Source organism: Paralichthys olivaceus, chromosome 18, assembly GCF_024713975.1.
Source record: "Paralichthys olivaceus isolate ysfri-2021 chromosome 18, ASM2471397v2, whole genome shotgun sequence".
Lineage (NCBI taxonomy): Eukaryota > Metazoa > Chordata > Actinopteri > Pleuronectiformes > Paralichthyidae > Paralichthys > Paralichthys olivaceus.
In genome coordinates this window covers 6,112,245-6,256,423 of record NC_091110.1, presented here as the reverse complement: position 1 = coordinate 6,256,423, position 144,179 = coordinate 6,112,245, and the positions used below count along the sequence as shown (strand labels likewise).

General features: G+C 40.6%; 6 protein-coding genes across 42 annotated transcripts in view; 4 read left to right on the top strand and 2 right to left on the bottom strand.

Annotated features, from left to right (window-relative positions):
* fnbp1b (formin binding protein 1b) overlaps positions 1 to 51,871 on the bottom strand; it is a 59,565-nt gene extending 7,694 nt beyond the window's left edge. For 2 of the 33 annotated variants that reach the window (XM_069513190.1, XM_020082316.2), the window contains exons 1-13: positions 51,386 to 51,871; positions 35,303 to 35,418; positions 30,269 to 30,325; positions 29,567 to 29,714; positions 21,739 to 21,801; positions 19,811 to 19,915; positions 14,447 to 14,575; positions 13,612 to 13,758; positions 11,283 to 11,474; positions 1,036 to 1,145; positions 797 to 929; positions 224 to 345; positions 1 to 94 (exon numbers count right to left, since the gene is read on the bottom strand). The exon at positions 1 to 94 is cut by the window's left edge and continues 67 nt beyond it. In XM_069513190.1, the coding sequence (XP_069369291.1) occupies positions 1 to 94; positions 224 to 345; positions 797 to 929; positions 1,036 to 1,145; positions 11,283 to 11,474; positions 13,612 to 13,758; positions 14,447 to 14,575; positions 19,811 to 19,915; positions 21,739 to 21,801; positions 29,567 to 29,714; positions 30,269 to 30,325; positions 35,303 to 35,418; positions 51,386 to 51,409 (1,440 nt within the window). In that variant the 5' untranslated portion in view covers positions 51,410 to 51,871. Of the gene's footprint in view, positions 95 to 223; positions 346 to 796; positions 930 to 1,035; positions 1,146 to 3,036; positions 3,073 to 3,353; positions 3,369 to 9,012; positions 9,202 to 11,282; positions 11,475 to 13,611; positions 13,759 to 14,446; positions 14,576 to 16,298; positions 16,314 to 19,810; positions 19,916 to 21,738; positions 21,802 to 29,566; positions 29,715 to 30,268; positions 30,326 to 35,302; positions 35,419 to 36,362; positions 36,519 to 37,174; positions 37,580 to 42,690; positions 43,002 to 47,247; positions 47,334 to 51,385 lie in introns of those variants that run through there. The other 31 variants (XM_069513188.1, XM_069513187.1, XM_069513172.1 and 28 more) reach the window with 30 other exon arrangements.
* A 7,594-nt stretch (positions 51,872 to 59,465) lies between these two features.
* On the top strand, positions 59,466 to 76,125 carry agpat2 (1-acylglycerol-3-phosphate O-acyltransferase 2 (lysophosphatidic acid acyltransferase, beta)). Its single transcript, XM_020082548.2, has 6 exons — positions 59,466 to 59,922; positions 66,700 to 66,833; positions 71,233 to 71,408; positions 72,000 to 72,095; positions 73,255 to 73,327; positions 73,457 to 76,125. The coding sequence occupies exons 1-6, from the start codon at positions 59,747 to 59,749 to the stop codon at positions 73,612 to 73,614; spliced, it is 813 nt and encodes a 270-aa protein (XP_019938107.1). The 5' UTR covers positions 59,466 to 59,746; the 3' UTR covers positions 73,615 to 76,125.
* Positions 76,126 to 77,674: 1,549 nt separating this feature from the next.
* egfl7 (EGF-like-domain, multiple 7) lies at positions 77,675 to 90,046 on the bottom strand. The gene is made up of 9 exons (XM_020081519.2): positions 89,815 to 90,046; positions 84,813 to 85,064; positions 84,148 to 84,270; positions 82,521 to 82,633; positions 81,876 to 81,971; positions 81,584 to 81,781; positions 79,927 to 80,003; positions 79,533 to 79,695; positions 77,675 to 78,186 (listed from the first exon to the last, which is right to left on the bottom strand). The coding sequence occupies exons 2-9, from the start codon at positions 84,890 to 84,892 to the stop codon at positions 78,167 to 78,169; spliced, it is 870 nt and encodes a 289-aa protein (XP_019937078.2). The 5' UTR covers positions 84,893 to 85,064; positions 89,815 to 90,046; the 3' UTR covers positions 77,675 to 78,166.
* A 20,301-nt stretch (positions 90,047 to 110,347) lies between these two features.
* dtwd2 (DTW domain containing 2) lies at positions 110,348 to 114,061 on the top strand. The gene is made up of 6 exons (XM_020081646.2): positions 110,348 to 110,589; positions 110,825 to 110,915; positions 111,566 to 111,660; positions 111,748 to 111,946; positions 112,435 to 112,563; positions 113,261 to 114,061. Exons 1-6 carry the CDS (start codon positions 110,426 to 110,428, stop codon positions 113,438 to 113,440), a joined length of 858 nt encoding a protein of 285 aa, XP_019937205.1. The 5' UTR covers positions 110,348 to 110,425; the 3' UTR covers positions 113,441 to 114,061.
* A 1,055-nt stretch (positions 114,062 to 115,116) lies between these two features.
* LOC109626389 (cytotoxic granule associated RNA binding protein TIA1-like) lies at positions 115,117 to 124,524 on the top strand. Of its 4 annotated transcripts, none has more exons than XM_020082291.2 (12): positions 115,117 to 115,329; positions 117,651 to 117,747; positions 118,209 to 118,307; positions 119,647 to 119,701; positions 119,844 to 119,931; positions 120,180 to 120,255; positions 120,416 to 120,521; positions 121,313 to 121,411; positions 121,496 to 121,580; positions 121,685 to 121,808; positions 121,966 to 122,111; positions 122,523 to 124,524. In XM_020082291.2, exons 1-12 carry the CDS (start codon positions 115,118 to 115,120, stop codon positions 122,659 to 122,661), a joined length of 1,326 nt encoding a protein of 441 aa, XP_019937850.2. In that variant the 5' UTR covers position 115,117; the 3' UTR covers positions 122,662 to 124,524. The 4 variants fall into 4 exon arrangements, with proteins under 4 accessions (XP_019937850.2, XP_019937849.2, XP_019937848.2 ...); XM_020082290.2 differs by having other exon boundaries at positions 121,963 to 122,111; XM_020082289.2 differs by having other exon boundaries at positions 121,685 to 121,823.
* Positions 124,525 to 125,887: 1,363 nt separating this feature from the next.
* c18h2orf42 (chromosome 18 C2orf42 homolog) lies at positions 125,888 to 132,567 on the top strand. Of its 2 annotated transcripts, XM_069513410.1 has the most exons (9): positions 125,888 to 126,017; positions 127,215 to 128,390; positions 128,513 to 128,635; positions 128,825 to 128,929; positions 129,943 to 130,047; positions 130,391 to 130,498; positions 130,948 to 131,048; positions 131,604 to 131,766; positions 131,841 to 132,567. In XM_069513410.1, the coding sequence occupies exons 2-9, from the start codon at positions 127,256 to 127,258 to the stop codon at positions 132,083 to 132,085; spliced, it is 2,085 nt and encodes a 694-aa protein (XP_069369511.1). In that variant the 5' UTR covers positions 125,888 to 126,017; positions 127,215 to 127,255; the 3' UTR covers positions 132,086 to 132,567. The 2 variants fall into 2 exon arrangements, with proteins under 2 accessions (XP_069369511.1, XP_019937219.2); XM_020081660.2 differs by lacking the exon at positions 128,825 to 128,929.
* Positions 132,568 to 144,179: the final 11,612 nt, after the last annotated feature.

Genomic DNA, 144,179 nt, shown 5'->3' with positions numbered 1-144,179 from the left:
GTCGAACTCCGGCGTGCTGGAGGTGGGGACGGGGTGGGTGGTAGCTTTGACCTGAGTCTCTGAATTCTGCTCCTCTGTGTAGCTGCCATCCGGGCTGCTCAAGGGCCAACACACACAGTAAATATACTGTGAAAACATACATAGTTTTCTTTCGAACATTAAAACAAGTAACACCCCCGGGCGTGTGGGACCGGTGGTTCTGTTTGTCATGAGTATGCCATACCTCTCTCTGTCCTGCGCACAGTTGTTGCTCACTGGCGCGTTGTTCTGCGTCTCGTAGAGCACACTTCTCCGGTGTGTGTCGCTCTTGGATGGCATCCTCTCCTCCACCTCTGCTAACCAGCCCTGAAACGCACGCAAGGATTATGTTTGTGTTGGCTGCAGCTAAACAGTTTTTTCCCTACATGATATCTTTAAAATCAGATCAAGCGTAATGGTATTCTGTTTATCCATGAATCAGATTTATATTTTGGCAACAGATTTCAGAGGACGAACACCTCTCTCCCTTGCACTCCATCTCATTTGCCATTTATTTACAGGGTTAAACCAGGCCAATGTTCTGACGGCTCCTCGTGGACCATGCAGTCGGTCCGCTCCTCCAGCTGCATCACATCTTCTCCTAATATGGACGAGCAGCAGTCTTTTTTTGGAACTACACCAGATGGGTGTGTGTGCGTGTGTGTGTGTTAAGATCTCCTCCATTATTTACTGCCTCAGATAAACTAAACAAGATAACTTTGCCAACACTAACATTCACAAAGAAACGAGAGCTGTGACTGGCACGAATTTAACTCACCTCGAACTTCTGCAATTCAAACTGGAGCTTCTCGATGTTCTGGCCTATTTCTGATAGTCGGGGGTCGACGCTGGCGGGGTCTCCCATCTGAGGGTTCTTCACATACACGTCTTTCATCTTTGTTAGAGCGTCCCTGTGAGAGCACATTACTTCACTCAGTATTTTAAGCACAAATATTACTCGTCATATATGGAGGGGAAATGCTCCTTAGTGGTAAATGTAAAGCTTTATGAGGATACCTCTGGTCCATCTCTTTCTGAATGTCTTTATTTAATTCATCAATCTTTCCCTGGAGCTTCTTCCTTCTCTGCTCTGGTGGCAGGTGGCTGAAGTCCTCTGGTCCAGAACCCTGAGAGGGGGGAAAAGAGGGAGGAAGGAGAACCAAAAAAGGAGAAAAAGAAACTGTAAGAATTTTAATGATCCATGATTTGTTGTGTTGCGGTTCTGACAGGGATCTTAAGGGTGCAGTATCTCCCTTTGCCTTAAACCATGTGAACCAGGACTCAGGGATAAATGGATGACAGCTCCACAAATGGAGCTTATGTTATGGTCTGAGCACGTAAATCAACCTGAAGGAGATACTGCAGCCGCTCTCTACCACTCACTCACTGAGAGCTGGGATGTTTGTCTGCTTATAGACTTGAGGCCTTTCACCTATTCAGCCGCCACACCTAAACTACGAATGCAGCGCAAATGCATCCTATTACTGCTCATAAAGACTTTTAGTGTGAGCTGGCTAATGCATCTGAAGCTGTCTGACGGAACTGTGTTCTGAAACCGGAGGCTGGGTGGGTGAGTGGAGGTCCTTTTGGCTTCCTAATGGGTCTTATCTCCTGATGAGGTTGTTTCGGGGCTGTAACACTGAACTGGTGAGTCATGCTGCACAGCATTACAGTGACAGCTGGTCTGTATGGAGCCCCAACAAGTTCAAGATTAAATAAAAAATTGTCAAGAAAAGTTTGATGTTTTAAATTAAAATGTCTATAGGTAAATATATAAATTGGATCAACTCTAACCATATTATTGGAATAATACACTTTTTTAATGCTATGTGAATTGTACACCTTTATTGATTCCTTCCAATTCCTTATTGATTCATCTAAGTACATTTATTGATTTTCCTAATATTAAACCCAACTACAGCCTCTATCAGTGCATCATTTGTAGTGTAATAAAACAGAAGAGTGTGCTGTGTTGACTGAATAGATCAAGGCCTGTGATTGGATCTCATTGAGATGGGTCACAGCGGCACCACAGGTTACAACTGCTGGAGCTACGGACTTCAAGGTCAGGATTCACTGCACATGAGCCAGGTCAAAGGTCACAGCAGCCAGGTTACCACGGTGATCTTACCCCTTCTCTCTGCATCAGCACACAACACTTACCGGGCATGCAACGTAACAAAGATCTGTCAATCATCATGCAGTGACATGCTCCGTTCTCAGTCACAAGTTACACTACAGACGTCACGTGTTAGTGTTTGCATTCTTTGTTTCCCAGGACAAACAACGACGGTTAATCTCAAGTCTACGTGATCAAAGCTAAAACTATGAGCAGGGATGAAATAATCAGTTGGTTGTACAATGATACATTTAGGATGGATAATTCACAAATGTATTGTTTTGTTTGGTAACATTCACATTGAATCCAAGAATATTGAAATTACACAAATCCTAAAAAAGGCCTGATTTTAAGTTCATTTTGAGGAATGCCCTTTTCCACTTTCTTGCAGAGATTTGCTCTTGTGTATGGAAAGTGAGATCCAGCGAGAAGTTAGCTTATCTTACCACTAACACTGGAATCTGGGTAATAAACAGTGAGCCATGCTGTTTTCAAAGGTGAATTGTTTCTTTAACCAGGAGCAGAGACTTCTCGTAGTGCTGCCTGAATTTTGAATGAGAATTCTTATACCGTATATAGTGGACTAATTGTATCCCACAATGCATTGTGGCATATTATTAGTGACCATCAGTTGTACACATGTTGAAAGAAACACATTTCCAAAAATGACACATCAAATTAAATATTTAAAAAATAAAATATAATCAAGCTTAGATGAGTTTTACAGAACAGCATTCTACTGAATAAAACTTGGCATGCAGTGTCAGGACATAAGTGAGCAACCGCTACGTCAGATCAGATTAGTATTTGTTACACAAACACACAATTTGTCGAGACAGCGGGGACTACCAGACCAGGCTACAAGACGGACAGATAAAACATAGAGTAAATCTGATCACCTCAATGAGATTCCGGACGTGGGAATTGAGTGTGATCTGCACCACAGAGACCACAGACACAGTTTTGGGGGAGAGACATGACGAGAACACGACCACAACATGAGGTAGATGAAATATGACATGTAAAATGAGACAACGATATGAGTCTGGGGTCCATCGTTGTGTCACAGCAAAAAAATTAAATATCATTATCTCAAATCCAAAAAGAGCAAAACAATAAACAATAAAGGCGTTATTAACAATGTGTTACTGGGAGGACGTGACATGCGTGCTGTGGTCATGCCGCTACGGTCGTGTGGTTATACGGTCATGCTTACCAGCTTGAGAGAAAGCTTCATGTGTGGGGAGGAGGAGATAGAAATGGCGAGGAGCGAGGAGAGAGAAAGAAACAACAGACAAAGTCAACATCAGGAGAAACTCATGAGAATTTCTTTCATTTTCCTTGACACAAAACTAAGTAAACAGGTATTTTATGATGATGCATTGCTTTGCCAAACTTCACCATTTAACAAAGAAGAGGGTACGGCTCTTTAAATCTAGAGCCCCCCCTTTTCTGATGTGGTGAAGTTTAACATTTCTAACATGATGGATTAATGAAAAATGAGAAATAAGTTGGCAGAAAGGACCAACTTATGCACAAGCATGGAGTAAAGTATGACAGGAAGGACAGATGAAAATAAATGTAGAGAAGGAAGTAGTGGGATATTGACTGCGACAGGGATGGATATGAATATCCTTTACTTCTTGATCCCACCAGAGGGCGCAAAAAGGATGTGTCACAAAAGCAGATCCATTTGCTGACATGGAGGCAGATACTGTGCACAGACAAGCTGGAGAGACGCTACTTGTTATGAGTATAAATCATTTCCAGGTTTAAATAACACTTCAGATGAAAGCAGCTGAGTGATGGTAGAAAACGAGTGAACTACAAGACGAATCGAGTGAAAGGAGCAAAAGAAATGATGGCGTTTTATTTTGATCGTCATGGTTGACAGATTCCAGAGAGGACGCAGGTTATGTTTTGAACATAGAACACAGAGGGGAGAGCAGGTTAAGGACCACTGGCTGGTAGAGCTGCAGCAGATGACTTGTAATCCTGTTAGAGGCTCACAAGCTGGTGCACTGAGGAGCTGGACTCGCTTTAGTCCGTTAATCAAATCATCCACCTGGAGTGGCCCATTCAAGTCCTCACTGAGACGCCTTGTGATCCTCCAACTCGCCTCCCTACTGATATAACAAGTCTCACATCGCCTGAATACTGTCTGTATCAGAAATAAATACTGTCTGTATCAGAAATAAATACGATTGTTGTTTAGGAATGAACAAAGTTTCTGTTTCAGGGTACAGATGTCGAACTATTTTGTAACGACAATAGGTTTAAAGAAAGTCAGATTTTACAAAAATCTTTATCTTTGCTTGTATAAGTAAATTTTGACCATAAAGGAAAGATGAACGAAAGAAAAAGATAGAAATCATTTCATCCTCTTTTCATTTCCTCCAACTCATAAACCCAAGAATCAATATGGATTAGATTATATAACAATAGAATTGAGCAGTTTTACATTTTGCATTCAATTTGAGATTTAATAGGATGTAAGACCACTTTTAATAACTTTATTTTGCATTTTTCAGGTCTGGAAACAGCAGATCTAAGGGGTTAGGGGTTAACTCTTCACTTCTCATGTTGCCTTCTATCAGTTATATGATGATCTGTAATGTCCCCTATCTACCAGCAGCGGAATTTCTTCTATGATCTAGTTTAGAATTCCTTTATCCAGCCATTATCTATTCGGCTGATTCTTTAAGAGCAGCAAAGGAGGCTGAGCCAATCCCAGCAGACATTGGGAGACACCAGGATACACCCAAGACAGGCCGCCAGCTTTGTTCTCTTTTAATTTACTCCAAACGTTCCGTCTGTATGTATAAATATATATGTTTTCTAAACATATTGATCCATTGTTTCACATGTTATCTAAAGACACTAGAAATGTTACACAGATTATTTGTTCTATCAAAATTTAAAATCATAAATGCAGAATATAATGCCACTGATGTGTGTATTTTTGAAAGAATGAACAATGAGGCAGATGCTGCGTAGATCCTTTTCTCTGAACATATATATTAATAAATCATGCAATCAATGAAAGCTACAGATTCCAATGAGCATAATTAAGTCTCATGATATCTTGATATAATGTACCTGAGCTCTTCCCGACCACCCAGACACACATGGATATACAGGTATATAAAAGTACTTACAGACAGGTAACACTGCTGCTATATGGCACATCAGCACAAAGATAGCCCTGGAGGGGTGAATTCTGGGTACTGTAGGCTGAGCCCACGTCCAAAGTGTGACCAACACTTGGTATGAGTGCTGGGTGGGACGAATAGCATCTTCACACCTCTCACCCCCCCCACACACATCTACAGGTGCTTGTGACACTTCGAGAATTGACCCCCCTCAGTGATGCTCTGCGGGGAAGCCCTGAAACAGCTGCGGGACACGGCGAGCGACAAGAAACCTCAAGCTGATAACATGTGATGTGGGATGAACTCATCATCTTCAGCAGTCATTCGTCCTGGTTCTACACGTGTCAGCACCATGTGATCAATAAGGAGCCAGGCACAGACACTAGCTTCCATTGTGAGGGAAGCTGATTCCTCATTAATTGTGACGAACAATGTGGTCACAGAGACTGACTGTGTCGCACAACAAATTGTTATTAATGAGGCGGCTGTCTGTGTTGTACATGGCTTTTACTAATCACACACTCACTCATTCATTCGTTCATTCATTCATTCATACCTCCTTCCGACCACAAACCTGCTCACACACACACACGCCGCTGGTACTCACTGAAGTCCATCACACACACACTTACAACATATTGCCTGGCTTCGAAAGCATATGTGGGCCGGCCCAGAGTCCTCTTCATTAGCTCTTTGTGACAAATGAGCGAGCGTGGGGATTGCTGCTGTGGTGGTCGTCAGAGAGAACATACACAGTAGCTTTGTCAATGAGAGCTCATAAGACAGCACTGACGTCGTAGAGCTCTTATACTGTACTCTTATCCAGTTATATCGGAAATTTGACTCCCGGACAGACACATACACGTGCACATATACAGTGACTGTGAATGGATTACACAGCTAATATGCAAAACTAACAGGAACTCCTACAGAGTCTCTTTTTAATATGCAAAGAGACGCAACACCACAACTCCAATGGTAAAACTATTTTAATCCCTGATGTGATGCTTTGTTCTCCTTTTATACGGTGGGAGAGGGAAACTTTCTTTATTTTGCTGCAGCTTTAACCACAGAGTAAAACTAAAAGTATGTTTTATATCTTGCTTTTGTTTTGAGAAATTGTTAAGTAGGTTTCTTCAGGGTTCACTAAATTAGGTTTAAGACTTTTTAGGAACCTTTGAAGTTAAAGTTAAATGCATTCAATACATGTTTCATGATCATACTGTCCAGAGTATGACAGCATGATAGAGCACCAGGAGCTAACATATGATATTGCTGAGAAATATCAATTTCTTTCTCAACTTGTAATACTTTGCAGCAATACATAACTAATTCTTAATTCATAAAACTATAAGAATGAATTCAACCTGATCCCAGATAGGACACATAAAAATGGTTGTACCCTCCGTTTTATGAGGATAAATAATTTTAGATTTAAATTGGGTTCTTGTTAAACCCACACTTGCCCTTAATGGGTCATTGAAGACATTTCCATGAGCACCAATACTTCAAAGATTAACTTTATTATATCAATGAGACATTATTTTGATCGTCAAACAGTTGGTTTATCGATAGGGTTAATCCTAGCCACAACTCCAGAAAGATGCTATAATGCGATTACGACGTACGCGTCTACATAATGTAACTAAGGTCAGAATACTCCATGTCTTAATTAGATTTTTGTTTATTCAGTGTATTTTTAACCTTATTCAGGATAAAGTCATCATGTTTAAATGAAAGTGTATAAACTTTTGTCTTTAAGTCACATTGATATCAGAATATTGGTATCCAATGTAAACATGACTAATGATCTTCCTAGCTACTGCAGCTAGAAGTAGTGACAGTGCTGTAGACTGACTCCACAATCCACTATTACAGCAATTCACACAGTCTGCAATCAGATCAGAAACATCTTATAATGAATAAGAGAACAGATTTAAGACCTATGTGAAAACAAATGATGACATTTTAAAATCTCTTAAAGCTTGTAAGACTTTTCAACACCTGCAGATACCCTGTTAAACGTAAGCCTTCCTTCTCACAAGAACAGAAGACACTGTAGTACTGGTGTTAGAGTATTAGCACTAGTTATCTTGATATGACCAGATGGAGGTGAGAACTGCTCTTACTCTACATCAGCAGTTGTTAAGAGGCATTAATCTAAACTCTCTGTGTCAGTGAGGCAGTGGAGCTCGTGTCCTAATAGGACCTCTTGTCATTTTACTGGATTAACAGTTGCACCATCTGTTGCCTTTATTTACCAATAATACACGTATATCGTAAATTAATAAAATGTACTCTAAATCTTCTAAACATCTATATGCATGAAAAACATAAACAGGAAACTGTGAGACATGAAGAGGAGAACAAATCATTTAAATGTGTTGTTATGAGATATGGAAGCAATAATAAGAAGAAGAAGAAGAATTAATTTAAATGGAGAATTTGATTTTCTGCTATGACAGTTTCTGACCTCTGATGGCCTCAAAAACATCATTCAACTTTATATTTGTGCATGAAATGTTACACTAAGGTCAAACTTTAATCTTTTGAATCTATGTTAGTTGAAAACAATGCATCAGATTTAACTTTGAACATTCTTTTATCGTTCTTCGAGTTGTTGCAGCACTTCCGCTGTGAGAAACAGGCACTTCCTGCTAGATCTGTGTGACGCTAGAAAAAAATACACACTTCCCTTTTTTCTGCTGACCTTCAATCGTTTCCTCTACAATACTCTCACACACTGCACTGCGGCACTGCATTGTTCTTTTGGCCTTTTTCAGACGTCATGTTAGCACCCATTCACACTGATGTTTTTACTTTGGGTACCTGCTACCCTTTCAAAATACAAGCATAAACAAAAAAAATCTATATTTGTGGGGCCTGGAAGGTGAGTTCCACCCATTCCTGAGGTCAGGGAGAGTTGGAGGGTGGGGTGCGGAACAGGAAGGTACGCAATGACCTAACCCCTGCCCAGCAACCCAGTCTGTACACACACTGACTGGACTGAAGAGGAACGGGTGACGTCACCCACCAAGACCCTCTGCTGGTGCTGACACAGCCGCTCTCCAGGAAGCCTTCTAAAATTACTTGGCCTTCTCTCTTCACACTGAAATGTCAGCTTGCTGCCATAACCACACCCCTGACTCGCTTTCTCTTGTGATATTAAATCCTCTACTTTTTCTCAAATCATATGCAAAATAAAAAAATGAAAAAAGTGCGTCCAGCAGAGAAGTGCAGGGGGGGAGCGACTGCTGTCTCCATGCTACTGCTCAGGGGTTTTGATAATTTCTGTCAAGAAGGAGGAAAGGTGGGAGGGAGGGACTGTCATTGTGAGCACGATTAATATGAAGGATGAAGGGACAAGATGGATAGACTGCTGGTGAGTCAGACAAGTACGATGAATTCACAGTTAAGCGCTACATAAGCATGCGAAGCACAAAGCCTGAGCACTGTATGAGTGAAGGTAGGTGAGGAGCCTGTTGTACTAATTATATAATTTTTCTAAGTAATAATAGCATTGATTTTGACAGCGCAATGTAAAAAAGCAGTTGTGGCTCAATATGGTCACACTGCTGACTTATAGAGTCACTCAGCTACTGGCAACAGAGGTAATATATTACTTCACTCATACAGAGTAGCAGGTACACAGCTCTGAGCTCATACAGGTGTACGGACACGCGTGCACAAAAGCTTGCCAGACACACACACACACGCACTTACCCCTCGCCTCAGGCTCCGGAGGCAGTGCATTTTGGGTTTGGAGGCCATGAAGTCGTTGAGGCGGTGGGAGAGGGGCTCCTTTTGCTGCTTGGGAGACTGGGGGTCGTTGGGAACAGCAGAGGGTGAGGGCGGGGATGAGGCTGGGGGGGCAGGTGGGGGCTGGTGGGGGGACGTTAACAGGGACATAAGCTACCAGTAAGATAAGGGAGCCGAGATGGACAGGAGGAGGAGAAGGAGGAATAAACATAGAAGAAGAAGAAAGGGGGCGAGAAACCAACGAAAAAAGACAAAGGAGGAGGGAACAGAAAACGAAATAAATAAGCCTCCGACAAATATTAAAAAATAATCACACAACAGAAAACCCAAACAGAACATAAAAGACAACCGAAGGAACATCGAACCGAGTTTATCAGTAGTTATGTTGTGGAGAAAAAAATGTGAAACACATAAAACATAAAAAAACAGTTAAAAAGAAGAAAAACAACCAGAGTGAGTAGGCAGCGTAAATTGTGTTAAAGCAAGCGACGAAGCAAATAGCAAAGAGTTTCAGTCAAAGCACATGCAGATTTCTGCTTTAGAAATCCTTTTTCCCCTCCATTTCCCGACTCTGCAACATGCCAGCTCGGACGAGAAATTCACCACATCCCTGAGGATGCCAGCCGCTGAATTTGAGGTCATCATCAGAGACCGCTAATTGCTTATCTCAGTCCTAAAACATGTGAGTGCATAATACATGAACCAGTTTAGGAGTTAAGAATATGAAGCAGTGACGATTTCGAGGACACCACACTGTGCGCAAGCATGGGCAAGAGATTTAGTTGCCCTTAGTTACAAAAACAGAAACTGAGAAATCCCCATAGACCCTGGTTCTTTCAGAACAGTCATGGTGCTTTTATACTGAAATATCCACATCTATTTTTAAGTAAAGTGTTCTCATATACTCATATGCAGAGATACCTCTGTGTATGACTGTGCTCCCAAAAAATGAATCCTAAGTATGTTGGTTACCTATGTGTCTACTATAGACTGTTTATAAAGATGAACGACACGTCTCCACTTCTTCCCACTATCCAGAAATGCAAAAAATATCCCAGATATGAACGCTGCCATCTTGTGCTGATTACATCACAGTCTGCGCAGTAGTAATCGTGGTGTGGAAGTTTCGAGGTCACAGAGATTCATGTGCTCAAGTCAGTCTTGGGGTCAATCGTGACATTTGGACATAGATTTAAATGATATAAAATGTTAATTATATATTACATATATATCAATATATCAAACAGTATGAACATATTGAGTAATAGTTGATGGCTATGGCTATAGATTGTATAATGTGATTTGTGAAAAGAAAGTAATTCAAAAAGGGATAGCCATCCGTATTGAGGTTGTCTTTATGAAAGGCGTAGCTTTTTTCATTCATGGAATGTGTATTATGTTTGATTTTTTTAATTCAACTAAAATAAACTAAATAAAGAACTGTATGTGATAAATACTACTTAATTGGCTTAATTTTTAGCCGAAGATGTCGTCCATCTTTATATACAATCTCTGGTTTCTACAGATAAGAAAAAATATGAAGTAGACAATGTGTATTTTATGATTGAAAGTTTGAGCACAAGTTTTTACACCATTTTCTGTACGGTCAGTGAGCTGGGGTTTCTCATATAGAACTACACACCCTGCTTCCATCCTTCCTCTTCCATACACACACCCAGTTACTCACTCATGCTCTGATCTAATTCAGTACCAACAGTGCCACCAGCCCGTGAGGCAGTCAGAGATCAGTTTATACTGTACAGAAGCAGGAAACTGAAGGAGGCGACTCGAGGCCCGATCACCAGTCAGTGGAGAGACGGTGGAGGAAGACTGCTAGATCAGGTTAATATCTGCCAGATGAGTCCATCCACAAGTTGAAAGTGGAAATGCATTAGTGTGTGTTACAGAAGGGAGGCTCCAAAATCAGTGAGTGTGATTGCCAGGGAGGAGAAAATAGGGGGTGGCAAATAATAACGACAAAAATGGCAATACTAACAGAGAACTGGCAAAAAAGATCTTCAGCTTAACAGAAGTCAAAGAATAATAATAGAAATGTAAAAGATACTACACTGATAGCATATTTGTATAGCCACTATTTCACGAGACAAAACCAACATAAAGTAACACAACCAATAAAAATCTCCCCAAAGCGCAACGTGACCTCCAAATGTGAGGCATTGCCGTACGCTTGAGCGTAAAAGTGACTCTTTGTTGAGTGTGCATTCACGTGTTACCTTGTTCTTGTTCTTAATGAAAGGCCACAGTTTGCCCTTGCTCTTGCCAGCAGGCCTCTCCTTGCCCTCTTTGGAGTTGGACAGGCTGGTGTCGGACGCCGTCCTCTTCATGGCCTGGCCGTAGTCCTCGAACTCCACATCTCCAGGGGGCTCGAACCCTGACTTGTAGGACTCCACCACCTGTTTAGAGTCCTGGTGGGGAACGGAGAGGTCACAGCAATCAGTGCCAAGATTATGTTTTCATCTGTGTGTCTGTTAATTTGTAGGATTACGCAAAAACTGCTGGATGGAATTCCACAAAACTTGGTAGGAGGATGCATTAAGGGGTCGGAAAAGAGTCCATAAAATGTTGGTGTGGATCTGGATCAGGGGGCAAAGCCAACACAATTTTTTCTCTTTCTTTAACATTGTAAGATGTTTACATCTTCATTGATTTCTCAGAGAATAATTTACAGATCTTCATGAAAAGAAATCTGGCATTTGTACAATTTTGTGTAATTTAGTGCAAATCCAAATGAAAACCTGGATCTAGTGAAATTAAATGTGGTTTCTAATACTGAGACTGATGGACCTTGGCCTTGGCAGAGGTATTTGCTCTATTGACAGCCATTCTAGTTTTCTTCCATTTTCTTGCTTAAATTTTAAAAATATAATACTATCTTTTAAAAACTTTTTAAAAATATAAGCTATGTTTAAACACAGGGGTTCCTGTTTGTTCAGAAGATTGTCCTGCAGGTCTGGAGATAAGATGCAACACAATGATTCCTGTTGGTAAGTAGTTTCTGCCTGAAAACAGTTTGTGAGTGTACCATGAAAGGAGAGCGGCTGCCAATATTTTGTTAGTGGGCCACAGAAGAAAGAGGAAAAAATCTAAATCTGCAGGCATGGAACATTGAGGTCAGGGACATGACCACACTCTCCTGACACAGGAAGAAGCACATAAATCAAGTGGGGAGTGCTATCTGTGCTGATAAAGGCAGAGGGTCTGGTTAGAGCTATGGGATCAGAGGTTTTAAGATGTGCTGATGTTCACTGTATACATGAAAGACAGAGAAAGGAAGAGAGACACAGAGAAGGCAGGAACATGTGATGTGTTATTCCCTGCTGTTGTTTACTGCAGCAGACAGTCACAGGCTGGAGTCATCTCCCTGGAGCCAGGCCATGCACACACATAGTATGTGATCCCTGGAGCTAATCTTGGTTTTTGTCATACGGCAGGCAGCCAACATGTGACATCTCAATATATCAAACTCTTAATTTTTTCAATTTTTCCCTTCATCGTTGGAGAATCTGGCCTTTTTCCTCAGTGTCCAAATAATAAATAAGCCATGAGACAGACATAAAGCCAATAACAGTATATTTCTTTTGAAGAAGTTTTATATGGAAAATAAAAGGAGCTTAAAACACTGTACTCTTGTCATATACTTTCCCTCAGGTTCTGGGACTATCATAAATAAGCTACACAATTCTTTTATATAATCAACCGCTCATAGTAATAAATTTGACCTAGGACAAACATGATCACTAGAAGTTTCCACAGTAGAATTTAGTCATGAGCAAACCAAGCTTGACAGAAATGCCTGTGTCCATCAAGAGTGAAACTTCCAAAGAAGGCAGACACAGCCTATACGTGATGCAATGCTCTCAAGTCAACCCTTTATATATTTTTTAATATTCTGTTTTAGTACAGGTCTAGTGTCCATTTCCCATAATGCATCTCAGTAGCATCTATTATTAGACTTCATCAGCTCCAAAATACTCATGTCTCTCCAACCTTTACCTCCAGTTTGTGATATGGGCTTCTTCGAAAGTTTCAAACCCAACCCATCATTGATGTAATCAGTCAAATCTCTCTTGAGACTAAAAGAAGATATCATGCAATTGTTTTCCCCGTCTAAGAAATACACAAGAGTAACTGAGCTTTCATTGTAAAATCAGTGGAACGTCCCTTTTATGGGGGAACTACGGTGTGTATTTTCAGAAACTTCAAACAACCACTGAGAGTAGTTCATGGGGGAAATACATTGTGTGCTCGCTGCTCATTGTTTTTCAACACATAGATTGAATCATTTTGGCTATTCTCTGATAGCTAAAACGCTGCCCTGCCACATCACTTTTTTGTTCACAGGTGGGTTGTTTGTATTTTTAAATAGGCCCCCATGAGACTCAACCCACCAGCACACTTGTTGCTTGAGTGAAAGCCTAATGGGCAGTGTGTGGGCTGTGACAGACAGCCTAGCTGAGTGAGTAATATGTCCCGTATGATGGTGTGTGTGTGTGTGTGGGTGGGTGTGTGTGTGTGTGTTTGTGTCTCATTCAGTGTACTCACAGTCTTGGGCTCGATGGACTCCGCTGATTTCGTCATGCCGTCTAAACATTTCCCCACGATGGGCAGCACTTGGCGGTCAACATCTGCAAACGTCTTCATGCACACTCCTATCCGCTCGATTCTTTTCTCCTCCATGTCTTGAAGTTTCTACATTACAATTGGGACACATATTATTTATACGTAAACACATGCTTTACTGAGAAAGAGTACAGTTTGACTGGACATGGCTTACTTTGAAAATTATGCACTGAGCCAGCTTTAATTGAAACTGTGCGAGAGCTGTATATTGTAAATGAGCATATGGTAAATCTTTGATGAATTTATTATCTTTTCATCCTTTATTGAGTGAAATATCATGAAGACATGATTATGAATATACATATATATATATGGAAAGCCTAGTTTTTATATCATAAACACTGACTCACAATCTGTCAAAATAAACAATGCACAAATTAGCTGCACTCTGTAATACTGATGGTTTGTTATCCTCAGTGTTTCCCCACATGTTGAGAATTTATTTTTAGTTGTTGGACCTGAGGGAAGTGGGGGTGGTGGCCAGCAAACAGCACTGAATTCACAAGCCAACTAATGATTGCACACGAATGCACCTTTCTGGCCAACTTTTTAATCAGTGGGCACGTCCGGCTACATTTGCACAGCACATTGAAAGACAAAAATCCCCAAACAATACTTGGGTGGAGGCAAAGCTATTTGGGTGGGCAGGCTAAATAACTTGGTTACCCCAAAAACTGGTTGCTCGTTTGTTTGTGCAATTATCTACAATGACAAATCGACTGAAGCATGTTATATGTTGTGTTGCTGTTGTTTTTACCTGGAATATGTTGGGGATAATTGTGTAGTAATGGTCATTCTGCTCCTGGTTGAACTTTTGCAGATAGGAGGAGTAATCGCTCTTACTGTCAGCAGCCATCTGGTGTCTCATCTGAGCTTGCTGTCGTGCCTGAAGAAAAAAGAACACAAACATGCACATCAAACACACACTCTCTTCACTACACCTCAGTGTTCCCTGATTAACACAGACATATGGGTTATACTCAAACACCCATACACGCACACACTCAGCCAGAGCATAACGATCCACATGGGTTGACACATTTGTGCATATGAGTGTTCATGCATGTACATATATACACAGAGGTCGTGGACGCACGGTCACAGCTGCACATCGACGTCCGACACCAGCAACAGCCTTTGGCATTAGACTATATGTAGGCCAGGACAAACATATAAAACAGTAGCCTGCAATGGCTGCAGAAAAAGGAGGGATTTGGATTTCCATTGCCCGCCCAGTCTAGCCTTTCTTTACCAGTGATAATGTTGATTATTTTAAGCTAGTTCCGTCTTAAGAAGGGTAGTGGGCAGTCAGAAACACAGCGGGAGCAGCCTATTACAGATCCCTTGCAAACAGATGGAGATGAGATTATCTCAGCTAGACAGCATGTGTGGTGTGTGTATGTGCATTGTGTGTATGTGTGTGATTGTGCAGCTAAGTACTCATATCTGTTTCCTCTTTCAATGAGATCTGAGGCCTGTCCACACATAAATCGTGGTTCAATTGGTCTTTCTGTAACAGAGTCACCTTATGAACCTGTGATTGCAATCAACATTCATTCTGCTGACTGCAGATGAAAAAAATAACTGGAGCCACGTTACTGTGCGGAACATAACTCTGATCTGTCCTAGTCCTGAGAGAAACATTTAAAGGACTTCATCCTAACACTAACACAAATATGGGTTCGTTATAGATGACATAGCAGAAGAAAAGGAGGATGTCAGAGCCAAAATGCCCGTCAGACACAAAGTTGCATTATATCCGGCACATGACGGATGACAGATAATACCTTGGTGGAAAATGATCGTCACAGCTTGCAAAAAAATAGCAATCCAGGGGAAAGCTAAAAAGCACATGTGAAAGTCCAGCTGTTTTAAATCTACGTGAGCATGCAACCATGGATATGTGCCTTACTGGTGTAGGTGCATGCAAAGTGTTATGAATGTGTTGTGTTGAGAAATGATGACGGTAAAGAAACGTCGCTATGGTAACCTGGCAGATGACAAACCCACAAAACAAGCCACTGTGCTGCAGCCACATCACATCCTGTTGTCATTTGATACTGCTATGCTATTACACACACACCAACCTACCTACCCCTCTAACAATCTACCTCCCACCTACCTATTTACCACCCTACCTAACTACCAATATACTTACCTACCTAAATACCTTCCAATGTTTAGCAAACTACCTACACATAGATATACCTCTCTACCTACAAATCTAACAATCTTCCTATCTACCTTCCTGTGTACCTACAAATTTAACAATCTACATACCTACCTATGTGCCAATCTACCAATCTACCCACCTACCTACCTATCTACCAACGTACCACCCAATCTAGGAACAAAACTGAGAGTGGAGCACACAGAGAAAGTCTGAGTGAAAGTTAGAAATGTGATCGCTCGTTTATGTTCCGTTTAAATTTACACTACACATATAAACCTCAGAGTGACACAGTGTTCAGCAGAAGACAGAGCGGCAAGCCACTGATCACGGGCAGACAGGACAGGGCTGTGTTAACAGTGACATCTGGTTGAGGCTGTATTGTAGAGACAGTGTGCGATCCCACAGATATAAAAGACTCTCTGTCCGCTTGACCTACCTTGAGGGAACTTCGCTTCAAGGCATAGCACAAAATAACACACACACACATAAAGAAAAAGAAGTTTGTTAGCCGTTTCCAGCTAAACAAGAAGTTGCCATAGATGCACTTCCTAGACCACCAGGCCTATCACGAGTCAAAAGGGGAAACTGGTATCAGGGTAAACAAACAGTAGCAGCAAAAACACTGGTGTTACTAAACACCTTGTTTTCTAAAAATGCAGTACAATGTTATTTCTTAATAGCTATATGACTGGGAATCTTCATAGTTGGGAAGTTTGTGAGTGTGTGTGTGTGTGAGGGCCAGGGGTCCCTCTGAAAACTGCAAGCTTTTGTGGATGTCTGGTCAGTGACTCCAAACCTCAAATTATAGGATTTAGTTTGCCAGAAGAGAAGAGGGAACAGTTAGAGGTTTGCTCCAGCTGAGCAGAAAACCACAATACCTCAACTCGACAAACAGCAGCTCTTCTGCATTAGTGAGAGACATCAAATTACACAATGTTAAACCCCTGGAACTTAGCTTGTCAGAACATATCTTTATTGGCAGTTTCCTCCAAATTGTAAGCGACAAGTAAATTTGTTGAGGAAGCAGAATAATATAATTACTTTAATAGAAGTTTATTAAATTCTATTGGGGCCTTAAGCTGCACAATACCACACACAAATATGCCCATATTCATGTTTCTGCTCTTTTTCTCTTCTCCCATCATGCATCTGTGTTCCAGACCGACTGTACTTACACTCGAGGCATTAAATACGACCAAAAGTAGTCTGAGGTTGTTACATGTCATCCTATCCGGTGATAAATACTTTTAATAGTGACAGGGATATGCCTACACAAAGTAAAAAACACACTGAGATATAGTTCTGTTCTGCGGCTTAGTTTTATGACCAAATTTATTTATCACATCAAAATAAAGTGAGCACTTGACCATTAACGCTACTTAAATCTGAAAATGATGTACCAATGATGGCACACTAAAGATGTACATAAAATAAACATGGAAAACTCATATACTATTTCATACATGTGCACATTCACACACTTTTCCAAGAAACCGGTTATAAAATTAAAGTTGATAGAATTGATGCCACCAATATATAACAAGGGAAATTGTACACAAATGAAGTACCTGTCAGGAAAACACATGTAAGAGAAGAATTCAAAAAAAAAGTTTTGTACACTGATCCAATCATTGTGCCTGATATGAGGGATTTCTTCTCTATTATAAGCTCTTTATTTTTGAACAATAGAAATTGAGTGAGTAGGCGAAAAAGTGAGCTGAGGTCAGTCGCAACACCCACACAGAGAGGAATAACAAATGAGAAAGCTAATATTTGACATTTTATCACCTCTATTCTTTGTAAGAGCTTTTTTTTTTTTTTTTAGAAAAGTGAGGATGTTCTAGATGATTCTGAGGCTTATCTGAAAGTGAGATATTGAGCATCACATTTACTACTATCACTATGCTGGTCAAACCTTAAGAGGAAATTTGTGTGTGCCACTGTCTCTAATAATGGGTCATAACTTAACACCTCCACTTTAGAGATTTGGAAACTTCTCAAGTTTACCAAAACATAATATTTTTACTCAAGCACATGAAATGGCTAATCACTTTGTCTGGTCTTTCCAACTCTACTTCTCAACAATGAAGCAGTGCAAAATTATTTTAACCAGTGGTCAGAATGGCAACTTCGATGAGGGTAAGATCTGGGTGAATGTGCCACAATATTCCTTTTAAAAAAAACAAAGAAAGAAAGAACTAACTAACTAACTAACTCAAATCTGGACATTTAAAATGGATCATGTGGTTGAAATTAGCTCTGACATTTTCCCAAGAATGATCTGGTCTGTGGCCCACCATGTTCTAATTTATTCCACCACAATTTCATAATGGGCCAAAAATATATTACATCTCTTGGTTAGTGTTTTGCTTTGGTTTATTACTTGGCTGCTGCGGCAATTTTTGCCTTTGCTTGGTCTCACCCACTCTCAAGCTTGCACTATTGTCCGTAAAGTTTCTACCTTACACGGCGATAGTCAGACCTCATAGTTTCAGCTACAGCTGTGTTCATACCCACGAGTGGCCTTCAGAGTAGCTCTCTCACATGCCAGAATTCCTTTTTAACTCTAATGTCTGTATACCTGTCATTTAGGCTCTGTTGTATTTGACAGCGAACTGTATGTGCTCGGAGGTGCACGGTTGCTACCGCCACAGACTGCATCAGGTCTGTGGAAAACACTGGCTGTTTTTCATCCTTAACCCAAAAACTGAAGACAGTTGTCAGCAAAAATGTAAGTAATGCACATTTTGCCGTTAAAAGTATGAGTAATACAGTGGGCAGTTTGCAATGTGTGGTTGATAACAGCATTTGTGCTATGTAAGTGTGTGTGTATAGAAGATAGTGATTGAATGTATGTAATGTAAGCAGATACTGTACTGATACGTGTCCAAGATGAATTTCCTTCTGGACAATATATTCTATCTTATCTGATTTTCTATTACAGAGTTGTTTACACAAACAGTAATAGTTAGTAAATGAAACGCAAAAAAATGTAGATTTGTTTCTCTTCCTTTACAAGAATTCTGTGTAATGTAAGAGTCTTTCATGCTTCAATAAATGGAACAACTGTAATCAGAAACAACACAGCTCTTGTTTCGAGACCATTTTTTGAGCTGCCGTGCCGGGTCTTTCCAGTTGAGTTCAGTGCCTGAGCCCACTGTAGCTCTCTGGCTGAGCGCAGAAAGACTCTTTATTCCAACCTGTATTTGCATAATAATCGGGTCTGAACTGTGTCGACTCTGAGCTGCAGCCCTGCTCCAACAGCTGATGAAGCAGCAGGAGCACGCGCTGCTGACCCATGATGCCTTGCGGGCGTGGGAGCTGTGTGGGTTAAGGGCTGAGGCTTTGAGGGCTCATTTAATTGGTTATGACAACAGGAAATGACATCAGCTACGAGCCCTAGGGGCTCTGGTGTACAATTCCTAAGAGTTGGATGTTTGCTGCATGTGTTGATTTATCATAGAGTACGTATCATCACAAAATCACCAAAGTACAAGTTTAAATTTGTCCCTGAGAAAGAGAAAGTGGAAAGCCATCTCTTTATATAAATAATCCATATACACATAAACACACAACCAGACACAAGCACTGCCATAGACACAGTCTATTCCTTTCTGTTGCTAAGCAGAGTGTTTTGGTGGCTGCACTACAGTGATAATGAGGACCCGGTGCCACGATCAGCTTTGTTTAGCAGCAGATAACTGCGCCACTGAGACAATACCAGCTTTTACACATGGTCACTCAGTCTTTACTGTCTTTTGAAGCTCAGTGGAATTAGAGTCTGGGGGCATGGAAAGGGGGCAATAAATGCAAAAGAAAAAGAGTGAAAAGGTTGGGGAGGGTGCTTGTTGGGAGAGTGAGGAATGCCAGGCAATCAAAGGGCAAGCTGTGTTTTAAGCATGGGGCAAGCTTGTGTGATTGGTGCCCGCCGCACGAGATGACACATACCTTTTCCACATCAGCCTTAGTCACGTTAATGTCAGCATCCATCTTCTCAAAGTATTGCTGTGCTCTGTCCGCCTCTTTGCAGTCCCTCTCAAACCGTCTTTTACACTGACGAAAAAAAAGGAAAACCAAATGTAATATGATCATCGACATTGAATCAGTAGCTGTAGTAGGAAGCATCATATAACTTGACCTTTGAATAAGCATAATAATAGACGTCATAACATGTACACATACGTCATAAACATTTCAGGCCCAGCATTGTGTGACTGAGATTAGTTTATGTCACTGAGACAGCCTTTGGGTCTGATTAAACAAATGCTCATAGTGGTCATTTGTGTGCAGAAAAACAAGCATTCATCCAACCCTCTTTCGACCCCTCGAACTGAACAATCAGTGTTTGTTGGGCCAGCGTGCACTCTGAACTATGCCTATCGGCCTTGCACACACACACAATGGGATCATTGAACTCGCAGAGAAGTTGCAGGACAAGGCGGGTTATGCTTCTCTCTCACACTCTCTTTCCCCACCAAAGGGGCCAGGCAGAGATAAGAAGTGGTGGTGGTTCTGTGCAATCTCACGTTTAGCTCTTAAACTAAAATAAATAACACAGACACTCCTGGACCTGCTCTTATCTAGTTTTAGTGGCAGAGCAGTAGTAAACAATGATGTTTAACAATCTACCCAAGTTTGGTCTATAACTGATGATTAAAACTCACACATCTGATATTAAGGGACACTTCAGTGTTTCTGAGGCAGTGGTCCTTTTTATCTAGATTTACCTCAGCCAGTATTTTTTGTGAGTTAGCCGAGAGTTGTCTTCTTCATACATTCTTAGCATAATCACTGTGTCATCCAGGCAGCAGATGACACAGACACATTGTGCAATCACACATCACCAAACAGTTAGCGGATCTTCATTATAATCTTATTCAAACTGTATTATTTAATTTTAATGTTACGGTCTGTAGTGCCTGTTAGTCATATAAAAGTCTACTCTGTCTCTGTTTCAAGCAAAAGAAATGAATCACTGAGTTTGAGGACAGATCATGGGGTCCCTCGGGGCTCTCTACACAGCCCTGTTTTTTTTTCTTGCACAGAAGCTTACTACTTTCACTTGAGAAAAAAATCCAGCTCTCTTTTTCTGAATCAACAACATAGATCAAAATCTTTGTACTTTCCGTCTGAACAATCCCAAGTCCCCAGGTGCCTGTGCAAGGCCAACAAATGAATAACGCCATCCAAATTTCGTAATGGCACATGTATCTCCCAATGTCTCAAACCAAAACCAAAATAAAACTAGTTCACACTACACAGGGAGATATTTGATTCACCTCTCCTAAACTTGACTAAATTATATATTCCCTTGGAATTCTGTGGTAAGCGATCTGATTCATTCAGAAAACAAGCTAAATCTTCTTCTTATGAAAACTTTACTCAGAATTTTGAGATAACATTGTCATTAAAAAAAACAGCAGATGTTTTTTTCTCAGATTCAGATTTAATAATCGGATTTGTTACTGGATTTATGCTATTTCTAAATACTAATACTAATATACGTCCTTACTTTTTTGTATATCTTAAAAAATCAGGTTATTTATTGATTTTGATTGAACAGATATCAACTGAGTATCTGCTATTACTTGCTGTTGCAACAGTCGTTTGTCAACAGATCTTAAGGTGGTGCAGAACATTTATTTCAAACACGATGATATTAAAAACGTTAACCTGGGAATAAAATAATGAATGGATAATAATAATAAGTGTATTAAAAAAATAACACTAGACATGAAGTTGCACCTTGTGACTTTATTGATAAATTGAACTGCAGGAGGATGTCACTAATTTAGTTACTTATGTTCTAGTTTTGACTTGAGGTGTTACCGAAGCTATTTGTGAACCAAGGGTGATACTGTGCACTACACACTCACCGATTCCAGCTGTTTCCATGAGCTCTCAACGTGCTGCTGTGCCTTACGCCCATCGTGGAAGTGCTGCAGAGTTGGAGAAAGGAAAGATAAAATAGAATGATTATCACACTCTTCACAAGCTTCAGGGATTTGAAAGCAGGTAAACTTGACCTTGACCTAGTCAGGATAATAAATTAAAAGCAATGGGAATGCAGGTCTCAACCATACCATTAGACACCATGCATATTACTTACACTGTGACAGATAAGTATTAATGTGAAATAAGTAAGTAGGGCAAATTCAAATAGATACTATACTGTGACTACATTACAAATTATGATGGCATAAACCACAGGATTAACGCCCAGAGATTTGTTCAAGCTGCAGCAGATGGCTATAAGTCTATTTGATTAAAGAGCAACCACATTTTATCCCAACAGTTCAACACAGGTGCAGAAGAACTGTGTGTCTAACACTAAAACACATTTTAGCACCATTAATAAAAACCTACTGAAGTTGAAGGGAAACTTTACCAAAGTAAAAAAGGTTAAACATACTGGAGATCAAGTAACCATGATGGGCAAGGGACCAGTTAGAGACACAGAACAGATGTTGTTTAATGTAGCTATAACATCTCATCTCTCAAGAGCATGAAGCTGATGACTTGTGTTGTGTTGCTGCATACATTCAAGAAACACGTAAATCAGTACATGTAACCATGAAATCTATGCAATTCCTTAACAAGGAATATTAAAATAGAAAAGGTTTGCAGTAAGTTTTTAATGTCCCTGAGGATACAATACAACACATACATACACACATTAGCTTCAGTCCAATGAGTAGTCATATATATAGATGCATGGCAATGTGGGAGTTCCCCTAACTTTTTCTCAAAAAGGCCACTATGAGGATGACATTTGTGGTTTTGGGTGACATTTCCCCTGACTTTTCCTCCAGAGACATCATTAGATACAATGTTGAATTGTCCAATGAATGCACTGTATCTATATAGTGTTTTTCCATTCGTATCGACTACTACATCAGCCTCTCGTGTACTTTGATTTTATTGTGAATAGTAAGCATGGTAAACATTATTCCTACTTAACATCAGGATGTTAGTACTGCCATTGTGATCATGTTGGCATGATTAAGAACATACTTGTTTTGACTGCTGGTTCATGTTTTGGCATATGTCTGCCTCTCAACAAACATTTGATTTAAGTTATAGGTCTGTATATGAATGGCAATAGGGACAGAAAATATTCAGGGCAAGATAGTGACAACTGTTTGATGAGAAAGTAGGAAATTAGAAAAAGAAAATGAGAAACAAGTGGCTGAACATGAAACAAGAACCATAGAAGAACAATAGACACACCAACACGTAAAACATGGAAGTTATGAGGAGCCAGATATTGTAAACTAGAGGGAGACAGACAGGCTACAGTGGATTCTGGAATATGCAATACATGTCATATTGGACACAGCTAGGTGGCAGTTGTTGACCAAAACACGCATACACACACAGACCTGTGTTTTTGTAACATGCCTCACATGGCTTATTTCACTCCAGGAGAGCAGAGAACTTGGCCCAGAGGCAGAGCACATCACTCTACAGCCCCTCTGTGTGGATCACAGCCAGATCCCCTGGACGTTCAAACACAGACTAAATCTAAACCTCTGTAGGTTTATATCAAATTGCATTTACTTATACTACATGCAAAATAATTTCTTTGTTGTCTGTAGTCGAGTTAATCTGCTAAAAAAGTCCAAAACGAATCAGATTCAAAAGAAAATGACATAGAGACCTGAATATCAATGAATGTTCCCTTGGTTACGCAGCCTGCGGAAGCAAGGGTCTGTGGCTGAGCTGAATATCGATGAACAACGGACCAAAGCCCTTATAAAGAACCATTATAAAGAACAGAAAGCTGTATCTTAGGCCGCACAAGGAAGTCCTTAGCATGCCTACAAATGCAAACACAGAGATGTGAAATTAAAACCAATGTAGGAGGCTTAAAGGTCGGTTTACCTGAACAACGTTGGACGTAAGAGGAGTTAGTGAGAACAGGCATGTTGCACTTCTCATTTCCCAAAGTTTCAAAGGGAAGCTGATTAGAATAAGGAAGTGCTCCAGTGTTTCAGAGGAAGTACTTGAGCTCAGGCAGAAAACTGGGACATTGTGGAGCAGGTGATGGTGCTGTTGTGTTTAATTTGTCTTATTTTTTTTCAAGACCCAGGCCTTCAAATTCCTGTTAGATAGGGACAATCTTTTCAATGACTTAATCTAAAAATGTTAGTTAGTTAATGATGATAAGATGCAGGGAAGATGCCATAAAGCCTTTTAACAACACACAACACCAGACTGGGTGACCTCATTGTTACTGTGAAGCAATCTCCTGACCAAATATTTGTCTCCATAACAACATTTCTGAGCAATATCCAGCATGTCGGGCTGTCTGCATCAGGCATTCCATCACTATGAAGATAAACAAACTACAATGACAATCTCAATCCAAACACGTCCGTCAGGTTCAGATCTGTCGAATAAGAAGAACATCGACTGACCACGTCAGTGTTTGCTCTGACCAAACCAAAACAGGGGCTCATCCACTTTCAGGGATGCAGGTAAATGCATGCTGTCATTTGGGCAGATGTTCTGCAGCACTGACCTCCCTAAATATTTAAATTCACTTGGCTCAGCACAAGAGAGAGAAACGACACCCCCCCCATCTGTCTTCCACCCATCCTTCTCAGTAACAGCGTGTGACTACTGGAACTGCCAGGGACATCTGGGCCATTTCAACAGGTCGGTGACCTGACGCTGCCACTCTCCCTCTCACTTACCCGAGGGCATTGAAAAGACAGCGTGAGGGGAATAAATACTTGACTTTACACACTATTAACTTCATGAGCCAGAAGAGACATTGGAAATAAATCAATATATAAAATGTTTAAGTAAAGTAAATAAAACACATTATATCAGAGAGAGCAGATTTAATATTTACTTAATGACATGAAGCAGGCCTGCTCTCTGTGTTGCGACTACATTTTCATAAACAAAGGAATTCTTGAAGCTCGCCCCTGAAGCTATGACCGTTGCATAACAACCCTTGAAACAGAACAAAGGCATGTTAGAATGAAAACATAGGTGTAGTACTATATGAAGAAATGAAATACAGGGACTCTCACTAAATAATCTGTCAGGTTCTTTCCTATCTTTATTCAAGAGCTCAGATTTAGCAATGCTTTCACTCAAAACCATGTGCTTCTCAAGTAGCCCTTGCTCGTGCCTAGATCTGCTCTACATGTGCTCATATTGATTCCCTCCGATCCAGATTGAGCTCTTGTTATCGTGCTCACGCTGCTGCTGCTGCTGCTCTCAAATCAAATGGATGCAACGTCTGTGAAAAATACTCCGCAACCAATGGAATTCCAGGTGTTGTGTTGAAAAATGAAATAGTGTAGCTCTCTTGCTTGTTAGCTTTACTTCTTTAAGAATGCCATAAGAGAGTACAGGAACAAATTTAAAGCATTACCAAATCTGAACGTGAAATCATTAAGTCTTGCTCTCCATCTGAAAGACTCCGCTCTTGAATACAGATAGGAAAAAAAACACTTTTCCAAGTGTCTCATTCAGTGTCTTCCACACGGCCAATCTACTCTCTACCTTATCTGCCTTCCTACTTTCCAATGTCGCCCTTGTATCAGACTGAGCTCAGGTGGGACAGACTTGTTCTGGAGTATGACGTAAACCCTCAGAGATTCACAAGCTGTTCTTTCCAAAAATATGCAACACGGGAGAAACAAAGACGTGAGGTGAGTGAAACAAACAGGAGAGGAACAGACACTTTTACACTTTACTTTTGTGAGAACTCCAACTCCAACTGACTTAGTTCGTAGGAATGTGCACCTGAAGTCCTGTGCAGATGTCAACTCATGACGATGAAAACTCATTTTTCTCCTCATGATATTAGACCATTACGTAATCATTCTTTATTCATACTTTACTGAAGTTGCTTCAGTGATTGACATGCATATTCAGTGAGGATCCAGTGATCAGTTCTCCCTCTCAGCTTCCTATTTGTCTTTCCACTCAACACAAAGAAAGAAGGCATGTGAGGCCACCCCGGGGAGACACGTTGTTCTAACACAGTGCTTGCATCTCTCTTCTCTGCCTCTCAGGAGACAAATGAGGGCAGTATCCTCAGCCAAACCCACCTAGTGAAAAAAAGTTGTTTTACAGGGCATTATGGTTCTTAGCTGACTTTACCGTAAAGGCGGTGCTTTGTTTTCTCGGCCAGGTTGGCAGGATGAGAGGCTGAGCTGGTTCAGGCTGGTTGCACATGTCACATCACAGCAGGATAAGAAAGATAGAAGTTCCCCCCCAGCACGATAAGATATCATTATGTGCTGCTGTGGCTGAGAATGGATACACACAGAACTAACGCTCGAGTGGACTCTTCTATTAACACGTTATTACACACAGTAAATATTATGTATTTACATTCATAAATGTTACAAGCATTACATGTGTCAGCTTGGGAGGTGTTGCAGAGTGTTTAAAGCAACACTACGTAGCATTTATACCTTAGGATAACAGCTTCAAAATCATTCTGATGGTACATAAACTTGTAATAGGCAGGATGGCATGTCTGTCATTACCACAGCGCGCCCTGGATGCCTAGAACTGCACCATGTAACTCTGGGGTACCGTGCTGGAACATTACGACCTGCTTTAAGGCATATGTCACACACCAACAGTCAGAGCTGGACCTAACAGCTAGCTGTAAGAGACAACTAGCTTACAATTTTGTGTGGACGTCCTGGCAGAGCCACCGAAGAAAACGAACAGGACATTGTCAGAGGAAACAAAGAAGAGGAAAGGAGAAAGTGGCCAAGTAAGAAACTGAACAAGAGTGAATATTAGAGCATATTTCACTAATTGGTGAGCTAAAGCAGGCCAAAAGATACAGGACAGATGCCGACCTGGTGTTGTTATTATTCGAGAAGTAATTCAGAACTTTAGCTTGTTTGCTTTATCTTGTGCTGTTAAAGGTAAACTCATTTCAATAGAGGTTTAGCTGGTAAGTTCGCCAAACGATTCAATGTGATTCGATGCACATCTTGCTCGGACATTGATAACTGTGTCGGCTCCTTGCATGCTGTGTCAGCTTTTATGCTACTCTACTGATCTGAGCTGAATGTAGTGAATGAGCAAGCATTTACAGCCAGACCCGAAAGAGTGTGCGAGTGCAAATGCAAGTGTAGAGCTGTGTGCATGGGGGGGGGGGGGGGGGGGGGGGCTTGGACTGCAAACACCCGATTATAGCAGAGAGCAAATCTTACATTTTATCGCTTTAAGGGTGTTGATCTGTCCTCATGCACAGCAGCATGCTGACCAAACACCTTAGAATGACTCCTCAGCACAACCACAGTCCAGTGAGACTTAGGCCCTTCATCCCATATTAACCTTGCCTGCTCTTAATGCTTACCTATATTATATATATATAATATTAAGTACAGCATAAACATGTAATGCCCAGCATATGAGAAAGTAACTTTTTGATGTTCACAAATATATTTGCATAACACATTAAATCAAGAATCGTCTCTCTTATAAAACAAGCATCCAATTCAGTATAAACAAGTATATCTGCCCTGAAATAAAATCCTTTAAGACAGCATTCTTGGCCTCACCTCCTCTGCCACCCCAAGCTGAGCTCAGCGAGAGGTTCACTCGGGGAAACAGCAGAGGGAGGTGGGGAGAGTTATAAAACCCCACCAGGGAAAATAATGAGGAATTATTATTTTGTTCTCCATCTGGATTTGTAGAGTGGACCGTACCTGTCCAGTAAGCTCTCTGTAAACCCTGGAGGCCCTGGCCCTCTTCTAATCCCACTGTCTGGGTTTTGCCTGCATAGCTGTGTCTTACAGACACAAATCAAAAAACTACAACACAAAAACACATTGAGTGATGCCTAAAAATGAATGCGACTCAAACCAGAGGAAATGATCGCAGGAAGCTTGAGGGAGTCATGAGGCGCCACTAGTTTACGATCACCTTTCAGAATATCATCCACACTTTCTGTAGCAGTGTTATAATAGACTGATGTGCAATGAAATACAAGAAATAGAAAGACGAAGCAGGAGACCGGGTGAAGAATGGCACAGAAAGTGTAGAGTATGTACTGTTCTGAAACTAAAATGTTATTGTAAAATAAAATATATTCACATACAAAGACCAGTTTTGAGTTTTCCTTGTAACTAGGGGTTGCTGTTCTTCTCCAAAGCCTTTACCAAGGTAAAGCCTGACCCACCGATATGAGCCTTCCACAGACATTTCACTATCAGTGTTTGCTGTATGTTTGCAAATGTGTACTAATATGAAATGTTTTATTTTAAAGAATAAATTATGCCAAAATGATGTGTATATTTTTGCCTATTTAAACAAAACTGTATAGTTGTAATAAGCTAGCTTGCTCGCTGATACCAATATTGGCATCAGCCCCCAAAATTCCTTATTGGTCCGGCTCTGAAGAGGATTGTTCTTGGCCACAAGTGAGAAAAATAAAAAATTTGAAGCTTAATTTATCCAACAAGGACACTATTCTTAATATGTCTGAGAAACCATTTGCCCAATGCAATCAAATGAAAGAATCCTCTGTTCGCACAATATACTGTAAGTTATGGGATCATGCTATGAAGGGAACCCCCCCTGCACTGTGTAACTGAAGAAACACTGTTGTGTGCTTCTTTAGTTAAGACACATGACAAGCTATTCACCATATCTAAAAGATGCAGAGAGAACTGAGAAAACAAGGGGCACTAAGTTTGTGAAGGAGACACTGTGAGGACATAAAGAGGACAGAGGGGAGAAAGAGATACAGTGATATGGATACATGGAACAGAGGAAAAGAAGAGGAAATCACCAGAGAAATTTAGAGGAAGAGGGGTGTCAGTGTGACATCCTGCAGCCGCGAGGCAGCAGGGGTCTGTCCAGTGAGCCTCTGTGACAAGAGCCAAATCTGGACAGTAGACAGAGACTGCTGTTGTCCAAAGCCAAACCAAGCCAAGCTAAACTAAAGGCATAGAGCAAATCAGGCTTTGACTAATGGATGATTCCCCTTCGGAAATGTTGGAAAGTCCCCTTTTCTCTGCAACTGAACTTAAAATCAAAACTGGTCACTGATAATGTGATCAAGGGTTTCCTGTGTTTACGGAGTGCAACACTGATGCTTCAACAGCTGTGCACATGAACATATACTTGTATTAAAAAAACATTTTTAAAAAGGGTCACTTTGCCGTTGTGCCCTCTGGTTTTGGTTTTCCACTCCAGTTCCCTCAGCTGGACTTCTGTGACACAAGAGTCCATGACAGATTTTTCAGAGTACTTTTTTCCAGCTGAGTGGCTTTCTCTCATTTCGTGAGCACCACACTGTTATCTATGAAGCGTGGGCTGTGCAGGTCCATCTCTCTTCCAAATCACTTTCTAATGACGAGGAGGAAAGTGACTTCAACATTTAAGAATAGTACATGGTGAGCCATTATTTTTGTAAGTTGGCTTTTAAAAAGAGAAATAAGGCCGTAATGATAGAGAGACGGTGACTTGGTTCCATAAAAAGGATTCACTAAGTCACGTTCTCTACTTCTGGCGAGACTTTGGGTGAATCTATATTTACTCAGCAGTGACCTCAGTAGAGTAAGAATTGAGGGATTAGAGGGAATGGTTTTCTTCATTACTTTTACACCACCGTGTCTGTTTTATTTCACTCTATACTGCTGTGTAAACTAAATATCTAATCTACTGCACTCAAATCATGTTGAGTTATTAAAAAAAAAGATGTCTCACCGATTTTCTCTCAGACTTGAGGTCCTGCAGGTAGCGTGACAGCTCGGTGATGATTTGAGATGTTAAGTTCTCCGCTATGACCTCGTGTTGTCCTGCATAGTCATTTAACTCATTAAGTGTTGTCAGGAAGGCTCGACAGAAGGTGTACCTGTTGAGACACAGGAGAACATGTTAGAGAAAATGGTAAATGGTCTGTATTTATAGAGTGCTGACTACTCAAAGCTAATTCAGTGCATCTATGTGCACCATTTGTCTGTCATAGTGAAACGTGGCTCAGAAATGGTAATAGTCTATCATAGATCTATCATTCACTGCTGGCAGAGCCGTCAGAGGCGATTTGGGATTCATTGTCTTCAAGGACACTTCTGGTCAGACAACGACGTGCTCTATCTCCTGAACCACACTCGCCCAAGATAAAGACAGTACAGTGGCCAATAAATAAAAACTGTTCCAAAATATTTAAGATTCAGTTTGGAACTGATTTGAGATTTTAAAGAAACCTTGGAAAAACTTGCTTTCTGGAGAAGAAGTTGGTCAATACAACTCTCATATGTCTGTTGAATACAAATGTATGTATATATATATATATATATACCTTTACCTTTCAGGCACTGTTTCGGTGATTGTCGTTTATATATAACAGACAGAAACGAGAGTGGTACTGATCTTTTTTAAAGTTATGTGTGGTATCCTTTGACTCACTTGCTCTCCTCCTCTTCTCGTGAGTTCTTCTTGGGTTGATACTTCTTTGATAAATTCCTGCAAGGACAAAGAGTTCAGCATTGTCAGACATTTCTTTCTGTCTATCGCTCCTAAGAGCCCAGTCTGCAGATGGGAAATGCACCATTCCCATTATATTTCCCTGACACGGCCCTTAAGAACCTGCCAAAGGATCATCCAGAACACCATTCAATCCGACAGAGTGCTTTCTGCTCCTGCTACTACATTGCCTTCCTCTCCTAAGGGTCATAAATCATCGCCCCCAGGAGAATGCATGGAAACCCAGTCACCAGAAACAAGTATGCTTTTCTCATGCAGCCATTGCCCTTGTTTTGACTTAGGCTGTGTGACAGTGGCATGAGATGAGTGCGGCTTGAGGAGGAGGAGAAGGAAAAAACGACATGTATGGTGTCACTATGCCGGCTGTAGGTGAAGCGGTGATGCTTTCAATGTCCTTCTCTCCACTTAGTTGTGTTGTTTGTCAGACTACAATTGATCATGTCACATTTGTTTGATCTTGACAGTGTTTGTCAGCAGAACATAATAATAAGCACTCTGCTCTGACTGATTTGGGTGCACATTGTGTACTTGTGCCTTCTGGATCCTTTGTGTTATCAAAGAGCACTGTAGTCAAGTCAAAATGAGTAATGGTGCACGTAGTGCACGTACAAACAAAAAACGACAAACACAAACAAGACAAACCACTGATTTTAAGTCTTACCAGAGCTTATAAGAAATTAATGTTTAGACAAACCTCAATAAAAGTTGTGAAATTATGTACAACAATCGTAAAGCAACACTAGGTAGTTTTTATACCTTAAAATAATTGTAATATATCACAAAATCATAACAGGAAGAATTAATACGTAACACACCAACAAGCAGAGCCAGAGCTAGCAGCTAGCTATAAGTGACAACTAGATTACCAATCTAAGTGTGGATTATGGCAGAACCACGGAAGAAAATGAAAAGGACGTGTCAGAGGAAACAAAGAAGAGGAACAAAGAACCTGACAGAGTAAGAAACTAAACAAGATTGAAAATTGGAGGATATTTCACTCATTGGCCAGAGCTAAAAGAGAGTATCTTCACTTGCTTGACCTTGGGCTGTCTAAATGAAGTGGTCGAAGTGCTAGTTTATCATCAGAAGCCAGGTAAACCCATTTCGATAAAGGTTTAGCAAGTTAGCCAAACATCCGATGTCATTTGATGCACATTAGGCGGACATTGACATCTGCATTGGCCGTTTGTCAGTCGACATGCTTCTACGGCTTCTGCCGGTTTATCCTCCGTCAGCTTGTCAACAAATGCATGTGTGCACAGCTGTGTGCATGGGGACGCTTAGATCGCAACTTGTACTTATGACAGTGAATTACACATCCCACCTATAGGGGGAGCCTGAGTATATCTGAGATCAAATCTTGCATTGTGTTGATTGAATACATCTTTAAAAACACTCCACTTTTCCAATCAGCATCCAAATGATTAGCGAGTCAATGTATATTACTTAGAAAGATCTGGTGATAGTCAGGGCTAGTTGCCCTTGTCGCGAGATTATAGCACTTTACTCACTGATGGAATGTAAATGCCTCAGCATGTACATCTTGTCAAATATCGCATATGTAAAAAAAAAAAAAGGTGTACTCTGTGTCCTCCTCCATCCGGCTCTCTCTGCCCACAGCCCCCCATATCTCTCCTCCTCCTCCCTGGTGGTGTTTGCACTGTTGCTAGGCAGATCTATCTGTCTATATCTCTCGTTGTCCTTCTCAGCCCGTCTCTAATTATAGCCCTGGTTCCCACTCATTCATTCATTCGCAGTCAGATGTCAACTGTCACACTGTATAAGGTTGCTGACCGTAACTATGGATTTATAGAATTGTCAAAATTACAGTGGCGGTTCACACTTGACTGGGATTAAGTGTATATTGGTGCATGTGTGTCATGAGGTTATCTCTGTGCCAATGTGTATGTCTCTTTCTGGTAAATGATTGAGTAAGAGTCTTACTGAAAACCTACTGAAAGAAAATGTCCATAAATATATAGATACTATAACCCCAGACTTGTTTTTTCTTCATCCTCACCCTGTCTCTTTTGTTAGCAGGGCCTTATTCCCACTGTGTTATGGATTATTCCAGACTGGAATTTGTGGGAGGAGACAGGGGAGGAGGAAGAGGAGGAGGAGGCGGCATTAATACATTGCCCTGCAATGGCTAGACTGAAGCATTGTGCATGTTTACACCGATGCAAGAGAAGAGGATTAACTGTGGATTAGGGCAGTGGGGAGTTGGTGTGGTGATTGAAAGGATAGATGCCATTGAATTGGCAGAAAATGTGGACTACTTCTTTATTTTAAAAACTGTCTTTGCAATTGTGTGAAAAATAAAAGCAAAAAATCCGCCAAAGAAAAAAGCTAAAACCACATGTTTGGCTTCTGTTCTTGAAAAAAATGACAAGTGCTAATCATTTATCTAAAAAGCAGCTGATTACTATTTTGTAAGTCAACTAACTTAGTTAGTTAACTAAAATTATAAATTTTGCCAGTAAGCATCAAGGCCAGTATCTTATAGGTATATTCATACAGATACATTTGGTTTTAAAACAGTGTTTTATGATCTCCATCCACACCAATGTTTTAGCTCTGCATCTGTAATAATCCCAATCCAAACTAACAAGCCTGAAAATGTATATCACATGACCACTTGCAAACACAGGCAGGTGTAAACAGGGAGCAGATACTCTACAATCTACTTACTTGCTTAGTTAAAGATATACTACGAACAAGAAAAAACAACAGTGAAAATTAACATGGGGGATTCAATTTCTTTGACCAAGGATGAGTTGGAACAGTAAGTGTTAACAACGTTTTGCCTTCAAAATTGATAGTTGACTCATAACTGATAAGAACCAATCAGGAAGCAAATCCGGCAGAGTTTAAAATCTAAAGACTTTTACAGTTTGACTCCAGAGTAGAGTGGATGGTAGGGGTAAATGTACCAGTATACAGGATACACCCCTCAGTAAAAATATCAAAAACACATGGATTTTTTTCTGTGACTGTGAAAAGTTCTATTGTCACTTAAATGGAAGGAAGAGACATCAAAATCTCCCCAACTACAAAGATGAGAGACAGGACGACTAAATCAAAATCCCCAAATATTTTAGTTTATTGGAACATAAGTTGATTAAAAGGGATAATTAGTTGGCCAAGTAGCACAACAACAAAGAAGTATAGTGTGTTAGAAACACAGGAAATCCTTATGACTCACACTATCCTTCCTGCACGTCCTAAATTCCTCATTTTAGCCTCTTCTGACAAGTGTACAAATGTTGAGATTTTGTACCGGGCTTTGTGTGTGTGTGTGTGTGTCTGCTAGATAACAGACCCACTTTGACAGCAGGACCTCTGGGTAATCACAGTAACTGAAAACATCCGCACCATCTGTGGGGCCTGAAGTTCAATAAAGCCAACCTGGCAAGATGAGTCCATCTCTGTCCTTTTGTCAAACATGCTGTAGACAGATGCTGACCATTTACATCATGGGATGTCTACATGTGTTCAAGTGCAAGTGTAAATATGGGAGGGTGTTTTTTATTTGTCCAAACAACAAATTAGTCGGCTTTAAAAGGAAGTATTTAAGCTTTCATTTTCCACAATATCCAGATGTGAACAAATCCAAGCAAATAGAAAGACAAAAAAGAAACACAGATAAATGAAATGGACAATATGTAACTTAATGGGAGAGCTTCAGCAACAGAAAAGACTGCAAACGGCAATGAATAATGGTGATAGGTGTAAGGAAAACAGCTGATTTGCTAAAAGTTTGTTTGTCAAACATTGTTTGCCAAATAAGATGACAGAGAAGAAGATGACTGAAACGTTCCATTACCAATTTCTCTTCATTTCAACATTGTTGGAAATTTTATTGTATTTTGGATGAGGTAAGTGTACATGTCAATGTTTTCCGACATTTAAATTAAGAATTGTTACATATAATATTTTTGAGGGATATCCAAACAATCCACAAATATAAAACAGCACCTGTAAGAACGTATGTATATTTCTTTTGGTTATGTGACTGTCATTAATTGAGGGTAATGCTAGCATGTAAACATAGTCAGCTAGTCCTATTATCTCAAGCTGACTTAATTCTCAAAAAGCGGACTTGTGGGGTCTGTAGAGGATCAGTTACAGTGGGTTACATTGGGAATGCTTGATTGGTATTGGCTAGTCACTATGGAATGGGGGGGTTGGGGGGGTCAATACTTAGAGCATTAGCCATATTGTAGTGGCCTCTTTAAAGATAAGGATTGTGGATTTGTCGGTATCTCCCACTGTGTCGGGATGCGGGAGGCCTGAAGGGATGGATGCTCGCTCACATCACTTCCCTTAAAAAACAGTGTGTGTGTGTGTGTGTGTGTGTGTATATGTGTGGAGCGAAGGGGGCGGGGCCGACACTTGTGGTTGGAGAGGGGGGGGGGGAGAAATCTGGGTCAGACCTGGGGTTGAAAATGCTGATACCTTCTAGTCTCCATGGTAACACAAGCTCCACCCCATCCCCCACAACCTGACTTCCTCTTCTCTGAGGCAGAATCCAGCGACAACAACAGACAGCACGCACACACAGGAGAGGTAGACGTAGTGATTCTTATAAAACCAAAAAAAGAGAAGGAGGGAAGAGGGAGCTGACGTCCTCCTCTACACTTGTAATAGTCAATTCTGTTTCACTGCAGGGCAACAACAGTGATTTTTAGTTGAATTTTAATTATAATATAACTCTTAAGACACAACACTCCATAGGGGAAATCTCATTTCATTTTCCCACTCCAGAGGGAGGTCAGAGGTCACGGTCAGCTTTATAATGAGCTGCTGAGGATCCTGTCTCTTGTTTCAAGGACACTTCAGTAGGTCAGATCCTGCCGTAGAAAGGGGGGGGTTCTTAACTAAGCCATCTGGATGTGAAACAGTCGATGTAACTATACTGCAACACAACCCCAAATATCAGGCTTTAGCACTCACCTAATTTGTTTTGCATAGTTGGTTTCGATCTCTGATCTCTCCTTGACAAATTTTGTGTACTTCTCCACAAATTCGATCCCCCACTGTGTGTGCTTCTCCAAGTTGTCAAACTGATCCTGTAGAAAAGAAGAAGACGATGTAATGATTAAATCATTCAAGTACAAAGGCATTAATCATTATTTACATTTCAGAAAGCGAATATCAAAAGATTTAATCAACTTGATGAGGATGATGCATAGCATTGTATGACCTATTGCATGTAGTCCATTCCAATTTACATCAAATACAATTAATCAAGGTATTTGAGTATTTAAGATGATGTCTGAAAATTAAACTCCAGCTTTGTGCCTCATTTGTTATGGAAATATTGTTCATAGGACTCCTCTCAACCAAACTAGTCAGGCATGCACACATATGTCAGTCAGTGTGTTTATTCTCAGTCACTGAACAGACAAAAGCATCTGGCCCACTCTCTTGGCTGCAGTTCAGACATTTAACACTTTCAACTTTGGCGACTTTGGCCCATGAATGACCCCGTCCACTGGAAATGTGATGACTATAAAAAAAACTGATGTGACAACAGAGTTCCTTAATCTGTTGTGAGGTCTGCCAAAGAAAAAGAAGAAAGCTTTCTCTGGTATTACATTAAAAGATGCACAATATGCAATATCCCCCTGCAGCACTGATCAGCACCAGTAGAATCTAATTCTGTGGGAAACACTGACGAGCCTAAAATCAGACACTAAGAGTCTACACTTCTGATAACCAAATACAGCTGTTCAGGCTGAACTCATTATTCATGATCCGCTCATGACATGTGAGGAAAAAATGAACCACTAGTTGGCTGAGGTCATGTTTTGAATTTCATCAGTTCAGAAAAGACAGCGTTTCACCTGGAATATCTATTACATCACACACACACACACACACACACACACACACACACACACACACACACACACACAGTAAAGATTTACTGAAAATTATATGGTTACTTTTAACAATCGTCTTACGACAGTGTTGGTATAATTTATAGAGATGAACCAAAAAACAGAACGACCTTGGTTTGGCTCCAACAGTCCCCCATCCTTTCTTCTACCATGTCTGGATTCTTTCTAAGCTAATAGTTCTTCTTGCATGACACTGGAAACCGGTTTCAACTGATAGTCTTAGCAGATCGTGTGATGTACACTGTCACATCTCTGCTTTCGTATCCAATGCAGAGGAAGTGGTTGTGGCGAAAAACGTTCAAGATAGCCTACTCAGTACTGCAGCACTTTATTCATACCTATGTCTTTTTTAGAGGAGGGTTAAAATAAGAGCATGCTGAACACAATATAAAAATCTGTCGTATGGTCAGCATATGAAGTGTAAGATCTCTTTTACACCTTTGAAACTCAATTCACAACTTCCAAATGAAGCACTCAAGAAAAACAATAGGGAGTGCTTTGAGTGGGGAGGGGGGGTCCCAGTCTGCATTGTTAGTCAGTTTCAATGAGCAATCACTCATCAACAAGCCACTCAACAGGAGAATGACAAGATAAAACCAAACAATTAAGACAATTTTACTGAAGTACACAGGCCCCTCCTATGCCTCTTTGATGTTTTTCTGTTTCTCTGCTATCACACGTCGATTTCTTGTTTTTTCTCTCTTCTTCAACAAGCACCTCTTCCCCTTTAATTCTCAGGAGCATGCTCAGTCTCAGACACCATGTGCCAATTAAATTCATCAAACAGCATTTACTTCATAATCACCAAACTACAATTGCTCTGGGAGGAAAATGCTCAAACACGTCACTGCAGCCACATCATGCACATGAAATCCTCCCCTCACACACACACACGCTCCTCCGCACAAATAACTCAGATTACCCTTTTTTGCAGTGGCACCATCTTATCCAGCGTGTGGGATGTGGACCCTTTGGAAACATCCAAATCTAGTAAAAGTCCATTCAACTCGTCTTCTTCCAGAACAAAGGGCTGAGGTTAGGGTAAAGAAGGCATCCACGTTTCCCAGGTACCCAAAGTGGAGCAAGTGCAGTTTAGTGAGAGTGGGTTGGGAACAATGTCCGCTGACCCCTCTCCCACTAGCTAACAAAGAAACTGTACAGAGGCAGCAAGTATTTTCCCAAATGTCTGGAAGAAGGAAGAAGAGAGCAAGGGAGGAACCGATGCAGCACAGCTTCACTCTCTCAAACACACACACACCACTCTGAATCTGAGGCCGCGGCTGCCCACAGCATTCAGGCTTAATGCTCCATCAGGCGTAAGGTGGAATAAGTGGGATGGGAGAGGAGGACAGTATGGGAGAGAGAGCGAGCAGAAAAACAGAGAGGGGGGGCTTGAAAGGACAGAAGAGGCGGGATTACATGGGAGGGGATTAGATTTGGAGGGGGGATAGCCTATTCTGCTGGGGCCTCATGAACTCTGTCGCTGCCTTTGTTGTATTTTAAATGTGATAAACATACAGTATATATATATATTGATGAAATGAGACAACACCATAAAGGTTATGATCTGTAACATGATGAGTCACGGAGCCCATGAATCTTTGCTGATGTCGGATGGGACAGAGAAGGCAGGTACAAGAGTAAAATGGAAAATCCACCACACACAGATGTTCCCCAGCAACAAGAGAGAGAGCAGATTAATAAATGATGTATCAGAGGGAGGGCTATATCAGAGAAGACAAAACTGTGTCAGACACAGTAAAGTCGTCTCGTCTGAGCCACTCTAGCTTGTAAAGGACCTTTCCCCATACAATTTATACATTTTGAGAGCAGATCACAAATCTATAAGTAAATGGTTGGAATTCAAGACAGAGAGGACAAAAGCTAGAAAATTCAGAAATGAAACAATTAGCAATGATTACCTCCAAAAAATAAATAAATAGATTATCATGAAACTTGGTGTAAGGATGGGACATGGGCCAAGAAATAATATTTTGGGGCAGATACAGGAATTATTTTAACATTGCAAGATATGGTGTTTTACTACATTTTCATTAAGACTAATTGATGGATCTGGATGAGAAGGGACTGATATTTATGAGTGTGTGCAATGTGCTACAGATGCAAATAAAAATATGGCTCCAGTGAATTTAACTGTGGTTTCTGTTTATGGTTGTATCTAGTTTGTATCATTGTTAAATATGTATTGTTTAATGATAAGATAAAGTGCAGATTAATTGAAACTGAAAAGAATAAATTGCAGCCCTGAAAAACAGAAATGCTAGACCGAAATTACGAAAGTGATGATGAAAGATTCAAATGAAGGGAAATATAAATAAAAAACATGAACTGTATTGAAATGTTATGATGCAGCTTCTCAACATTGCTAAATGTACCATGATCCTGTTAACTATAAACACAGAGGCTGAGCTACATAGTTTTCCATTCATTTAATTTATCTTCAGTTTTCTGTTTCTTGAGAAGCAGGATGCCAAGGACAGATGTGACTATTCTCTTTTATAAAAATATTCTCAGAGGGAAAAGATCAATTTCAAAAAGTGTGTAAAATGAATCCCTTTTCCAATTTATCACGTTAACATGTTTGCACTGTCTGCAAATTATACAGTCAAAAAGTCAAACCTGCACATAGGTTTTTGTGACCCCCCTTCCTTATGGGCCTGTTACCAAAGACTAATAATTCCTGCTCCTGCTCTTACTTCCACTCTGTCATCTGGGGCCTCCTGACACCTGACCTTGTTTCTGCAGGAGGGAATGAGCGGGGGATCCCATCAGGGGACAGACCAGCCCCACTCTGCTTGTTATTTCAGGATACAATCCCACTCACTGTGATGAGCGTACTATTGTGGTAGTACATGAAGGAAAATAAATATAACTACTTAGCAAAATATTTTTTACGATCCAGGAAATGGGAAGCAGGCTCAAACTGAGTACAAAGGAGACATGTAACCTTACAGTTAGTGAACATAAATATAGGTTGCTCATGTGCCGTATAAACAAAACACAAATACACGTTTGTTGAAGGATCAGCATCCTGACCTCCAACCCTTCCCAACTGCTGATGGGGATTATGGTGCAAGTTTAATGTATTGGACTGCCCGTTAATCTGAACTAATGCACATTATTTAGCTACCATTCCAGATCAGAGACATACCATAGGGCCCATTGACCTCTATCCCTACAACAGGGGGCTTCTCTTTTCTCTCTGTTTAACACAAATGGAATAGAACAAGACAGAGATGAGACTGGAGCAGACAAGCATGGTCTCATGAGATTTCCATGTCTTGGTCATATATGCCCCACAACAGCTACAGTTAATAATCAATGAATGGTCATTATATGTATCTTTAGGAATACATCTTTAATATTTAAATCAGTCTGATTTAAGAGTTAGTAAAATTGTACAGCCTAATGCTAATAGATTATTCCTGGCTGTTACAAATGTATAATAAACTATTCTATGTTGACAAATGTAAATTAATAAAAGTAAAATAAAATACTTCTAACTTTCCCTTAATTTATAGCTTATCTAACATGATGGAGATAATAAAATACACATGTGCTTTAGCAATCTGTGTAATTTTCACTCTCAGAAAAATATAGTGACGCTTGACCACAAATCCAGTACATATCTTAGTTCCAGTTTTTCAAACGTTCTGTTCTCTTTTCTACCACAGAGGGCAGTATAGAGTAATAACGGTCCTTCACAGTTAGCAGGAATTGGGATTAGGAAATAAAACACAAGATAAAATCATCTTTTCAAGACATACAAGAAAAGATAACGACCTTCAAAAACAGACTGTTTTGCTTGATTAAGAAAAGTCATAAGATGACTTTAAACAGGACTGTGTTGTTTTAAAACCTCTGAACAAATGCTCCAGGGGACATTTCTTGTTTTATTGCAGCTTTACCACCTCTGCAAGGTTGGTTTGCTGCTCTGGTGATCACAGCAAAAATCAATACACCATTAGAAACACCAGAAGAGAGAAAATAATTAGCTGTTTCATTGGTCAGCTGCAAGGAATATACAGGTTACAGGAAAAAGAAATTGCCCACTAATTTCTTCATAAATATGTTAATGCAGACAGCCATGCTGCCCACCCACATGTATGAACCATTAAAACAAAAAACCATTCAAACATACTTCAACTTAAATTTATTCCATCATTAGGATGCCTGCCACCTAAAAAAGAATGTCAGTATGTTTTCAGATATTTGATATTTTTTCTTTTCTCAGATATGTATTAGAATTTATTATTATTATTATTAAACATTTTTGCATTGTGTGCCTGACTGAACAAGAGTACAGACGTGACATAGTTACTGCTTGAACACCAACACATAATTTACATGGCATTTGCATGCCCATGTAAATGTTACTGAGATCACTGTGAACCGAATAAAAATGAGAATTATCACTTTTCAAACTTAGCTTAAAGCTTTCAGATCTTATCAGTGGTGACAATGAGATCTAGCTCTTGACAGGTAACACGTTGAGATGAAGAAAAGTAGACGTCACGCCAGAGTAGGGGTTAATCCACAGAGGCTGAGGGGACAGATGTTCTGCCAGAGGGAGGACAATGGAGCGAAAAGGCCTATAGATGCTTTTGTCTTTTTCTTTCTCAATGTGTTGAGCAAGGACAGTTGGCAAGTTTTGGAGGGGGTGTGCTTGTGCTGAAAAACATCTGAACCCTGGCAAACTCAGAAGAAGAACTCAAATCCCTCCAACTGAGCTTGACTTCTTTTCAGTGGATTGAGCCCCCACACAGAACATGTACTTAAGCATTTGAGATAAAGGAAAGGTGTAAGCACTGATTGCCTCATATTCAAGCCTGGTTTTAGTATAGTTTTTATATTCTCTACTTCTTCTGAAAGAAACACAAGCAAGTCCTGTTCCCTATATGTTTGTACAACTCCTGAAGGCACCATGACCTGAATGACTGAGAATATTCACTGATTTTTGTATTCTCTTGTGTGTAGGAATTTGTGCGACAGCATAAATTACTTATTTTAGCCATCTGGTTTGCTGACAATCCCACAACTGCTTTAGGAATGAGAAAGGTGAGAAAAGCCAATTCAGATACTAATAAATAGCCCAATCATTCCAGAAGAAACTAGTTCTCCTGTGACGAATAAAGCAAAGAGGTGGAAAATGCCTAATGCTCTGTGTTCAATAAAGCAGAACAACTGAAAAATACTGTTGTCCTTGAGTTGGTCAATGCGCCACTTCACTGTATCTTGCAACAGTGGGTGTTAAGCAGCAAGAACAAATATTTGGGGGCGATGCCAAGCCCTCTCTTGGACACACAACAGGCTTTGTCAGAGAAAGATGGCGCAGAACAAGGATGCCATAGCCCGGTGTAACCCATGTGTCGGAGATGAGTCACAGGAAAAGAGACAGTGGTCACAAACGCATGTGCACACACATAAACAAAGACTGACAATGATGATGTGCTTGAATAGCTGCCTACAGCTTGTTCTATTCAGGTTATTAAAGGTTGACTATGACTTATTTGTACACTCACCCTATATATCTTGATGCAAGTGTGTTATTTTCCAGCAGAGTGTACTCAATCTCATTTGTTTGCAACATTTTTTTTGTTTCTGTATGCTAATTAAGGACTGCAATATTGCTAAATACAAGCCAAACTTTATTAACTGAGCTGACACATTTTTACCAACACTATTAAGGGTCAGCCACCAATTGACTGCTGTTAGGTGATGTGCTCTGAAAGAACTAAACGTGCACACGTCCACTTGCAGGCAAATGCCACATGCACATGTACAGACTCACAAACTTTCTCCAAAATATGAACAGCTGTTTGGGGCGGTGGGTGACCTTAGGTGTAAAGGCTCTTGTTTGCATGCCATGTAGATATTTATAGAAACAACGCCGCTGCCTGTCTGAAATCTAAGAATGCGTGTTGGTATATGCACACACGCATATCGCACTCTTGTGTCCTTAAAATGTTTCTAGTCTGGGCCTGCCAGTACATGTCCCAGTTGGTATTTAACTCCCTGTACCTCTGTCCGTGTCATGCAAGAGTTGTGAGCAGTGACCACGTGCGAGTCATTACTTCACTTTATCAAACGTTCTTATGGTGGTTACGTGACATGAAACTGCCACCTCTCGGTTGTGAGTCACTGTGACGGGAAGAGTGCTCAACTCTTTCACTTTACTTCAAAAAGAGACTTTAACTGCAGCATTTCTTTCGGCTCTGCCCCTTGTAAAATGAATGAGCAAGTGTGCAACAAGTTCTTGATTTTACAAATGGAAAGGGAAACTCACTTCTTGTCATGATGTACCATTGTACCCCTACATACTACAGACATTGAGTCACTGGCACAGAGCCTTTGTTGCTCTTGCTTGACTTATGATACTGTGTTTAAATGGAAAGAATAACTTCTCTGCTCACTTACAGCACTGATCATTTTCATCTGCAGTAGCACCTGCAGATACTCTTCGCAAGGGCTCAGCTGGTCCTCTTCCTTTTGCTCTTCATTTTCTGATTTCATAAAACGAACGCTTTCCAGGAAAACAAAAAACTCACTCTTTCTGCGCAACATGGTCATGTTTGTCAAAGTAGAAAAAACAAAGTCCACAGTGAAGTTAATCCATCTCAGTGGGATATCACACAAGGGAATAAGTCTTGGTCAAAAATACTGGATCTAAACACATCATATAGCCTCACTCCAAGAAAATGTTCATCATTCGTAGCACACAGACTCCAGGCACAACCCAAGGTGTAATGAGAGGGAACAACAGAAATCATTTAACCAGGACAGAACCTGATTAAATGACGCCATTATTAATCTGATTACTACAGCTCCCTTGTAACTGCCTTCACCGCCCAATAGGCTGTTAGGTGGATTAATCCTGCTCGGCCAGCAAGCACACATTAGCCATTGTTCCTGTTGAGCTGCTTGCGTTTGTTCATTTTGAAGGATAAAGCTCTTTAATTCTTATGTAACATTTTCTCTGAAATCAAGGAAATCTTTGCACAATATGAGAGAACTGCAGTGACTCTTTATTCGAAATTGCTCCATTATAGTGTGTTTGACTTCAAGTGAAAGCCATCCTTGGTTATTTTTTTAATGAGTTGGAAGCAATCCAGATTTGTCTGTGATAGGCCAGTCCATCAGAATGATAATATTACATGGATATTACAAGTTTAACCACTATGTGTCAGTGTATATGTGTATTATACATGTCAGTCTATAAATGTAATCAAAGCTTTAATGGATCTTGACGAATTTTGAAAAAAAAACATTCAAACAGGACTAGTTTAAAATTAAGTGTATATGTAAACATGATATTAGTAAATGAGAGACCAGATTAAACATAGTTGTGTTGTACACATACACCGACCCGAGCTATGTATCTTGCTCACAGTTTTGCATCATAAATAGATCTGTCTGATGCTTTTTCCGTCAGTGGCTTCTCTTCCTGTAATGACCCCTTACCCACAAGCTACAGCTTAATGACTTAGCTTCAAATGATAAGAGTCAAATCACTTGCCCGAAGATGAAGTCATACAGTACATACTGCAATAGGTGGCCGATGTGCCAACCATGTATTGCATTTCTATTTAGCTGTGTCCTAATTCAGGGGCTGCCTTAAGAAGGCGCTGTTTCCACAGCCCTTGAATGAGGGGGACTTCGAGACCATGAAGGCTGAACTGAAATGTCACGGTCTTCTCTATGGATGATTCATGTGATCTACAGTCAACACTGTCTCACTCTCTCTCACATTTAATCCAAAATAATGAACTCAATGAAATAATTTTGTAGAATAAGAACACATGTTTAATTCCTGGGAGTTTAGCTCGAGAGATTAAAATATAATATCGGATCTCCACCTCTTACACCACACAGTTTGCTGTTTGAGTTCCTTGGCTGCTTTTATTCTACTGAACACTTTGACCTGCAAGGACCTGGGAGGCCACAGCTCTATTCTCCATTGAAGACAACAAAAAAAATGTATACTATTGCTAGAATCTTTACAATCCTATTTTGAAGGCAAGGAGGCCTCAGAGGACTTGAGATTTCACCCTGACACGCCTCATCTCAGGATATGAGTAAAGATGGAGCTACCTAAATGTCAAAAAGAAGGTTAGTCAACTCAAAAAATTCATTGTGTTTAATACACTTGTATAGCAACCAGTGATTTGTAAGCGAACATACAGTTTATTGAGTAGGTATTGCATCCTATATCGCAATAAATGTGTATCAATGAACATCTGTCTCAGAGAGCCTGGGGGAGGCAAGTGAGTCAGCGTGACGTATGAGGGAGGCTGGAGTAAATACATGACCACTCTTTGGCAGTTCATATTTTCAAGCAGTGGAAAAAATGATATGAAATGTGGTAAAAGCATGGCTGCATGAGCAAGTTTTTAAGGTGGCTTTGACTCATTTCACATCATGCAGCCATAAAGTAATGACTGAAATTCTTAACACAGACGGTGTCTGTTGACCACATCTGGTATATTTGTAGGAAGCAAAACAACAGACCATTACTGTGACAAAGGCAGCAAACCTAAGTGTTTCTTGGCCTAAGAAACTTTCCCTCACTGCATGATCACAAAAGATGACGGATGGAGAACTGAAATAACAGAGGCAATAAAGTTTAGACTAGTATCTTTAGCACTTTGGCACACACACTTGCGGTGGATGTGTTTGCTAGATAGCTGTATCAAAGACTGAGCTGTCATATATATTTGCTGTCTAGAGGAAATGTCTGCACAGATAAAAGAAAATCAAAATTCTGATTACATTCAGGCATAACAACTTTTATTATTTCCTTTCACTCTCTGGAATGTTTCCTGCTCATTTGTGACTTAATTTAAGTAGATATTAGAATGTTTGAAAAACAATTCATATATATTTCTTTTTCTTTAATAAATAAACTTAAATGCAACTAAAACACATTTCATTAGTATGTGTTTTTTTCATCAAGCATTGTTTTTTCTGTAGTATAATATCATAGACTGTATAAAGATGGATGATGTATCTCCACTTCCTTCCACAGTCCAGAAATGAAGCCAAAATATCCTGGATAGGAAAGGCCGATTGCATCATTTGGAACCAGAGTCTGGATGGAGCCGCATTATTAAGCTCCAATGATGCATGTGCTTAACCATTAAGTCAGTCTTAACTGCCAATCATGACATTTGACTTCATCAACTAGCTAAAACTAAACTTATTGCAAACATTGTGTGGATACAAAAACATTTGATTAACACTTAAGTGTGATATAACTGACATCTTTGAGAACAAGTCTGCATGTCCAATCCACTAACATAGAGGAGGCGGGGTTAATGACCTATACAGCCAGCCACCAAATGTGAACCAAGACACTTTGGGTATCACTGCCACTACTTTATAATACGCTACACTGTGTTGCCTACAATTTGAAAAGGTTTCAAAGCACACACTGAATAAAAAATGCAGCATTCTCCACTTTAAATATCAACTTAACAGCCAACAAAGCAGTAACATCTTTATGCTACTGTTACTTCAATACTGTGTTAGGGGAAACAAACGACGACAGACAATTTGACAGAACACGGAAGTGTGTATGGCTTTAAGTGACAGAATTTCAGTGGTCATGTGACTGAGGCCCATCAAAGCTATAATTTTGCAGCAGTGATTAGAGGCTGATAATACAAATAACAGAAAAGGCCATGACTAAAAATTAGAGGCTCCAGTAGTCTGTGGCGGGAAGGAATGAGTCACCTTTTCACAGAGAAGATGACAAAATAGCTGACCTGCCCTATTCAGTTTGGAGGAAGTGGAGGACTACACTTGGAAAGAATATCTACATTAATCATTGAATAAAACATAGAAAAATAAGCATATATGCAAGTCACAAATCCAAGCGCGCAAGGAGATCTCTTTAAATATCTTGTTTTATTTATGGCCAACACTGAAAAACCCAAAGAAATCCAAATCATTACAATGTTAACACACTAAAAAGCTGTAAGCTCTCTCACTCAGGAAGCTGTAACTATCAATTTATGGGTGTTTTGCTTTCAGGAAATTGTTTAATGACTAATTGATGATCAAAATAGTTTGGCAATTAACATAACAAAAGATTTTCTTTATAGCAATTCATCTGCATATCTTACATCTGTCATTGTGACCCTTCTCTGCTTGAATACCCCACCACCTACCCCCTTTTTCTGTCTCCATTATCTCTTTTCTTTACTCCCCAGGGTGCAGTCTGGAGCCTTCAGATCTAATGTGGATTCATTCATCTCCATTTTACCGTCACATAGGAGCTCAAAGAAAAGAGGTGAGGAGAAAATGGGCTTGGGGTAGTTTCACTGAGTCAGCAGGTCGGTGGAAGTGAGTATAAGATTTAATGTGGAGGGGGTGAGAGGGTACAGGTCTGTCGAAGTCTGCCAAATGTTTCAGTCTTTCACCCCCTCCTGAGTCCTACACACTGACAGAAGGAAACAAACTAGCTCGGGTTTCAGCTCTGGAAGTGGCCTGAATGTCAAGTGAGCAGCAAGAGATGAGGTTGAGGGGGGGGTGGCAGGCACTGAGGAAATATCAGTCTAACACTTTTTTTAAATGCAGAATAAAAATGTAAATCAGGATATCCACCCTGACGTCTCACTGCTGTGCATGCATGGCTAAACATCCATGCAAACAAGACAGACCACAAAGTTGTGAAGGTTTCTGTCTGTGGCCCCTCTGGCAAAGTACTTAATGACAAGAACAAAAACGAGTGACATTTAAAAGGCCTCTGCAGACAATACCACTTTTCCTTTTCAGTTACATCAGGGTTGATGGGCAACAGATTGACATGACAATTATAAAGACGAGTGAATTTCTCCCTGGTGGTAAGACAGATATCTACGCCTCAGCTGACACCGAATAAACAAAGCAACACACCATCTAACTGTCAAAGTAGGTTCAGGAAGGGACCACCCATGCACCAATTCTGAAGACCCCAGTGCTGGTTTAACTCACCTTAAGCTGCTGCTCTTTGAGAAGAGTTTCAGACTTGTACATGTTGCCTCATTAGTAATTTGTGTAGCAGAAACTTCTGTTTTACATGCTACATATATGAGGAGTTAGGGAAACTGCCAAATATAGATTACACCCAGTTCCCAAAACATACACAGGGGAGAAGTGAAACCTTCACAGTGTGTCATAGGTGTAGTGGTCACATTGTTTTACCTGTACTTTTTATCTGATCTGCTTTGTGTGTGTGTACGTGTGTGTGGCACAACCACCTGTCTGTTTGATTTCCTTTCACAATACAAGTTTGGCCTGGTTAGTGGCACCTAGAGCTGCTGTTCACAGTGTCAGTTCAAGCCCTGACATCCGAGCCCCAAAAAGAAATACTTCCGAGGTGTTGCGGTCTCCCTTTCTTCAGACTTCCTTAGAAACATTTGAGCTCGATTTAGAATGGTTAAATTCAGTGTGTAATGCCTTAAATAGTTAATTAGAAAATACTAATTTAAACGTTTTCCCTTTTTTTTCTAACTCTTGTTCCGCAGAGAAACAGTCAGACGTTTCACCACAGTCAACTTCCTTCTTCCTGGTAGCGTTTGTTCATAAAAGCCTCATGTGGATGGGGTATGGGTCCTTACTGTACATGCACATTGGTACTTTTTCCTCTGCTTGCACAAAAAGAAGTGGCATTTCTGAAGAATCTCAACAACACTCTGCTGTTACAATGTAATGACACCGCCTCTGTTGGTGCCATGTTGGTAATGATGGGACTGTGATGATCATAATTTTCATGCAAACATCCCCAGAGTCTCTCTTTAAGAAAACAGTGAGGACTGTAATCAGTGATGATGTTTCACCAAAGGCATTCCACTTTTTGGAGTCCATCAACTGAATGTGGCGCTTTACTCATGGTGACTCACAAGGCCTAAACAATAAAGGTCCACCACACTCATTTCTGTTTATTCCTTTGTTTATGTGAATGTGAGCTCTCTTTTCCAGTCATTTAACCAACCAATATTCATCCACTCAAATACTTGATCAATGTCAATTTGATTCAGTTAAGCTCAAACTCAACATCAATAAAATTTCGATTCCCAAGTTATTAAACAGTTATGGGGAAGAATATCACAGCGTGGCCTGCTTCAGAGATTGAGAAACCTCTGTGACCTCACTAACTGAAAAAAATGTACCTTCCTGTTTGCAGAGAGAACAGGATGAGCATGATAAAATGTATGATGCGTGTTGTGCCTCATCTTTTATCTGTCATGGTACACGTCTCAACTTTTGTATCTCACTAATTCACAAACACTGTAAAAATAAAGTTTAAATTTAAAGTCCAAAATATTGGCTCTTGCCTTTAAAATGACTGTTGTTTGAATGTTGTTATAATGTTACTGCTGTGATTACTTAGTTCATTAATCAGCCCATTGATGGGCAGACAATTAATCAACTGCTAACAATTTTTTGATTTCATAAATTGATTAATCAATAAATTAACTGGCAGATTAATTTGTTAATGTTTTTAGTTGTAGCCCTAGTAACTTAATCACAACCTACAACATCCTGCTCTTCTTTTGCATGTAAATGAGGGTGCTGCCACAGTGCTGATGTCATTTTAAGATCTTCTGTTTAGGACAACAAAAAATAAACCGTGTGCATTCTCCAGTAGCAACAGCCACCTGCAGAGTTACAGCTCAACCACTCTGCCCTATAGAGGGAACTAAGATTAAAGCAACAAGTGTCTGGATTCCATTCAACCTGCAAGGGAAAAAAAGCCAGCATCTGGTTGTAATACATTATTCTGCACAAGCTCAGGCTCTGTTTTTAAAAAAAAAACTTGCACACAACGTTTTCCAGACTCAAGGTACACATGAAAGCCTGTAAAGTACCTCAAGGCCATGTTCGCTTTGCATGACTACCTGGGCTGCAGAATTTCTCGGTCAAGCATTGCAGAAGTAAAACTACACTGACAACACTGGGGAAAATGCAAAGAATGTGGGGCACTAGTGGTTTTGTCTGTGAACTTTGGACCAGGCAAATTACCGGAGAATTCAGGGAGTGCCCCCCCCTTGTTAATTTTCTTAGAATGGAAAACACATCCCTCACTCAATACTCTCCAGACCCCTTTGCTGCTTGGTAGAGGAGAAGGAACTCTAACTTAAGATGTCAGTTTTATTTAAAAAAAAAACAAGTGCTCTACACTGAAAGAAGTGTGATCCGGTGCTGTGCAGGGTCAGTGATGGTCAATAAATAGGGTCATCTATTAAACTGAACAAACCATGTAAAAGATAGAATGGAAAAATGTGTCCCCTCCTGCAGGTTGAAATGTAAACTCCATGTAGTAACTCACACATGTCGCATAGACTCATGCACACTTGCACTGACACACAAGTACACACATATTCAGTCACTATGCTGTGAATCCTTCAACAACAAGCCAGTGCCTCTGTTCACCTCTGTTTGTCAGAACACAGACAGCAGAATGATTTCCCAGCGAATCATTTCCACAACAAAATAACAACATAGAACACTGAAACAAAACCCTGACAGCAGGAATTCCAACCCACCCGCTCATTATCAAGTCGTAAAAATAGTTTGACACACTCCTGTAATCTTCACCGTTACCATGCGGCAGTTCACAGTTTGTGGAAGTATAGTGGAAATGACCACTGACACAGCAGAACGGTTTGATAAGAGCTAATACAATGTCAATGTAAGTTGGGTTTAGAAAATAAGAAGTGACATCATAGCACAGGAATGAATTGCAGTAAGGTCATTCGGCTCCTGCTTTGTCTTCTAGTGTTGCTCACAAACAGTGGTATGCCCTGGTTGCCTGATGAATAAAATCAAACATTAATAAGGTGGTGACCCTGATTTGTGATATTTATGGAGGATTCATTTGTTAATGCAAATAGTCAAGTGTGAATGAAATTAAAAAGATGGGGGGAAATGGTTACTGGTTTCAGTTAGTTGCACCATTTCAATCTTTGATTACACTAATTACCATTGAGATTTGATTGTTAATAAGTAGCAGTTGGAAGTGTCAGTGACATCATTATTGCTACTTGTCTGAAGTTCGGTAAGTAATTGTCTTTAAGTCTGGAGCCAGTAAGTCTAATTTGCTGTCTTTTGCATTATCATATTCTTGAATGACTTCTGATCGTCTAAAATGTTAATGTTGAACAATCGACAAAGTGTTACACGCTTCTATATTGATTTTATTTTGAATAAGTATGAACATTACCCCATTACCATGAAAATACTCCGAAATGTGATCTTTTTGGTCACTATACTCGTGATACAAAATGTTCACACCGCTTAATCTCTGTAATGACATGTCCAATTTCTCTTATGGTGTTTATTGACAGGTTGTACTGAACTACAGAAGTAAAATCAGGGAAGTTGGAGAACTCAATGTTAGAACAGGGCAATTTGGAAACACATGTAATAAAGATTTTTAAAAAGTTCCTTCCAGTCAATATCAATAATTATCACGATAAACGTCAAGTCATCCTTTGTTGACAAGCTCCAGCTAAAAAACGAAATATTTACATATCTGAGGTATAACATTAAAGCCAATTAGGTGCCATGTCTCCTCACCATGTTGTGCAGGTCATAAACAATATATTGATATGTACTGAACTTGTTATATCGCTATTGATGAAAATCATAGGATTTTCCACCTCCTCCGATGGCAGTGACGATACAACCTGTGAGATGCAGCAGCTTGTTACACGTTTCCCAGACGCTTGCAGACGACAAGTGTCACCACAACACGAACACACAACCGGAGCAGCACGGTGTGAGGGGGTGTGCGTTTGCGTGCAGAGCGTGGCGTAAAATGGATGTGGAGCTAGCTGCGTGTGTTTCTGGACGCCCCTGTCTTGCTAACAACGCAATGTTACACAGATATTAAGTGAATATCAACACATATACGTTAGAGAAACACACACAACACACACACACGCTCTGGCTATCACCGCTACAAATTAGCCCCCTGTCGGCTAACATGAACATCCACAGAGCGGCGCAGAGCAAACCGTCGTTTTAGCGGCGAATGAAAAGAAAAATGGAGCCGCTGCGTCCTCCACACACGCCCGTTAGCTTCACCCGTGTCCGCGTACACGTCTGGTTCGAGTGCAGGACTCACCCATAGCTCCGACCCCCAGCTCATGGTTCCAGTGCGGTGTCCCCGGAATAATCCACAGCTCGAGGTACGAGGTGTTTTCAGTTCCCACGCACCCACACGCACGCACACGGACCCGATTTGTGCCTCTGCGGTGTCTGTCAGCGGGAGAGAAGAAACAAACCCCCGCTTCTTCTTCTCCTACTTCTTCTTCTTCTTTAGCTCACAGCTAATTTAGTTTCTTCAGAGTCTCATCCTGTCTGATACAAGATGGCCAAGAGCTGCGGTATAATCTCCACACGGGGGGAGTCTCTATATGCTGCTCTACTGGGCGCGCGCACCCGCCTCTCAAACCCAGACAGCTGCTAATGCGCGCGCACAGGCTGGAAAAGGAAAGGTTGTTAGATGATGATGGTGATGGTGATAATGGTGATGGTGGTGGTGATGGTGGTGGGTCCCTGCAGGGTTGAGCTGTAAAGTCTTCACTAATATCTCAGCTCTGTCTCTTTCTCAGTTTGGCTGCAGGAACACAGAGCAGCGGAGGGTGGGTCTCAAAGGTCACTACCCGTGGCAGATGTTTCATTGAGCAAGCCCCCAGAGGGGGTCCGACCCACAAACAACCACTTTCTCTTTTTTTGTCCTCATTTCTCTTTCTATCTATCAATAATAATAACTTTATTTATAGAGTCCTCTTCAGCACAGGAAAACACATGGTTTGTGCAACACAACACTGAACAATTGGTTGGAATACAGAAGGGCATAAATCGGAAAGGTAATAAAAGACCAAAATAACCTGGCACCCCAAGTAAATTCGGGAATATAACTTCCCAAAAAGGTAGCTGAGATCTAAAAAAAGACACAATCTCACTTATTTATTATTTTAACATTCAATATTCATTCATTTCATCATTTTATTTCATTCCAGGGCCCTCATGGCAAACCCTTGCTCCACATGTATTCGAGAACATTTCACTGAAATGTTTCCCCTCCCTCTCTGTGTCTCTGTGGTCATGCAGGCAAAAACACACCGTAGAGTCACTTGGCACTTGCCCACAAACACACACAACAGCCACAAGGTTCCACTCAGCACACAGGATGTTGCATTAGAAAGTGCAGAGTTTAGAAACCTTCATGCACCAAGAATCTGAAGAGAATCTAAGGTTGAGCAGAGCTGGTGGTGAAACAGCACAGATCTCTTACTGTCTGTTCCTTTTTATTTAAAAGTGAATATGGGCCACCCATCATTCCCAGAATTAATATATTGTAAATATTCTGTGCACTTCTTTAAAAGAAAGAGTCTTTGCCTTCTTGTATCACTCCATCTTGTTTCTGTTGATAATCTCTCCTGATAGGACAAGGACATCTAATTAAGTTCCATTGCAAGGAGTTGCTGTATCTTCAAACATTACTCAATTATTACCTCAGTTGAGGTAAATAAATAGTCTTGGTTATCATACTTGCTGATTTTAAAAAAACATTATACTATCAAAAAGTAGACAATCATGTGGCCTTGGCCGAGGTATCCACTGAGTGCCACTCTTGTAGATTCCTTTGTAGATTCCTCAGATGCTGCAAATATTCAGAAAGCTGCAGATATATTATTTATGCCAAACAGTAGACATTTTGGTCTCTCACAGTGGGAATATCACATGTTTATGTGAAGAAGTCAGTGCTACAGTGTCTGCTGTCATGGCTCAAACAGCATTGAGTCTGTGTTAATGTTATTGGTGACACCAGCTGGTGTCTGCTGTGAAAAAGGCCTTTTAAGTCAGATACCTCCATGTACTGTGTTTATATTTCTCAACACGTGATCTAGACATGATACATCCACCTCAGTTGTAATCACCATGGCCACCATCTTTACTGTGATGGGTTATGATCAGTGCTATGGCCAGTATTAGTACAACAACAACACCATCTAGTGGTTAGATGTGTACAAACACATCATGGGGAGCAATAAATGTTAGAGAAATAATGTTTTTTTTTTTATGAATAAATATTTAGTTAATATTTGGATCAAGATGCTCAAACATAACTAACATGTCATAAGAGGTGATGGTGCATGTGTAATTTGAATGCTTTCTTTATAGTTCAGTTTAGTGCTTTATTGTCCCACAAGTCGAAATTCAGTTTGCAGCAGAGCACAGATAAAATAATTTCAACAATAACACATAAAACATTAAAACCAATATAATAATAACAAAATCAATAAAATATGTTTTTTTTGTTTAGGTACAACAATCTTTATTTTTTATATGTATTTGTGTATGTAATAAAATGCTGTGTTTTTTCTTTTTCAGGTGTACCAGATCCAGGGCCCTGGAGCTGAGTGTGGCTCACTGATCAGAGCCACAATTAACTTCATTACTCACATAAGTGTTTTCTTCATGCTGTGATAAATGAAGACCTTGGCTGTGAGAAAGTTTGCAGTGAAAACACACAAGCCTCTAGACGTATCCAGGATTTAAACTGGATACTGTAGCAGTGGTGGCACATGCTGTGCTTTGACCCTGAGGGCCCCCGCACTTAGCTGATATTTTGCTTAATTAATTGTTTGATTTTAGGTGCAGCATCCTTGTATGGGCACACATTGAAATACACACAGAACACAACTGAATAATAAAAAACTACACAACTTTAGTTGAATATTACACAAATGAAGTGGAAAGTAAGTTGATCTGTTTACCCACTACCTGACTCACTACCTGCATCAGCTGACCTCATCAGGACGTATTATAAAAAAGAGGAAGTGCTCCTTTTCCCTCCAGGGGCCTTTTGACCGTTGGGGTGTGTTTTTTTCAAGCTTAAATGTGAAACTGGTAAAAGTTACTCCTTGTTAAGAGGGAGTGTGATTGTTCTTTTTACGTTTGGCATAAACCTTTAATGAACAGTGTCTTTTTGCATTTATTTACATCAAATTATGTTAACTTCCTGCTGACCACTTCCCAAAGTGAACCATAGACTTTTGATAGTTTTAAATATTTTTTGTATGCTGGCTCAACTAATCTGAACAGAGTCATTGTTGATCACTAACATCTGTGCTTTTGCTATGTAGTTAGCTATGTAGTCCTTATTATGCTTCTTTAATTTCTGCTATAGGCACACTGAATGACAATGCACTATGCAAATGAAAAACGTCTGCTGTGAAAAAGGCCTATTAAACAATTTGTTCCTATATGACCTACGCTGAATAATGGGATTTACTCTGTGAAAAGGAGAAGAATTAACTTATTCAGATGTTCACTTCTGCTGGAAATGAGCACCTTGAGTGTATATGCATGTGCAGAGCATGTACAACCAAAGAAGTCATGAGATTATCAGCCTAATCAAGACACATTAATATGTAAAGTATATGTTGCAGCTGTATATGCATTTATAATTAGGATTTAAGTGAACACTTAAAAAAAAGGAATTTTACTCTCTTTTAACTGGTGATTATTTAAATCATAGGCACATTACAGTATTACTGAAAATACATATTGTGTATTAGATTTTTCTGCTGTCTTGGTGTCAGTTCAGGTATTTGGGAGTCATTGTTAGACCAACTTGTTTTGTTGACATTTCTTGGTTTGTGCTGTAATAGAACAGAAACATCAGGACTTTTGATATAAAAATAAAATTCAACCAACAGGGGGTGCTCAAAGATCTTCCTCCGCATTCAACTAGTGTGGAAACACAAAACCACCAACTACTGAAATTGAGTATTTCGAGATGTTAAGAAATCTGAATAAACAGCTCCTCTGAGAGCAGGAGGGTCAGTGGCTCTTAGTCACATTATAAGATTTTGTCATTTCAACAGCTTTCACCACCTGCTTCCGGTGTTTGACATCATTGTCTTGGCTCTTCCTCTGATCCGACACACCATCAGGTTACTTCTCTACTCATCCAACTGAACAGGTCTAATAAAAAATCACCTAAGTAAAGGTTTCTGATACCATGAACATTTGTGAATCCTCATATAATGTTCATGTTAAACAGATTTATGTCTCACACACATGTCCTATCACAACAAGCCATGTTAATTAATAAACCTGTTTCTCCTAATGACTCACAAGGTGCCTCTGGGGCACCCTCTGTTGGAGGTCTACTGGCAACGCATAATCAGGAGGAGACCCAGGGGTGGACAGAAACTGGTTGGAGGGACAGGATCTGGCCTGTGAACACCTCAGGATCCCACAAGCGTGTCAGAGTAGAGGGATGACTGGGACACTCTGCTAGGCCAGCAACCTGAACTCACATGAGTGGAAGATGGATAGATGGATGGACAGATGTTTCTCAAGGTTTCTCGGGAGTTTCCTGCATGGGCACTGAAGGCTGCTGAGTTCTCCAAACAGCTGTTTGGTTTTTACACTCTTTTTGATGATGAGAACCTGAATGTGACACCCAACCACAACAGCTGGATCCTTCCCCAGATGTTTCATTCCACATTTAGAACACCAGCTTTCCAGCAAGCAGTGCACCCTCAGTTTCACCCGGATTCAGAAGTTTTAGTTGAATCAGTCCTTGGATGTGAAGCTGTGCCTCTTCAACTGTCTTAGCTCAGGTATAGCTTATTCCTGAAAAGCCTCTCAAAAAAATCTTTCATCTACAGAACAAAATCACTGAGTTCTGCAAACTGAGACAAGCATTTATCTCTGCATCCCCGTTGTGATTCCCCTGTAGAACACCTTCCCCTCTGCCAGGAAGAGATGAATCAGCACTTACTTCACAGTGTTGTCAGGAAACGTAATTGGTTTAACGGAGCACCAGCTGACGGGGGGGAGGTTAGTTTTAGCAGGTAAACTGCACATTTACATCTCATTAATGGACACCCAGAGGTATATGTGATAATGACTGCAGAGAGGGGAAGTCTTGCTGCAGAAATGCTGGTGATAAATATCAATGGTAGACACAAATGTAGAGTTAACAGTTCAATCTGATATATCTCCTTAATTTCTTCAGGATACTTTTACAGAACGTCCTAGTTCCTCTAGCGAGTTTCCAGCTTTTGCGGGTTAGTAGTTTAGTGCTAAAGTGCAAGCAGAAGTGAATGCAGGCTTGCTTAAGTGCAAGCAGGTGTGACGACAGATTCCATTTATGAGTCATATTTTGGTTTAATCTTTAAACCAGCTCATTGTTGCTACATCAGGTGAACGTATCACAATGATCTATATATATAAATAAATATAAAACATAAAGCACGGAAATAGAAGATACATGTCATACATTTTTCCACAAAAATCACCACCATCATTGACACAAACAAATATATCACAACCACATGTATCATAATCTTCATCTCCAACAATAAGACAAGCACACAGGTGACTACCATGATCGTTGGTTTGATATAATATATATAAGTGTATCAGTGTAGCAAGTTTCCTTCTTGTTACATGTCCATAGAATCTGGTTTCAGTAACTGGTGTGTGTGAGTGTGCATGTGTTTGTGTGAGGTCTGGGTATTACTCATGTTTCATGGAAAAACACCAAGTCCCCATAATGTAAATCATTACATTTTAAGATGAAGACAGGTTCTAAGGTTAAGTTATGGTTATGGTTAAGGTTAGGTTCTCTGAAGACACAAGTGTATGTGTGTGTGTGTGTGTGTGCATGTGTGCACCAGCTGCATCCAATCTCCACAATCAAACCTCCTACTTATACTCAGCTCCACCACCTCCAGTCTTCCAGATCATGTTCTCTGTGACCAGTTAGTGTTGTTACGCTCCAGCCTTGTGTTTATCTGGTTAATTCTGAAGCTATTTCTGCTATTAATTCACCTTTTCCGGCCCCAAACCCCTGGCTCTCAAGCTCCTACACAGATTCCCTGCCCACAACTATTTTCCAATAAATACCCGATTCCCAGCCCATGTTTCCAGGTTGATACTGTGCTTAGGGTTCACTAGTTTACTGCCCACATTACTTCTGTGGATTATGTATCCAAGCAAGTGATTTTTCAGGCAAGAAAGTGCATTTACCATGTTGCATGTGATGCTGCAAATGTACCTGCTGTTGCTAATCTGTCATCATTATAATGGAGATAAAGAACATCTGATGGCTGGTGATTGTTTGCATTTTATTTTATATTTAACTTGTATTTTTAGCTTTTGTTACAATACTGGCAATAATAATACATAATTTAAATTGTATTTAATTTAAGACCTTTCTTCTGTATCTCATGACCCCCAAGGCGCTCCGGATCTATGGTTTAAAAACCACTGACCTAACTCATGAGTGTCTCTATAGTTTAAGTTGATGCTTTTTATTTGTGTCAACATTAAACCCTCATGCTTGGAGATACAAAAGCTGTAACAGTCCATTAAATTTTTTGTTTATACTTTTTAGGCCCACAAAGCATGCACCCCAGGGACAGCCATCAACTTTATGACTGAACCCTCCATTCAGAAAAGTCCACACACCCACACATACACATGGCAATTGGTGCTAAATGTGCTAAATCTTTAAAAAAAAAAAACTAATTTCAGCTTTTTCTCATTTAAAAATGAGAAGAAGAAAGTTTATTTTTAATTAAACTTTAACTCTATTCAAAACTGTTTACTCTTAAAAAAAGTTCCTACATAAATTTGTTTATGGATCTTATTTCAGTCGTGGTCACTCTAGTCAAAACCAAGGCACAGAGGCATGCATCACTGACCAAAGACATTACATGATCATGTCAGATTCAGTATGATCAGGAGGTGCTGAGGTGGAGGTGGGTTTTGAAGTTGCTTTACAGTGGAAGGAGGTAGAGCCGACAGCTAAAGCAGCTTAAATAGCGTGTTGCAATATGAGCTTTGCCAAATGAATGTATAGGAGGGGATCAGCTGAGCAGTCAGCACAGACATCTGCTGCTGTCTGCTAACATACTGGAGTGTGGCTGAGCTTTGACTTTGTGACCTACCTGAACTAACACCATATGCTCAATTTCTCACTTTATGTCCGGTATTAGACATGGACGTCAAAGTGAGTTTTTTTCTTGTAGTAGACAAATATGGGTGCTGTGTATGTAAGTCTGGTTTCATATCAGGGGGGTGGATCCAAAATTGTTCTCTTTAACATTGTTAGATAGGGCATTTTGAAACAACTTCATTTATTTCTCTAAACACATAAAAATGTGCTAACCCATTTTTTCAGTAGAACACATGGTGAAACAGCGATGCATTAGTATAGTAGTAGTAAAGCAGAAGCATACATCTCTTCCAATCTTAAATATTTATATTTATAATTTGCCTGTTTAGACAAACCAATGGTTTGAATCAAATTGTTAAGGTGTGCTCCAAGATCATTGGAGTCCAGCAAAAAGATGTATGCTCCCTCTGGAAGAATTAGTTGATCCAGAAAGAATCATAAGCTATTATGTTTCTAAAATTGTTTCTAAAACTAAACATTACTCTAATTCCTTTATTCCTTCTGCCATCATGTTACTAACTAATTGAAACTGTTGATTGCAGTCGTTTTGTGTGCTGGTCACTGGCATCTTTGTGTCTGATTGTGGCTGACAATTCATTCATTCTTATTTACTTACATGAATGGGTTACATAGTGTAGCGACTTACCCTTCTGGGATTAATAAAGTTGCCTGACTCAAACTAAAACAGTTTTATTGGTTGATTAACTTTTAAAGGGCAATCTGGAAAACCTATTTCTTCACCATCACGCTCATGCTTTTGATTATTTCACAAAGAGGCACAAATCACATTGCTGGGCCTGTTCTGAGTAGATGATCAGGGTAACTACACATATTAAAACAGGATTAACGACCCATTGATCCTAATCTACCAAATCATGTCAAGTAGAGCTCCTCCACATGGGCTGAAACAACTTCAAGACTACCGGACAGTGTCAGATTATAGCCAAGGATTGGATTATCACTGCTAATCCAATTAGACATAAGTAGTCGGTCACCAATCTGGTCTGGACAACCCTTTTGGAGAGAGTGAAGCCACATGGGAGGAACATTTGGATGTTGGGTCAAACACATCAAGTATGCTGGTAAGTGATAAATTGCTAGTTCAACAAAACAGGTCAAACTAGTTAAATCTAATCTAATAACCAGATTGCATTGATAGTGGATAGTTGGTGACGTCAGAATGGTCCAGTAACCGGAAATAGCAAAAAATACAACCGATGACGTGTAGACTCCTCCTCGTGATGCCGTTTAGCAACAGATGAGCTTCATGTTCATTTCTGGACAGCCGCGGACGAGCCTTGGCACCGCCGCTGCTGCTGCTGCTGTGCCCTTACAGGAGTGCTGCTTGACGGTGTAATGTTCGCCAGAGTCCCGGCGCCTCCCTCCCCTCTCGCACCGTAGCCTACCCGGCGTGCTAACGGCTCCTCCACACCCCAGAGCCCCCTCGTGTGTTCCCGCTGTCAGTGGCGAGTTGGTCCGTGTTGGCGGCGGCTCGCTATGGACGCGCTGTGGGTGATACCGCTGCTGCTGGTGCCGCTGCTGATGTGGACCAGCAGCACGTTTGTTTTCTATTTCAAAAAGTGCTTCTACGTGGCCTGGATGATGGTCCTGGCGCTGGTCGCCATCCCTCTGTGCATACTGAAGAGCGGAGGCAGAGACATAGAGAACATGAGGTGAGTTCTTTTTTTTTTTTTTTTTTTTTTTGGCGTAATAAATGTCGCACGTCAAGCTGCTAGCCTCGGCGTTAGCCCGTTAGCTGGCGAGCTCACCGGCTAACCGCGGGTTGATTTTAAACATCCATATGTATGTATATAAGGTATTCGCCAGCAATAACAGCTTTCTCATCGCAGAGCTTACATATGATGGTACAACACGTCTGCCTTTAGGAGCCTGTAGTTTATATACACGTCTCACACTGTAGAAAACAAAACAAGTCAAATACTTGCTTTTAAATCACACACATGCTAACATTAGCCCCCCTGACTCCCTGGCTGGAGCAACGTGTTAGCGGAAAACAACACAGCTAGCATTGTCGTGTTAACGCTCTTTGAAAGCAGCTCAGCTCCGACTCTAACCATCATGGGTTCCTGACAGTGATACTCTTAAATAACACCTATTCACTTCATTCTATATATTCTTATACAACAATGCCTGGTGGTGTTAGCTGAGTTGATGAGCACATCTACCCACTGCATGCCTCCACATCCCATCACTCTCACAGCCGCTGTATTTGGTGAAACTGGAGATCATGCAAGCGAAATCAGTGTAACGGTGTTAATAATGCAGCTGGTGGATGTAGCCATGTTGTCACCTCTAAATGAAATCTGTAAAAACAATCAGACCAAAATCCCTTCAGTAAATCTGACCTTTATGGAGCTTATAAGTGTTTTATTCAAGTGTATGAATGACTCTTGAGGCTTTTTGGTGGTGTTAGGTCATATTTACATGTGTCACTCAGCCTTCAGTTACATGTATGTGAGGGGCAGAATAATAGAAACTTCTAATTATATACAATCCAGTCTAAAGCGGCACCACTTACAACTACAACTCTCCAATGGTTGATAAGATGCTGTAGATCGGTGGTTCCAAAAAGTTCACGCCCCAGAAACACAATTTTTAAGTAAATCATTAACAATGATAGGTGAAGCAATTGAAGATAAAGATAAATAAAGATCCCAACTGAGTTGTAGTGAGGTAAATGTCAACGTGGCAGCATTTATTTGCATATTTTTTTCCCTTAAGTCACATGACTGTAACTTGGTGTCCCTGTATTTTCCCCGGTCATCCATGCCCCCCACCCTGAGAACCTCTGCTGTATATGCAGATGTGAGCTCCATATGAATGAGCCCTCAGCCTTTCTACAGGTGGTTATTGTGTACTTGACACACACTGACCTAGTCAACTGATATCTCTCTGGTTAGAAATGTAGTAAGTCTTGAGGGTTAATGTCCACTTCATTGGGGGAGGGTTGTTGTTGTTGTGGTTAAACCTAGATGGCAAAGATGAATTGCTGAACACACATGACTGCATTCCAGTAATTACCTTGAATAGATGGATGCCAGATGGCAAGTTCCCCTGTGTTACTTGGGATAGTTATGTGGTCCATCCTCAGTGCAACCTCATTCTACATTGGATCTGCTGACAACAGGCCTGTCAGCTACAACAGTAGCCTGCACTGCTCTTAGAATAACTGTTTCGCAGGCCTGTTACACGTGGTCGCGGTGTCATGTTGCACCAGTGTACCATTGTGACAGCGCAAAGGTTATAAGGACCTGTTGACTTCAACAAAGTAACTGAACCTGGGTCAAACCTTTGCACAAGGAGTGAATAGATTTCTGGATGAACAATCACAGTAGCCAGCTCTGGGGAAAAAGAAGCATTGTGATTCATTAAGTACAGTGGAGTCTGTCATACACTTGAATTCTGGAATGGAATAGTTGCTTGGAAGACCTTAATGAGAATAAGTAACAAGCATCTACATGTGCAGTTGGTACAGGTTTCAGTTGTGGTTGCATTTCCCTGAACACTCTTGTTGGCAAATGCAGCGACACACTATCTGTCAGTAATGTGAACAAATACTTGAGGCCAGGGCTCAAATGGTGTTTATCAGTCAGGATCTCATGACAACAGATAAAGGACAGACACATAGTTCTGTCACTCAGAATTGTTTGAGCTCAGATTTCACACTGTGTAACTTCTAACACAAGTGGGAGATTGTCAATGTTGCTGTCTGTTTGATTAAGCAGTGGTGTTGTCACTCTGACTGTTGTACTGACCTTTTAAAACCCACATTGTAAAAACTACTCATCTTCTCCCCATTGTCCCTGGCTTTCTGAGTGAATCTATCCTCTGCAGTGTCATTCTGATCCTGTGACCCCCTGTCCCGAACAGCCCTCGGAACATTTAACACTTGATTTAGATTCACTGCTGGTATCTTTGTTTGCTGGTACGATATTTTTTGCATAATAGGTCAGGCTCACCTTTTTTATCTGTGAGCAGCCAGGTTGCATGAGACCTGGGCTGATATCTGATCAATCTAACTGTCATCATGCTCTGCAGGCTCCAAAGGAACTTATTTAGAGGCTGATATGGAATGAACTAGAAGAATGGCGTAGTGGATTGGTCATAAAAATAATTCAACTGAGGCCATTTAATTCCCCTTGAACAATTTTACAATTGCTGTAACACTGGATGAGTCATTGCATAACCAATGGCTTTTGCACTTGACTGAGTGAGTTATCACTGTATGTCTGTGTTGAAAGATAACCCAAAGACTATATTCTGGTTTAAAGGTTGAGGTATATTATCATAGGGAGAAAATCAAACATATATATATATATATATATATATATATATATATATATATATATATATATATATATATATAAATAAAGCTTGTAAGTTAGCAAGATCATCATCTCACATGATTGTATTTCATTTGATGAATGGTTAGGACATTATTCAAAGGGAACTGGCTATTTATTATGCTTTCTCCCCTTAAGTTATTTAAACTTTAATTCTGGTGTGCAAGTAGTGAGATTTATGATCAATCTCTAAAAGAACCTTTTCACATTTGGTTATAATTTAGTTAATGTCTGTGTTCCAAGCTTGATTGCCAAGCATTTAATTTATTGGTACCCAAAACAACTCTGGCCTCCATTTAAACAAACACCATATAAAACCAGTTTTAGAGAAAAAAAAAAACAGCGTTACTATGTTTTCTGAACCACTTGGTGGACTTAAGGCCCCCTTTCCACTGGTCGAATAACCCACTTACATCTGGCTTATGTCCGCAATGGGAATGGATACAATCCGCATTCATTTCTGGATTAAAAGACTCTGCAGGAGACGCAGGTTTTTATCGGCTCCGGCTTCGAGTGGCAGCAATGGAAACATAAAACCTTGGTGAAAGTGCTTATTTCTTCATCCTTTTCTTTATTTTGCCAAAATTGATGCTGACGCTGCACCCTTTGCATTATGACAAGTTGACACACGGATCTAAAATCATTTAGTCTGTGTTAAGTTTGAAAGAGACACTGAAGTAAAAGGGAATAAAAGTGAAAACATAACTATCACTGGTCTCCATGGTGCTTTCTTCTGTTGTGTTCCAGCTTCAGGAGTGTTGGTTTATAGGGCATTTGTGATGTTAAACATAAAACACTGGGAGAAAACAAAATGTAAAGGCAAACTCCTCTCCTGGCAATGTTTATATAGCTGGTTTACCCACAGACGTATACCTGCTATTTTTGGTGTAAAGCTGTATCAGAGATGTTGGCTCTTGGTAGTTGTCTGTCTGTCTTCAGTGATTGACTAAAAAGATCAGTGCTGGCATCAGGATGAACAGTCTATTGATATGTACTTAGTCGCTCTGCTGTTTTCAATCCTGTAATAAACCACACAGAATTCCCATAACCTCACTCATTTGGTTTCCCTTCATCTGGAACGGGATATTGGAAAAGTGTGATTGTTATAAATGAGTAGCAGCATGTGTTCCACATTGAAGTTGGAAATTTAAAGAAATTTTCACAGTGGCTTCTAAAGCTGCTTTCAGACATGCACTGAACTCTGCAGTAGGTGCATGTGTGACACTCCGCAGTCTCTGTGGATTTTCTCCGTCTAGCCTCCTAGAATAAAGTTCATAGGAATCCTTGGAGAAATATATATTTTTTTTAATAGCAAAGCTGTTTACACAGCGGGGGGGTCTCCTGCTGGATTCACAGGGGGTTGCTGACACTGACAAAGATGTCAAAAGTGTTTTTGGTGATACAAGCCGACACCGATGTCTGTGTTGTTGAGAAAAATCACGTGATCTCCGCAGTGGAGTTAATATGTCACTTCCTGCTTCTGTCCGCTGCTACCGGCTGCTCCAACTCTCGCCTGAATAACAAAGAGAATTTGTTGCGAACGTGTCCGTGCAGAGAACCTCCCGCTGTGTTGTGCATGTGTGAAAGGTAAACTCTGTAGCCAATTCTCCAGATCATGTCTGAAAAAGGCTTTAGATAGCAAACTTATAAGCAAATTACCACAGGAGGAGTGTCAGAAAAACTTAAAAGGAGATTGTTAGAGGGCATTTCTTTTAAACTAGGGCATATCAGGACAACAACAGGAGCAGGAACAAGTTTGAGAGGGGATATGATTCACCGATGAGGAAGAGACATGAGTTATTTTTTTGAGCAGATGATTTCTCTTGGAGTGACTCTGAGGGAAGGTCATTCAAGTTAGTGGTGTAGGAGTCAGTTTTGGGAGGATGGCTAGTTTGTTATACAAAGTTTGTGGTTCATATTTGCATGGGAAAATTCTTGCCATTCCAGCTTGGACAATGAGTTTTGGCTGCATGGTTATTGACCTGTAAAGAACACATTTCAATATTGTTGCTTTTATTTTTTTCTTTAAATGTGATCTTATTTCATTCTTTATTTATTTATTACCTAATAGCCTCAGTTTTATGCATTCTTAGAAAACCTATGTTTTTTGAAGGAAAAGGTTTATTTACATATGTTATCTGTACATTTTTAACGTCCCTACACTTGTACGATGGAACTTAGATGTGGAATCTGTATTCAGCTGATACCTGAGAATATTCCGGATGTGAGTTAGTTGCAAATTGAAAACAAATTGAATAAATGAATGATTTGCACAGACGCTTTGGTGTTTCTTCACCCTAATTCAAATGTTCCAGAATTTCATGGATAAATCTACAGATTCATATTTGCTTTAAGCAGTGTGTGGGACCACAGTTTGGAGGAAGTTGTGCTCTGTTGCTACCATATTACTGCCTTTGGCTCCAAGAGGAAAAGGAGTGAAACCACAATCAACTGATGATTAGATTATGGCTTGGAATGGAGACACAAGTCGTTCATTATAGTGTTGAATCGGTCCGGACATAAAATGCCACGGTTCACATCACAGCATTTCCAGCACCAGAGGTTACTTTAAGCAGCTGTACTCTGTGGGACTGAGGTGAGACAGTGTACGAGTGGGAAAACAAGGCAGACCTTTGAAAGTGTTGCAGGGGCTGAGGAGAAAATGCCATGGGTAGCCGGTATTTAAGGCTGCATCCAGAAATCTATGTTTTAGTCAGTAAAATACATTACTAGACCTGGCATCCACACTACTTGAGAAGTTTGGAAAGTCTGGGGCTTTTGTAGAATAGACAGGCAAAAACTGAGATGCTTGTAAATTATGACACAGTCACCTGCATTCGCTTTCTGACAGATTCTTATCAGTCACCACTCGGCTACAAGCGGAGAGGACAAAACGTTGTAAAGACTTACATTTCCATTTTATTGTCAGTCCCAAAAAAGAAATACCTTAATTTTCACATCATGCTTTTTCAGGTGTGTTAGTATGGACAGGGATTATTAATGATATTGAGCTAAATGAACACATTCATTTAGATATAGCCTAAATAGAACAAGATCACGTCCCATCGTGATTGGTGAGAAACACTCATAAAATATGTGTCTGGTGATTACCATCTCAATGAAAGCTTTACAAGTCGGGGCAGAGTTAACCTTCGATATGTCTTAACAGAGTTCAGATGTTATCTCTGCCTCTACGAAGGTTGAGTTCTACAAGTCCAAAAAGATGAACCCTGACCAGAGAGGATATAAAGAGGAAACACTGCCATTGATAATGTTGATGTTTTGTTTTTGGAACCATGACAAAGTAACTTGATTTCAAAAATGTTTCACAACAGCAATAGTCGGTGAACTCCAGAAAGTTTTGCAATTAAACTGTTAAAGAGTTGAATATTGAGCAGCTAAATACCATTTGTTTTTCTCAAGAGCTGGTGAGGAAAAAGCGGAGCGTGAATATTTTGAATAACTCTTCCTGTTGACTTGGCAGCTGTTTCCCATAGAAACGACATAAGTTGGTGCTATGATGGTGGTAAATTTGTCGAACGTTTTTATTCACCCCAGTGGCCACAAATCAATCAAATCAACTTAATGTCTTGTTTTTTTTTTAAGTGATATGGGTCACAATCTGGGCTCAATATCCTGATGAACCTCAGCCCTACTTGACACTGGTGTATAATATGTTACATAACTTTGCTCCATTTGTTTCTTTTCAGTCTCTGTATTAAACAGGCAGATGTTAGAACACTGTTTCTCAAAGTTATTGGAGCGTTGTACTTACTACAGGCAATTATCTAATTAACCAACCAAGAAGCAAACAAAGCTGATGTTTGTAGTATTGCACGTTGTTATGATACCAGATGTTTTTTACTTTGAGACAATAATGACTGGCACAAGGTCAAATTTAAAGTATCTGGCATTCGTAGATTAAAAGGTAGTACTTTATTAATAAAGGAACATCAATAACCTGATAGACTCTCAACCTTTCCAGTGAGGGTTCTGGTTAATAACATGTAGCCTACTGCACTCACATTGCTGTGAACAGTAACCTATACAAATTCAGGGCAGTAATTAACCTTTCTCTCCCTACAGGATTATCCGCATCCTGGTTCGTCACGTGAAGTATTTCCTGGGTCTTCGGTTTGAAGTTAGCGGTTGGGAGCATCTGCAGACAGAGGGACCCTATGTCATCATCTCCAACCATCAGAGCTCCCTGGATGTATTGGGTGGGTCCCCGTACTACACAGAAAATAAACAAATGGAATGAAACTTTTAGGCTACAGTGTCAACTTTAGCTTATAAACATCCACTCTGGTATGAGAGAAATATCATGCCATATTCCGAAACTGAGAAAAAGGCTTTGAAAGCTTAAAATATAATAAAGGTTTTGTGTGATCCCAAAGTTTTTAAGCCTTGCATCATGTTTTAATAGGCTGACATTGTTTTTAAATATCTGCAAATATGTCACTGTTTTCCCAGTGCATCAGTTTGAAACCTTAGAAATGGTGATCTGGAAACTGGTCCACATACATTGGAGAAGTTGTGAAAGGTTTTAAAATATTTGCCTACACATAAATATGCTCCAGAGCACACATGTGGCGACTCTCCTCTCCATGGCCAATAAAACATACAAGCTGCTACTGTTCAATAAAACTAACAAGGATGATTTACATTCAGCTGCTCTCTGCTTCACGGAAACCTGTTGAAGGGAATATTTCACAGTTGCATAAAGAGGCACTGTATATATGTGTGCATGAATGGGTAAGAACTACTTGTACTGTAAAGTGGTCAATAAGACATGAAAAGCGCTATGTACTGTAAATGCAGTGCATTTGACATTTTCAGTTTTCATATCAAGGAAAGCAAGTGGAGGGAGAATATGCTCCTATAAGAATGATTTAGTTTTTTTTAACCCATTTTCACTCTGGTCAGTGCTGACATCCTGTCTCTGGCCTGTGTGAGCATGAAGCAGAGAATGTTTGTGCTTCCTTGTCAGAGAGTTGGACAAGTGACCGTGGCAACCACTGAAAAATGACCAATGAGACAGAGCTGCAGCTCCTGCCTTGGTTTCAGTGCGCTGACCTGGATGAGCTCAGTGACACAGGAAACATCCCCTCACACTTTAGACAACAATAAACAGACCAATGACCTGAGTGTAGATTGACTCCAACTGCTGGTTCATGGTATTTAGGTGCCAAAATGAATAATTGAATATGCATTCCATGTAAACAATGCATCAAAAACATGAACCTTGGCTCTGACTTTTAAATGCGAAAACGTGAAATACTTTTCCTGATCCAGTGGGGGCAGGTCAGCACAGAACCTTTATCATTTGTTTTAACTAAATGTGAAGACCTATCAGGTTAATTACATCCAAGCGGTAAACTTTTCTTTAATTTAGAAATGGTTTTGGTCACTACTTCAGATTGTAGTCAATGTTCTGTAATAGCTGAAAAAATGGAGAACAACATACAGCAGAGTAATAAACGCCCACATAAATAATTTTAACATCTTATTCGGTGGTTCTGATTTGGCACAGAACGCATTGATCAATATACAACAATAACATAATTAATGCATCTCTGGCCAGTTATACATTTACAGGATATCATTTAACATCATTGAAGATTGAAAAAGAGAAAGTTTAAGCAAGGTTTTGACTCCTGTTTAGTCCTGTGTTCGTCTTTGAATGAGCATGTGTGGGCATGTCTTTCAGTATTGCGTCATTCTTCTCACTGATGAAGCTCATTGTTGAGGACAGTAAATTAGTGGAGGTGTGGTATCTCTCCATCAGTGCCTGAGAGAGAGAGCATGTGCACACACAAGTGTGTTTTCAGAGCTGGTGAGTGATGAGGCCAGGCTCCAGGCCAGGGTGCTGACAGCAGGGGGAGAGAGAGGCGTCTAATTAGTGCTGAGGAAACTCGGTAGGAGTCTGATTCGGCGTCCAAGTTGCCATGCCAACAGCTACACCCAGCCATTAATAGCTGCACATCGTAGAGCTGATGTGATGAGACTGTTAGGTTGTTGTTGAGCTAAAATCAAACCACCTTTATATTTAAGGCTAATTTTTAATCACTTTTTCTGATAGGATTTATACTTCCAGGTAACTTCAAGGATAAATGCAGTGAATGCAGCATAACATAAATATATCCTCCGTTTGTGGAGGCGGTGCTTATTTGTACATAATTGATATAATAAGGATAAATTATAAAGATTAGAAAAAATCATCAACATCAAGTGGTGATGATCTGGTCCTTTTACATTATAAAAGATAAAGTACCTGCGTTACACGTAAGAGAGGAGAACTTGTCAAATGTATTGAACAAATCAAAAAATGAACTTTATATCTGATTGGATTGAGCAGGAAGTTGTTCTTCTACTATTACTGCCTCATGATGTGACATTGTCAACAACATATTCTGTTTGGTTAGATGTGTCAATGCCGGAAGCATAACCTATATCAAAATATGTCCTACAAATAAAGTCTGCTAATGTGAAAGTTTTCATTGACCGGATGCAGGTTTGAATAATAATAATGTTATTATAATGCTAATGGTCTATAATGTCACATGTAGAGCACATGTAGTCCTTCATTAGTAAAGGACCCTAAAACTGTTAAGGAAACAATCCTGTCAGGAATCAAGTTCAAACAAACACCAACTTTCAGCATTTTTAAACTTTATTCCTGTTGTGCAAGTGGTGACATTTACGCTTGATCTCCAAAAGAACCTTTTCATGTTTGGGTATAATTAAGTTAATGTCTGTCTTCCAAGCTTGATTGCTAATCAGGAACCCAAAACAACTCTGGCCACTATATAATCAAACCGTCAGACCAGTTTTAGAGAAAAACAGAATCAGTTTTGCTATGTCTTCTGAGCCACAGGAGTTTCAGCATTTCTCTGTTTCTGTTATTTTAGCTCTGTTCAGACCTGGTGGTTATATAAGATAATACTTCCACAATGTGGGAATTACCAGTATTGCAACAGCAGGAGCCAAAAGGACATCAGCAAGTAATGAGTAATGCTATACTTAAGTGTAAGAAATATAAAAGAATATATAGAAACATAGAAAAATATGAATGTAATTAAACTAGTATATGAAGTGTATAAAGACACGAAGAAATATATGCAGTGTGAGGATATGTAGAGATATGTACAGTGAATGGATTGCACATGAACCGTTGATATTGCACAATTGAGGTTTCAAGTGTTAAACAGCAATGTGGTGAATGTGGTTTTTACAAGGGGCTGGTTGTACAGTCTTACTGCTGCAGGACGGAACAACCTGCGATACCTCTACTTCAGACACTGCCCAGTGCTGTGATGGTGTCCTGCAGGGGGTGGGACTGGTTGTCCATCAGAGAAGACAGCTTCACCATTATCCTCCTCTGTCCCACCACCTCCACTGGGTCAAGCGGGTATCCCAGGACCGAGCTGGCCCTTCTAATCAGTCTCTTCTTGTCAGTAGTGCTGCCCCAGCAAACTAGTCCAAATAAGATGGACATATTAACAGTCTCAAGTGGACAGCTCCAAGTACATCTGTTCTTACCTGACATTAAAGTACGTCCTGAATGCATCTTCGGTGACCCCGCTTTATATGCGAATAAACACACATACTGCATTTCTGTTCATGAACACTGAGTAGGCCTGAGGTCTTTCAGTGTGGCCTTGGACAAATCTGTGTTCACACAGAGGCCAAATGTCTCCTAGACCACCTAGACCAAGGGATTTGATCTGAACTTGGAGCTGTCTCTCTTGATCAGATCTCTTAGGACAGATGGTCTGCCCTGTTCAGACCTGTTATTAACTAAACAGATACAGAGAAATGGTAAAACTCTACATGTGCTCTTAGAAACTATAATCACTACTGCTTATAATGTCATTTTAAGTAAGGACTAAAAATCTCATTTTACTAAACTGGACAAAGGACAGGTGTCTTCTGTGTTAATGTCACGGAGGCTACAAAAATCATAAAGTAGAGCAGCCTTGACTTGATACAGACCATTCAAATTTACACCATTAGATACCTCTGAGTGTTTTAAAGAGGGGCCTTGAAATACTTTTCTTCTTTCAGTGGAAAATACTTGACAAATGAGCCAGTTATTGTGTAAGTAAGACTAGATGGAGACAGGAGAGGGGTTACTCATGTGGGCCAACACATGACTCCAAGTTTCCTAAACTTGGAGTAATACTGTCAACAACATATTTCTCTACCTGGTTAGAAGATAAACCAGCTGTAGTATGTAGAAGATCATATTTCTATGATCCAGTTTTTGTCTTTAGAGTTATATGGAACTGAATTCAGTTACAGTTTTCATGAAATGACCTTAGAAATCTATTTGTGAATTTAAAGTTATCATACTTTTTACCCTACAGAGCAAAGAGGTGCATGGAATTATAAACTATCTTCATCTCTTTCAGTTTTCTTGTTCCTCCTATTTTTATTGCAGAATGTATTTAATTCATCGATACAACCTTATTGATTTTGGTAGTAATCTTATGTCAAATAACATGAATAAAATCCCATTTACTTTGTCTCTGACACTGTTTACAAATATAGTGTTGTCTGCCTGTCTTACATCTTTAAAAGTTAAGATGTCTGACGTTAATTTCCTTTGTTCCTCAGGCCTGATGGAGATTTTACCAGACCGCTGCACTATGATCGCAAAGAAGGAGTTGATCTACGCCGGCACAGTGGGCCTCATCTGCTGGCTGGGCGGCATCGTCTTTATCAACCGCAAGAAGACGAGCGATGCCAAGAGTGTCATGGCTGACGCTGCCAAAACCATGTTGGACGACCAGGTAACCCGCCTGTTGTCAAAACCGGATACGGATTTAGCAGTGACGATGCATGACGCTCAATTTAAATCAGAATCATTCACAGTTTGAATATCAAATATTCTTTCTATAATAAATAGTATGTAATAGTATGCATTTGCATTTGATAGATTTTTAGGCCAGTTCAGTGATCTACATAAGACATGTACATCATTTATGTCCAAGATTTAGAACAACTCATTGTCAGTAGTGTTTTAAATTCAGGGAAGCACAGCAGAAATAAATATTCTTTAAATTCGGACACAAAGCATATTTGTTTTTTCTCTGGCCTCATTTATCTTGTAGAGTAAATTTGATATTGTGTAATTTTTAAAATGTTCTTTTGTTTTACGTTGTGCAAATGTTTTTTTAAATTGGTTAACCATGATTTTAGATCTCATTTCTAGATTTTTTTCTAGATAATAAATGTTACTAAGGCACTTTACTAAACAAAGTGCTTTTTCAATCTCAGCAGTACATCTCAACTTTTATACCTTTTAAATATCCTGTCTTTTTTGCAGATAAACAAAGGGATGAAATAAAATGAGTGAATCTATGTTCTTGTTACCCTCACAGATTCGTCTGTGGGTGTTCCCGGAAGGAACGCGAAATCAGAAAGGCGACCTACTACCCTTTAAAAAAGGCGCTTTCCACCTGGCAGTGCAGGCACAAGTAAATACTTTTCCTGTTATCACTTCCATTTTTGGGTTTCCTTATCCTGAGTAGAGTGAGATTAAGCTGTCCTACATGCCAAGTTACATTTGTCATCCTCTTCATACTTGGCGGAACAGCTGTGATGATACTGTGACCATATTTTAGTCTCCCGGTAAGGGAGGTCATGTTGTCAGCATTGTGCCTCTTCTAGACACATGGGGGAGCTAGCAACCTCTTGTGGCACAGGAAAGGCAACAGTGGGATTTCACCATGTTTAAAACACAAAAAATGTTGAATCTGATCTGGCTACAAACTGCGTGTGCATGAGAGTGTTTGTGTTGGTTTGAAGTTGTGAGGCAATTATTTGGAAACTTGCTGCTAAAGATAAATATCACTTTTCCTCATTAGCAAACAAACACATTATGGCCCAATTTTAGCCCTGGTGTTATCGGTCTCTGGTGATCCGATCACAAGTTCAGGTGTGAGTGTACGCAAGACAGTGACTATGTGAATATGATATATGAGGACAGTATAGGGAATTTCATTACATCTGCTACTTTTCACTTGGCACTTGATTTAGATATGTTTCGTGTGTTGGCATTAGGTGGCAGAATAACTTCATTTGAGGACTTCAGTAAACGGTCTGTGTTTTGGGGATTTCCCTGTTGGCTTCGCTTCACACTTCAGTTGTATGTGAATGTTGACGGTTGCTATCTTAGCGTTCTCCTCTGCTGAGTTACTGCACAGCCTTTTCCATTTGTACCCAGCCGGCCTGATTGAGTGGAAGCAGGACAGCCCCCAGGGGGAGCCACATTTGGCTCAGCCAGTCCCATTGAAGGGCCACTCAGGGCCTCAGGAGAGCAACTCGGCCTCTATTAGCAGTGTTGAAGGAGATGGAGATTCCTAGTGTCGTGCTGTGTGTGTGTGTGAGAATGTAATTTTGGTTCAGTGAAGCATTTCTTCTTTTTTGTTTCTCATATTTTGAGTAGGAGAAGAACACCAATCAAATATAAAGATTAGGAGTTTGATTCATTGAATTAGGAAAATAAGATGTGATAGTACATGTTTTTGGATTAGAGATGATAGTATACATTTGGTGTTAGAGGTGATAATACATATTTTAGTATGAGAGGTGATCATACAGTGTGTCAGTCTTCTTTTACTTCTTGTCTTCCAGGCGCCCATCATACCCATCGTTTTCTCCTCCTACAGCAACTTCTACCTACGGAAAGAAAAGCAGTTCAAATCAGGTAACTTTTCTTTTTTCAGTAAAAAGCCACATCTGTATGACTGAACCACATCTGTAGGACTAAACCACATCTGTATGCAAACTGTATGTTCTGCGAGACGTCTGACTGGAAGGTTTTGTGCCTCCACAGGGACCATCAGATTGAAGATCCTTCCAAAGATCGAGACAAAAGGGATGACGTCTGACGACGTGTCGTCCCTCTCCGACAAATCCTTCAACGTGATGCGCTCGGCCTTCCTGGACGTCTCCGGCTCTGTTCCCCAGAGCAACGGGCCCTCGAGGCACTGAACACTTACCATACTCCTGCCTCTCCTCATCCTATGTCCCTGTCTGAGACCCATTCCTCCCCCTCCAGACCTCCCTGCTCCCCCTTCACCACCAGGTTGTCCCATCACCTGGCCAGGAAACAACATGACACTGGTCGCTTGTCATGAAACCTCTTGTCTAGTTGACGCCTGGTCCAGTCTCAACTGGCCTGACCATACAGCACAGTCAGTCCCGACCCTCACTGTGTCTGCAGCAGCACGCCGTGAGCGGAGTGACGGACGGACAAGCCGAACAGTATGGATGTGTGTCGTTCTTCATGCATGCCTTTTGGATGGCTCTGTCCACCTTCTACCTTGCTTTTTTCTCTTGCTTCGGAAGCCTGGTCTTATATGACCGTCATTTTTTTTTTTTCTTTGTCTTTTTTTTTTCTTCGTCTTTTGGCTTTCAGTCGAGCAGATGAACTTTGCATTTTCTCTATTTCTGTTCATAAAAGTCAGTTGCTATTTATGTGTTTCTCTCATGCTGCATTTGTTTTAGTTATCTTTGAATGCTCACACACACATTCAACGTACCAGTATCTCCTTCCTTCCTTTACTTTTAGTGTCTTCTCCCCCTTTCTGCATTCCAGTTTCTTGCCTAAAGACTAAAGGAACGGGGTCTATCCGAGCGGTGGATTGCGTGGAGGTGAGAGGTCGACAACGGTTGACCATGGACTCCTTTTAGTTCTGTCGCTATAAATTAAACTCTGCATCCATGTTGGCTCTTCAACTCTCACGACCAATAGCTCCATGACATACCTAATGATGTCAGCAAGCAAGGAATTCAAGGTTACGAGATCCAGTGTAAAAACAATAGCACCCATCTGTACTGGATTAATGGACTGATCAGTTTTCAGTATCGTGCGTTGTCGATGTACCATTGTGCTTTCTTTCAGTTTGTCTCCGAAAGATTAGGAATGAATGCGTGCAGCATCGAGCAACAAAGTGTCTTCTGGCTGAATTTTTTTTGTTTTGTTTTTCTATTTATTTTCACGTCGGCTAATCTTGCTTTTTTATGTTGTTGTTGTTGTTCTCTCAAAGAAGTGATCACACGTTTTTTGCTCCTCGCAGGAAACTCACAAGTGAACCTATTTTAAGAAGTGTCAAAGTGATTTTCATAAAGTGCAATGTCCGACAGTTTAAACCTTACTGTTCCAAAGTGCAAGCCACCTGCTGTGCCATGACAAAGTGGTTTCTGGGAGGTTTCCAATGTAAAGACCCTTCTACTGACTGACTAAGACCTTCTGAATCAGTCGTGTGTTGACTGATGACCCTTTACCAAGAAGATATTTACCTTTTTACCAATGATATGATGTGGCTCTTGCTGTAACTAAAGAGTATATGAAGTTATTTAGATCTCAAGAATTATTTTAACTTGGTCTGAACTTGAAGATTCACTAATTACTAACACCCCAACATCTCAGAATAGTTTAATTACATCAAATGTATTTTGTGAAATGAAGATGTGAAATGTTTTTTTTCTAATTATGAGAGTTGCTTTGGTTGTGATCCTTTGATTCAGTAATTACCTAACCGTATAGAGAATATCAGATAATTTTAAAAACAAGTTGTTGAATTTTGGCCTTGAGTTTGAGTGGTGGTTGTTGTTGCACTTTGGATTGTTCTGCTTGTTTGCTTATAATCTTTTTCTTTTTCTTTTTTTACTAATGACGTCTATCCTCATAGAAGTGACATAACTTTTTTTTGTTGTTGTTTACATCCAGGTCTTAAACATTACTCACTGCCTTTACAAAATCACTTATTTGCCCATCAAACACCATCTGAGAATGTATTTCAGCATTCAGGATATTTATGTACAAATTCATTTTTTATTTTATTTTTTAAAGTCGGATGCTGTCTTCCGTACAGTTGGCATTAAATCCGGAAAGAACATTTTATTTGAGCTTTAAATATAAACTCTGGACTGACGTGATGATGTGCACATAGATCGTCTGGTGAATGGATTTGATCAATACTCTGGTTGTAAGCCTGTACACTGCTGTTCATCACTAGTTTAACTGATACCTGCTGAGCTCCCATTCAGACAGAGCTTTGTTTATGTTCAAGGCTGGTATGAAATAAACACCCAACATAATGATAGCAAATTCTTTTTCTTTTTTTTCTTAGTTTGAATATATTTATTGACTTTTTCTTATCTGTAATAGTAGTTTAAAACTTTGCAGCAAGTGGTTTGAATGTCTAAAAAGTACCAAATTGGTTTCTTCCAAAAAATATGAATTGTACCATAAACATTTTGGTTATGGAGTGTTTTATCCATTCATTTCATCGATCTTTTGTAATTCAAACATGTGATTTGTGAGCTACGTGTCATGGGCTTGAACCAAACCGGCTCTGCAATAACCCTGCTATTTTTATTTTATTCTTCTTCCCGTTTACTAACTGATATGTAAGATATTGGGAGGGAAAAAGATTCAAAGTATTCTGAACCTTAATAAAGCACTTTTCATGCTGAGTTTGGGTTGAAAAACAAAAAGATGACTTAAAGTTTTTTTCTCTGATTTTCACCAAAGCTATTAAAGTGTAATTGGTGGTGGCTTTAGATGGATATGAAAAACTGAGCTGTGTGCGTGTGTGTGTGTGTGTACGTACTGTATAGTTACTGTATATGTGTGTAAATATACACACGGTATAGACACTCATTATAGTATCGGGTTAACAGTGTTCTTGATTTTCAGATATTCTGGGTAGACGTGAATGCCTTGCAAAAGAATAAATAAAGAATTATTTTGCTTTTTGCTTTCTGCTCTGGATTATATTCAAATCAGTGACAGGTTCAACTAACTAAGCACAATTTACATTTACATTACCTGAGCATTTTAATTCTTTGCTACTTAACAGTTAAAAAGATGGAGGTGGGTGTGGGGGTAGAGCAGGTTGTCCTCTGAACAGAAGGTCGATGGTTGAATCTCAATCTTCCCCAGTCTGCATGCTGAAGTGTCCTTGGGCAAGATACTGATCCCCAAATTGCTCTTTATAGAAAGTAGTGTGATTGGATGAATGGCTAAAAAACTACTAAAGCACTTTGAGTGTTCATCAAGATGAGAAAAGCACAAATAAATACAGACCCTTCACATTTATATAATGTTTTGCTTGTAGAAAAACATTTGACATCCTGTAAACTCTGCAAATGTTTCCATCCTGCTAATTAACTTTCTAGTAAGTTCCATCTTTCTGTCCATGCAGTGACAGAAATGTACCATTTTCACAAGAAGTCAGTTTTATTAATTAACTAGAATAATGTGACATATTTCTTTCAAACATATAAGAATCCTCTATTGTGATCATCTATTTTCATATTTTAAGTTGATTTGTACAAGGCCAGATTATTTTTTTATTCATTAACGCACCATGCGCAAAAGTTATGCAAAAGCTACTGGACTGACTTCCATGAGTTTTTGTGGAGGGGCGGGACATGTGAAGATGAGAAGAACCTGTTCAATTTTGGTGCGAGTCTGAAACGTGTTGCTTATCGAGTTTTTTTCTACTTTCTTTTACATTGTGAGATTTTAAAAAGATTTCTCTGAGAATAATCCATGAATCTTAATGAAACAAGATCGAACATGTTTAAGATACTGATATTTATGAGTGTGTTTAATTTGGTGCAGATTTAAATACAAATCTAGATGTAGTGAATTAGAATGTGGTTTTATTCCGGGACTGTTGGGCCTTGGCTGAAGTATGCAGTCTACTGACTGACGTTCTAGTTTTAAAAAGAAACATTTCCCAAGGACACTTCGGCACAGAGAATGGTATCGAACTTCCAACTTATGGTTTGTGGGTAACCCTCTTTACTGCCTGGGCCACAATGTGATTTACACCGAGTGCAGTGTTGAACTTTGTATCTAAGTAAAGAATCTGAAGACTTCATCCATCTCTGTTTAGAGAATATATCGAGTCGAGTTCCGTGTGAGACCTGCAGTGTTGTGTTAGCTTCATGGAGAGTTTGCATAATCTTATATCAGCAGCGTCGTCATCATCACATATCTGCAAACGTTATTCAGAGATCCACGTGAGCGCACATGTTTCCATTAAGACTTTTTATTACAAAATGTTACAAAACTAGGTAAAAATGTCTAACTGAACATAATCATAATTTAAATAGATAAATACAGATGTCCACATCTGCCCCGAGGCTCCGACAGAGGACACAGCTGCACCGATGCAAAACAAACACAGAGACAAAGTGGCCACTTTAACCTTTGACCCCTCAGCCAGGTTTGATTTAGACGTTACAGGGATGATGTAAGAGGGAGAAACTGACCCAGACACAGATACAGTTACAAAATCACACGTTTGACAGTGATTCAATGAGAAAAGTAAATGAAGCTGTTGGGAATAATGAAAATTACAGATCGTTTGCGTCACAGTGTTAACACAGAGACACACAGACCGAGGCTGTGTGTCGGCTTTCTGCCATCCCCTCTCTCTCACACACAAACACACAGACACACACTGGCTGCTGTGGTGCTTCCATGGGGGGGGGGTGGACGTCTGAGAATGACGATGTCCTGTGGTTAATTCTCCTGGCAAGAACCTGCAGGGGGAGAGGAGGGAAAAGGTTAACGCAATGAATTCTCTTCTGTTGTTTTGAATGAATTATACACCTATTCAATCAAACTTTATTTCAGGATCACAAAGGGTTTCGAGAATTAAAAATAAACAGGACATACAAGATAAAGCCACTGTAATTTATAATTATATTTCAGGACTCCAGTGTTTACTGAGCCTGGATGAGCCGTGGGTGCATCTCTGTCTGAGTTAAAGCTGTTCCTTGAAATACACATGAAATGTCTACATCTGATGTCCCGGGGGTGCCTCACGCAAAGCAACGCTAGAGAACACGAACAGTTCGCCTTGCCTGACGCAATCTGGGAACCTAAGGCACAAACCATGAGCTTGTGCATGTGAGTTCCACACAGATGAGGTGTACACACCAACGTGCAAAAGGCTCACAATAATAATACATATCACAGTGAGAAAAACATGATGCATTCGCAGAAAAAACTAAACTCATATCCTCTCTGCTTCAGACTGATTTAAATATCTCATATTTTTTGCTGAGCTGTGTGCACAGCTTCAGTCATTACTGCAGCCAAACAATGTACGGACTATAATTGGTCTAAAGGCGATTGATAACAGATTTTCCAACTACATGGTCTGTGTTATGTCTATTCACATGGTTTCACATGGTTATTGCAACAAGATATTTTTAAAACCACAAATAAAATTTAGGACCAATTCAATATACTACAGATTTGAAGGATTATCTGTATCGTTGACCTACAACACACTGAGACATTATGAACTAAGCATGCCGCCAAATTATTTCTCATAAAAGTTTTGTTTCAAAGTATCATGTGAGCTGAAGCAGCCTCTGGTGCGTTTTTTCCTTCATCAACTTTCTCCTTCTGACTCTGATGGTCCTCTGCTGTTCTTCTAGCGCCACCATGAGTCTCAACATTGTCTCAACATCTACTGGATGGAACGCCATGAAACTTCGTGCACACTCCTCTGGGTGAATTATTATCTTTTCTTCTTGTGTCTTCATCAGGTTCAACTTCTCCAATATTTTGATTTATGACCAAAAAAATATATAAAAGTATCTTTTATGTTTTTATAAGGTTCAAATGTATAATTTCACTTGTAGTTTGATCCACTTTGATTTAACTCTTTGGCGTATCATAGCCAAAATAAAGTTCTTACAGTACAGGCACAATATTTGATTGTTTTATTGGATTTTTATTAATCTGAGCTTTATTCTATTATAGACAACTGAAGCATTTGAGCTTTTACTCTCTGATCTTTTTTAAGTTGGAATCTTGCTTTTCCCTCCTCTCACGATTTCTGTGCACCATTAAAGGTCAGCCTGCGGTGACTCACATGTGCCGAGGCGCTCCTCCAGGAAGCCGATCTGCTCGCTGAGGGAGTCGATGCGGTCTAATTGCTGGAAGGAGTGGGACAGCAAGGTAGTCTTCTCGGACACGCCCTCATCCAGCGACAGTGGGAAGAAGCTGTTGAAGGGGGCCAGGACCAACTGCAACTTCTGAGGAAGAGGAGGAGAGGAAGAAAAACATAAAAAATAACTCAGAAACTAAAAAGCCATAAAAAAAAGTTTCAAAGCCGGTCTGGCATTTCAAAGAATCTTTGGTTTGAAACAAGAATTTTACATCAATCCATCAAAAAAGGATCAGAGGCTCATGGGGAGCCCACTGGGGGGAATCAGGGTGGGTGGCTTTGTGTGTGTGTGTGTGAACATGTGTTCATGTATTAATACCTTTTCCAGGAGCTCCACCCTGTCCCTCAGGCTCTGTACCTCCTCCGTCACGTTCTCCACCTGGCTGAACCTTCCACCTGTGCAAACCATAGAAATACAGACATATACATCAAGCTTTAAATCTTCGAAGTTCCCTTTGAAAATCCTGCGTTCATCTCTTGATTCATGGTCACTGCAACATCGCCAAAGTAGAAACCAGAAAAAAGGCTGCAAATGCTGTACAGAGGTCAGAGAGGAATTCAGGGCACAGAAGGGATATGGGAACAGGCTGAAAAAAGCTGATACACAAGCTAAAAGAGAGGGGTCACTTGAAATAGACGAGGACTCATTTATTCTTTCGGTTACAGGGAAGCCTCCGGCAGAGGGGGAATGTCCCTGAGGCAACAGGACGCAGATTGGTGGGATGCAGACCAAGCATGGCTCAATCTCTCCCAGATGTGGTCCATTAATGAGACAAAAAGGAGTTGAGAAACAGGGTGAAGAGGAAAAAGAAAGGAGAAGGAGTAGGGGGGGGGGTTGTCTGGCAATGACCCCCAGCAGACAGGGGCTGAAGGAGCTGGAATGAGAACACAAGTGCCGGCCAACAGCAGGGTGAAAAGGAGGGAGAGGTGGAGGAGAAAAAGAGGAAGATGGAGAGACTGAAATGTGGCCCAACACTCCTCCTCCTCCTCCAGCAGCAGCTCGGGGCAGGATCAGACCGCCGGGTCTGCTTCTAAACCTGTGTTTACATTTCTTACATCTCCTCAAACATCTCTGTGAACAGATAAAAGTGATGCAGCCTTGAGCGAAACAACTCCAAATACAGGCCTTGCTTTTTGGAGAACTAAATGGTGGAACTCCCACAAATAACTATCCATCTCTTTCACCAAGTAGAAAAATCGGTCATATTCTCTACCCCCTTCTTTCTGCGTGCTTTTCTGATGACTCAGCAATACTCATCATGCCGAGTCATGGGGAGGGAGCTTTCTCATTTCAGCTGAGGAGTTTTATTTTGAGTGATTTTATCCTAATAATGATAAATATGAGGGAGTTTGGAGCCAAGCCTGAGAAAATTTGGCACTGTCGCATTGTTAAAGAGATATATTTCTTTCTTTTTTTGACTTTACACGAGACAGCGTCGCCTTCAGATTTACAGTCACTCACAATAAAAAGAAACATCCCTCAGAGGTGGAAAAGATTTGAGAGAAGTCTTTTCCTATTTCATGCTGCATAAATTCCCCAAAGAGCAGCAACGCTGACAGAGAACAGGGATTTAAAAAAAGAAGAACATCCTGGGGTCAACCTGGTGGTGGAGGAGGAGGGGGTTGTGTTGTTGCTAAGACACACGGTCGGAGACAACATTGCAACATTTTTATGGCGTGTGGGATGAAAATATGTCTGTATTAGCATGGGAGCTCTATTAGAGTCAGATGTTCGCTTTACTGAGTCCCACTGGTTCCCGTCTCTCGCCGAGTGGCGGCCCCCGAGACCACGAGGCATCTGTCTGGAGTCGGCACCAGTCGCAGTGCATTATTACTCACGGTACGAGTTGAGTATGGCATAGCGCGTACCAAAAGTAATAATGGACCGCGAAGCTGGCTATGTTCCTCTGTTCTGCTGCTGCAAGACAAAAACAATTTGAGCGCACGCCAAGGCCGCAACACGTCAGATCATTTACCCGTGTCGGTGTGGCCACCCACTGTTGCCTGGGTGGGAGAGGAAGGCGTTGAAGGAGGAGGCGGAGGGGGAGGAAGGCTTTGACAAGTGCGGCCGTCTCCGGAGAGCCTGAAGCCGTCCCTGCATGTGCACCGATAGCTGCCAGCTGTGTTCACGCACTCCTGGGCACACGGCCTCCGCTCGCTGCACTCGTCCACATCTGACAGACAGGGAAAGACGGGGAAATAGGTTTGTTTGTGTGTGGGAAAAAGTGAACAGAACTTGTGTGCTTGTGCAGGTAAATGTTTGTTTACCTGACTGGCACTGGTGGCCCGTCCAGCCCAGTGGACAGGCGCACTGGTTGGGTCTTAAGCAGGTTCCTCCATTCACGCAGGTTTGTCCACACACGGCTGTAAGACACAATTAAAAGGGAGGCGTCAGTTGTGGGTTCCCTGGGAAAATGTGGTTGAGCTGGATGAACATTACGGGAAATGGAAAATGACTCACTTAATAACGTAAATGTGCATCTCACTGAAACTGTTCTTGGATTTTGGACACAGAATAGACCCCTCTGTGATTGTGGCCCGTTTATGGCCCCTGATTTAGAAAAATCATAGATCCGCCCCTGCATACGGGTGAATGTAATGATGACAAATTGTGTTCTGACAGTTTAATGTGTGCTGAAATATTTCTTGGCTGGATGCGGTGACTTCCTGAAAGTATAGCTTGTTGCCTGAACGCATCTGTCCTAGAAATAGTCAGAACCTAAAAACACAACTTGTCATAATTTACGCTTTAAAAAATAAATCTGGTTTGGATTATTACTTTGAGATAAAGCTAGGCTAGCAGTTTGTCTCTGGTTCAAGTCTTATGTTAAGATAAATGTGAATTTCCCCAAAATGCTGGAGGTGCAGATTCAGGTGAAACAAGAATGGATCAGCATCTCATCTCCGCGTTACCTTGGTTGCAGTTGTGAGAGTGAAGTCTCTGCCATCCCGGGCAACACTCTGGGTAGAAATGTGAAGGTGATGTCAGCCTGCTCACCTGCCGGTACGCCACCGAGTACACAGTCCTGTGGAGACAAAACACAGACACCCACAGCCATAAGGGGGTTTTCTGGGTAATTGCGCCATCAGCGCCTCCATGTGTGAGGTGGAACCCCTCCAACTCGTTCTGTCAGGCTGCCAGGGCACTGATGAAAGAACGGGAGCTCGGTGGAATCCAGAAACCACAGAGTGTTTCAGAGATGAAATGTTAATGGGGGGAGGGAGTGAGGGGGGGCATGAGGGGAGATGCAAAGTCAGATGTACAATTTGAGATTTTGCTGCAGTCTGCTGAGACTCTGGTATGTTCGGTTTGCGAAGGGAGATACAGGGTGATAAACTGAGGCGAGAGGCTACAACCAAAAGTCAGAGCGACCGTTTCATCACAGCGATGGGATTAGAGTAAGAGTCTGAGACCTGCCCACACAGTGAGAGCAAGAATTCAGAAGTGAAAGTGAACTTTGGTTTGTGAGGGAAAAGTAAAAAAAAAGAAGGATTAAAATGGAGGGAATGCGGAGGGGGAGCTAGAAAGCATCAGAGCTGGAGAGAGATTGAGAGAGTGTAAGTATGGAGGGAGACGCAGTCCAAAATAAACAGAGCACCAGTCTCTGCGGGCCGGCCCTTCATTTCCCGTAGTTACACAAAGTACCCGATATTTAGATTCCTCCCAAATATGTGCCACCACGACCCACTTCTGAGCGAAACACATGTTAGCGTGTGTGTGTGTGTGTGTAAGGTCCAGGTATTACTCATGTTGCGGGGACCTGAAGGCCTAAATCATTACATATTAAAAATAAGGATTTTTTTTAAATTATGTTAAGTTGAGGTGCTGGTGTAGTTAAGGTTATGTTCAGGTTTAAGTTAAGGTTAGGTTTGGTTATGGCAATGATAGGCAAAGAGTAACTATGTTTAAGGTAAGTCCAGGATCCAATGTACGTCAATGTAATGTCCTCTGAACTGTACTACAATCTTCTTCAGTTCACATCCCATCTGTCTACCACTGATGTGTTTACACCGGGGGTCAGAGAGACTTTGACTTCAAACTTTTTCCAGCATAAACTCTGGTCACAGATTTGATGCAAATTTTAAAGATGCAAAGAAATCATTTTTTGAGGTCCTGGTTAAAGCTAATGGTAAGGTATGAACTGTGGTTAGGTTAAGGTTAGGTTTGAATTGGTCAGAGGCCAGAGAAAAGGTTTTGGATCATCTGTACAAAATGAAAGGAAGTCAACGCGAAGTCCTAATAAGGATAGCTGTGCAGACCCGTGTGTGTGTGTGTGTGTGTGTGAGTAAGTCAAGATCCATTTATGGCTGCTCTCCCTTCCTAAACATGTCGAGCAATGTTTACCTCTTGATCAAATAAACATCTTATCGTGGTTTCATCAGAACACAGTTTCGACACTGTTTTGAGAGCAATCCTCACATGCACTGAACGCCTGACTGTGGGATTTCGACATTATCTGTGTGTGTCCACCTCTGCCTGTTGAGCAGCGTGTTTGTTGTGCTTGTTGTGCTGCTGCATGGGGAGAGAAGCTCGTCTTACTTGTAAGTGCTGCAGAGGCGATGCCCCTGACACACGGTGATGTAGGGCTTGTGCACAGGTTCAACGTAGGACTCCGTCGCCATGACAACGTTGTGACGGAGGTCTCGGCCACACACCCTCCTCCTGCAGAAAATAATGAGAGACGTGAGAATCAAATATTCAAAAGCGGCCCGGAGCTCAGAGTTTGGGCTGCAAATTGCACCTGGGTTTAAATGAGAAGTTTCGTTAGGGACGGTTAGATCCTAAATTGTCCCTGTCGGAGTCAGAAAGCTTGAGAAAGTCCACATGAAAGCGTCACGGTTTTTTTTTGTCTCTACATGTTGGATTTTAGCCTAATTGCTCCTGACTAACCCATGTAATCACTCGTGAATGTGTCAGAGTTGAGAGCTGATCTTTGACCTCTTTGGCTCCACTTGACCTTTCGTTTGGCTTTGGGTTTATTTTGAAAATGACAGCGTGAGCCTGCAGACTCTCCCCAATGCAACCAGAGCTGTGGTCCCGAGAGACAGCGCCCTCTTAAATATCTCAATGTCATTTGACCGATTTGTATACAATACCGGCAGGAGAGAATGTCGAGTGGAGAGAAGACGACGCTAAAATAAACAGAACGACTCTGACTGACAACGCAGGAAGAGGAGTGAGTGAGTGAGTGAGTGAGCCTTTACCCGTGGTGAGCGAAGAACTGGGGAGTGCCCATCACATGGAGGATGAAGAGGGAGGAGGAGAGAAGCAGCGTTTGGTACATCGTCTTCCTCTTTCCCACGTTCCCCCTCGCTCCGGCTCTCACACTCGTCTTAGTGCCAGTTGGAGGGAAGAGGAGGATGATGAAGGAGAGGGAGGAGGAGGAGGGAGGGGTTCCTGGATAGAAGTTAACGTCTCTTAACGTTTTCCTCCAGGAGGATTACAACTCCAGCTACCTGTAAACGAGGGGAGGCAAGAGATTAAGACAGATTTGGCACATCAGGGGTCTGAGCTGAGAAATGAGGTGGACAAGTGGACAGCTCCTAAAACGTTCCCACAGAAACATGAATAGAAAGTTCATTCCTCTGCAGCCACAGTTGAAAACTCATTTTCTTTTGAAGAGCAGTGACGGGATGGACGCTTACAGTACACCACCGCTCTGAAAAGCATGAGTGCACATAAAATCTGAGTTTCTAACCCATATGTACTCATCTATAGGAGCTCCGTCATTTACGACTATAGAAGGCGAGGTAAGAGGGTGAGAAACCGCAGACTTGTTTCCCTTCACCCCTGAATATATGAAAGAGGCGGAAGTCGTCACGTCACACAGTGAAATGAAAACTGTGCTAACATTGGTGAGGCAGGGATGAATTTGAGGACTATAGAATAAAAAAAGAGCTGCTGCAGTGAGTTTTAAGATTTCACCGATCACTTTAAAAGAACCTACATAGCAGAGGTGTTGGCCCCATATGAACCGCAGCTCGCAGCCTCAGATCCTCACGTGGGGCCCTTCTGGTTGTGAACATGTTTTTGCCGTCACAGCCCCTCAACTTTGGAACGACCTGGCTGAGCAGATGAGGCTCGCAGATTCAGTGTTTTCCTTTAAATCACTACTTAAAAAACATTTTAACCTCCATGTGATGTTGTCTTTATTTTACGTTTTAAGTTTTATTGCTTTTGTTCTTTTTGTTTGTATCTATTTGCTTTTATGTAATGTCACTTTCGTTTTAACCCATACGATATGACAAGATGTACATTTTATTGATCCTCCACAGAGGAGTAAATAAGATCAAAATAGAAATACTATATAAAATATTAGGTTGTCTGCACAACTATCCTTATTATCAAGTTTTTATTTTTATTATACAAGTGGGACTTTCCCTTCAATAAAAATGTCAGCCCACAGTTGAATTACATCACTGAATTATTCACATATCCAACTATGGTCATATTTAGTTTAGTCTTTTTACAGTTAAAATGTCAATTTTAAAGGTTTGCCATCATTTGTGCATTTCTGAAATTCGATTCTTTTCTAACTTTTGATTTTTATCACAGATTCAGTGTTTTTCCCTCGTGAGCAATTTTAAAGCTCATAAACCAGAGTGTGTGTTCGGGGAGGCGTGATGTTACGTGTTAAGTTGCACTACATCCTCAAGTCTGAAACTGTTTTATGTGCAGCAGTAAAGATCTGTTGTGTGTGTTAATCTCAGGAGAGGAGCACAGCTCAGCTATGTGAGGTTAAAGTTCACTACACACAATGCAACGCTGAACTCCAGCAGAAGATAATAGGACATATGTTGGGATGCATCGTTGTCCCTGGCGACTGAGTTAGAGTTAGTCAAGAGTAAAAGATGTAGAAGTTTCGTTTTAGTGGCTGAACCTGAGTCAGTCATGAGTTCTTGTGGACAAAAGGAGGCTGAACCCTCGCTGACCTGCACCTGCACAGACCCTGAGACGAAAAGACAAAAGACAGAGAACCCTCCTGATCCCTTCACACCATATTAGATTATTACATACTGTACAGGATTAAAAGAAGTGCTGAGCAGGCTGTTTGTGAGGAGAGAGAGTGCAGGACATCAGCTTATTGGACCTGCTCTGATATTATCCTAACAGAAACCCCAGGGAAACCTCCAGCATTGGCACTAAAGCCGGCCGGGTGTGATGACAGGTTGACTCCTCTGAGGTGAAGCTGAACCTCTGTGGACGAGTCTACATGTCTCTCTGATCCCCTGCTGACACGGTGCCTGGAGACACGCACATCTAAAGCCGGTGTTCATTCACAAATTACTGCAGTGAGTGGGACTCTGTGGGTGGGAGGGGGCTTTGAAGACAACGTGTGTGTGACGTGCATGTGTGTCTGTCCGCTTGAGTGCACATGTGTTACAATTGGCAGTGTCACAAGGTGCTGCAGGGCAAAACTTTTTCCCCAAAGAAGTTTATACTATTTGGGTGTGGTGTATAAAAATACCTCTGCTGTTTGATTGGATTAAGGCGGTTTTATTATGATGATGTAATGTAAGGCTGTTCAAATATTAAAAACTCATGTAACTCTTCACAAGTCACTGAACTAATGATGAAAATAGTTGAAAATAGCTTTACCTGAGTAACTCAGACCTGAAACGTCACTGTCTTTTTGTAATTGATTTCTCAAGTGTTCTTTTACCAAAGGGCTTTTATTTGATTGTTTTAGCTGTCACTTCTTTTATCACTTTTAAGTGATGTTTCATTATTTTATCTGCTGTCTATGCAGTTCAATTTTCACTATGTCATTTCTTTACATTTTGTATTAATTGGCTTCTTGCCTTTGATTTTTTGTTTCTTTTTATTTATTATGAAATTATTAGTGGTAGTAGTAATAGTAATAGTAATAGTAGTAGTTGTTATTATGTGAAACATTATCCTGAATAGTTTACATTTTTGTTTAGCAAAAGATAAACTAAAATCATTGAAATGAATTATTGTGATCGAGAAGATAAACTGACTGAGAGTGTTTATGTTTGTAATTATTTTGATTAGATATCTGTCCCACTGACACATAAGGAGCAAGTTCAGCAGGCACACTAATACTCGCCACGAGAGGGCGCTGTTGCAGCCCTGCACGTTGCCTGCTCGGAGACTTTCAGAGCAACATGCTTCACTCAGAGCCCCGTCTCACGCACACGCACGCAAAGTTACATGCACACACGAGTTCAAATGGAGAAATCACGCAAAAGTCAAACAAACTAACAAACACATTCCTTCACCGAACATGAAGAGATGCTGCAGGAGACACGCGCGCACAAGCCAACGCGGGGGTGCGCATGCATGGAGACATGAATGAACACAAACCGTGCACGTGAACGATCAGCTTCACCTACAGAGACGAACACTGAGGGTTTCAGTGCAGGAGGAGGAGAGAGGGTCCCGGTTTAATCCGCTGCAGGAGTCTGAGGGTCCGGTGATGAAGAGTCCGCTGCTCGTCAGGTTTGTCCTGCGGCTCCCACTCACACAGCGTGGGGGGTGATGGAAGCACCTCCTCCAGATACTACCACTACCACTACCACCACTACTACTACTACTACTACTACTATACTACCACTGCTGCTCCAGCTGAGGGTCCCAGCTCACACTGCCTGCACTGAGGACCCCTCTGTGACGTCATCACCTCGCTTCACTTCAGTTTCTTCATTTATAGCCTGCAGAGATGTTTGTTGTAGCCTATAATTGATCTGCCTTCAGATGTGTGTATCAAAACCACAACCTTAAAAGTTACATTTAAATTTAAAAGACAATGTTATTATTATTATTGTTGGCCACATCATCAAGCTCTAATTTAAGGGGAGTGTGTGTGTGTGTGTGTGTGTGTGTGTGTGTGTATTCATCCCCAACACTAGAGAAGTTGAAAATTGTTTAATAAGTGAGTATCTTTCCAAGTTGCCGCGCTTTTATTTTGAAGTTCTCCTTTTGTTGCTTGGAAAGTGTTTCCTTGGTGAGCTGTTTATACTGGAAGGACTGTCTATGGGATGTTTGTGCAACAAAGGAGAATATATCTTAGTCTCATTGCTGAGGCCTTAAAGGTACAATGCGTAGACTTTAGAGGCATCTAGTGGTGAAGTTGCATGTTGCAGCTGATTACTCCTCAACCTCACCCTCCCCTTCTACATGACAGAGAACCTGTGGAACCTTCAGTTGTCATAAAAACTTAAAGGTTTTTAGTTTGTCCTATTTGGACTATTGTTAAAAACATGGCGGCCTCCGTAGACAGGACCCCCTCGATGTAAATGTAAAGTATTTAAATATAAAGGACCTTTTCTAGGGTACAAAAACAACAATTCATACATTATTGATGAAACAAACTTGTGAAAACATCATGCAGATTATTTTATGTTCAATTTGTGCCAATAGATCCCTTTATCTTAAATCTTACACTCTGAAACTTTAAATTAACTTTAGATAAACCTTCTGTTCAGAAAAGTTACTCTGGATTTTTTCTTTCATCACTGTGTGCAAGCGCAGTGACGGATCGCATTATGACCAGAATGGACAAATGGCTCAATGCCTGCAAGCAAAACTATGTTCAGTCCTCATATGTGCACCAGAGACTTCAGAAACTGAGACTCTCCTTTAATTCACTGTCCAAAGAAAACCGAAGGAAACATTTGAACTGCTGCCAAGCGAGCAAAACAAAATGTTGATTTAAGTCATAAGAAACAAATCTTTGAGAATAAAAAAGAATACTTCCTGCCTGTCAAATTTCTATTTTGAATGAATGCCATTAATAGCTTTTATGGTGTTTCTTTTTTAGGTCATTGCTGATGTTTCAAAACATTCCCCTCTGAAATTATGATTAAGGTCAATCAGTTCAATTAATATTTGACAGGCTGGAATAAATTAATAAATGAAATATCAGCCAAGAAGTAGGCCTGTATTTATGTTTTATTTTAGTTTGCTAGTGCAGAGCAGTACATGGCCATTAGTCCCTTTAGTAAATGATTACAGCTCACAGACTGTCTTCATTTAAATGTCAATTTACACATTTGTACAGAAATTAGTGAAGAACAGTATTTGATTTAGAGCCTAAACTAAACTTTCCAATGTTGAAAATTAAGAGTATAAAGGAAAATAAGCTTTAAATCCCATTTGCACATCACATACAAACCTGGAGATGAATGAGTTCTTTGAAAAGTGTGAAATAAAATGAAAGAGTAAAAGAAATAATAATCTTACCCTCGCAGTATGGGGTCATCAGGTGCGTGTGCGTGCGCAGGCTGAGCGGCAGCCCCGGGCACGAGCCGCCGGAGCGGTGCATTAGAGGCTTCTTCCATGGTGCCAATGTCTTTTAAAGCTCTTCTCGGTGGTTTCATCTGGAAAAAAGAGCTCTCGGGCTGGTTCGAGGTGCTGCTGGTGACTGGACTGGTGGCAAATGAAATGTCTTTGGGCGTTTTTCACTTGCTTTTTATGCAGGGCTTCCTGTGGAACGCAGGAATTGGACGGACAATCCCAAAGCGGACTTCCTGTGAGTGTTCGCCACTGATAAAACCCCAGTCCTGCACAAACACACTCCATCCTGCTCAAACCGCCTCGCAAATCTGATTTTTTGAAGCATGTTTCTGCCTCCCCCAACAACAACCACCACCATCATTGTAGTGCAGTCAGACATCTTGAAGGGGGAGCAGTGAGTGACTTCTTCAGCCTCCTCACACATCAGGGCCTTCTGCTGCCTTCACAATCCAGAGGGGACACACAGGACTCGACAGTTTATTTCTGTTAACTTTACGCTGAGCTTGATATAACCCCACTCACTGCAGTCTCACATGCTGAAGCTGACGGCACAGCGGCTGCTCATATAGGCTCCAGTTTACAACGTTTAAGGTCGCTGTGAGATCAAATCTGTCAAATTGCAGCTTGTTAAAACCAAACACGTTGATAAGGAGTTTGTTTCATTTTCCTCCTCCTCCTGCTGTGAGCTTCTGTTGAGGTTCAGTGTCTCATCCACACTCAGTTTTTGTGTATGTGCCGATCTGGGTGATAATGCATTTTCTATGGAGAGTGAATTCATTTTAAAATCAAAAGCACTCTTGCAACGAGGTCTGGTTGTTCTGCAGCTTTCAACCAAAGAGCTGCCAAAAGAACTGCGTGGTACGGTACAGGAGCGAGTACCACAAGATTTAGCAGAAGGATGGGTTATGGGTCAGAACAGATCCCATTCAATTTTGGTGCGCCCCCGGATCTGATGAGTGTTTTTTTAAAGCGAAAAAGGGTGTTTTCAACATTTCCAATGTTTTTCCAGGTTATAATTCATGAATCTTGATGAACAAATCAGGCATATTTAAGGGACTGGTATCCATGAGTGTGTAAAATGTGGTGCAGCTTGATTGGATTTAAGGGAACCTCTTGGCTGAGGTATGTGTTCTACTGAGTCCATCCTGTTTGTCCTGTCAAGATCTCATAGTATTTCTAACAGTTTAGTGATTCAGGTTAAGAACCTACAAAAACACACACTGCATGTTGTTAACTCATTTGTATTAACTTTATTTGGGACATTTGAGACTCGCAGTGTCCACATGTCTTTTCGTAGTGCAAGAACGTATTTGAGTTCACCAACTTCCTCTTATGAGACCCTTTTTTTTCATTCTGGTTTACTTCACCATGGAGATAATGGTTTCATCTTCAGTATGTGTGTTGGTTTATCATGAAAATGCAAATAACTCCTGGTTGAATCACCATGAAACTTTGTGGAGGGATGTGTTATGGATCAGGAAAGAAACCATTACATTTTAAATCAGGGTGAATCCAAGATTTGTTTTGCACTTTCTTTTAAGTTGTGAGATGTTTTTCAACAGTTGATTTCTCAGAGAATACTTCATATATATTGATGGAAAAACATGTTTACAGGACTGATATATATGAGTGTGTGCAATTTGGTGCAGATGCAAATAAAAATGATCGCCTGAAATCCAAGGTGGTTTCATAAGGAGACTGTCGGGCCCTGGTGACAGTGTGTGTGCTTTGAGTACCATTCTAGTTAAGGGTTGTGGAGCTTGTCCTGGTGGTTTCAGGCCCTCCAGGTTCAGATCAGGAACCTAATGTATAAAAGCTTTCAGAAGTAGCTGCTGCTGTGTACCGAAGTCAGAAAGTCTGCTCCTCCTCTGCCTTGAAGCTGAGCTTGACTGAGATTAGTCTGACAACCAGGACTCATTTGTCATTCTAAGTACGTGCAGAACCAGCGCTCACACTCACACGGTTCAAATGTGCATGCAAGCGTGCACACACACTCACAGAAGGCTTTTTCTGTGCATGTGTGTGGTTGCTGGTTATGGTTCAGTGAATGGGATTCAGAGGGCATGAACCAGAACACGGACGGCTCCCCTACTTAAGCCACCTGTATTTTTTAAAGGTTACGTTTGTGTCTGTTATCTAATGTTTGGCATTTTTTAAGTGTTCATGTGAGGGCTCATAGTGACCGACGGTCTGACCCTTCCTGCATTCCAAGAGCTATTTATGAGCTTCTACGTGCTGAAGAACCATGGGAACGCTTCAATTCAGGGATGCAGGTGAATAGAAGGCTAATCACTCAATGGGGGCTGCATTAAAATATAGGATGCAAAATCAGTGTTTGTCTGTTTGTGGATGCATTGGTGTGTGTGTGTGTGTGTGTGTGTTCCTCTTTTTAAGGAACTCTTTTCATTCTTTGAAATCAAGACTTGGCTGACACAAGCAAAGTTTCGCAGTCGTTGTTCCAGATTTGTCCCAGAGAAAATGTGGGAGGGGAAAAAAAAAAAAAACCAAAGCATAGCAGCGCTTCCTCTTTGAGGGGAAACGGGAAGAGGCTGGGGGAGTGAGATTGCGAAGCCTGCACCCTTGGAACAATAAAAATCGGGAAACGGATCTGCGTCAGAGAGGGCCTGACAGATTTTGCTAAAGGGCAGTAGCAGTGACCCTGGATGGGGCACGAACAAGAGGGCAGCTGCGCACAACAATAACGCTAAAAAGTTTTAAAAAAACAAGTTCATGCAGTACATTTTAATACAAAGATTTCAACTCGGTATTGCATCGATGGAGAGCAAGGGAGGTGTATGTCTGACTGCAGAGAAGGGATGTAACGTTCATCAAGTAACAATAAATACAATAGTTATATGATGAGAGGAATAGTAGCTGCAGCAACCATGAGAATGTGATAAACTAAATAATAGATATTAAATATTATTGTTCTTCATGAGCGACCTGCTTTATGTTGATTTTAGATTATGTGCATCTTCATTTTATTTCTCTACATGATCAAGTGCTTTTCTTTTGCTGGTCTCAGTATTCTGGTCAGCATGTTTTTGTGCTAAGGTCATTTTTGTTTGCACGTGTGTGTGCATGTGAGCACTGAACAGACCCTGTGTGTGCAAATGGGCAGAGATCTGGTGACTATGGAAACGATTGAAGGGAGGAAGCATATGCGTCTGTTTACATGTTTTCCCTCGCATGTATTCTCATTTTTGTTTTATTTTAATCAACAGGCCAATATACACACCCAAGGGGAGGCAGTAGTTCAGCCCATAGAGACTTGGCTTGGGAACCAGAGGGTGGCCGGTTCAAGCTCAGCATGGACGGAAGTTGGAGAGGTGCCAGTTCACCTCCTCGGCACTGCCCTTGAGCAAGGCACCGAACCATGCTCCCCGGGCGCCTTCATGGATCCCCACTGTTCCGTGTGTGGTCACTGTGTGGTCACTGTGTGGTCACACGGATGGGTTAAATACAGATGTTGCATGCTGTGTGTGGGACAATAAAGAGGAGTAACTTAAGTTAGTTTTATTTGAAGTGTCCAAAACAATGACAACATTAAAATATGCATTTGAAACATATCATACAGAGAACATGCAAGAAAATAAATTGAAGATTAACTTAGATTGAAATTATTATTTTATCTGACCTTATTCTAAATAAGACTAGAATATTTTGAACATGATGTTTCCTTGAGTTCCGAATAGATTATTCAATTCATGTTTCCATTTACAATTTACAAAGATTATTCTGATTATGACTAGTCCTAACATTCACAAGCGAGTCTTAACACCTCCCGCTCTCAGTAGGATTCCAGAATTTAGCTTCAAACAGCAACTTTTTTCATTTTACCAATGTTTTTAAGATAAATAACATGTAGTTGACAGAGTCTTGTACTTTGTATGGTGAAATGGAAAGATATGCACAACAGCTTTTAGAGATTTGATACTTGAATAAGAATATAACATGCATTTCTGTCTAGAGAAGTGCGGCCAGAGTTAACGCTGAGTGATTGTGGTTTACTGTAAAATTGACAGACATGTGATGACAACATGGAAAATCAGAAAAGTTGTGCAGCAACATTCCAACCTTTCCTCGCATTCTTAACTTCAAGCTGAATTTGTCTATCAAGTGTTGGATTTTTTGGTTCACAATAAATGTTGCAATCCCAAACTACCATTATGTCAGATTTGATCAACTTTGCTGATTCACAAATGACCCAGGAACAGGACTGGAGGTGGAGTATGCGTCTCTGCTGTGTAGGATTTCCATGCTGAGCAGCCAAACAGGATATCCTGTTGTCCAAGGCCTGCCACCATCCCATCACTCCCCTGTCACCCTCAGCATGACACAAAGCCGAGGCATGCACTCGTCCACAGCCCTCCTGGAAATGCAAAGACTTCCTGTGCTCCGCTCCGACGTCCAGTGGTACTTTTAAAATACATCATTCAAAAACTGCACTAGAGTTCTGAGAGACCCAACCAGACCAAATATTTCCTCGACTAATTTTGTCTCGTGTGTGCATTTTCTTCACAAATCCATGCGGTAATGGCCTTTTTAATGGCCTCTCCTTCATACAGCATTTCCGTCCTCCCGCTGCCAGCTCTCCTTGTCAGTCTGTCATCAACAGTGCGGAGAGATTAGGGAGGTAAACACATTCCAAACTCTGTGTCCCAGGAACACGTGAGTCTGATTTACCATAGTAATTAAAATCTCCCGCTCTGAGGCTACAGTATGAAATAGTGGCCATGTCAACTGTGGCCCGGGGTCTCCCAAGATTTGTTCTCCCAGGCTGCAAGAGTGTCGAGTGCGGACGCTCTCAAAGCGCTGCCACAATAATCCTAAAATATTTTCTCCTGCCTGTTCCAGAATAATCAAATGTTCTTTTCATACACTAGCAAAGGAGCAGTGTTACAAGAAGAAATTTAATATTTCTTGGCTGTAAAACGCGTCTTCGTGTTGCCAACTTCAATGACGGCTTGTCAGCAGCAGTATTAAGAATTCAACAGTTTTTTTACGTGTGTGTTGTTTCCAAGAGGGTTATCCTTAGATTTCCTCTGAGGATTATTATCCAACTTTTGCAGGAGTAGACTAAACAGGAAAATGATACCGGCGTGAGAACATTAATAATTTCAAGAATGGTTAAGGAGACAAGAAGCATGTATGTTTTCACAAACTGTTAACATCTAATCAAATGTGTTGGAAATAAATTTGCTGTGTGCATAAATATTTTTATAAAGCTTCAACCTGCTGGTCACACGGGAGGAAATGTTGAGGGGATCATTAAAGTCATGAGGATACATCATCTCGGAACCATGAATGGTGGGGCCACGTGTGTTGACGTCATTTATTACCTCTGCCAAGGAGGTTATGTTTTCATTGCTGCTGCATGGTTAGTCAGCAGGATTACTCAAAGACTTAAAAAGTATTGATTCGATTTCCGTGAAATTTTGGAGTGGCAACAGATAACTGAGTGGATCCAGGACGTTTTACTTCACTGACTTTAACATGGCGTGATGGTGCGTTAGCTTTGGCAGAGGTATGCCCCCTCTGTGCTCCCTTCTAGCATTGCAGATGTGGAGGTTATTTCACTGGATAATAAACCTTGTAATAAACCAGATGGTGATAATCAATGTGGTAACATGCTCATCACCATCTTAGTTTAATGAATTAGATATGAAAGTACCTGAGCGTAGACACTACAGTGTACTGTTGGTTGGTCCTTTATCTATAACCTGACCTTTGGCACTGCGAAGAGAGATAAGGGAATATCTGTGGAACTAGACAGGCACTATTCTCTTAATGGTGTACAGATATAATGTGTAATATACTCTATATACATAATATATAAAAAAATACATAAAATAAGCTGGTTAGAATGCCATTATAGATTTGCAGTTATTTTTCCAAAACTAAAAGTATAAAATTAGAATTAGATATTTCATTAAAAATAATATGCAAATCTTCCAGGAACAATCAGGGAATAATTTAAGTTTAAGGGACCTTGTGGACCCAAGGCAAAACACATGGTCCTCAAATCAACTGTCTTCTTTGCCTACCCTGTTGCAATGCCCCTGTCCTCTGGAGACCATGACCATCCAGTAGTTTTTGAGATATTTCCGTCTGGACCAAAGCTGTGGACCAACCCACCCAACAATGTGTCATCACCGGAGACATATTGTTAATGTGGCTGGAAGTTTTTTGTCTTCCTTCTTGCCAACATTGTGTACTGTTGTTTCTCCAGGCTGATTGTTATTGTTCAGTGTTGTAGGTTAAAAAGGCTTTGTCTTGTTAATGTTCCTTTAAAGAGACCAGAACCTCTCAGAAATATGCAGTAACTTACAAAAGCGATCAAATCTCCATTGGAACCAAATGGAAACAGTCAGTGACGACATCTGCAAAGCACTTGGGATCTTATTGTTTGTAGAAATCAGGTCAAAACATAAGAATCATTAATTTTTAATTGAACTTTAATTAACATCCCGCAATCCTGTTTTTATTTGCCCTTGTTATGGTGAATCTGCTTTAACTCCAAGGCTCAACGCAAGTGATTCCCCACGTGCAATAGACCGAGCAGGCCCAGTCCATTCCCTAGATTGTAGATGCGTGCAGTCCAGGGCAGCTCTGATGACAGCCACAAATATAATGTCCTCTTTCCTGAATGGAGGGGTGCTACATCAAAGTGGGCTGAGTGACATCTGGGAGGAGCAGAGAGCAGGAAGGTTTCTGTTCAGCCATCTGTCTCAGAGCTGTCCACAGGGAGAAAGAGAGAGAGGGATTGGTCCATTAAGACCAGACCACCCTTCCTCCTAAGACTATCCCTGTTAACAAGCTTGTTTTAATCATGGTTTGTTTTAACTTACAAAATGATCTCGTCTACGGTTACAAGTAGATACTATTTTCATCCACATAACCCTCCTGCTAACCTTTTAGCTTTTAAGCAGCTAAATGCATCACAATTGTTAATACAGAAATATTGATTCCAGCTCTTTGCAACAATCAATCAACTATCAAAACTATGTATTGATTAATCAGTTAGTTACTTAACCTGATCATTGCGGTAATAATCGGAATAATGATGCATTAGCCATAGGAACATAACTCATTTGTGTACATTCATTACTTCAGCAAACACACACCGATATCTGCTCACTGTCTGCAGGAAGTGAAGAACAACCATTACTTAAGATGACAAGCTCCCAGTTTATCGGGCTTCCTGTGGTTGTATTATTCGATTGGACGTACGAGGCCCCAGGGCTGGGGGCCCAAGAGGTCAGGGGGCCCCTGAGTCAGAGCCTCTGTGACTGTCGAGTCATAGGCCTCAGTTAAATGACTCTAAATGACCACAAAGAGATGAAAAATGACCCTAAAGAGACACAAAACAACCACATAGAGGTAAAAACTACCCAAAAAGAGAGGTTGGGATGTTTATATCAGACTCAACAACAGGAAAATATCGGGCACAGTCAGGTAAGGGATGGAATCTGTGTAGAGTGTGCAGGAGGCAGGACATGAACTTTAAAATCCACTGTGGAAATCATATGTTCTTAGGTCATCAATGTTATCAACCCCTTTTACTCAGTTGTTGCCTGAGAATTTCTCACTCACTCAGACGTCTACCACAAAGATAAATTCTTGAAAACGACCAGAGCAACTGACTTGGACGTTTGCGTTCTCTCCGACTTCAGTGTCTGAAAGCAGCTTTTCAGTCTGGGGGTCCTTTGCAGGACTGGTAAGAGGTCTTTTACCTGTCTTTGCCCCTGGGACCTGTTATCATTAAGTCTGTTCGTGCCAAGGGGCCATCGCAATCTAATTCTATGTAAAAAAAACAAAAACATGTAACTGTGGAACAGATATTTTAAATTTGGTTGTAGGACTTTGCCTCTCAGGAAAATGAAACTGACTGATTTCATTTCCGCAATTTCTGGTACTATTAAATGCTTCACATGCAACTTTTATAACCAACATGTGAACTCTGATTGCACAATATAGTCAGAATTTTTAGATATTTTGGTTTAAGAGTTTAATATATTGAGGTTTCATTTTGAAAAAAGAGGACATTCCTCCCTTACTCAGCTTCTGCTCTGCTTCCTCACCAGGCTGCAGCTCTGTCTCAGTTTCCCCTCACATGTGCATGTCGTGGCAGAGAAGTTGGCACATTTAATGCAACATGCAGGAGTGTAGGTTTATAGTGAACTGGTGCCAGAGGAGGAGCAGCATGACTCCTTGTTCTCATGAGATGTTTATGAGAATCCAGCTCTGTGTATAAGACCCCCACTCTGCTCTTTAGCTCAGGTTATAACTTGATTCTTATTGATGTGGGGATTGAGTTGTTTTCTTTTGCCTATAAGTTTGGAGCAATGCAGCTCTGTAATGCAGTACAGTACTGTTTGAATCGTTTTATGTAAGGAAGCCATGCGTGGACCACAGAGAGGGAATACCAGCCCAAAGCCGTCACATTCTCCTAATGCTGTAATGATGGGTTCATTAAAAAGGTATCTAGCTCACTAACTGAGCACAGATGGCCAAGAAGCAGTTATGGTATATCAGAGAGACTCTGGAGGCGATTTATGTCCAACCACAGCCGAACCCCAGGAACACCGAGCAACAGTCTCAGCATTACAGCTATTTGATCCTCTGTCTGTCTCCAGTTGTACATGAGATCCAAAGCTCCTCCGTCCTTGACATCCATTTAGTATAAATGTGATTATATGGAGAGCAAATCGGGGCAAATCTAAAGTGACAGTTGGTTCAGCATTTCTATGAATGCCCCTGCTGAACTGAGGAGGAAATACACACGGGGCACGGGGTCCCGTACCTCCACAGATTGGAAACGATCAGAAAAATATACCCATGGGTTTTGCATTGCTTCCTTAACGGTGTCAATCATTTGAATATGAGAGCATGAAAATAGAAAGAATGGCCTTGTAACCTTCGATGGGGCCGGAATGCACAAGCAAAATGCTTCAGTAAACTAGGCAGACAAATGGGCCTCTCTTCTTACAGCTACTGCACGCTGCTGCACACAGGCTCTGTGACGCAAGGCGCTCTCATAACTGCGTCAAAGACAATAGCAACGAGGGCCCTGACATGCCCACAAAGTGTGAGTGGCATTACCCTGTCAACAGATGGCACAGATGGAGAAAAAGTGAGAGCAGCACGGCGTTAAGAAGTAAACGTGAACAAAGGAGGGTGGTAAAATACAGGAAGGGAGGCTGAGCTCGTGTTCAAGATAAACAAGCCGTCAGCAAAACAATTGTTAGGTTGTATCTAACAATGATCCAAATGGGTTCCTTTGTCATAAAGAGAAACACTTACTAGATTTAACCTGGCCAGACCAAAAGCCTCCACATGTTGAGGTGCACAACAGATCTGTGTTTATTTATTAGTGTGTCATTGTATTCTGCTGAAGGCGCCGTTTGACAGTTCAGGACATGCTCCTTGTTGCTTTTTGGGTGGATGCCACTCTCTCAATTTAGCTGCCTTTAGCAGAAGAGTACTAAAATGTTAACCTAGAGTAACAAACGACAGTTTATTTATTTTTATTTTATTTGTAAAGGGACCATGCACAATATTAAACATAAATGTTGTCATTTGATGCCCGGTGTCAGAGTTAGCTTAAAGATAGTTTAAATCTGCAGTCACAAGCAAAACATAACATGGTTATGAAACATAAGTAACACAAAGCCGCAAAGTGAAAGACAATGTTGACAGTTCTCGGGAATTGTAGCAGACAGTTAATTAAATTAACTTGAACCTATATATAAATATATCAATGTACATATCACAAAAAATAATCGTCCTACCTGTGGAAAGAATGAAATCTTAATGCACTAAAAAAACCTCCCTCATAGTTTATCTACATATCTCAGCTCAAGTCTAGTGCTCGCTGTAGAAGTGTCAAGATGAAAGTATATGTGGGAGATTTAGTTGAAAAACAAGAAAGAACAATAAAATTGTGGGTTTTTTTAAAACGTGTCTCAACTCTGCTATTTCTTGTCAATTACTTGGAGGCTTTACATCTTCAGGGGTCTAAAAATCATCCAGATTAAACAATCTGAATGAGGAAAATTAATAGACTCGAGTGTTTAAGACTTTACAGCCGTGTACAACTTGTGATGAGGGCTTACAAATACACCGAATTGTGTTGACGGGGGGAAAAGGGCCAAAAGAAAGGGAAATGAATTTCTCTCAAACTCAAACTAAATCCTTTTGCTGGTGACTGCAGTTTCCTAGAGAGTCATTACAGCAGGGCTGAGGTCTTTTTTTGTTGGGGGGTGGGGTAGGTGGTGGATTTCCGTACGTCTGTGAGCAGAGAACCGGGCACAGAGACGTCCCCAAGAGAGACGTACCCACTTACTAATAAAAGCCTGCCGACATGCACGACTGACATCCTGTCTGCAACAATGCAACACAATGGAAGTGTCAGGTGTTCAGAGCTGTGGGAAGATACAGTGCTTGTGGAGGATATACATTTTCATTTAATGGGAAAAAATGTTGCAAATATGTGTTACCCAAGTCTGCAGGTACACGTGTGCACATGCACACACATACATACATGTACACACAGACTTCCTTTTAAGGGTCAGGGTTTATGTCATTGTCCTGGGACAGCGGGACTTTGGTGTGTCTCTGGACCCCAGCCCGAGACACACACACACACACACACACACAAGGACAGGCCTGCCACAGGATGTGATAAGGGTGTGGTGCTTGAGATCGCTCATTCTCCCACAGACCCTGGGACACACACAGGACATACAACACACAACCATGTTTGATTGGGTCAATTGACACTGACTACACAAAGTGTTCCATAAACGCCACAGAAACAGAGTAACACTTGCACTCTCGTTAAACCTGAATCATTCACAAACACAACAACAAAATACCTAAATCCAGCGCCCTCTCCCACCTCGACGCTCCCCTACGCAGTGCTTAATGAACTTGTTTTGAATTCCTTCAGCTCTTGCAGGAACTACATTCCAAGCCTTGAAAATAGCGGCTGAAACAAAGAGAGGAAGTGATGTGAGAGCGCTTCCTCTCGACTCCCCTCTGAATTTATCTCAATCCTGCAGACTCGCTCGCCCCGCACTCGCCTCCCGCTCGGCCGCACCCAGACAAACGCTATGAAATGCTTTGCTCCGACCTTTCTCATTCACGCACATCAGATCGGTTAACCCCGCCGTTTAACATCAAGCTAAGCAACAACTTCCAATCGTCCCCCCGTTCTTTGATCCCCCATCAACCGAGCCTTCACTTATTCTTTTAGCCTCGGCCAGCCTGGTTGTGATTATCCGCTCCGTTCGGCCCGAACTTTAAATCTCTCCCTGACCCCTTGACGCAAATGTAGACGTATTGGTGGTGAGAAGTGGAGGATACATCTGCAACATGTGTCCGGGTGTATTTGGCGCTTGATTCAATGCAAACCTGCTGTGACCTGCGACCCCTGATTCATATGGCATTCTGCCGCAAGGATCATGGTGGGCAAAGTCTGTACGCAAAATGTTTGAAGGAGGGTGTCTCACATCAGATTTGCTGTACTTTCCCCTCAACTGATTATTTTGTCATGACTCATTAGAATGTAACAATTATTCGTCATGCAATCAATTTTTCTTTTTGCGTAAAATATGCAAACCTCAGCTGTTCCCTTAACAGAAAATCTCACAGTTCCTCCAAGCCCCAACCACTGTGCAGGTAAAGTTGGTTGACAATTTGAAATATTTACTCATTGTTCTCCGTGCTGCTTATATAAGTGTACAGCTCTCATCTACAGTTAAAATGGTAGAAATCATTTCACTACACCGCAGACTGTTTAATGTGAATGTAATGGTTCTGTAAGGCAACATTAGAAGGGGGGGATTGGGTAGTGGGAGACAGGAAGTGTCGTTTAGTTACTGGCTCAATCTCCAGAAGCAGATCTTCCGGTCAACGGGTGCTTCCCTACGTTAACGCTACAATAATACATGAGTCACAACACAAGCTGATAGATGGGGAGATGAACAGAAGGGAAGGGCGATTGAGACGGGGGATAAAAGTTGTACGAGACCATGTTGTGCAACAGGAGTGGAATTAGATATATAGTATGGTGTATGAGGGTGGTCTGTTTGGGCAGTAACATAGCCTGGTGGTCTATAGCTCTTCTAATAACAGTGAAAAGGTGTAAAATAAGTACCTTTTGTTTTGTTTTCTGCATGAGTTAATTTTGCACATATGATTGTGAGTGTAATATGTAGAGCAAGGCCAACACTGTCCGTATTTCACTGCAGGAGGAGCACGCTTAATGTGGAAAGCATTTTTCAGGGATCGTTCAACTTGTCGACATCACACTTTGTTTGTGTGCCCTTAGTGGTCCAGGGAGGTGCAGTCCCAGATTGGGTGCGATTTGGACACGTGGTATGTTCAACAATAATAAAACTTAAATTAACAGTTGACCAGAGCTCAGTAACAGACAGTGGAGGCGGGGCGGTGTGCCTTCAGTCTGTGGACAGAGTTGAACATGACCTCTTCAATAAATGAAAGCAGTGGTCGCTAACTGGGTCAAACAGAGGATTAATTTCATCAAAAACAGAGAATAAAATCTTCATTGCAGATAAACTAGTACTAGTATAACAAAATCTTGGGTCAAGAATTAGTTGCATTCAAGGACACCAAACAAGCCTGACGACTGGGTTTCCTGCTCCTTGGAGGCAGACGTTCATGTTTCTGTCCCTCCACCTCTTCATCATTCTCTGGGGTCTCTGTCACTGGCACCATCTGCACGGTTTCCCAGCATGTAATGTATACACTGAAAAACACATCTCCCAAGAAGCAAAACTTCTCGGTGAAAAACATAATGAAGTGCTGACATCCCATATAGAGGGAAAACCCCACACTTCAATCATGCCTGCACATGAGCAGACACACGCTAATACATGCATGAGTTCAAGTTTCCCCTCTAAGAAATTATACTGTATGAATACATGTTGCACTTTCTGCACTGGTGGTGAGATTTAGAGGGCACGACAATGACCCCCCCGTGTGACTACCTCCTACTGCTCCACACCCAGAGCGGTGCAGTGAAACCCCCCCCCCCCCCCCACCTCTTAACAAGTCACCGCAGGCTCATCCGTCTTCCCAGAGAGCCTGTCAGTCTGCACTCAGGGATTTATCAGGGTGAAAAATGAACCACGTCTCACAGGAAAAGGCGCCAACGGAGACTACTGGACACAAAGGGGCCTAACGTGACCATTCAGCTGCTGCAGAACATCCACTGAACAAAACTACACATTTGTACTCACTAATGTGTTAACAAATCCGTTCTGTTGCTTTACACCCCAGCTGGTGACTATGGATTTGTTTTTTGCATATGAACACGGCAATGGCTCCAACATTAATCATATGATTGAGCGATTACTTGTCTCCTAGGAAGGAAATGTATTCATACTAGACTACTGGTGTTATTAGTTGAAATTGTGATAGGATTTTTATTTGGATCTGTACCACATAAATATAAGTTCTCCAAAAATGTCTGATTATTTTATCAACTAAAATTATGTAAAACACCAAAATCTATGCTTTTAAACGCCCTATGTTTTTTTCAAATGTCCCACCCCTCCATAAAATTTCATGGAAATTGGTTGGGCAGTTTTTGCGTAATTCTGCAAAGTATCACAAAAACAAACAAATGCAGACGATAACACAGAAAGAAAAGAAAAAAAAACATTTCTCTGGTGTAAGTAAAGGAAAAAAAAATGTTCTGGTGTTAATTTGGAAAACACAGTTGTGTGAATGTGTGTGTGTGTGTGTGTGTGTGTGTGTGTGTGTGTGTGTGTGTGTGTGTGTGTGTGTGTGTGTGGCAGTTAATCAGTGCAGTGAGATTTAACAGGAGCACAAACATCCAGTCACACACTTGTACAGATGGTGTGTGTGGCCATTGATCACCAACTTCACCAGCAGCTCTTATCAGTGTCCTGCTCCATTGGCTGTCTGCACTTTCACAGACCAATCAAAACGTGTGACTCACTCTCTCTACTCGTTATCTCTGTTTGTGTGTGTGCCTGTGTTTTGTGTGTGTAATCCATGAAGGGGTGGGAGTGGGGGGTCAAAGGGTAAAGGAGGGGCAGTGAATGAAAAGGATTCCCAGCATTATGAAGGTTGCAGTTGGCTTCAGCAACCTCACGCCCTCCATCTCCATCAAGAAACTTCAGGCTGTTAACTCTTATCTCTCAGCTGAGCCTGTGGTACCATCCATTCAATCCCTCAGTGTCACTTTACAGCTTTTATAGTGTGTGTGTGTATTCGAAGCCTACTTATCTTTTTGAGATTACACTTGAAAGGACCGTTTGAAAATCCTCTTTGCTTTCAGAACGTATTAATGGATTATTACTGATATAAGCTCAGTAAACAACCTCCTAATAAGATCATTATTTATAGTAAGCATGTAATACATTTTTTTGCCAGATTGTAAGTATGGCACTTTGTTTGTCTTTTCAGCATTTTAATTCTGAGACTGTTCCAATAATTTACTACATCCCCTCTGGAAAAGTCCAGCAGGACATTTGGAACCAAATCCATTCATAAACATAACATTCAAGCATTTTATTAATATATTTATGATTTGTTCATATTTGCAATTTCAGGTGACAGAACTTCCTGAACTTCCTGAAACCAAAATTACATACTAGAAAGAATGAAACCATGCTTTACCAAACTTTACAACTGGATCGTATCTGGGAAGCTGTTGCCCAAACATTTTATTTCACAATTATTGTATTGCTACATTTTAAATTGTGTGTGCAAATCAGATCCCTGTTAACCTCTATGTACGAGTTTGATATATAATTGGCGATTTTTCTGGCAAGCACAGAGTAACATAACAGTCTGAGTCCGTCGTGTACAATGTTTCTTTTTTCCTGGAAGAGCTGCCTGCTACATTGAAACACAAGAAAGACAATGGTGAGAGGGAATTTAAAAAAAGTATAATTGTTGGTGGAAACCGAAAACAATGAGATGAAAGGTGCTAAAAAGCTCCACAGAGCTGGGGGAGCCTGCAGTGTTGGTAATTCTTCCCGAAAACCTTCTACATTATGCATAGCAATCCATTGTTTTAAAACACTGACTAACAACGCTTTAAGTAAGGGACCTCAGGTATATTTGTCAAATGGTCAGAAGCTGGTAGAACAGCCAGCGGAGCAGGTGGGTGTAAAACTAGCCCTGTGATTGTTTGTCTCCCACCCCCCACCTGCTGTTTTTTTTCCTCCTTTTATTTATTTTGGGTTTCCTCATTACATCCCTCACTCGTCCGCCTGCAGCAGGTTGTTCTCAGGACCCGCTCACAGCGGGGATCCACAGATGGTCGATAGATAATCTGAAAGTTTCACTTCTGTTTCTGATCCAGTCGTTGCTCGGCTTTAGTTCAGATGTATAGTGGTCACATTTACAGCATATCATAACTGTAAAACCCACGAGGCTGAACTGTGTGTTGTAACGTTCACTGTTGTATCCACAATTTAACAAGAAAGTGGAGCCTCAGCCAGTCAATCTGATTTCACCTGTTTGGAGAATCTCTGACCCCAGTTCAGTGCATGTTTATTTAGCTTTTAAACGAGAAGGACACTCGCACACACACACACACACAAGCAAACATGAGTGAAAGGGCCAGTAACCTTGAAGGTCATCGCAGGTGTGTTTGTCCTTTTCTGTCCTTTCACTGTTTCTATTCCTGAAAAACAGTCTCTTTTTGTCTCAGCTGTCTCAGTCGTCTTTGTTTGGTTCGTAAAGTTTAGTGACTCCTGAATCCCTGAGAGAAGCAATACCAGTAACTTTAAAAACTAGCTTTAATCATGGTATATGATATGCTTGTTGTACTTTTACTCATAGTTTTTTTCAATGTGGTTACAGCCCAGTGATTTCAAGTCAGATTTGTCTTTTAGGCCTTTAAAAATAATAAGTAACACCACTGTTCAGCTTCATTGCTTTTGTAAATGTACCGGACTGATGAGCTCACACCAACGTTAGGCTCAATTTGGAGTTTGAATCCTAGGATTGAAAGTGTGATTAATTTTCTTTCATAAATACAACATTGGGTCCATAAGAAGCAGAGGGGAACTTGGAGAGCACAAACCTCCACGCAGACTGATTGGCCACCATATAGATCAGATACCCTCAAAGCTGATACATATAAAACCCTCCCTGCAGGACAGGTTGTGTGAATGAATCCCATTTTCTTCTATTTTCTCCTTATTATGATGAGTTAAGAATTGAACTCTGGTGGAACGGGTGTTTAATTTCAATGCTTATAAGTTTGCTTCCTTGGTGTCTGTGGTTTATTTGTTTAGTTTTGTTGTTAACGCTGCTACTCTGGTTTCTTCATTGCTTTTTTGTTTTGATTTCTCAATGAATAGTGAAATATACACTCAGTAAAGGTAATTAATAAGTAAATACATGCAGGCAACTATAAAAAAATAACAAAATGTACCACATATACAGATATTTTCTCACGTCTTAAGAATTCTTAACTGTTCATAGATGTAAGGATTATGATATCTATCTCTTATTTGTCATAAAGATTTCTGCATTATTTCTTTCTAAAGAAATAATGCCAAAAATGTCCACAAAAAAAAAATGAAGAAGAAAGTGAAAAATAAATTAAAATCGCTCCAAAAGTTAATGAGTTCTTCCTTGGCCCATTCCTCACTGTTCCACCAAGGTTCAGTTAAATCGGTTCAGTAGTTTTTGCGTAATCCTGCTAAAAGATAAACGGCAATGAAAACATAAAGGTAAAAAAAGTTACTGGACCATTATGTGTCTTAAATGAATTAAACCTTTTTGCATCCTGTATATTTCTCTTTTCATGCCCAGGTCTACCTCTCATTGATTTTCTCTTGTCTCATTACCAAGCACATGTCACCCCAGTGACATGTGGCTGGCTTCATGTTTTAATACGGGATGATAAAGTTTTCTGGCTCTGGTCCATGCAGCTTGAACCTTCTAGCGTGTCAGTACTGATGGTCCTTCTCTCAGCTCCCTGCAGGTTCCTTGGCTCAACTTAATGCTCCAGTGGAGTTGAATGGGTCGATCTGACAGGTCCACAGTGGATATTATGTTGGTTTTCAGTTGTAAGGTTAATGTTCCGAAAGGACTGTCAAGACAAGAGGCATTTAGATTATTATATTTTTATAAACTGAGAAGACCATAAACCAGATTTTATTTCTAAAGGAGCAGTTTGGGTCTTTTTTTTGGCTGATTCTACATATTTTACATACCTCTATAACTCCCTCAATACCACTGAACCATACTTAAAGGTACAGTGTGTAGAATTTTGTGATATCTAGTGTTGAAATTGCATGTTGCAGCTGAACACCCCTCACCTCACCCTCTCCTTCCAAACATGAAAAATAACCTATGGTGAACTTCAGCTGTCATAAAAACTCAAAAAAGCCTTTAATGGTTTAAATGGTCTACAAAAAGTAAGATTTTGCAAACAGGGTGCCTGTTCTCTACCTCACCAAACGGATGGATTTAAAGATGCAGACGTAGTGACTGAGTGACCCTTTGTTATATAAATCAATCTACACAACAGATGCTATAGACATCTAATATAAAACAGAGAGAGATCATATTACTCAGCTCCGAGCATCACTTCACTGCATTACATTAGGATTGATTTAAAGATTTTATTGATTACATTTGAGAGTTTTTCATGGCCGGGCTCCAGAGTTTCTTTCCTCTCATCAACAACCCTAGTGCAGCCTGAAGTTCTCAGACAGGAACCTGCATGTTTGGGTTTAAGATCAGTGGGGACTGTATTTTTGTGGTCAAGGGTCTGCAGCTCTAGTATGACCTGTATGAAGAGGCGAGGCCAAATCATTTTTGTGCTTTAAGTTACTTCTGAAGTCATTTTGTATTGTAATTTGTCATTTATGATTGATATCACCTTATCTTCGTGTTTATTTTCAATGGGTTTTTATGTACATAGCCAAGCTGTTTTCAGACATGAACTCCAGAGAATATCCGTGGAATTGAGTCTGGACTTTATCTGGAGTTTGTCTTTCTAACATGAACAACACAGCAGGACGTTCTTCGCTCACACATGCTCACGACAACACAGACATCTCTGGATGTCTAAAGCACATCGGAATTACCAAAAACTCTCTTGAACTCTTCATCTATGTTTTCTACATGTATTGCATCGCTTTTTCATCCTGAGATATTAGTATTTTTTTCATTATTTGCGTTTGATGCATGTTGAAAAGGTCATCAACACACCCATTCATTCGTGGGGAATCTTTTGGAGGAACTCCTGCTGTGTTCTCACATTGAGTTTTTACTAGGGGGGCTGACAGGAGAAACTCTGCAGAAAGTCCAAAGACTTGAACTGGATAATTTGCGTCCTCACATACAGCCCCTATGGAGAATGTCAGGAGATTATTTGGAGTTCATGTCTGAAAGGAGTCTCTGGGAGAACCAGAGTCTCTCTGCCCGCTCTGCATCACCCTCTTCCTCCGTCTGGGAGGTCTGCTGTCAGGAATGTTCACCACCTGAGAGGAAGACTGAGGTGGATGTTGGATATGAAATCACTTCCTTCTCGGAGTCTGAATTTAGTCATGATGGAGTACAGAGGGGATGTTTACATAGCAGCTTACAGGGGCTCCTGACACAATAGGAACAGCCTCGGAGCATGTTTGTTGGATGACGACAGGCATTGTGCTGTTGAACTTTATTCTCTCTCTATCTCTGTCTGTCTCAGAGTAGAGCTCCAATTAGCCCTTTGTTGCAATGAGTTGCCCCCGCTGCATGCTGGGAGACCTGTGTTCCTATTTTGGACATTCAGCTTTCTGCAGGGGGCCTCTGGAAAACACTCGGAGGATGATCACAACAAAAAGTGCAACAGGTTATCATCTCTCTTCAGTTGCAGCTTGCAGCTCAATTATTTGAAAACACAAGTCACTCCTGCACTGAGCACACAATAGTCTACGCTCATGCATTTGAAAGTGATATTTGTGAATTACTCTCCAACACAGACCTGCCAGCATTTGTTCCAGGTTATCTTTGTCAAATGGACTCTTTCTTCCTCTCTCATCCACATCTTGGCCCGTTTGCTGGAACTGTCTGCTTTCCTGGACCAAAGCCAATAAAGGTTTATCTGCTATCAACAAATCCAAGGATAGAAAACAAACTTACACACACAGTTACTTTAAATTCTCTTTGTGACAAAGGATTTCCCCACTGCTCTGGGTGATTTGTGCTTGAGTTCAGATGCATTAATGTGTTGAGCAAGGCTACACCCCTCTGTGACACTTCTTTGACAGGTAATTTATCATAAACTAATCTATTCAGTCACCCTGACCTCCTATTATCTTCATTCATTGACTCTTTTGGCCACTTGAGGGCATTGTAAGAACATGTTACCACCTTATTAAGCTGTAAACGGTTGTAAAGTTAATCAAACATCTGAATCAGGTTATAACTTTGATTATAGATTAATTCAAGTTATAACATCAGTAGGAAGATATCTAAGTGCTATTGTAAATAAGAATTATTCCATATCTTCTCTGTGTTTTAGTTGTACATTCATGTTTATACAGAAAACAACACTGTTGTTCTAACTAAACGCCTTTGGGACCAGGGCCTGCAGGTAATGCTTTTTCTCCTTTTCCCCCCCTTTACAATACAATGGTTTAAATTTGTCATGTCTTTAGGCTATTAAATATAAATAACAAACCACTCAGCCTCAGTGCTTTTGCAAATAATCTGGATTAATTAGCTCACACCAATTTGAGGATCAATTCTCCTTAAATGTGGGAAAAAGAGGAGGAATTTATTTTTTTCCACAAATACATCACATAATATACAACAGTACAATACATGCACTTTATTGACTGCATTTTTTCCCTTTTCATTCTACAGGGAACGAGGACCTTCTAGTCTGTAGAGGGAGCTGTGGTCCACATGTTCATTTCCACAGAAGCAGAGCAGCTTTGGGGATGTGCGCTCCTTTTTCTGCTTTTTATCCTGCAGCGCCACCATCAGGAGGATCTCACTCAAGACAGAGCAGCTGAAGTCACTCCGCGCACAACCTCAACTGTGCTCCTCTCCATGGACATGTCAACTGCAAACACATTCAAGTAAATTAAATTCAGTGAATAGTATAAGAGGAGGGAGTTGTTAGTACAAAACTGTAACGGTGTGGTAAGAGATGAGACTTAATATCATCTAACCCTGCAGACAAATCATATCAAGTATGAACATATGTTTGATAAGCAGCATGTAACAACTGTCACAAAGCTCATTGATGGGCATGATTTCTCTGATTAGCTGAGTTGATGCAGGGATCAAATAAATGAATCGTTATTGCAAAATGTGCTTTTTTCCATTTGGAGAGATGGAGAGTTCTAGTGTACTGTTTCTTTAAATGACTCTGACCAGCCAATCACCACTCTGCTCTCTAAACCTATCACAGAGCCGCGGCTGTGAGCTAAACCAATCAGAGGCACGACGGGGGCGGGCCCTTGACCACCTTGGTGGGTACAGCGTAAAGCCGGTGAGTTTGAGTAGTTGGCTAAGTTAGCATATTGCTAACTCCGCCATGGAAGATGTCCCCAGTCTGAACTCCACCGTGTCTCCAGAGGAAAATGGACCAGGAAGCTGCGACAGCTCCTGCGCGGAAGACGGACTGGTCGACGCTTTCAGAGACCTGGCCACCCTCCCGGTCGAGGTCGAGGAGAGAAGACCGACGTGTTTACGGTGCCGGTGAGCTGAATTCAAGAGAAGCTAATGCTATGTAGCTAGCCGAGCTAGTGTGGTCGGTTGTACAGGGTGTCCCGCCACCTCCCTCTCAGATCAGTGGCATGCGTTGATGAGGGAGCAGGTTTATGTCGTTACAGAGCATCTGCACATCAGCTGAAACAGACAGAGAGAGGGGGCTTTAGGCTGGGAAGTAATGGGGATGTCACAGCTTCACGTCTTCAACTTTCCTCCCATGTAGTCGCCCTCAGAAGGTGTGTCTCTGCCCCTTTCTACCACCGCAACCACTGGAGGTCTCCACTTGTCTGTACGTAGTGCAGCATCCCGCAGAGGTGAGTTGACACGGATCAAAAGCGATCGTGCGTGTTTTATACATTACGTATCATTTAGCTGACGCCTGTATCCAAAGCGACTTAGTGCATTCAACCATGAGGGTGCAAACCCAGAACAGCAAGAATCATGTAAGTACATTAGCTTCAAAATACAGTTGTGGAAGGAGATTTCAGGCCCTTTTATTCAAGTTAAAGTAGCAACACTACAGTGTAATGACACCTCCAAAGTCCCAGGTTTACTGCAGATAATTTCCATCGAGGTTATATATGTGGTTAATATAGTGCTCAGTAGAAAACATACCACCACCATGGCCCAACAGTCCAATTCAGTCCTTAGGTTTAAGAGCGATAAGACAAGTTTAAACGTATTCATTCTTTTCAAATACAGACCCTTTGACTTTCACATTACTGAAATTTGTCCTGAGTCAGTTTCTGTGCTGACTTGTTGAAATGCTCATTGAAGGGGTTGTTTACTTCTTTTTGGTTAAAACACATGGTTACAAAATATATTTAATTTACCATTTTTGCACAGCCTATATTTCATGTAAATGTATTATCAATTAAACAGATATCCTAGCTTATGGCAATCATTCGCATGTCTTTAATTTACGTTTGTGGTTATAATTAACTTGTCAAACTCTGTCTTTCAGGAGAGCAGAGTTCTTCGCACAGTGCCTCTACTTGCTGCTTGTTTGCCTCCAGGAAAATGCAATGTCATAGTTGGAAGGCGATTCAGTGAGGAAAAGTAAGGAGTTGAGTTTGATTCGTAATATAACACATGGATTTCCTGAAATCACAACTCTGTGTTTCTCTAAATCTCATTTCCACTCAGGCACCCAGAGCTTGCTGCATTGTGTCGGGACAGCAGGACGCTGATCTTGTACCCAGGACCTAGTTCCCAAAACCTGGAGGAGTTAGTGAAATACCAGGAAGTAGGAGCTGTAAAACATAACATCATCATCATAGATGGCACCTGGAACCAGGCTAAAAGTATGTTCCTGAAAAACAGCCTGTTCCATCTGCCCAAACAGGTTTGTACCAAAGTGTCAATGTCAGTGTGGGGTGAAGAAAATAGGAAATGTCTCAAGTTAACTTAGAGTTTAAAAATCTTTCCCCTCTGTTGTGTCCCATTGGTGTTTTATTTATCAGCTTAAATCATAAAATCTTAGTAGTTATAGAGAAAAGCCTTGTTCACAAGAGACAATAGCCACTTTTATACCAAGAACTCACTATTGCTGTAAGGAAGAAACACCAAAAAAGCCAGTATATTGCTGCTGCTTTTTGTGATATTCTTCTTTGATAGCATGCTTTCCAGAAACCGAGACATGCTTTGCTGTTGCTATAAAAAGACAAACATAAATGCTTTCAGAAGACACTTTATTTAATAAAAATCTGAAGATCAGGCTGCTGTCTGTTCATCAGCTTATCTGTTAACTTCTAGACTTTAATCCATCATAGCCATTGCCAACAGTGTAAGAATACCACACTACTTCTGGTGACCTCTGCTTTGGTTTACCAGGTGCAGCTTAACAGGACTTTGTGCAGTCAGTACGTGATCCGCACACAACCCTCTAACATCTGTCTGTCCACGCTGGAATGTGCTGCTGTCGCTCTGTCTATCCTGGAGCAGAATGACGCCATCCAAGAGGTGATGTGATTTATTGTATGAAAATATGTATTTGGTCCCATAGATTGCACAGTGAATATGTAATTACTTACAGAGTCAGTTTAGCTGCTCTTTATTCTATTTAGAGGGGGTGTAATGTGAAGCACGGGGGGGGGGGCTTATCTTCGGTTTGACTCCTGGCCTCGCGATCCTTGTAGCAGGTCATACCCTTCTGTGTCTCCTCCACTGTTGTCAAATAAAGGCAGTGAAGCAGAAAAGCCACTCAGTCATTCACACTACTACATTTTCATTAGAAAACACATCAACTCTGCTACAGATGGTGTCACCTGGTGTCCACACTACTGCAAAGCTTTAGAGCCACAAAAACTGGGATGTTTGGAAACAATGACGTAAACAGTCACAATGGCTGATTGGGTCTATTCAGTGATGACTTCCATCACATGGTCCTCATCCAGAAGAAAACTATGGGCATTAGTCTCAACTACCAGTGTTGCTGACCCTATGGTCTTTGCTAACGGGTGTTGTGCACTTAGATTCTGCCTTTTAAAATAATACAACTGCTTACACTTAATCAGTGGATTATTTTATTACAGGCACATTCTGGAGTTGGAACAACAGTCTAACCCTAGCTTTTAATATGATATCAAATGTAAATTCTAATAATAATTGTATTGTAATATTTTGTATTAACTCCTCCCTTTTCCATTTGTATGTCCAGGTTCTATTAAGGCCCCTCCAGGCCCTGTGCTCCTTCCAGCTGGAGCACGGTGCTCAGGTTCATCACAGCAAGGAGCATCTACTGAAGAACGGCATGTACGACAAACCTATGCCCAAGAACAAACGCAAGATTAAGAGAATGGAGAAACTTGTGACCGATCACAACATCTGCCCGAGATGAAAGTGGGACTGAGCAGAGAAAAGAGGCTCGACTCATCTCTGTATATACTACACAAGACTGTATCGCCCACGTGCAGCAGCGTCACGGTACAGGAACGGTGACCTCTGGACTTTTGGGGAATTTTTTTAAAATAATTGTTGGAAGCAGGTCAATGTAATTTATGTATTTGTCATTAATTAGAAATTAATTAATGACAAAGCTGTTGTTGAATTGTCATAGAGTGACAATTAGTCAGGTTTTTGGACTTTCATTGTTTTAAAACAGTTTACATGATTCCTACTTGTGTTTTATAAACATTTTGGTAGTTGTGTTCTATTTTACTGTTTGTGGCTGCAGCTGCTCAAATCTGGAAGGGCTGATTTCACTCAGATGAACTACCAAAGACACAGTGAGGAGAAAAAAGTGAAATAAACGTGGAAATATTAAATTGTATGTAAGCTCTCCAAATTTGGCTTTGAGAACTGTTAAATATACAGTAATAGGGTACTTGATGGTCTTAAAGTAAAAGCATTGAATTCAATTTCAATTGTAAAAAGTTTGATTAATTTTAACCTAAAAAATATTGTTATATACTGCTGGGAAGTACGGAAATGTGATCTTGTAATAAATAAATCAAAGCCATGTTGTCCTGACTGGTTTTCCATGACACTTTTATACATGGTTGGTTTTGACTTGTGAAATTGTTATTTAATTGCTCTGGTTTTAAATAGGTCTTCACATTTCTCCACATTTAACAAAGTTAGCCATCAGTCACCCTGTACTCTCTAATACAGCCCACTACCATAGTAATCAAGTGTACTTCTGTAAGTGCCATGCTTATTATAGAAATTAGAGGAGTGCAGAGTGAACAGAAGTGGAGAGGTGAAAGTGCCCTGTGGCGCTTTCTGTGTTGTAATCACCAGCTTAGACAGGGATGTCCACAGCCAAACGAGCTGGGGCCTATATCTGACAGATAGTCAGGAGACAGTTGTATCTCTTAGTAGTTGCTATGTGTCTCTTAAATTTTGCAGATGATGACCTCTTGACTTTTGGCTTGTACCTAATGGTCCCGTTTAGTAACCCATCCAAAGCTATAATAATGCATCATAAATTAATAAATACATTCATTGGTATCAAACAGAATCTACAAAGTAACTGCTAACTAAAGTTTGCAAATGAATGCAATGTACAAGACAATTACATTCAGATATACAGATAATACTGCTAATGTTTACTGTACTTATAATGTCACTGGTCAGTACTTTGTAATGTGGTCGGAAGTTTCTGATTAATCATAAGCAACAATTCATTTCTGGTGTATCATTACAGGTTTAGATTGAAATAAGTAATCCATCCAAAGTGTTATTTTATCAGTAATATACAAAAATGACTAAACTTAAGTGAGGCAAATGTAAACTAAAACCAGAACCAAGCACATTATGCACAGGTAAAAGTGTGTGTTCTGTGGAGACTTTGTAAATAGTCGATAATTGTTAATTATTATATTACAAAACACTACATTAAAGATATTTAAATCTGCGGTAAACTCAGTGTGAAAGGTTTTTTTTTTAATGTACAATTCCATTCCTGTATTCACAAAGTAAAAGTACTTTGAACGTGTACTGGAGATATCTCTGCTCAGTATTCTGTAATGTGGCCAGAAGTTGCCTTCGATGAACTACTGCGCATGCGCGGTGCATGCAGGCCCGGTCCCTCCGCCATCTTTGTCGGCTTCCCCCATTGTTCACCGTGGAGACAACAGCGGCGCTAAATCAGTTCCACTGCGCATTAAACTCACCGGACGGTGTCACAGGCCGCTGCCCGCGACAGTCGTGGATTTACACTCAGGGTTGCGACTTGTTCTCGGCCAGCAAGTGTGACAGAATGGACGATGACCAGCCCAAAACCCTGTAAGTGTGCGTGTGTCTGCGGTACCGCCAGCTAGCTAGGTAGCTAACAAGCTAACCACTTGTATTCGTCACGTAACAGGCAGCGGTAGCTTGTCTCCTCAGACCGAGCTCAAGACTCTAAACGCTATTTTTCTCTTGCACGAGCACATTGAACCTGTAAACGCTTTAAAATAATCACATTATTTCACAAACACAGTGTATTGATCTAACCAGTGCAAATGATCACCCCAGCAGGTTTTAATGCTAACTAGCTAGCTAATTCCAGACAAATCTAAATCTGTAAAATCCGTGTGTTCACACTGCTGCTTGAAAAATACAGATCGAAGAGTCGACTTGTTCCTTCATTAGTGTTTGGTGCGTTTTGCGTTTCATGCATTTAGCTAATTTATGCATTTGATTAATTCGGTAGAGACATAGGATGGGCAGATCATTAAACTACCATCTGTTTCAATGGAGTTTGGTGTATCATCCTCTGCGTTACTTTGTCTGTATACATGTAATCGCCGAGGCCTAGGAATATAATTGTATGGGTCATTGTCTCACAAGCTACTTTAAACAAAGGCCAATCCAGATGTTGCTGTTATGGTTTGTTTTCATCAAATGCCTTCACGCTAAGTTAAGTCTATTTAAAGCCAGCAGCGAGGTAAAGCAAGGTCAGTAGCTGTGTTTCAATAATACTTGTCCCCCGGCTGCTGACTACATTAGGTTGGAGAGGTGGTTATTGAATTCAGAATCACTTCCTGTAAACAACCTTGAGTTTATTGTCTTTGCATTTACACGTACATTAAACATAGACTAAAAATGGCTGTATTTGTATCGTAGCTGTTTTATTGTTTGCAGGAATGTGATGTTGGTTGATTGATATTATTGTTTATCCTCAATTAAAACGGGAAGATGACAGAAAATTGCTATAATGAACCCTCAGATCAGAGTGCCATTCACAATAATCGACAATGTAGAGTTATTCACTATCGTGTATGATACAGAAAAACACCAATCATCGCATTTGGCAAACTAGAAACATCAAATTGGATCATTAACATTATAATATAATAGTAAAAGTATTTGTTTAACAAAATAAAAGATTCATTTTCCGATTTGTTTGAAACGTACTGAACCAATTGACACTACTTAGGAGAGGGATGGGGAATGGGCCAGGGAAGAACCCATTAAATTTTGATGGAGATCTGGTTAAAGGGGTAGAAGCAGTCATTCTGCTGTTATCACTTAACACTGCAAGCAGTTTCTCCATTACATTTCACAGGAAATGATGGATGCATCTTGATGTGGAAAATTATTTTATAATTTTTTTATATTTATGAGTTTGTACAATTTGTACAGATGATTAGACTACTTACCTTTTTTATAATTCAGAGTTCCAAACATGTGGGATTGTCTGGCCTTCCATTTGGAGTTTAGTCTGTTCTATTTTGACAAAACAGTTTTGGTCCATTTTAGCAACACTTGACAGTGGCAGTAGTAAGTGAAATTATAGGGAGACAATAGCAGAGGAGCCATTTGTGTAAATATGGGTTGCTAAAATTCTTTTTTTTATAGTTGTGGGGCTGCAGGGTATGGCTTCATCCACAGTATTATGTCTATGCGTTAAAACAGGTACTTTCTATCTGGCATCCGCTCTGCTCCAGAGTTTCCAAGCCCCTAGAACAGAGAATAGAAACACTGCTGGCGCCCGTTAACTTTGAAAACTCGGTGGTTTTGCTCATTAACGGGCGAAAACGTACACATTTGATTATCGTGCATGACCTGTGTACATTAATGGTTGTGTGATATGTGGTCCAGTGGTGTTAGTATGGACAAGTATTGTTTTGATATGGAGGTAATCTGCCCATCTTAACAGAGATGAACATATTAGCGTGGAGCCGTTGGTCATTATTGTATCTATAAACATTTTTCTTGAGTAATAATCTAATAATTTTGTCTGTTTAATGCGGGGAAAAAAACATTTTCCCAGAATCCTTGATGACTTTATGCTTGTTGACCTCATTATGTGTTGTTTTGTATATGTTATGAAAAACAGAAAACCAGCAATATTCAAATTAGAGAGGCTGCAGCCATTTACGTTTACTGTCACTATGTGAAAAATAAGCACCAATAACTTATCAGAAACACTATAGATAAATTAAGTATTTTTGGATTTTGATATTGTTAATGAAGTATAAGAGATGAATACTTCTTCCATCACTAATATTAGTTCAGAGCTTCTTCACAGAGTCTAAATTCACTTTGGATTTTCAAACAGCAACTTGCTAAGCAATTACTATTGTGTGTTTTCTTTCCTGTTTGTTTATATTTCTGTTTAGGTATGTGGGGAATCTGTCCCGGGACGTGACAGAGGCCCTCGTCTTGGAGTTGTTTGGCCAAATTGGACCCTGCAAGAGCTGTAAAATGATAGTAGATGTGAGTTCAGTTGTCATCTTTTTCCTCACATTAGAAAATACTAAAACAGTGTTGCTTCTAAGAAATGAGTAATAAGCACCTGACCTTCTGCTCTTACAATCTGCCTTTGTTTCCTCTATTTTTCATCCTGTCGATCCACAACTTTTCTCCAGTAGTAAACCTCGGCTAATGAGCTTTTTGATATTTACTGGTTGACTGATAACTGTACATTCATTTCTAACACGTAACACAAACTAAGATTTTGTTTGTTGCTTTAGTTACTGAGTGGGGGCTGGGAGCATCCAAATAAATGTTCACTGTCATTCGTCAAGTGTTTTTCCACTGAGCTAATAATCCCTCTAATATGACCAGTTCCAGCCAGCTTTACTTCCCACCATTTTAATGCCAAAAGAGGTCATTATATTTCCTAAGAATTGCACAGAAGCCACACTGACTACTTTGTGTTTTCCTGTACACTCCAGACGGCAGGTCATGATCCGTACTGCTTTGTGGAGTTCTATGAGCATAGACATGCCACTGCCACTATTGCAGCCATGAATGGTCGGAAAATACTGGGTAAGGTAAGCTATCATATCTCCTGGGTGAGTCCACGGGGGCAAGGCTTGGTGGGCAGGGTTGAAATGAAGCAACTGGAAAAGCTTGTATCTTATTAAACCTTATCTCACTCATTATCACTCGTTATTTCCCTCTTCCACTTCACTTAATTTGCTTTATTCCCATGTGCACATTATTTGTCTGTGCACTCTCTGAAATGGCTGGGGTGGGAACATGACTGATCTCTATCAAGTTCTTGCTGTAAAGAGTCCAGAAAACATCAGAACTAAACAATGTGATTTTGTTTTGTTAGTAACCTTTTTTTTGGGGGGGGGGGTTGATTTTCTCTAATGGTATAAACACATTCTGTTGAAAAATCAGCAACTTGTTGTCCTAAACCTAAAAAGCTATTTGTTGACCATGGTAATGAATTATTAACTGGTTTTAATGTATTCTCTCATATAAGCAGAAGCAGGAGACCCCATATAAGTGTAGCCATGGGGCATCTTGTTTCAACAAATGCTTAACAGTAATAAGCTTTAAAGGTAGATTCTTTCCAAATTACATAACTAGTTTAACTCATTAACTAATAAAAATCATAATGTAATTTACATTGTGCCTTAACACAGATGCAAAAATAATGAAAGTGCAACTTTGATTTTTTTTTTTCACTTCATGCTCTATGCCGCCTGTTTTAATGAGGTTTTTCCTTGAGTGCGTTTCCCATCTGTGTATGAATTAATTATTCGTGGCCCTGCTGTGTAATCATACTACATGTGAGATTCTCTGATCTACTTTACTTGATGCTCTTCTCTCCCCCTGCATCTTTACTGCTGTGTGTTCTTTTTGCAAAGTTATTTCCACATAGAATCCACATAAGAGCAACTTCAAGAAAAATACATTCAGTTGAAAATATTCTATCCTCAACAGGTATTGAAGGACCATTTGAGGAGTATAACAAGTTCGTAAAAATCACTTGTTTGTAAGTCCCTTGTTATTTGGACCTTACTTCCTTCAGTTTTGCTCCAAATTTGTTCTAGACTGAGAGTGAAATGTTCCTGATTATGAAGGTGAAATCTTAAAATCCCTTTGATTATTCTCCACTGTATTTGACTGTTTTATTAATTAATGCAAAGGTATGTAAAATTAGATAATAATCAATTTGTAGTGGTGGTTTTAAGAACCCATGTGTGGCATACAGAGACCATTTTTAAAAAAAGTTCTCAATCACAAAATATGACCTAAGTAAAAGTGGTGTGACAAAACCTCTAATCACAGAAAAAAAGCACCTTCCTCTCCTCTGCAAGTGTATTTTACGTCTCACCGTTTCCTCTTCCCCGTTCTCCACATCTGTCTCTCTTACAGGAGGTCAAGGTCAACTGGGCCACAACGCCAACCAGCCAAAAGAAAGACACAAGCAGTAAGTAGCACGTCTAAATATTAAGAAACAAGATCACAATGTTGCACTGTGTCTCACCTGGCAGTTGGCTAATTTTCTGATTATTAAATTAATGATATGGTATGAATGACTGCTTGAAGTACAATTTGGATGTTTCTTTTAGGTCACTTCCATGTCTTTGTTGGGGATCTAAGTCCTGAAATTACCACAGATGACATAAAAGCAGCTTTTGCTCCTTTTGGGAAAATATCGTAAGTGTTTTCTCATGATTATTGGTCTGTACAATTCTGTTTTCTGTCCTTTAAACTGCCTGTCATCCCCCAAACTATTGACTTCTAACAAAAACAAATTAAAACACAGGTCAGAAAAAAGAGCTTTATTCTTTCAAGAGGTTTTATTAAATTGCTAAATCCTAATGTGACTCTGTTAGGTGATGCATTTTGAATGCTCAGGCCTCGTTTGAACTTTGTTGACTAACTGTGTCTATATTTGTCCACAGGGATTGTCGAGTGGTGAAAGACATGGCCACAGGTAAATCTAAAGGCTATGGCTTTGTGTCCTTCTTCAACAAATGGGTAAGTGTGTCAGTAGTGCCTGTGTGTTAGAGGACTGACAAAACATTAGCAGGTTCTGTTTGTTGACTTAGTCGGAGCCAGGGTTCACAGTAAAATGTTTTGCATTTGGTGTCAATAACCCAGGAGTTTGTTCTGTGCGTTTCCTCCTCTGTACAATCAGGATGCAGAGAATGCCATACAGCAGATGGGAGGGCAGTGGTTGGGAGGCAGGCAGATCAGGACCAACTGGGCCACGAGGAAGCCTGCTCCTAAAACTCCAAATGAAAGTAAGTCTGTAATTAGAGTAATTAGATTTAGATTGACCAGTGGTGCACAAAAGGAGATGAACTGTGAGAGGTAGATCCAGCAGTAGATCTGTTTCATCTGCTTAGACAGAAGTATCTCAACTACTGTCAGATATTTATGTGCCCCCCAGGTAACACTGATTTTTCACTCACTGCTATAAAAGGAAATATGGATGATTATGGACGCTATTCTTTTTCAGTATATGGCACAGAGGAAATTGTAGTTTGTAACAAAGCTGGACATTTTTAAATAAATCTTTGTGGTAGCACTGGTCTTAACATTGAAATAAAAACATCTGTACCAAATCTTTTGAACAACATTTTGATTTCTTATTTTGAAGTTGGAAGTAGTTATCCAAGGTTGCATTTTTACTTGAAAACCAGTGTCACACTTTATCTGTTTGTAGATCCCTTTGTAAACTTAGTAAAATGGTATATATGACAATTTAGTTGTACATACTAAACAGATGTCATATATTATATATATATATATATATATACTTCATTTAAGTGTGCCAGTCCGTGCTGGGTGGGAATCTGTAGGCACCTCACGATTTGATTGGATTCAGAGGGCTGCAATTCAATATGATGATAAACTCATGCACTCTATCAGTCACTCCAGGCCTTAATATTCTTACTGGTTTATGTCCATTATATTTTTCATACTTTGTCCAGTTGTACTTTTAAACAGGTATCAATTCCAAATGAATGTGTTGTAAAAGGTCTTATTTACACACAAGATAAAATCTAAGCTGCTCTGTCTTCTCTTTTAGCAACCAGTACCAAGCAACTGTCTTTTGATGAGGTGGTGAGCCAGTCCAGCCCCAGCAACTGCACCGTCTACTGTGGAGGAGTCACAACAGGTCTCACAGGTGAGTCACAGCTTGTTTGTCCATGAAATCAAGCTGCAGGTTTAGAAACAAATGAAATACTGACCTTTTTTCTTTTGTTCACAGAGCAAATTATGAGACAGACCTTCTCACCTTTCGGGCAAATAATGGAAATCCGTGTTTTCCCCGACAAAGGCTACTCATTTGTTCGGTTAGATCACTTTCTGATTGATCTGCTTACATGATACTATAAATATATATAACCCTAATATCTAGATAGAATAACTTGATTTCTGCACTCTCCTCTGCGTGCAGGTTCAACTCCCATGAAGCAGCAGCTCATGCCATCGTCTCTGTCAATGGCACGTCCATAGAGGGCTATGTTGTTAAGTGCTACTGGGGCAAAGAAACAACAGACATGGTTAGCCCCATTCAGCAGGTACATATGCCACAGGTATGAACAAGGATCACCCTCAACTTCTTTTAATCATCACCATGAAATCCTTATATTGAATTACACTGCTCTAGTGACTGTGAAATCCTGACATGGCTCCTGTCATCTGATATTCTTAAAATATCATTCTCTATGTCAGCAGAACACGGTGAGCTTCGCAGCGCAGCCCTACAGCCAGTGGGGTCAGTGGTACAGTAACACGCAGCAGATTGGTCAATATGTGCCCAATGGATGGCAGGTGCCGAGCTACGGAGTTTATGGACAGACCTGGGATCAGCAGGGCTACAAGTGAGTACCAGAAGAGAGAATGAAGCAGAGGAAGTACACATGCAAATAATTTGTTTTGCAAATATCGGTGTTCTTTTCAAATCAGTTTATCTCTTAGCTACCAGTCCATACTTCCTGTCTGCATGCACATTACTGACATACTGACTCTCTGCTTTCCTCACTCACTGCTGTGCCTCAAGTCTTCAAGCAGTGTTAATTGTGCTGCCTGATTTTAGTTTTAATCATAAATAATCAATATGTAAATGGGGGATACAGCTACAGTCAAAGCTCACAATGCCTACAAGACTTGGGATCACAAGACAGCAAGCTGCGTAGTGTCGACTGTGCAGCGATCTGACCATTTCGTGTATTTTGAACTTGGCTCCACATGACTTTATTTGTTTAACTGTGTGTTTCTCTCTGCTCTCACAGTCATTTACATGCTGGTACCGGATGGACTGGAGTGGGCGCCGTGAGCAACGGCAGCATGGTAGAGCCCGGACAGGGAGTCAACGGAACGATGCTAACCAACCAGGCCGGCATGAGCGCTGCTGGCTACCACACCCACTGATCACAGTAGCCCTCTCTCTAAGCCTCTGAGGTCACAAAGGATGATACTCTGCTGGGGAAGAAGTGCATTAGATGTGCTCTCTCTGTTACCACATGAAATTATTCTCCGTTAGGCAGGCTGGTGCGCCATTTTATCAGCCTTACAGCTCATAACCTCACCCACTGCCCAAATCTGCAAGTGTAACGAAATCTCTCCACTCCAGAACACACACAGCTAATGCTAATGCACTGTGCATTCCTGGGCCCATTTTATGATTTGGTGCATTTTTCTAATGATCGCAGATTAGCGGCCAAATGAAAATGATTGATATTTCTGTCACAGATTGGTTTAAAATAATCTATAGTCGAACAGCAGGTTTTGTTTGTTTCAGCCCCTCAGAGCCAAAGAGCAAGGGCAGAGTTTTATACCAGTGTTTAACAATCATACAGGGAGGGAGTTGAGAAAGTTTGCCACAGAAAATACTCAAATAGTCCATTATAATGCAACGCAGCCAAAAGATGAGTGTTGACTAAGGGGTGTTTGTTGTTTTGTTTTTATTTGCTCGATTGGAACATCTCGCTCCCACTGTTGTCTGGTCTGTCCACCCGTTGCTGACGTGAAACACGAGTCCAAGCAAGTTCTCAGGGTGTTGTTAAGTCATTCTGTGAAATGTAGGGAATCACTGAGTAGAAATAGGCAGGTTGAGGGAAAGCGGATACCACAAAAACAAAAAAAGATGAGTCACATTTCAGCGCTCCTTCACTTCATCTCCCTGAATGGACTGAACAGACTGAGCGTCCAGTCTGAGGATACGAATCGTGTGTGTGCTTACGTGTGTGTGCATGAACTGATGCTTTTACACACAAGACAACGTCCAGGTCATCTCTCCCCTGAGAAAGAAAAGGACTACGCCTCCTTTTTTGCTCCAGATATAATAGAAAAAAAAGAGTCATTTTTCCCCCTTTTTCTTTTGTGCAACTTTAAAAACGATGACATTGTATAAAGAGCTTTTGCCTTTTTTTGTTGTTTCATTTCAGGACTGTCTTATAAAGAAACGTTGCAGTGACACCTTGTGACATGTGAAACCTTTATGTTTGTTTATAAAACACAAAGTGGCTGTCAACTGTCAACTTTATTTTTTAAAATTAGATTTTCAATATCTCAAATAAAACCAATTGCAGGGACTACTGCCACTCTTACCTTACTTTAGGCAGACGACTATTGCACAAATACTTAAGGTTATCTTTTCGCAAAATTTGAAATACTAGGGTTTTTCTTATGTTTTTGCATTCCACCTTCTTTTGTAATTTCATTTGGAAGTCTGTTTTTATGTAAATAACCAAACAGTCTGTTCAATTGTACTGAATCTGTATAAAGACAACATGTTAATAAAGGAAGCGTGCTTGCTTCTGGTTGGGGAAGTGGATTCCAGAAACAGCTGTTTGACAGTAGCGCCCCTGTCCAGTGCCAGTCCGTGTACAGGACAGACAGTGCAACATTCGATTCTTCCATAAGCTTGGAGGACAAGCTGCATTGCTATGCAATGCAATCAGCCTTTAGACTGACGAGTAATGCATAACTTAAGTTATTCTATTTTAAACCTAAATAACGATTGTTTTTGTAGTGTTTGAAACAACCTCACGAGGATCAGATTGTTGTTGAGGCCACCGTTATTTTTAATATAGTAGAAACATCCATTGTGTTGCCTTATTGTCATTGAGTTACTTTTAATTTAACCAAAAATCTCCGGAAAGAAGGCGGATGCCTGAGAATGTTTTCAACCAATGTTTGGCGAAGGGAAGTTCTGTTGATGCTTCAGTCTCATGGTTTGTGTTCTTGCTTTGTCCCATTAAAAATGCTGATGCTTCAAACAGCTCACATTCACACTGTTTGCATCTGATGTTTACAACCAGGCGCAACGTGTCGTCACTTGATGGGATTGACTGTTGTCACGTAACTTGTGGAGGGAGAGACGTCTCCTTGTGCCATTATACTCCAGGTGTTTTTTCTTTAAGGAGGCCTAGTAACAAACATCTGATTTCCAATTTTTAGCGTATAGCTGCAACATTACATAACTTTAAATATGTTGTTTATAAACCGGACAAGCAGATTTTTCTTAATTTGCTCTGTAAGATTTCCAGAAAAAGCTTTGCACGATTTCAGGGTGATTGATGTCGGACGCCTGACCTTGCTTTGCTTTGTAAGATCAAGCGTATTCTGTTTGAGTCTGAATATTTGGTAATTTGCTTAAAAAATGACAGAAGAGTTGCAGTTGATCTTTATTATACCATTAAATGCCGGGCTGTAGACACCACTGAGGACACTGTGATGATAATTTTGATTGTTTTGAGCAACATTCAGTCAAACATTTCTCATACTTACATTTTAAGTCTGGTAGAGAACATTTAAATGGGAGGATTTAGTATTGTCCTGGAGGTTTAAGTGGGTTTGAAATAGCCTTTTGACGTTTATATGAATGGGAAATTAAACTTATATTGCTTTATCTTATTGGTCTGTAATTTCCCAGCACGTGTCCTGGATAAAACTAATCTGACAACTGTTGTAACACTTGGTTTTGGAATTGAAATGCAGTTCTTTTAGATATGACTCAAGTATAGGGTATATATTAATATTTAATTTGGTGTAAGTCCTCTAAAGGTGTCTGGAGAGTGCAGTGAAGAGCTTGTGTTGCTCAGAGTTGGTATTACATTGAGACATGAGGTGTAGAGAGGAGGCCAAACAGGTGCAAAAGATAATGAGGCTCAGCAGAAAGAAGAAATCTATCAGACTGATTAAGATGCAAACCTGAGAAAACACTGATGGTCCAGATCACATAGACTGTATAAACATGATTGACTTGGCTGCTGCCCCCCCCCCCCCCCCAAAAAAAACCAAGGCATCATCTGCAGTATAGGTTATGAACCCTGCCTCCTCCATGTTAGTGGATGGGTCATGGACATAATAATTATAGCTGATTCTTTTTTAATTCTTAATATGAAACATCTGCGTACATAAAGTCTAAATATAGAATATAACATTTCAAATGTCTCTAGATTTTGAGCATTTTCTCTAATCTTTTTTTAGAACTTACTCACTTCAAGATGAAAACTTCTTTTCTTTCACCCATCTTTCAACTTCCTGCAAACCCAGCCATCAGTGCGTGTGAACTACAGCTCCCATGATCCACCGCTCCCACGGTGTCAACTCCCCCCACCCCGCCCTTCTCGCTTGTCTCTTCCTCACGTGACCCGCTCCGGCCAATGGGGAGTGTCGTTACAGGCGCAATGCGGCTGTCGGGATGTAAGGAGCAATGGCGACGGTCGAGGCGGATTTGGAGCCAGAGTGAAGCTGGTTTGACCAAACAGAGCCGGAGACAGGTACTTCCAACATTTCACTGCCACTCACACGCACGTGTCACACAGGTGGTGAGTCCGCAGCGAGCAGCAGCGTGGAAACAGCCATGTGGATTCTACCCTGAACTTAACAAGGCTGTGTGCATTTCATTAAAGTTTAATCATGTCATCATACATCAGAAAACACATATTCTTCACTTCAATTTTATATTTTGTTCCTGCAGGAAAATGAGATTTGTACAGTGTGCAGTGATGACAATGATAAGTTATCAGTAATCGATGATAGTTGTAGAAAGTCATTTACTATAGATTTCTGCTCATGTGCAGATTTAAATGAATATTTACTTATTATAATAGTTTAATTTCAGAGTAACATATTATTACTGTTACTCTGCAATATTTATATTGTAGGCTCCTATTCTTGATACTTTTAAAATTGAGGTTAAACATGCAAAACACATGATCACTATCAAAAATATGATTATTTGCAGATTAATACACAGTTAGTGCTGCAGTTTATTTCCATTATCGGCAGACTATTGACTGTTTGATTATTTGCTTCAGTTATAAAATGTCAGGAAATTGTGAGAAGGGCCTGTTAAATCTTTCTATATCTTCAGATGTGTTGTTTAGTCTGAGTATCAAAACCCAATGATTTCAATTAATCTCATTATATCATAATATATAATAAATGAATTTGAATAATATGATTATAATTTAACACCAGTACATGTTTTGGCATTGTTGCTTCAAAAAGTTTTCGAACAATTATTCACTTTTCACAGTAATTATTTCATTTTATTATTTTTAATCATCTCATGGTTGCAGGTCTGTATACAGCAGCAGGGGACATTTACTCCATCCAGAACCAGCTGGCATGTGAATGTTTTACTACTAATGATCCAATAATGTAACATGATCATCCTGAATAATAAGTTTTAACTTTTCTTTTTTGATTTTAGTGTTTTTTTTGCAGAACAGATGCAAACACGCAAAATGTCCAGAAAGAGATAAATCAACTGCATAAAGAAAACAACAATAATCATAATAGAAGGCTGTAATCTTCTAAAATTGATTGTGTCTTTAATATAATGTACTTTCAGTCTTGGATAAAACTCTTAGCAGCACAATATGAAATCATTGACATCAGACTCATGATCAAAGGTCATGAGTGATACAGCCAAAATCATCTCCTTGTTTCCTTTTCCCCTTTTTGACAAGGTTCACATCCCGTCGCTTCCAGCTAAACTTTCACTAGCAGAATGGAGACTGAAGTGACGGTGCCCTCCTCATCGAGCGGCGTCTCATCCTCCGCTTCGCAGACGTTGATCACTCAGGCCAACCTGGCAGCCAAACAGCGAGACGGCAGGAAAAGCACATCCACGACTCCATCCTTCCTCTCCAACCTGGGGAGGGCCACCCTGCGCGGCATCCGCAAGTGTCCTCAGTGTGGCGTCTACAACGGCACCCGAGGCCTCAGCTGCAAGAACAAGGCCTGCGGGGTATCGCTCAGAAATGCCTCAGCGGGAGGTAGAACCAGGAAGAAATGTGCGGTGGAGGTGGTGAAAGTGATAATAGACAGCGAGGAGAGAGTTGGGAAGGAGCGTGACGGAGGAGGAGTCCTGGGCGGCGGCTCAGGCGGAGGAGTCCAGGTGTTTTCAGTGTGTCACAGAGGAAGAGGAGCCACAGCTACACAGCTGGGCTTCGTTGAGCTGGTTCCTACTGATACTGCCATAGCAACTGGTGACGGCGCGACTTTGCTGACCCGCATCAACCTGGGCCGCTGCTTTCTGCCCTCTTGCAGACAAGGTCAAAGGTCAAACCAGGGCGAGGCAGAATCAGCGGCGGCCAATTCCAAGCAGTCTTCCGACAGCCTCTGTATCCACATCAAACAAGCCATAGAGTGTCAGAGCCGTGCGACGCCGCTGACCTTAAAGAGCTCCATGCTGGAGGGTTTGCAGGCCTCCATCCAGGCCAGGGAGGAGCTGTGGAGGCTGGCCACAGAGTCCCCGGGACCCCTGGTGCAGCGAATTTCAAAAGACACGCTGGTGGTGAAGTGCCACACGGATTCCCATCATCCTCTGGGCCTCCTGCATCTCACTGTGGGTGCGGGTGGACTGTCAGAGGTTTGCAAGAGTGAGAGAAAGGGCAGAGAGATGCAGCAGAACAGTGTTTTCCACTGTGCCTGCCAGGTGAGCAGCAGCAGCAGCAGCAGCAGCAGCAGCAGAAGAAGCAGACCTGGTGTTGATGGAGCAGGTGGGGCCACCAGCTTTCACTCTCCTCCCAGCTCGGCCACACCACAACCCTGCCTTCACTTCTACGCCTGCGTGTGCGCCTTTGCGAGCGATGAGAAACTGGCTGCAGAGTTTGCTCCTTTCATCGGCTACACGCCCACTGGTACAGTAACTGAGCCGGATTTTCATTTTCCATTTTAAAGGAATAGTTGAACTTTTGAATTGTCAAACAGTTCCTTTATCTTATGTTTTTTCTTGTGTTCCTCTCCATGTTTTTCCTCTTAGCTGTGCAGCAAAGTTCTCTCAGTGGTTCAGCAGGTCGCAGTGAGAAACCTCTGCAGCTTCAGGCCGAAGCAGCCATCTCTCATCACAAAGCAAAGAAAGTTCGCCTGGAGGAATCTCTCTCTGGTGATTTCATCTTAATCCCTCCTGAAAGATTTATTCCAGAGCATCAATCACTCAGAAATGCAGGATGAGTCTGCAGCGCATGTTTGTCTGAATCTTCATTGTCCTTCCTTCTTTTCTGTTTCTGTCTTATTCTCCCCAACTTGCCCTTCTTCTTATTTCCTGCCTCTGTGCGCCCCCCCCCCCCCTCAGCGCCCTCTGCCTCTGGCGTTGGGAGAGAGGGAGCGTCAGCCTCCGGCCTGAGGAGAGCTTGTCAGAGGAGAACCCCCCAGTGGGCTGGTGGGCTGAAGGCTCCAGGTGCTGCCCTCCTCTACTGAGCCCACGCCCTCTATCGTCTTCTTCCTGCTGCTTAAATCTGACTGTTACATCATCTCAGACATCTGCTTTTATCTGTATCATCCCTCTGTCTAATCTTGCAGCACTAATCCTCATCCACTTCTGAAAAGAACTGTGTGGGTTTAACATTTAATTCATGACTGACACAACCAAAGTATCTGCAGATCTTCAGAAAAAAGGCCATAAAACTTATTTTTCTAGCCTTCTATGGGCAGAGAGATTATGTTTGTCCGTTAGTCAGCAGGATTACGCAAAAACTACAGGATGGATTAACCAACAAAACTTGGTGGAGGGATGTGGTTTGAGTCAGGGACAGACCAATTCAATTTTGGTTTGGACCCAGATCAATATCTTGCAAAAACAAAATCCTAGATCTTCACCAATGGGTTTAATGGGTTCTTCTTTAGATCGTACTTTACCCCTCCAAAAGATGTCATGGAAATCCGTTGAGTAGTTTCTGTGTTATCCTGCTAACAAACAAACAACACAGATGAAAACATGACTTCCTTGGTGCGGGTAAATAAAGAAAACATATTAAATCTAGTGAAATGAAATGTGATTTCATATGTTGCCATTCTAGTTTTTGTCATAAAATCTGTTTCATGTGATTGTAGTAAAAACTTTCAGGAAAATCCACGTAGTACAATTTCAGACCATTGATCTTATGTGTGAAATGAAGATATTACTTTTGGTGAATAGGAATTAAATGTATCTGCTTTCAGCTACTTATCTGGGTTCAGGTCATGTTTAAAGATTAGATAATTTAATATTCAAGGTTATTATATTATCAGTGCCAGTTAATAATCTGTATTTTCCCTATGTTTTCTATTGATAAGTTTCATACTTTGGCTTCCATGATTGTAAAAACCTCAGCCCTTTAAATCAATCTTTGAGTAACATATATAAATAAAGTAGTGAATGAATGTGAGCTTGTTGTGCTGTTTGATCATCCGATCTGTGTGTTTATGTCTCAGGGGGTACGCAGGCTGTGGACGAGCGCACGGTGACGTTGGGTTTCCATCAGTGGCTGGCCAGTGTCACAGAGAGGATCCACCAGACGATGCACTACCAGTTTGATGGTAAAGCTAAAAAAGATCGATATCCCTCATGTAGGAGTCCGTTAGATATGAAGCTCTGATATCAGCTCTAATAACTCTGAGCAAAGCAACTGAGATGTTGTTGTAAACACAACCTCAGGCTTTGTTTAAAACCCATCTGATCGTCTGACTGTTTGTGTTTCCACATTACTGTGTTCATACAGTACTACAGTGTTACTGTAACCAATAGAAACAGCAGGTTTGAAACCCAAGGGTTTGTGGTGTTAATCACCATGAAGCATTATTCATTGTTAAATCTGTGCAGGAAGACGACCTTTAATTGTTCGTTCACAGTGAAACGTTGTTTTTGTCGTTTATCCATCAGGGAAACCACAACCTCTGGTGTACCACATTCCTCAGGAGTTCTTCAACGCCTTGCAGCATCGTCTGTCGCTCGGATCAAAGAAGAGGAGGCTGCCGAACTTCACAACAGGTGGGAAAACTTACAGTAAAATATAACATGTGTGTTGATGCAAGGATACAGGATCAACAATCTAATAATGCCATATATATAATACTATGTCAGTCACATTTCTCTACTCTTGATACTTCATGTATATTTTGCTTGTAATACTTTTACTTTTGCATTGTTGTGTTGGTGTGTAACGCAACACAATTTAGTTGTTTTAAGTTGTTTGACAGTAAAAACTTTATGGATGTTTTTAATGGGCTGGTGATTTTGACACATAGTATATATGTGTATGTATATATAGTAGCTTATATAAAACGTACATGTGTACGAGAGCAAATCTTACATTGCTTTAATAGCAGGATCTGAATTCTTATTCCAACACAAAAATAATAATAATAATAATAATCAGACCACAAACATGTGAATAAATATGGACCCTCTTCTTTGTGTCTTCTTTGTGTGGACGTCAGCCTTCGTGAGAAACGATGGACTTCCTCTCGGCTCCTTCTCCAAGTACACCTGGCACATCACCAACCTCATGCAGGTCAAACGCCTCTTCGACACTCCAGAGGTAAACGTTCGCCTCATTGTTCTTATGCCAGGGTGTAATTTCCACTGAGGACGAGGGGACATGTCCCCCTCACTTTTCATACTGTGTCCAGTGCTTTTATAGTTTGAATTTCTGAGTCAGACTGAAAACACTGCTGCTGTCAAGAGAAGATGAGTCAATTACAAATAACATTCATCTACTTTGCCTTCAGATATGACTCAAGCATAATGATTAAAAAACTTTTTTAGCCCTGGGTTTCGCCTGGCATACCAACCTCTGTTGATTCAACATTTTGAGGGCTGCAGATCAAAAGAGAACACAACCACAAAAAGTCAACAGAAAAACACGTGGACAGTGTGTCCATCCAATCAGCAACGAGCTACACTTTCCTTTTCGATTATTGCATTCATTGTTATTTTGTTATTAAATGAGTTGCTGTATTTGTGCCTGTAAAACAATTTGGAAAAAGAACTCGACACTTACAAACGTCAGAGTGGAGTAAAACTGTGATTTCAGTGACTTTGACATTCTTACCTCTCCTTCCTCTCTCTCTCCACCTCACTGTCTGGCCGCCAGCTGCCTCTGGAGCTCTATCAGAGTTTTGTGAAAAACATAGATGGCTCTTATTCACGTTTTCACTGTCCCGAGCCTCTGCCCAAACCAGAACTACCAGAGGGCTGCAGGACAGATCGGCCTCAGGCCATACGACCCATGGAGCTCCGCACCTTCCTCAAAGTCGGTGAGTGACTGTATCCAGCTGTGACGCCTACGGCTGTAGAGCTGCACACATTCACACTGTGGTGTCTCTGCCAGGACCAGGCACGGCGGCAGATCAGAAGGAGGCCAGTCCCTTTGTGATCGAGTGGATCCCGGATGTTCTCCCTCGCTGTCAGATGGGAGAGCTCAGGATCAGCTTTGAGTTCGGCCACCAGAAGAGCGGTCAGCCAGAGAGCCACAGCGAGAAAATGAGCACGCCGGAGAAAGGGGGGCGCAACAAGTCAGACTCCAGCCAATTGAAGCACTCGAAGGCTGTGGACATCCTTCAGGTGGTTGTCTAGTGGTCCTCCAGTCTCCTCCTTGTTTTACTGTGTTAACCACCTGATTTTAACTGTAACGCGTCTGATATAGATGACGTCTAGAAAAATGTGTGACTCATATATCCATGTTATGTTATGCAAGTTGTGGATAATCAATCGCATTACAGTCATGTAATATAATATTGTTTAACGGTATTTGTTTGTTGTGGAGTCCTCATGTTAATGCCTTTTCCTTAATGCTGAATATGCACAAACTAAAGAGACTATATATTTAAAAAGTTATTTTTTTTATAGATAATTGATTAAAAAAGTCAAAGACAGATCATAAAACCAGTTGAGGACATTTTTGGAGGGAAGTATTTAAAACTAAAGGTAATAGACTGGATAACTTTTCCTAACAGTGAAAACAACCTATGTGTGCGTTTAAACTTTCAAATATGTTTTTGTCCTTTTTGTTTTCTATAGGAAGATTAGGAAAATAAAATACATTTGATGGACAAAAATGTGTGTTGAGTATTTCCATTTAAATACAACTGCACTACACCTCTCGGCTTTACAGATAAAGATTAAATGTCTAAACAGATATGATATTCTTATAAAACACATTAAAGATTTATTTAATTGTTCCTAAGTTCTTTGGTAAATGAGCCTTTATGAGGATCAGTGTATTTGGGGCTCGTTGCATGTTATTTGTCAAAGACATATTAGAGGTAAAACTATTCAATATTTGACAAAAAGTGTAACAAAGCCAAGTTGTTCTGTGTGGAGCTCACCACATGTCTGCATACATTTACTGTCGTTGTGAATGATGATACACTGCTGACCTGTCCCATGTGTACCCCGCCTCTCGCCCTATCTCAGCTGGGATTGGCAACAGCTCCCCTGTTGCCCTCAAAGGATAAAATAGTATGGATGATGGATGGATGGAAACCAAACTATGTATTTAAAGATATGATCCTTTATTCGTCTCACAAAGGGGAAATGTCCTGCAAAGATTGATATTAGTGTGACAAATTAGTAAATATGCAATATAATGAATGCAAGAAAATCTGAAAATTATAATAGAATACAGTGTAAACAGAATATATCCAGTTGTGAGAATATAGACAGTGAAATGCATTGCACAGACATAAAAATTGCAGTCCTTCATTATTTTTAATTTTCTTCTTTCATTTCCTAAGATATCTTAATTCTAACTGAATACATTTGAGGATGCCAACATATTTGAAACGTTTTGTGTTATTGTTGGTTGCCTGAAATGTATTTCTGTTTTCTGTACCTTCAGTGTTTTTTCCCCACCTGTACATTTTTACTATTCTGTCTCATAGACTGTGGATGTACTGAATGTGACCAGCAGGTGGAGGCATCAGCCTGTCTTCACAAACAGGGGCCTGACCTGAAAAGGCTTCTCAAGCAGGCAAATGGAGACAGTGGAATAACTGCAAGTAATATGGAAACTATCATTGTTGTGTGTCTCTGTTTTTATGTTTCAAACTGTACTAACAAAAATCAGGTGTCCTCCCTTCTGAGCGTCACTAGGCAGGAATCACACACTTGCTGTGAGACATACCACAGGAAGCATCACACACGCTTCCAAAATGTCTCCAAATGTTCATGAATTAATTAAGATTACGAGTTAATGCCGACAAATCACATGCAAGGCTCAGAATAGCAGCTTTGCACACTGAGCATCTACATCAGGGGTGTAGGCGTCTGAGAACAGCGCCAGCCCTCGGCCCTCGTTCCTCCCTCACAGGCCCCCAGGACATGAGCGTGAGTGCAGCCTCTGCCTGCACACAAGGGCCCCGGCTGCCAGACAGCTCTGAGCCTGGCATTTAGCTGTTTACATGCTCTGTCAGTCACAGAGAGATGGGAGATGCATCAATCCTCTCCTGGTAGAAACAGAGAGCAAGTTTTGACGGGGAGACTTCCTCCATCACTTGAAAGATGTTTTAAAGACTGAGGCAGTGAAGGCTGGAGAGGGGAGGAGGGAAAAAAGAGAGAGGGAGAAACTCAGTTATTGAAGGTGATGCAATGACATTTGATTGTTTTTCATCTAATTCTTTTGAGTTTGAGGTCTTTGTTATTTATATTAAGATTTTTGCTCCTCCTCCAATTTTCAATTAACAAAGCTACTATAAAGTTATTACTCACTGACTGTACGATTAATAAACTTCAACTGGTAGCACACGAGTACATTTTTGCAAATCAAACCTGTCAATTGCATGAATAGAAGTTGTAAAATAAAAGTTAAACCATCTTTATTAATTTATCTGCTACCAGTTGAAGTATTTTTTTAAGTGTGTCCAACACTTTTCATATTTTAAAGTATAATTTTAGAGTTGTTGTTTTTTCAAGCGTAAATGCCACACAATTGTAAATTAATATATCAGTTCAAAATTATACATTTGTTACAGGAGTATTCAATTGCTTATCAGTCTTGAATGTTAAACTACATTGAATTATAGAGTATACAGTATGTCTGTAAAAAAAAGTGTATTTCTTTCCATGTAATATTTTTTGTATTGTAACTGTATTTGTTCAATAAGGAACTAAATACATAAGAAAATACAAACAATTAAATTAATCTTTACAAATGTTAAATTTCTAGAAATCTTGTGAAGTGAACATGAGTTTTCTTTTATTCAAAAATTCTTCTTAAAATCTAATAATAATAATAAAAACTAAAATGAAAATAATAATTACAATAATTGGCCACACAAAGAAGTAAAGAGGATATTATGTGGTTCAAATTATGTAGAAAGAATTTAAAAAGTCAGAGATCCCTAAAGTTTCATCCTCTGGTGACCATGCATATCTCTACAAAGTTTCCTGGCAAATCCACCTGATATTTGCAGAGAAAGGGCCAACTTCACAATCCGTGAAGCAATGCCGCAAGCACGGCAGGAATATATAGACAGCAGGAAACTAATGTTAGGTTTGGGCCGTTTTCTCACAACCACATGTCAAGTGGAATATAACGAAGTTCATGGCCGAGGCAGCTCCGTCTTTCTCTGTTATTATGTGATCGAGTGAATGGAAGCAGCCAAGACACGACTGCACGTCTGTCAACACCAGGCGACAGACGTGCACTGAGCCAACAGCCTTCCTCCAGATCTGTCATTCCACATGATCCACACGGACAACTCACCAGTCAACATTTATAAACTCTGCTGCACCATGTTGTGACTATGCATCTCGCTGTCCAGCTCCTCACTGATATTCAGAAGTTGAGAGGGAGTTAGATCATTTGGAAACAACCCACACCACATGTTTTATTTCACACAGTACTGTGCTGTAAACATTCACTCTCCCAGCAGCACCAACTCCCATTCATCAGAACACTGGTGTGTGGTCATTAATCTACTGTTCACACACACACACACACACACACACACACACACACACACACACACACACACACACACACACACACACTGCTTTCATTGTCCTCTAATGTCATAATGGTTTTAGGATAATGCACATTGCAGTAATTACTGTGAGTGATTGACTGTGTTACACTTAGTAGTTACCTTACTTGTCTTAAATATAATCAGTGGTGGAGGTCGTTTATAGGTAAAAGTACAAATAAATGTACACAAATGCACTTAAGTACCATATTTAAGTGCAGGCTAATATATCTAGTGAAGTAAAAGTAACTGAAAATAAATCTAAAGTATAAATCCAAAACATATATAAGTATATTAAAAGAGTAAATGTACTTAGTCCCACCAATATTTCATATTTAGAGTGTAACAAACAACTGTAGAAAAAAGTGGACCTGCAGTTTTATAAAACTACTATTTAGGTTTTTCAGATTCTAACTTCTAACTACTGTTTCGGTTCACTCTCACAGCTCTTGTAGTTTTGGTTCAGGCACAGCAGACGTCTTGATCATTATAATTAAAGAAACAATTATAAAATTTCACGCAATGTCAACTTACTTAAAAAAAGAAAATTTGTTATCACACTTCATAGACATTTTGGACTGTTGATGTGTTTGGTTGTGGACAGATTTATCTTTTGTTTTGCTCATTGTGTTTAAGGACTTGTGTTTGGTTTTTGAATTTCTATTTTTATTTACATTTCGAGTTCTTTCCCTTGTGTTTTTTCCTTGTGTGTCTTTCTCTCACTTTACTTCCTGTCTTTGTCTGCCTTCCCGCCTTTGCTAATTACTCCGCCATTGTTGTTGTCACGCATGTGCCAGACCTGAAGATTTGACACTCAAACAGTCATCGGTGTTTCCAAACCTCTCTGTGTTAGTGGCTCTAAAACTCTGGAGTAGTGTGGACACCGTGATCATCTTCTGAGGTTCATACCATCCCTCGCACCATTCTGCTTGTTAGGCTAAAAACATTGAAGTATACTGGATTTGGATTGAAGGCCAGAGCACATAAAGATAAAGATGAATATCAGCTAAACAAAGTTACCTTATGTCAGTATGTCCTCCATGAAACGTATCTGTGTTTCAAATGAAATGTGTTCTCATGCAAAACCAATCCCTTGTCCAGAATTTCCATATACAAATAAACTGGCTGAGGACAACCATTAATAATGGAAGTCATTGTTTTCCCTCATATGATTAACTCAAATACTAGAGTCAAGAGTTCCAGGATACTTAACATTGAATAAACATAACTTTTCTTTTAGTTTTAAAGGGATCTGAAACAAAATAGCTCAGAGCAACAAGCTCCCATTCATTCTTATCACTGTGAGGGTTTGTTGTTGCAGCGTCCTTGGACTGATAGTTACTGTAAATGTCTTTGTCCATCAACTGTGTAATAATAAGGTCAGAAAGGTGACAGCAAAATGCACGCAAGTCCTGCGCTTCGTGTCTTTCTATCTGAGCAAAAGCTCAAACATTAAAAAGGGGGAAAACCTCGAGGAAACACAAATCATCAGTTTACAGAGGTCAGCATTTTCTGGGCCAAATGCACACGGCAAAACACATTATCTGAGCCAGACTGGCAGAGTCACACACATTAGACATGCCTACTCAGTGCACCTGCACGCAACAAACACACACGCTAATCTGATGTGATGCCCTTCGGTGTAAGACAAGGGGGAAATAGAGCTGCCAACAAGGAATCTACCTGCCAACTGGAGGAGGTAGAGGCAGAGTGACAGGACTTGTCAACACATTCTTGATGAGTGACGACAAACCGTGACATGCAGCCTTGATACAAACACGCCTCTCAGTCTGCCCCAGCAGAGAGAGAGAAGTCGTAGCCAAGGCTGAGGCAGGACCAGACGTAGGCCGGGATCAGGAGGAGTCGAGGTCAGAGTCACATCCGAGGCGAGGAGCCAAGATAGACCACTTACACAATGACCTCTGAGCTCTGCCTGTCAATCCCGGAGCAGGTTGACCAAATCCATCGTCACTCCACTGACAGGCCACATCTCAATTCCCCCTCTGTTTCTCATGATTGCCGTTGAATGCACAACGCCCCACGCTGACTCATATTAGGAGAGTTAAATCAGCCCGGAATGAATTTGTGGAATAAGTACATTCTTGCCTTGTATTGTGTCTGTGTCCTGTGCATCAGACCCTCAAACACTGAAAGATGTTCAGTGAATATCTGGAGGATCTACTTAAATATACAAAATAATAAATTATATTGGTCATAGTTGACTACAGGTGCAGTGTCCAGAGATTTCTTTTACTCTGGTGATATCATCCCTCCGTTATCTATACCGCTTATCATTTTGAGGTTCACAAGGGGGAGCTGGAGCCGATCCCGGGCTGACATTGAACGAGAGACGGGATACCCAGGCCCAACCTCCAGAAAGCGTCTTTGCAGCGGAGAGTAGAATGGTGCGGGCGGGGCCGAATAGGAAGGCAGGGTTGGATGTCCGACTCCATACCACACACAAACTTGATTGCGTGCTCAGTAAATTATTCTGATTGTGAAATTGAGCTGATTGTTCTGTTATTCCTGTCAGAATCAATGGGTGTTAGTGTGGGAGCTCCTCAAATATGACCAAGAGCTCCGCTCTAAACTCAGCTGTGGTTTTTTTCTTCCTGCTCAAAAGCTCATGAAAATACTGAGAAAGCCACAGAAACAATCATAATGCAATATGTCTTTTGCAAATGGGTGGCTGCTGAGTTATGAACCTTATAAACAGTGTTTGCATAGGCCTGGTTTTGTACTCAACAGAACATAACAAGTTGAGTCAGCCACAAGTTTAACCAGCCACAGACGGGACGTTACGCTGACGTACATGAAACGTGTGATTTAAACGTCCACTCTGTCTTCCACTGGAGAGATGAAAACATCAGATGTGTGCGGAGCGATGAGGAGTTTCCTGCAGTTTGAGGTTTTTCCGGGTCCTTATTTTAATTACATTGTCCAGTTGAGTCTTCTTCTCCTGCCTGGGTTTCATGGTGGAGAACTGACACCACCATTTATTTTGATGCATGCAGGAAAACAGTAGTGGATGGAGGCGGCCACTGATTTACATTTTCTTTCGATGGCATTCTGGAAATTTGGTTACAATTTGCACCACATGTGGCTGGAAAGCTGACGAGTGACTAAGAATGGATTCAGACTGGAGCAGAGTTGCTTTAAAATAATGTCAGGAGGTTTTTATAGCCTGGGGTTGTGTCGTCTAAGGTAATGGTGAGACAATAAAAACAAAAACCTGGACGTTAATCTGGAGTGACAGACTATATAATTTGAAAACTTGTCAGATGGAGAAACTGTGCACAACAGTTTGTAATACAGGCAGCATTTTACAGTTGTGTTCTTGTAAGCACCTATTTTATCTTTTCATCATAATGATTGAGCTAACTGAGCATAATAGTGACTGCTCACTTTTAGAATGGCTCCAGTTGGAAAACTGAAATAAAGGTAAGGGTAGAAGACTGCATATTATTTTAAGAGTGAAGGAACTACACATCCCACAAACCATTGCAAATGACCCCTTTCAAACTAATTCCAGTGGTTCTTCTTGAATTTAATCTTATTGTTAATATAGTGTGGTGATATATTGTATTTTGTATCGTGTATGAATGTATATAGGGTTTCATAGTGTATATGATAGTTACTCAGTGTCGTCGACATGGTAAACATTCCTCTGTAACACTTAGCTCCCCCAATAAGAAACATCACTATTACGCCTGAGGATTGTGGGTAGTTGTTTATCTCCCTGATATGCTTTCTTGAAGCGCAGTTGAAATCATAATAGAGTTGTGCCTTCTTCAAGACAATCTAACATTGTTTCACAGTCGCATAGCTTGTGGTAAGTCTGCCTTGGATAGTTCAAAATGTCCATTTAGTAAATTTGTGGGATTTTTGATCTCTAATCAATGGCCATTATAAAGCAGTCCACCATGTGGATGTGTGCTTGCATGTGTTACACAGGCCAACGCAGTGTCTGGATCACCAGATATATAAAACAAGAGGGGTGCATTTTTTACAGTCAGCCTGAACGTAGCCAAGTATTGTTTGACCAGAACTTACAGAAACAATTTGAAAGTGATTTGAAAATTCCTCTGCAATTTAGTTTGCCTCAGACACCATTTTGCAAAATTTCAACAAAGCTCTGTCCTCTTTTTAGCTCATGTGCAAACTTTCCCTCCTCTCTCTTCCTCCCTTCCCTCCGCTCTGACTGCTCTCTGATTGTTGGGCTGAGAAAAGTTATCATCAGATCCATCAGTGCAGAGTCACTGCCTGAGGAAACACAGGCCAATTATGGCCATAAATAATAATGGGAGCATGCATCTGGCATGATGACTGATGGGCCTCTCTCACAGCTCATTTACATGGCTTTTGTGTGGCCATCAGCAGCTTCGCTCTAATGTAATGTTCAGCAAACGAGCCTCTCTGAGAATATTGTACAATTCAAGAGTGGAACCAGGACGCCACTTACGGCCAAAACACACAGACTGAAAACAAAGAAGGAGTGAGAGTGGGGAAAAAGATGTATTTATTGTACCTCTGCATGTTGCCATACTTCCTGTGTGTGTGTGTGTGTGTGTGTGTATGTGTGTGTGTGTGTTGATGTGCAGGCCTGGGGCTTGTCTGTGCATGTGTGTCAGACAAAGAGAAGTCCACGTCCATCCATCAGCATCAATTACGGCGACATGGAGGGAGATTGATTGTGTCTGTGTGGTCAGGTAACAAACCAACCACCTCCCACACTTGAACACACACAGTACAGATACTTTACATGTGCCTGCCAGACACCTGTCCTCTTATCCGGCCTCCTCGCTGCCTATCGTGTCATTTAGTGAGTAGCTACGTGAAAAATGATAAGAGTTACTTCAAAACAGAGATTTGCGATCGGTTTTTAATTTCTCAGAATAGGTGTCAGGGGCTTTCAGAGAATCCTTAATCTGTCCTTTGGGTCGGTGGCAGCCTCGTGCCAGAGAACAAAAGGCTGCGGCATGATGACGTGTGTCCCGCGAGCTGATAAGCCTGGTTGTTAATGGTGTTAGGGTAGATTTCATTACCCCCTCCAGACTGCTCTCATTAAATAAACATCCCCCTGTCACATCCCTCACCCTATGAGCAGAGGAATAACCCAGGCAGAAGGGGTGAGGGGAGGGGAGGGACGAGGGAGACAGACAATAAAGTGGAATGTTAATGAAAAACTTGTCAGTCAAAGTCAAAGCTGCTGCAGAATTACAGTGGGCGTTCATGGCTCGCTGTGCTGACTTAGTTGCTTTTCAGCCATGCTGGTCCAGAATAAAACATCTGCTGGATGGACAGAATACTTTCATGGTTCCCAGAAGATGAATCCCACTGACTTTTATGATTCACTGATCCCCCAGCAGCTTGATACTTTGGCTTAACGTCAAATGTCTTGAGCTTATACAATAGGTCTTGACGACTTTTGAATAAATCTACTTTCATTGTCAATGTCAATTTGTTCAGACATGGATCCCAGAGGATGAATCCTAATGATGATGGTGACCCTTTATTTTTTTATCAGCACCACCAGCATGTTATCACTCAAAATAAAATATTGCAACATTTACAGAATGGATGTCGGCATAAAACTTAGAAATTCTTTCCAGAAAGAAAGATGAATCTAATAGGCAAGACTCAGGAAATCCCCTGTCCACTACTTTGGTTTATGAGCAATACCAGCAAATGAAATGATAATTCGCAAAAAAAAAAGTTGAATTGATAAACATTAGCATATTGTGAACAGTGTAGTGGGTCGTGGTTAATTCTGTCTCCTCACAGCAAGAGGTTCCTGGGTTCAAACTCCGGATCCCACAGTCCCAAATTTTGGCCGATTTCTTTAACAGCTTTCTGCACATGAATGTAGATAGATTTAAAAAGCTGATGCATCTCAGTAAATGTCTTCCTCCTCTTTTGCTCTCCACATGGACTGTTAACCTGTGGGCAAAGCCTGCTCAAACGTTATTGCTCACTTTTAGAAACAGAAACCAGAAGGCTTCCTACAGATTCTGCTTATTCAAATGCTGTTTCCATCAACTGGTGACCTGTTCAGGTTGCACTCTTGTCAAATGTCAGCCAATCCCGGCCCCGAACCTCAATAGCTAATTGATGAATGGGTTAGCATTGTCATCTGCCAAGTTTCCATCCCATTCATCGCTTTAAAACGAGCTTAAAGAAACTGCAAATGAATGCATGTTACCAACGACTATGCGAATACTGAGAATAACAAACACTCTCCTGTCCCCTTGAATTACAGAAGAGAGGATGCAACATTGACGTAATCCGTAGAAAATGATCCATTGTAAATGTGACATTTCTGTTTGTTTCATGTCTGAATAAGAGGAACGTTATAATCTCTTCATCACTGACAGATTTGTTTCCATTTGCAGCTATTTTTTCATCTCTGTTCATTGGTTTTGCATGATGTTTTTATCTTGTTTGCTTTACAAATCCTTTAAAACCATCTGCAACCACCACATGTTGATCTGAAGAAGCTCAGTTTTAATTTACCATCCGTTGAGCTGCGGTGCAGATATACGCAGATGTTACTGTATCATCCAGTCATTTACAATGTCCTCATCTCGGGGGGTTTTATTGTTACTCCCTGACCCTTACTCAGTCCCCCATTTCCACTCCCTCGCCTCCTCAGGAAGCCTTTTCTCTGGGTCTGCTCTCCATCTCTTCCTCCTTCTTCCATAATGTTATTTATTTATTTTTTTGTTTTCTTTGCGGCTGACCTTTCCTCACCCTTCCTCACCCTCTCTCAGACCTCACGTGACCTTGCGCGGACTCTCCCCTCTCTTCATCTCCTCCACAGCTCCTCTCCTACGCCCTGCTCTGACTAATCTATGCCATAATCCTCTCTTCATCTATCAGGGTGCTCTCATTGTTTTGACGTCTAGTTAATTCTTGGCTCATGATTTATCAAATTCTTATTACCGCTCGCTGAAAGCCTCATTCATTGTCCTGATGTATGGTAATGATAGTCCCAGTGTGGCTGCCTGAATCCCAACAAACCCACTCATTTTTTCTTACTTCTTTTTTTTCTCCCCCCTTCTCTTCATGACTGCCTTTCCTGTGCAAACTGTTTTCTTTTTACTTCGTCCCTGTAGCTGTCTTGTCTCATCTCCCAGTAATGCACACACAGGGATTTGTATCTTTGCACATAGGCACACAAATAAATAAAACTGTCCTCTTGGAAAATGCCTTTACTGTAACGTATAATAAAATGTTCAAACCCTTTTTAACAGCTGTGTTTACTACAAGACAAGTTGTCAGTGAATTTAGGTAAATTAGAGCTTCTTGGCTGCATGTGTTCATTAGCTGTTGACAAGCAATTATCATTGAGAAAGAAAGACAGATTTATTTTTCAAATGTTGTGAATTATCTCATTGTTGGTCAAGATCAGTGTTTATTTTACATGCGGAGACTCATTAGAAGTATCTTGAATGGCAGGAGTTTTTTTTATTTTTATCACATATTATTACGTTTAGTTCTTCAGAGCTCTTACTTAAATACAGCACTTTAAGAATATCCCATTACAAGAGAAAGTACTGCACTTTGCTTGAATAGAAAACAGGTACCATCATGCATATACAGATTGAGAGTGTTATCTGACAAGCTCACCCGGATGACTTTGTAGTACTGCTTTGGCAGTTTTTGAATGCTTTTGATTTTGCTTTTATATATCACACTAAAAATGTATTTGGTGTCTTTATTTTCAGCACATTACATATTTGACTAGACAATTAGTATTTTCCCTTTGACATAGTGTGTCAGCATATAGGATAAACGTAATGTGGTTTGACCATGTTGGAGTGAGATTTAAGAAGGTTAAATAAAATGATGTTTTATGGCTTACTATTTAATTGGTTGATTAAAACTCACAAAAGTACAAGAAATACAATATACTTCTGCAAAGTTCTGCAGAATGGTATGCAGAATGTATATTATTGGAATTTGTTCATGTTACAGTGTAAACTTATCTTTCTAGCTTGTTCATTTCACCACATAATCAAGGTTATTTATTTTACTATAATAAAACATCATGTTATATTTAGTTTTATTTATCTGATCTGACATGTAAAGTTATCAGATACATGTTAAAAGAGTAAAAAGTGCAACAAGTTGTGGTAGAAAATGGAGAAACTAAAAAGTAAAAGAAATTGTTGAAATTGAGTGCAGCACTTTAAGTAAATGTAATTTCCGCCACTTTTAATATATAGTTCCCAATCTGCAGGGGGTCACAAGACAAAAGTGAAGGGTTGTGAGAGGATATATGAGATTTTATCTCTGCTGTTGTTACAGTATGGATCTAAATTTAATCAAATTTTTGATCACATTGAGTCTCTCTGGAGAAATTGGATGTTAATCACAGCAGCTGCCGGCTTCATGCTGCCAGCCTGCTCCGCTCCGCTCTCAGCCAACCACAAACCCAGTGGCACTGTGCCTGGTACATCGCCTCACACATTTTTTAGCCTGTAGTTTAGGTATAGGCCACCTCGAGATTTAACTCAACTCAGTACATGAGTGGTGGTGGGAGTACTCAGGTTCTTAATGCAGCAATACAGCAAATGTAAAAATGCCACATTACAGGAAAAAGTCATTAAAAAATTATAGCCGGAACATAAAATACACAGCGTAAAAATCATCATCAAAATAAATTCTGAAAAATAACATCGTTTTGCAGAAAAATGGAGCCT

What these genes read in the sequence shown, in the direction of transcription:
- agpat2 (XM_020082548.2), top strand. Translation starts at nt 59,747, where the DNA reads ATGGACGCGCTGTGGGTGATACCGCTGCTGCTGGTGCCGCTGCTGATG. An exon ending in AAACCATGTTGGACGACCAG is followed by an intron (nt 71,409 to 71,999) that starts GTAACCCGCCTG and finishes TTACCCTCACAG; the next exon opens with ATTCGTCTGTGGGTGTTCCC. An exon ending in ACCTGGCAGTGCAGGCACAA is followed by an intron (nt 72,096 to 73,254) that starts GTAAATACTTTT and finishes CTTGTCTTCCAG; the next exon opens with GCGCCCATCATACCCATCGT.
- egfl7 (XM_020081519.2), bottom strand. Translation starts at nt 84,892, where the DNA reads ATGTACCAAACGCTGCTTCTCTCCTCCTCCCTCTTCATCCTCCATGTG. An exon ending in GGGCCACCAGTGCCAGTCAG is followed by an intron (nt 81,782 to 81,875) that starts GTAAACAAACAT and finishes CCTGTCTGTCAG; the next exon opens with ATGTGGACGAGTGCAGCGAG. An exon ending in GGAGGAGCGCCTCGGCACAT is followed by an intron (nt 78,187 to 79,532) that starts GTGAGTCACCGC and finishes CTCCCCCTGCAG; the next exon opens with GTTCTTGCCAGGAGAATTAA.
- dtwd2 (XM_020081646.2), top strand. Translation starts at nt 110,426, where the DNA reads ATGGAAGATGTCCCCAGTCTGAACTCCACCGTGTCTCCAGAGGAAAAT. An exon ending in TAGTGCAGCATCCCGCAGAG is followed by an intron (nt 110,916 to 111,565) that starts GTGAGTTGACAC and finishes TCTGTCTTTCAG; the next exon opens with GAGAGCAGAGTTCTTCGCAC. An exon ending in AGAATGACGCCATCCAAGAG is followed by an intron (nt 112,564 to 113,260) that starts GTGATGTGATTT and finishes TTGTATGTCCAG; the next exon opens with GTTCTATTAAGGCCCCTCCA.
- LOC109626389 (XM_020082288.2), top strand. Translation starts at nt 115,118, where the DNA reads ATGCAGGCCCGGTCCCTCCGCCATCTTTGTCGGCTTCCCCCATTGTTC. An exon ending in GTCGGAAAATACTGGGTAAG is followed by an intron (nt 118,308 to 119,646) that starts GTAAGCTATCAT and finishes TCTCTCTTACAG; the next exon opens with GAGGTCAAGGTCAACTGGGC. An exon ending in GCTCCTTTTGGGAAAATATC is followed by an intron (nt 119,932 to 120,179) that starts GTAAGTGTTTTC and finishes ATTTGTCCACAG; the next exon opens with GGATTGTCGAGTGGTGAAAG.
- c18h2orf42 (XM_069513410.1), top strand. Translation starts at nt 127,256, where the DNA reads ATGGAGACTGAAGTGACGGTGCCCTCCTCATCGAGCGGCGTCTCATCC. An exon ending in GATGCACTACCAGTTTGATG is followed by an intron (nt 130,048 to 130,390) that starts GTAAAGCTAAAA and finishes TTTATCCATCAG; the next exon opens with GGAAACCACAACCTCTGGTG. An exon ending in GCTGCCGAACTTCACAACAG is followed by an intron (nt 130,499 to 130,947) that starts GTGGGAAAACTT and finishes TGTGGACGTCAG; the next exon opens with CCTTCGTGAGAAACGATGGA.